Source organism: Protopterus annectens, chromosome 10.part0 (genome assembly GCF_019279795.1).
Source record: "Protopterus annectens isolate FY-2018-M chromosome 10.part0, PAN1.0, whole genome shotgun sequence".
NCBI lineage: Eukaryota > Metazoa > Chordata > Ceratodontiformes > Protopteridae > Protopterus > Protopterus annectens.
In genome coordinates this window covers 865,857,462-866,001,640 of record NC_056744.1, presented here as the reverse complement: position 1 = coordinate 866,001,640, position 144,179 = coordinate 865,857,462, and positions in this window count along the sequence as shown.

Sequence of the window (144,179 nt, the reverse complement as noted above, 5' to 3'; positions counted from 1 at the left end):
TGGAAGAATTAAATATGCCAAGGTTAGCAGTAGATGAGGCTCGGTCGAGTGGCCTCCGAAAGACATCCGTGAATGGGTGTGCCTTCGCTGAAGGTTGGGCGTCGGGCTGGCAACTCGGCACCATAAAAATCTACTGCCAATCATTAGCGGACCGGAGTTCCGCTGTGGCGACCCCTAACCAGGAAAAGCCAAAAAGACAAACAAGCAGTAGATAGGCTCAATTACTAACAGTTAGGATAGGAGGAGATGAGATAAAAATTGTGATGTATAACCAATCTACGGGAAAGTCCCCAGGAATAGATGGTATTCCTGTGGAAGTTTGGAAGCTGGGAGGAAAAAATTGATAAAGATCTGGAAAGTTTTGTTTAACAATATTCTTAAGAGAAGTACCACGGTCTTGCAAGAAAGCAGTGGTAGCTGTAATACCTAAAGAGGGTAAGGCTCCATTATATCTGGCTTCATACAGGCCCATTTCAATAATAAACCACGATAAAAGTGTTCATGTCTGTAATACCTAAAAGAATGGCCAAAGTAATGCCAAAACTGATAGATACGGATCAATGTGGTTTTGTGGAAGGCAAGCAAACATTTAAAAACATTAACAGAACATTGATGATCCAGACGGAAGTGGAATGTAAGAAAATACCATTGTTGTTGTTGGGTACTGATGCAGAGAAAGCAGTTGACAGAGTAAGCTGGGACTTTATGAGCAGGGCAATGGAAGCATTTGCATTTCATGAAAAAAAATTAAGGCTGATTAGGTGAATATATGAGGGATTGGAGGCAAAAATTAAAGTGGGTAGGGTCCTCTCTGATAATTTCTGCTTGAGCAGAGGAACCAGACAGGGGTGTCCCTCTTTCCCTTTTATTATTTGCATTATATTTAGAACCATTGGCAAAAAAAATAAGGGACTTGGATATTAGTATTGTAATCAAGAAAAGCTGTCTTTATTTGTAAATTATATTATTTTGTACCTGACAAAACCAGAAAAAGACATTACAGTATTGTGGAACATTTTGAGACAGTTCAGATCTTTTCGGGATACAAAATTAATGAAGCTAAAACAGAGGCAATAGCAGTAAATTATGTACCCACACATGAACTGGTTCAGGATTACCCATATTTATGGGGGCATGATAAAATGAAATATTTAGGAGTATGGATTAAAAATGATGCTAGTGTAGCAACTAAGGACATGTGGGAAGAGACCAAACAAAAGATAATACAAAATCTTGAGAAAATGGAAGCTTTGTTATATGGATATGGATAGTAAGATAACAAGCAGTTAAAAAGTTTTCAGTACCTTTAGTCTTCTACATAGGTCAGGCAATTTTTATCAACCAGAGAAGTTATGGGTAGCAATTAAAGAGCTGAAAGACTTTATATGGGAGGGGAAGACGGCAAGAGTCAAGCAGAGTAAGTTGATTCTTCCAGTAGAACAGAGTGGAATGGGATGACCCAATCTGAAGGGGTATTGCAGAGTTATGCAGTTAAGACTCCTATACGTAGAAGAAGCAGAAAACTTATTCAAAGTTGAAAGGGATGATGATGATGAAACACGGGGAAGATCAAGAAACAAGGAGAGATTGGGATTTTGGATGCAGGCCTTTAAGGAGAACAATAATCGTGCAGATTATTATATCCATAAAGTTGCAGAAAGTATTCTAAGAACTATGGAAATGTAGTAAGTCACCAACCAAGAAGTAGTACAAACCACAGCAAAGACGGCCAACCACGAAGTTTTCTGCACAAAGTCTTTAATAGACGTGACAACAGTGAAAAAAACTAGCAGTCAAATTTAAAACAAGCGCTTTCGCCTGGCTAATACCAGGCTTTATCAAGATCAGTTCTTGATAAAGCCTGGTATTAGCCAGGCGAAAGCGCTTGTTTTAAATTTGACTGCTAGTTTTTTTCACTGTTGTCACGTCTATTAAAGACTTTGTGCAGAAAACTTCGTGGTTGGCCGTCTTTGCTGTGGTTTGTACTAATTCTAAGAACTATACCAACACGGAAATGGGAAAAGGAGATTCTGCCGATAGGTATGGCTGCAATTAGGGATACAGACAACAGGCAAGAGGGTGCTGGAACTTACTGGAGAAAACTGGTAAAGGAACCAAGGCATTGGGAGCAAATAACTAGACAGGGAAAGATGATATTGAATGGGAAGACACTAAAAATGTATCTGGACTACAGGTTAGAGATTGCCTTCCCTATCAGGGATTGATATCAGAGTATAGGCAAAGAGAAAGAAATAGGGGGTCCTAAACGAAAGACCAGCACTGGTATAGTTTTAGTAGAATATACAACAGAAGCTGCCATCAAAAAAGGAATAATTAGTACAGCATAAAAAATATTGCATGATAATTATAAGAATCAATCACAGGAGGTTAGAAAGGATTAGGAATAGAGATTTTTCAAGCAACTCACAAAGAAACAGTGGGAGGATATAGCCATGTCTCCCTCATATGCAACAAAATCTAGAAGATTTAGGATTTTTGCCTGGAAATGTTTACATATTTTTATATACCAATTAGACTCCAGAGAATTTTTCCTGAGGTAGACAATAAATGGAGGTGTGAAGGGGAAGAAAGAGGTAATTGGGAACATATTTTCTGAGAGTGCGGTGAGTTGGCTGATTTTAAGGATTCCCTGTGGGATGCAATGTCGGAGATGCTGGGTGGGCAGATTGCTCTGATGAGAGAGATGATTTTTCTGATCTGTGACAAAGAATCGGAATTGCCTAGACATGGTAAGGGCTTGCTGTATCTAATAATGGTGGCTGGCAAAAAGCAATCACTAGAAAATGGAAATCAAAATGTAAACCAACTACACTGGAGGTACTGAATATAGTAACAGAGATAAAACAACTGGAATTTAGATCTTTAGAAAAGGGTAGGTGCAAACTACATAGGAAAAAATAGGAAATGTGGGAACAATATATACAATGGATGAATGAGGCCTAAAAGGCAGCAGGAGTTAAGTGAGCTATGTAATGTTTGAGTGAGAAAGATTGGGTTGATTATAAGTGTTGTATAATGTTTGCAACTGGGAGAGTGTCAGTATGGTTTGTGATGTAAAATGCGTGCAACTAGGATTGTGTTGGTGTGGTTTGTTTTCATTTATATAAATATATGATTGCCTATGTAGTAAGTGATGGTTTAATGAAGATGTTTTGAGATGAGATTAGACGGGTGAGCAATTAGAGAGAGTAAGACAGCAGCCCTGACAGCTGAAGCGTGTATGCACTTTACTGCCAAGTACGACACACCGGCGTGAAAGTGCACATCTAAACAGCTACATTAACTTTGCAATTTTTTTTTAATGATAACCCTGCCTAAGACAACCTTCAGTATAACAGAAAACACTTTGTGTGACATTGTCATCCCATTAATGCTTACATTTAAACATCAGGAAGCAACTGTTTGATCGCAAAAATCTGGTTGCAATAATATGCAAGTACAGATGTTTCTTGTTGAAAAAAAAACAAGAATTGAATAATTTATGTAATACTGCTTAGGTTATATGACATACAGCAATATATATGAAGTATAATGTTTGTTATGTTAATATAGTTTAATTACTTTTATATGAATGTAAATATGCCTATGTCAAGTAATAATTCAATAAAGGTGTTTGGAAAAAAAAAACAGCCAAGTATAGCTTGAATTACTCTTGACAAAAACAATATATATATATATATATATATATATATATATATACATACATACACACACATACATACACTTATACAATAATGGCATATCCAAGGATTGGATACTATAAGCACGAAAAGGCCTGTGCTGCAAAAGATGAACACAGAGCACAAGCTATCCAAAAAGACAGGATCAAACTGCTACAGCTACAAGTTAATGACCCTGATCAGGTTCTCTTTTCTAAATTTCAACAATTTTTAATATCAAAAACAGTTTTTCTCTACCTACAACCACCTCAAAAGTACATGTTGCTTATGTCAAATTACACAGCAGTATCATCTAAATGAGCAATACAAAGAAAGCCTACAGGTAATATATAAAGCTAGGTATCATGTGGTAGTCCCTCTTGTTCTGTTGTGTGTCTGTACTCCTTATCATTTTGTTTTGGTAAACACTCCATTGCTTTTCTCTCCATGCCAAACTGCATGAAGAGCAGCCATCCACTATCCTCCATCCACATAGTCAATCCATATCATTTGCCTATTTTCAATAATGTTGCCCTCTTTTAGCTCTGAAACCTTGCAGGGTCTACACATTTATAAAGCATGAAGTAAGTTGGCCCATTTTAATAAGGCTCAATCACCACAAGCCTGTTCCATTTTGATTAATAGAGCTACTGGCAGAATAGTAGCTTATCATAATAGTGTGCGACATATTAAACATAAGTGCAGTAAACTTTAGTGGAAAAGCAAAATCAAGTCCATTAAAAAAAATCCATGTCTTTATCACTTTCTACACTACAGTTATTTTTCTTTATTATCAAACCAATCAAAGTATTACCTGGACAAAGATATCACCTTCCAGCAAACTACATTCCCAGTATAAACCATTATAAGCTGATAAAACAAAGGATTAAAAATGCTGGGTATGTTGATTTATCAGTAAATACAAATACAGAGTCTCAACTTTTTGGAGCCGATTATGCTGCACTTGTGTGTGCCTTCCTCAGATCTGCCTGCAGGAGTTTGGTCTACATTTATCTGTTAAGACAGCTGACAGTTCCAGTGTTCGATGTGTTCATCTAAAGTGGATTACATATTGCTAATGATCCAGGATTGATTTAGTCCCTTTTGGGGGACATGTAGCTCGCTTGGTAGTTATTTAGCCAAATAACAGATATCCCTGTTTTAGGCTGTTGGGGGTTATATCTTTAAACTTTTTTTTTCTTTCTTTTTTTTTTTTTATTTAACAGCTGATCCAGGTAGCTGGGAAATACAAAATGTATATGGATCTACTTTCAATCAATGAAAGTACGATCCATCGAATTTAACTTACCCGATCTTCATTCAGTGGAACTGCATTTTAAAGAGCCAACAAACTGCCAAATTCCTTTCCCAGGGAAAGGAACCACTGGTCCACCATGGTGAACTGTGTCCTCTCCCCGTGTAGTGCGATCTTGGAGTTGGTATATTTACGTAGCATGGGTGTTGGGAGGGTAAAGTCCCCCACTTTGGTGGGCTCTGTGTCTGTCTGTTGTGTGTCGTATGCATGGTGGTCCAGTGGTTCTTTTCCCTGGGAAAGGAATTTGGCAGATAGCTGTTTCATTAGATAGTGAGCAGGTAAGTTAGATTCGATGGATCATTCTTTCGTTGACTGAAAGTATAAGTAAATATATATAATGTATATGTATAAGTGTGTATGTATATATATATATATATATATATATATATATAGGTCATTCTGTCAAGTTAAAGTTGCGGTGGTCTAATTTCCTAAGGTTCAGTGCACAGTTAACATAAAATGAGGTATTCAGGCCTGGCAGTTTTTCTGCTCTCAGTCGAATCTGCCATTCTAATTCCTTCTTCTCTAGTTTGCCCAGGTCTTCATAGTGGATCCCATCAATGACATAAAAAGTGAACGTGTCTCGTCAATTTACCTTAGCGTGCCTGGTCAAGGACTTGGCAAGGGGTGCCTTGATGCATGTCAGCACAGTGATGTGCTATCCTGTTCTTTAGCTTATTGATAGTCTTTCTGACATAAAAAAGCTGAACAAAGCTTGCACTGTGCTCTGTAAACAACTGTCAGAGTAACTGTTACTGTATTATGTGATCCAAAATTTCTTCTGGTTGTTGTGACAAAAGAAAGTGCCCTGGTTGCTCATGAATCTGCAATAAATGTGTGTGCTTGTTCTAAGTTAATAAGGAGTGGGGTACTCTGAAAATTTATTTAGTTTTTTGTTTGAGGGTTTTCATTAAACAAAAATTCTTGAAAAATGTGACAAGTTCAGAGAGAGATGAGAAGCAACAACTGTATAAAAGATCACCCTGCCAAACATTTATGGTGGAAATACACATTCAAAAAAACGGTCATGTATAACAGGTGGCAAAAATAGCTTTTTATCATAATGGCTACACTATCCATATTATCTTGGAACATAAATGGCCTTACAGGTATAAACAAAAAGGAAAGAGTTTTGAATTACAGTAAAAAATGCAGAGTGCAAATATCAATGCTGCAGGAGACACTTTTGGAAAGAAATGAGCATGTGAATTCGACAAAAAGGATTTCAGAATAGTTATTCAGCAGAATATCAGGGACAAAGGAAAAGAGGGTAATTATACTAATTGCTAGAGTACCACCGATAGTGATAGAAGAGGAAAAAAGACAAATGGTAGCTTTGTGGTAGTAAGGTGATATTGACAAGGGAGGAGGATTACTTCAGCACAAATTTATATTTCACCAAAAACTGCTATTATGGAGCTTAAGAATATTTTGGGAAAACCTAATCACTATCAGGTGGGGAACGGAACTTGATTTGTAATAGGATGTGTCAGGGGAACCTAGAAGGGAAAACATAACAAAGGAGTGTAGATTTCTGAAGAAATTTATGAAAATATTTGGTATAGATGATGCGACTTCAGTAGCAGTAACTCAAACAGAACTTCCTATTATTCCCCTAGTTCAATAACTGGGCTACACTAGACAGAAATTATATTTCACAGGAATATGTGCATTTAAATGAAAGCTTTCATGCAGATCTTATAACAACTTCAGACCATGCATCGATACTAATGGATGGCGCAGTGGTGGAGCAGTTTGCATTGCAGCCTCACAGCAAGAGGTTCTTCGGTTCAATTCTTGACTAGGGTGCCTTCTGTGCAGACTAGAGTCTGCATGTCCTCTTTGCGTTCATATGGGTTTCCTCCCACATTACAAAGACGTGTCTGGAGCATTTCTCCCTGGGCTTACACTGAAAATTGGTTTGTTCCAAGTCAGACTTTCCCAGTAAACAAATGTTAAATAAAGTTAGAGGTTACAAGTCTCAACAACTAACAGTGAAGATAGGAGAAGATGAAACAAAAAACAGTGATGTAAAATCAATCCTAAGGAAAGTTTCCAGGAACAGATGGTATTCCTGTGAAAATCTGGAAGTTAAGAGAGAAAAAAGTGATAAATACCAGGAAGATATTGTTTAACAGTATTTTAGAAGGAGGGGAAGCACCAACATCTTGAAAAAATGATGTGGTGACTGTATTACCTAAGAAAGGCAAATACCATCAGACCCAGCTTCATATACTCCCATCTCAATTTTTAACTGTGATTATAAAGTATTTATGTCTATACCAGCTAAAAGAATGGCAAAGGTGTTGCCAAAATTGACAGATATGGATCAATGTGGTTTTGTGAATAGGAGACAAACATTTCACAGCATTAACAGAACAATGATGTTCCAGAGTGAAGCAAAACAGAAGAAAATAACACTGCTGTTGTTGGGTTTTGATGCACAAAAAGCATTTGACACAAGTAAGCCAGGATGTTATGAGTAGGGAAATGGAAGCAACTGCATTCTCTGATACATTAACAAGACTGTTTAGAAAGATATATAAATGAGTGGAGGTTACAATTAAAATGGCAAGATTCCTCTCTAAAGTTGTGCAGAACCAGACAGGGGTGTCATCTTTCCTCCTTTTTATTTTATATTTAGAGCCACAGGCAAAGAAAACAAGGGACTCAAGAAAAGTTGCTTATTTGCAGATCTTATTATTTTGTACCTGATAAATCTAGAAAAGGACATTTCGGTGTTGTGCAACATTTTGAGACAGTTTCAAGTATTTTCTGGATATAAAATTAATGGAAATAAAACAAAGGTTATAGCTGTAAATTATGTCACTATTTGGTTCAGCAATACCCCTATTCGTGGGGACATGACAAAGTATTTAAGAGTAAGTGTGTGGATTAAAAAGGTTTATGTTATGGCAGTTAAGGGACATGAGAAACTAAACAAACGGTGATAGAAAAACTGAGAAATGGAAGCTCTTGTTTATGGATACAGAGAGTAAGACACAAGCAGTGAAAATGTTTTAGTCTCTTAATTTTATACATGGGTCGTGCATATTTTTATCAACCAGATGAGAAGTCGTGGACAATAATTAATAAAGAAGCAAAATAATTTATCTTGCAGAGGAAGAGGGCAAGAGGTAAGTAGGATAAAGCTGATCCTTCTAATAGAACAAGGTGGTTTAGGATTACCTGATTTGAAGGAATATTTTAGAGCTACACAGTTAAAGCTCAAATAACACAAGCAAGTAATAACTTAAAATGGAAAAAGTACCCTCAGTGAGAGACTCCTCAGGAGAGTCAAGATGCCTCCTCTTGCACCCCCCCCTCTTTCCCTAAATTTCATGCTCCCACCCACGGGAGTGGATTGAAGGCCAACTGGCATAAACTATCCAGAAGCAGGCTGATGACTGGTCACAGGCATAGATGAAACACTGGGTGAGGAGGCACAATCCATCTCCTTAGTGAGAACATCCTCTCCAGAAAGTCGAAGGTGGAGGCAGAATCTGGCCTCCTGCAGCTGGCAGTTCCAGCATCCGAAGATACCAGAGATGAGCCTGAACCCGGAGAGCTACACCTCACCCCAATGTCAAGACTGGAGCCAAGCTACTGAATGCCAAAGCTCTGAGCTGAAGTAACGATCCCGAAGCTGGGACTGGCAAACCTGACCAAGAAATGCAAGCCTCGATAGCACAGTTATGAGGTCAGGTCAGCTCCAACACAGCAGCAGAACTGATAAGACCAAGGAAGGAGATGGAGCCGAGGATGGCCACATAGTTGGCTCTGACCTTGAAAGTAGGAATACATTGGACCTAAGGACCTTGGAGCTACAGAGACCCAGGGAGCCAACCAGGGTGACAGAATCAAGGTTCCAGGAAGATGTCCCAGACCTGAAGTCCAAGACTTTGAAACTGCCCACTGACCTTGATGACTGAGCACACAAAGCCACCAATGGGGGCTTTTAGGGTCGCTTACAGGATGAGGAGCCTACCTGGTGGATCTGAGCTGGACAGACTCAGAACTGGGTTTGGGAAGGAGAAGACTCTGGCAACATCTCAAGTGGAGTTGATGGGGAAATGGGGGATGCTACCTGACAGAGCCCCTTTTGCCAAAAAGAAGCTTGGTATGCTAAGGGACATAGATGTTGCCTTGCTCATGGTCAGCACCAAGGGTGATCAGCTCTGAGGAGTTGGAGCCAGTGCCAAGGCACCCAAAGGCCATGGGACATTTGGGCTTGGTGAGCCAGAAGGATGACCAGGTGCACAGACAAAGGAGGACCTCTTAAAGTCTTGGAAATCTTGAGCCAGCAAAGTTTCTTGCAGCAGATTTTCAGCGCAGAAGCAGAGGAACCACCACCAGCTGGAAAAAGGCCCTTAAGGACTAATTTTGCCCATCTCTCATTCACTGCCTGAGACTCGAACCACTCGCAGATGGAACAGGTGGAATTGTGGGTTGACAGTTCCCCAAACAGTAAGCACACTTCTCGTGCACATCTCTTAAGGGGAACTTGTGCCCTCAAGAAATGCTTTTTTTTTTTTAAAACCTTTATCTATGATAAAGCAGACCAAACACAAAAAGAAAAACACTAGACTACCACTCTAGAAAGAACCAACTACAGAAACACAACAAATTGAAGCAGGATGGAAAAGCATGCTAGAAATTACACACGTGCTCACACACGCTCTCTCTAGTACAAACCCAAGCCTAAACATAGCTACCTAATCACCTACAATATATATATCCTAAACACAGCTGCCTAAAAGGGTGAGAGAAAACACTACAAAAAGTCTACACAAAAAGTACTGAAAGAATATATTTTTGTGGAGATACAGATCGAGATGCTGACAGGAATGGTAGCAAATGATCTCTGGGGTCTGTTGAGGGAGAGAGTGGGAGGAGGAGCCTAGCGAGTTGATTTCTGAAGGATTTGGCTGGCGCTGGATCTGATAACCCAGAGGTTGAAGCCAGAGGGAGAAGACAAAATTGGATAATATATTACACAATGAAAAGAATATGAAAGCACTATTATCACTGTAAAGAACACTTCTTACTGATAACATTGCTATTTGTACAGTTTTAATAGCTTTTATTGTTTATCTTGTGTATTTTAAGTTTTTTTTCTGAAAATGCTCTGGAATGGAAAATGAGTGCAGGCTGCTAGACATGTGACAGTCTACACCACATATGTGTTATGTTGAAGGAGTATAATTAGTACAGCATATTAAAAAAATACAAGGTAACTATATGAATCTATCAGAGGTTTGAAAAGATCACTAAGACAGAAAGGAAAAGCAATGTATAACAGATAGTACAGTTGTGTAAGATCTTAATAGCAGATGTTCTTCTATTCACTGTTGTTATAAAATGTTTACTTTAAGTCTCATTTTTATTGTCTTATGATTGACTGGTTCTCATACATCACAGTACTAAATTCTGCTAGAAGTCAACAGAAAGCAGAGTTACTCATCATTATGTTCATAGGTTCATACTAGGCTATCTGCCCGAGGGCATTTACAAGCCTAGCCCATAGTTTTGTGGCTTACGCCACCCCTTTAGTATGGGGAACTATACCCATTATTTTGCTGTGCCTCTGTCGTGCAGTGACATTGAGGTAATCCCTGGGGTATATCTGCGATCTCCCATCCATTGGTCAAGATTTCTCTTGAACAAGGCCAGCGAGGTGCTCTGCCTCACATATACCGGGATTTTGTTCCACAGCATAGGGAGTCTTTGGGTGATGAATCTATCCCTCCAGCACGTCCTATTAATAGCCATGTCGAGGTTTAAGTCTCCCGCCCTTGTGGCTCTGACGGATCTAGATTTTTGAGGTGAAGCATATTCATCAAATCTGGGTTTGACATGGCCTTGTATGTCAGGCAAAGGTCACCTCTGAGCAAGCAGTAAGCGACTGAATAGAGCTGGAGTTCTTTCAGTCGGGCAGCATAGGACAGATTTTTGAGACCCTTTATCCTTTTGGTGAGGAACATTTGTGGCCTCTCCAGCTGCTGCAAGTGTCGGGTCAGATACATTCCGAATGGGGCATTGTACTCAATCATTGGTCTGATGAGTGATGAGTATAGGGAGACTATGACCTCCCTTGATCTAGATGTGAATCCCTTCATGATAAGGTGGGCAATGTAGAAGGTCTTCCTAACTACTTTAGCTACATGGGTGTCGAATGACAGGCTACTGTCAACCTGGGTCCCCAGGTCCCTGATAACTTCTTCTGTGCTCAGTGGATTGCCACCTATATGGTAGCTAGGGGTAACCTTGTTTTTCCCGAAGTGTATGACTATGCATTTTTTGGCATTTAACTTTAGGCCATGGCTCTGGCACCAGTTATCCGTTTCTGTGAGACCCTTCTGAAGGATATCTGTGCAGATGTGTTTTCGACTATGGCGCCCAGTTTGCAGTCATCTGCAAACTTTGTCAGCCATAACCCACCTGTGTTTGCTTGTACTTCGGAAAAGTAGATGCCAAACAAGAGTGGGCCCAGGACTGAGCCCTGTGGGACACCACTTGTGACAGGCTTTGAGTCTGACATGGCGCCAGCAACTCTGACCCTGTGGGTTCTGTCACTCAGCCAGTTTGCAACCCATCTTGTGATGTATGGGTTAACATTTAAGCTGATGAGTTTTTCAATGATACCCGAGTGGGGTATTGTATCGAAGGCCTTCGCCAGATCGAGGTAGGCTGTATGGACTGCCTTTCCCTCATCAATGGCTTTGGTGACTGTTTCGAAAAAGTCAACCAAGTTTAAAAGGCATGATCTGCCTTTGACAAAGCCAAACTGGGTTGGATCCAAAGTCTGCAAATTCCCTATGTTTTTATTTATGAGGTCCATTATGATCCTCTCCATGGCTTTGCAGATAAGGCTTGTCAAGCTAATGGGCCAGTAATTTCCAGGGTCGGTGGAGGCACCGCCTTTGTGAAGTGGGACCACAGTTGCAGTGCGCCACTCCCTGGGTATGTATCCAGAGGTGAGACTACGATTAAACAGCTGTCCTAGCTGTGGGTTTAATTCCTCGTTGAGTTCGTGGAGCACACAGCCGGGGACACCATCAGGTCCCATGGATGCTGTGTTTTTTGCTTTGGAGAGAGCAGTTCTCACTTGGGCGTTAGAGATGTTTGGGGGGCTGCAATCGTTTGGTATAGATATCTCTCCTTTTGGGGGGGGGGGGGGAGTTTACACTGAACCTGTCAGCCAGTATGTTGGCAATGTCTGTAGGATCAGTAATCTTCACATCATTTTGAACTAGTTCTGAGCATATCTGGGAGTTTCCTCCCAGGTTTCTAACATAGCTAAAGATGGCCTTATGATTGTCTTTTGAGTCTTTAGCTATTTTTCTCTCAAAATTTGCTTTGGATGATTTTATGAGAGCTCTTAGTTTTTTACTTATAGTGATCAAAGGTGTCTTACCTTTTAAGGATTTTGCTCTATCTTGTAGTAGCCTTCTCCTTTTGTTGTAGAGTTTGTTTATGGCTGGGGTCCACCAGACTGGACGCTTGCCTTTGGTACAAAGAGTCTTTGTTTTGCTTGGGATTGCCTTATCCATGCAGTCCTGCAGGTGCTGGTAGAAGGCATTTGTAAGTGATTCAGCGGCTTGAGTACTGTTTTCCGCCGGCTCTGGGGCCTTAAAGGAGACCACACTAGTCTTTAGAAGTGTGAAGTCGGCTTTCGAGAAGTTCTTTACTGTGGTCTTTTTTATTTCAGGTGGGGTGGGATGAGGACCTCCAGCGAGATTAGTTTGTGATCTGATCTCACCAGTGAGGGTATACTTCCGGTGTTGAACATTGTGCTCCCATGTTCGTGATGATGAGATCAAGTATGTTTTCTCCTCTTGTGGGGATGGTGACTAGTTGTTCCATGGCATTTGAGTTTATGAATTCCAGGAACGTTTGGGCTAGGGTGTTTGGGCTTGAGTAGTGTTCCCAGTCTATATTAGGGTAATTGAAATCACCTAGTATGATGGTGTTTGGTGATACATTTATCCCCTCCAGTGTTTTCAGGAAGGCCATGTGAGGTTCCTGAGTTTGTGAGGGTGGCCTGTAACATGCTACAATTTGCATAGCAGTCTTGCCTATGGTTAATTGCACCTGGATGGTCTCCGATGCATTGTGCGTTGCCACAAGTCTTGAGGTGTGGGTGTCCTTGATGAATATGGATACCCCCCCTCCTTTCTTGGTATTGTCCGGATTTTGGGGCCGGAACACATGATATGAGGTAAAACCTGATAGTGCTGGGGTGCTCTCAGGAGCCTTGAACCAGGTTTCTGTCACTGCACAGACATCGATGTTCTCCATACTGAGAAGGGCCTCGAGTGCGTGCATTTTGAGATTTAGACTTCTGGCATTGAGCAGCATTACCCTTAGTTTTTTCCTTTTTGTGTTCTAGGGTGGTAGGTTTAGAATTTGAGCCTTGCCTAAAAAGGCACTATGGGGTGGCAAGAGCCTTTGCCAATATCCGAATCCCAGGGTGACAGGTGCAAGCCATCCCTCAAGCAGCGAGGCTTGTCCAGCATGTCATCCCAGGCAGACAGACATTGGATCCCCTTTGAATGACACCAGAGTTTAAGCCAATTGTTAAAGCTGATCATCTTATCTCTGTATTGTGGCATCATTCTTGGTGAAGGTAGGATACTGCTCAAGGTCAGGGTCATACCTGCCTGGGCTACATAATCAGAGAGCTCCTCAATGTCTCTTTTCATGTAGTCCAAGGAGGTACGTCTCAGGTCGTTTACACCAGCGTGGACAATGACTGAGTCGTATTTGTACCTGCTGTTGAGAGACCTGAGTGCTTGCGTTATGTGGCGGATTCTAGCGCCCGACAGGCAGCTTACTGTAACTCTCTCCTTACTCAGTCTGGTGAGCGGGACGCCAGTGTGTCTGACTATGGAGTCACCAATGACTAGTGTGTCTGGCATTGTGTTTGGCCTTAAGGGCTGTGACTATTTGACACTCTGACTGTGAGGTCTATGTGTTGCAGGTGTTGTGTTCTGAGGTGGTGGTTGTTTGGGTGTCTGCTTTGGTGGCCTCTGCTGTTTTGGTAGATTTTTGATCAGAGCCTCCGAGTATGTCTTTGTGTGTTTATGTGTATGATTTGAGGTTGTGATGGTACTATGTGAGACTGGGTCTACAGTGTGTGTGGTAACCTTCTCCTCCTGACTGGTCTTGCCAGTCCTATGTTGAGAGAGCTCAGCCTCCAGTTTGGCCGTATAGTTGCATCTCTCGCATGTATTTGTGTTTTGTGGGAGGAGGAGAGGGTTGTCTGTGTACATGAGGCAATTGTAACATTGCCTCAATATTCCCAGGTTCACCAGCTGAGCAGGAGAGGACACTAGCAACTGATCCCTCGACATGCTAGAAGGAATAGACAAAAAAACTTTAAAAGAGATTCCGGGGGACGTGGGTGACCGAGAAATGGGGGTTTGCCTTTTTGGGGTACTATCTATGACAAGAGTGCTGCATCAAGGTAATAAGCACTGTAGGAGCAAGTGCTAGGTTTAACAGATAGAGAAAAGTCTACTTGGAGTCAAGTAGAGATGATCTTTTTAGTTATAGGATACGCTGATTAGATCAGTAGTACAGTTCGAGGAAGGTAGTTTTAAGGGAAAATTTGAAGAGTGGACTTTAGGTAGCCCGAATAGTTTAAACCTGCTTAACCGGCGCTGCCCTAGTGTGCAACAGTGGCAACTCCGTGCTAATTCGCGCTAAAGTGCACTAAAACGCGCTTTATAGCAGGGGGCTGGAAGAGACAGGAAATGACCCAAAATGGCCAATAGACTACAAGTTACTGCCTTAAACCACTCCTCTAAGGACAAACAGGCAGCTCAGTACTCCCCACTCTCACTGGTGAGTAAAGAAACTTCCCCCTGACCAAACAAGGAAAATGGAGAAACACAGGAACCAAGACAAAGCCCAGGGATCAGCAAAATCTGGTCTCTGGAACACTAGTTAGGAAAGTATGGAAAACAAGGATATATATTTTTTTTTCAAGTTTTTTTACAGAAAAGCAGAAAACACAATAAATGCTATGATTTTCGACTAAATGCTATCAAAAGCTAGTACACTTGAGTGTATTAGCCTGTAGTTTAACTTTTAGGCAAAACTTAAACTAGCAAGTGCAGTAAACAGTTTTAGCTTATAAACACAGTAAAAACAGTGCAAACTTTGATAAAACAAGCAGAAACAGTAGTTGAAAGGCACAAAAAGTCAAAAAAGCCAAGAAAAATACTTAAAATCTGGAAAGGTAGTCTTTTCTGGTCTCTGCTGCTAGAGGAACACTGCTGGCCACCACCATGTTGCAAATATGTTTCCTCTCCCCTCCCTCCCCCCCCCTCCTTATTACATAATGACATAATGTTCAAATGTTTTAATGTGTATGTTTGGACTTGTTATTCTCATAGTCCATATTACCCATACTTGTTTAGTGAGTTTATACTTGAAATGGGGATTTACTTTTGTGTATTTTTACCCATTGCACTTTTACTCATTTCAATATTTTAATGTTTTAACCTTATTTTTGTTCTTGCAAGTGAATTGTGTATACTACTGAATGGGTGTATAACTAGGAAGAGGAAATGACAAATGCTTTGTGATCAGGAAATGAGGTCATTCGGATTGTACCAGGAGGGCACAATTTGAATTTGAAATTGCCTTTATAACACAGGCTGGTTTCTTGTGTAGAACCATTTGTCTGAAGAAGTCTTTGTATGGTGAAAGGACGAAAAGCAGTATTTTTGTACCGTGTTGCTTAATGTTTTAATAAACTTCTGGCCCTGTTTGGTCCAGTTTGGTTTTAGTTCTACCTTTTGTCCACTATTTACATTTGGATGCTTGAACATGGCAACTGTTTGGATAACCTTTGAATAAGAAAGGATTGATTTATTCCAGAGCTGCATAGCGGGATTTACCATTTTTCACCAGTGTGCGTCAACTTAACAGCACCATCCTGAATTGGAGAACTTCTATTCACTGTTGCAAGATTTATAACTAAAGGAATCTCCTGCCAAGGATAGCACAACAGTACAACATGCAAAAGAACACCAGTATAACAATAAACATTTGTTTGGTCATATGCAGAGCATTTGAGAATTCTTCCTTTATCAAGTTTAAGGGATAGTACAATTCCTAGCTAGTATACCTTTAGTACTTATAGGCGTCATGCATCACAATATGCTCCCTGTGCATGGCACAGGGCATAAAGGTGACATACAGATGCATACACTCAGAAATGGAAAAGCCCCAGGAGGTTCAAGGAAAAACATGTGCAGCCAGACAGAGAAAAAGAAAAGAGATCCTCAAATGGCAGACAAGAAGGAACAGGCTAGAGCAGAGATGGCAAGGGGAGGAGTGAATACTGTAACAGTGACGAGAAGGAAGCTAAAGCAGCAGGCTCAAAGAGAGTCTGTGTCAAATTTTCAACAAAATAATTGTGTGCCAGGAAGGGGGAATATGCTTCCTGGGAGGCCTGATTTGAAGGATGTCTTTAAGAAATTGCTTGATCTCAAATCTAGAGGAACAGAAGTCAAGGACAGACAAGCATAAATTGCTGACAGGTGAGCTTTAATTGAGGAATATGCCAACCCTGCATGGAGCAGATTACACAAATAAGACAGAACTGGAGAAAAGTACAGTTTTGTACCTACCATAAATGTAGATGTTCGAAGATCCACATTGCTGCAGTCCTTACTTATGGGTAGTCCGCTGTCCTCGGTCGGCCCGAATACCAAAGTATTAGGCTGACGTCGGTCATGGGCGCCTAAATCTGACATCAGAGCGTCAGGGTATAAAGGCGCATGACCGACGTCATATCCTCAGTCTTTTCTTGCCCCAGATGTCAGAAGGCCAAACCAGAAAGGCCACAGCCAAAACAGAATACCTCCCAAAAACATGCCCAACAACAACCATCACCTAAAGCATAGCACCAAGTCTAACTACAGTGGGGAAGGAGGGAGGGTAAACTGGACTGCAGCAATGTGGATCTTCGAACATCTACATTTATGGTAGGTACAAAACTGTACTATGTTCTTCATCTCACATTGCTGCAGTCCTTACTTATGGGTAGAATCCCAAAGCAACGGGAAAGGGAGGATGGTAAAAATCATAAAGCATTAGGGGCCGCTAAAATGCCCTGTAAAATTGCAGTGGCAAATCCAGCCCTAGACTTAGAGTAAAGAGGAAGGTGGTAATGTTTAGAAAAGGTATGCACTGAACTCCAAGTAGCTGCCTCCAAAATGTCTTATGTAGCTACCCCCCTTAGAAAGGCCGTAGAAGTAGCAGTAGCCCTAGTGGAATGAGGCCTGATTCCAGCAGGAATCTCCTTACCATGATGGGAATAACAGAAGGAAATACAAAACCCAATCCATTTAGAAATAGTTTGTTTTGAAACAGGTTTACCCTGTGAACCCAAAGCAAAAGAAACAAACAATTGCTGAGACTGTCTGAACTCCTTGGTTCTGCTCAAATAATAACGCAACTGCCTGTGAATGTCCAAAGTATGCAACATTTTCTCCCCTTTATTTTGGGGGTTTGCATAAAAAGTAGGCAAATGAATAGTTCGATTTAAGGCCACACTAGAAACCACCTTAGGCATAAAGGAAGGATTAGTACGCAAAGATACCCTATCCTTATGAAAAATCAGGAAAGGCTCCACTGCCATGAGGGCCTGTAATTCAGAAACCCTTCTTGCAGAGGTAATGGCCAACAAAAAAGCAGTTTTCCATGACAAATACTTTAACTCGGCAGTAGCTGCAGGCTCAAAAGGTTGTAGAGTAAGTTTTTCCAACACAAAATTGAGATCCCAAGCAGGAGTAGGAGCTCTACGTGGGGTCTTATATTCTTTGCCCCTCTAAGAAATTGCTTAAACCAAGGATGAGAGAATAAAGGAGGGTCACAATCATAGTGAGCAGAAATGGCTGCAGCATGGACCTTTATTGAGGAGAAAGACAAACCCTTGTCCAACAACTCAGCAAGATATTGAAGAGCAACACTTAAATCAGGTTTGGAGACATCAAAGTCCTTTCCTTTGCTCCAAATAAAAAATCTCCTCCATTTATCAGCGTAAACTTTCCTGATACTAGGCCTCCTGGCCTCCAAAATAACATTCAAAACTTGTTGTGGAAGATGAGACCCTCCAGAGTCTAAAACTGAATATGCCAGGCTGTTAGATGTAGAGACTGAATCTTGACATTGAGGAAGTGACTGTCCTCTTGTGACAAAAGGTGCGGAATCAAAGGCAGAGGCCATGGAGGTTCTCATACTAAGCTCTTCAGTAGTGGGTACCAGTGTTGTCGAGGCCAATCCGGTGCTATCAAAATCATGGTTGGCTTGTCTTGTCTGGCCTTCAAGAGTACCTTGGGAAGAAGAGGCAGAGGTGGAAAGGCATATACATGCAGATTGTTCCAACTGAATGACAGAGCGTCCACCTTCCAAGCTGTGTGATGAAACATTTTTGTGCAAAACTTTGGCAACTGGTAATTTAGTGGAGAAGCGAACAGATCTATGTCTGGAGTTCCCCATAACACTGTCAACTGTTGAAATACATGAGGATCCAATTTCCACTCGTGAGGATCCACTATTTGTCTGCTCAATACATCTGCTAAGGAGTTCTGTGCTCCTGGTAGAAACCTTGCCTGAAGATTGAGGTGTAGATTGAGAGCAGTTTCCCACAGAATCATCGCTTGCCTGCAAAGAGGGTAAGAATGGGTTCCCCCTGCTTGTTGATGTACCACATGACAGTAGTGTTGTCTGTTTGAATCAACACCTGCCCTGGGTGAAGTAAATCTTTGAAAGCCATCAATGCAAACTGGACTGCTAACATTTCCTTCAAGTTGATATGCAAATGTTGGAGTTTGACAGGCCACGTGTTTTGCACCCATTTTCCATTGAGGTGTGCTCCCCAAGCCTTGTCTGAGGCATCTGTCGTTAGAATCTGACTCGCCTCTGGCCGGGTCACAGAGAGTCCCTTGTTTAGGTGACATTCCTGAGCCCACCACAAAAACTCCTTCCGAATGCAAGGTATTATCTGAATGACAGTGTCTAGATCTTGGCAGTGCTGTGTCCATACATTTTGAGATACCATTGAAGCTTCCTCATATGCAATTTGGCATTGGGAAGCACCAGAATACAAGATGCCATGAACCCCAAGGCTTGAAGGACTGTCCTTGCAGTCAGCCAGGACCGTAGAGACATTTGATGGAAATAAAGAGAAAGGCTTCTTTGTTTGTCCGGGGTCAAAAGGCCATCTGGGAAGCTGTATTCAGTCTCACACCCAGAAAGCACATGTCCTGAGAGGGTACTAGACTGGACTTTGTTTCGTTCACAGAATACCCTAGGCATCTTAACACTGCCATCACATACTGTAGATGATGAAGAAGTTCATCCTTTTCTTGTGCAATAATCAGGCAATCGTCCAAATAAGGATAAATTTGTATTCCTCTTAGTCTGAAAAATGCTATCACTGGAGCCAGAACCTTTGTGAACACTCTGGGCGCAGTAGATAAGCCAAAGGGCAATGCAGAGAACTGATAATGTAAATTTCCAGCCCGAAAACGCAGGTACCTCCTGCAACTGGGCCTGATAGGAACATGAAGGTAAGCCTCTTTGAGATCCAGAGTAACCATCCAGTGATCTTTTCCCAACAGAGGTAAAAGTTGTTGTAAAGTCAGCATCTTGAACTTTGGAATATCCAGGTAAGTGTTGAGGATAGATAAATCCAAAATTGGTCTCCACGTGTTTCCTTTCTTTGGAACTAGAAACAGGCGAGAATAAAATCCTAGGCCCACTTCTGACAGAGGAACTGGCTGTATAGCTCCTATTTGAAGAAGTAAAGAAATTTGTCTGCGAGCCTCTATCCTTTGCCGAGGAGGGACGTCTGGCATGCCTTTGAAAGGAGGCATGGTGTGGAAATAGAACTTGTAACCTCGGTTTATAATGTCCAATACCCATTTGTCCTGGGTGACTAAATGCCAATTTTGCTTGAAAAGAGCCAACTTTCCTCCCAAAGGAGCTGCCAGGCAAGAAGAATTTGGCAGCTGAAAATGTAGGTCATTGGGCCTGTTTACGAAAGGACTGGCCCCTGCCCTCACCAGCAGATTGAGCAGGCAAACTCCATTGTCTCGGCCTGAAAGTACTCTGAGCTCTGCCCCTACCACGCCTAAATCTACCCCTAGACTGAGAATCAGAAGAAGGGTACGTCCACCCCTTAGCAGGCCAATTTCTACTAAACTTTGGAGGTTGTACCTGCAAAAAATCTTTAACAGTCTGCATAGACTTAGCCTTGTCTTCCATTTTCTTTAAGACTGACTCCACAGGAGGGCCAAACAAAACTTCAGACTGTAAAGGGGCATCCAGAATTCTAGACTTAACATGCTCAGACAAATTCTGATCCTTAAGCCAGGCGTGCCTACGAATAACTGAACCAGTGGCAGCCACCCTGGAAGAAGCCTGTAAAGCATCAAAACCACATTGCAAAGAGTGCTTACCCACCTGTTCAGAAACATGCACTAAACCCTGCAATTCTTTACACTCTATGCCCTCTGCCAAAGCATCCACTTTAGACCTTAGCTGAGAAAGGAGGAAATTCTGATACTTCAACATATGAAACTGGCAGTTCAAAGCTCTCATTGCTAAAGTAGAAGAGGTATACACCTTCTTACCCCATCTATCCAAAGCTCTAGCTTCCTTATCCAGAGGAACTGGATTCTTAACAACAGAGGCTCTAACACCCTTAGGCCCCTGACTAATAGTTTCTGGGTCCGCCCTAGGACTCTTATACAGATATTTATGAGCCTCAGGCACCCTGTAATACCTGTCCGGTTTAACTGGGGCAGGAGGCACAGAATCTGGATTAAGGGAGGCTTCCGAAAAAACATCTGAAACAACATCCAAAACCGGAGGTATAGCTAAGGGTCTATGCTGTGGTAAAAACAAGAACTCCCTAAGTCTCTTTCGTGAATCAGAGTAATCCTGTCCCTCCCACTGAAAATGCTCCCTCATGGAATGCAGAGTTTCTGAAAATGAAAAATCCTCTGGAGGAGAAGCAGAAGGAGTGGAATCCTCTGCATCAGAATCAGAATAAGGAGGGAAATCTTGAATGTCCTCAGCAGAGGACTCTGAATCATCTGAGGCCTGCACCAGACTTTCCAACTCTGGCTCCATCCTGGGCCTTTTATCAGGAGGGGGCATAGAACCTCTAATTAAAGTAATCAAATCCTCTGCCATTTTAAGCATGTGCTTTTTAGGCACAGACCCTGAAGAACCAGAACTGACACCAGAGGAAGGCAAGACAGACCTGCCCTTAGAAGGAGCCTTAGAAACAGTAGCAGAAGGCCTAACCACCTTAGGCATAGAAGGGAGAATAGTAACCTGAGAGGCCCCTTCAGCCTGACCTGCCTCCTGAGAGGCCACATCCTGTAAAATCAAAGTTTCCCCCTGGGACTCAACAGAAACTTCAGCCGGATCCACCCGTTCAGCTGTAGCTTCTAAAGGTCCGGCGTCCGAAACGGACGAATCATCCTGCCTAGGTTTTACAGATTTGTCTTTGCGCTTCTTAGTAGAAGCAGACGTCGGAACATCCGACAGCATATTATAATTACACCTCTTGCCAAAGACTAGCCTAGCGCAATCTAACCTCCGTTTTATAGTGCGCTTATTAAACCTAGCACAAAACCGACACCCGACTACGTCGTGCTCCGGTCCCAAACAAGGAATACAAAGCGAGTGGTAATCCCTATGCGGTATCTGTTTCCCACAAGAAATACAATTATTCACTTTTTCTGACATCCGGTAAGTAACTGAGGCAAGAAAAACAAAAATATTCCCCAACGGGGTACTTAGCCCAACTTGGTATCAGTCTGAAACTCCAAAAACGAAAAATTTCAGAACGCCGAACGGCACTTGCAACGCTGCTTCTGCATCGGACCATGCGGCAAAAAAGACTGAGGATATGACGTCGGTCATGCGCCTTTATACCCTGACGCTCTGATGTCAGATTTAGGCGCCCATGACCGACGTCAGCCTAATACTTTGGTATTCGGGCCGACCGAGGACAGCGGACTACCCATAAGTAAGGACTGCAGCAATGTGAGATGAAGAACATCTTCCACAGACTGGTGCCTCTGTCATCATCATGCTCCCCTAATAGAAAATCTTTTTACATGTGAACAGATTAAATTTGTGTTAGTGGGCTTCCTGGCCTCCTGCAGAACCGGAAATATGTTCTCAGAAAAGAGCTGCCTAAAAAGGATAAAATCCCTGTCACCCACAGTGTCAGCTGAAGAGTGGACAAGTGAGGATGTATAAAAGTCCCCCTTGTCTTGTGTGAGAAGGTCCACCAGATGATGTAACTTGTGGTGACTAGCCCTTGGTCAAGTGAGAAAGAAGGGGGAATCAATGCTGTCTGGGTCAAAAGGGAGTCACTAGCAAGATTGTGAGAGAACCCTGCCTGATCTTGTGAAAGACACCTGGTAACAGAATAAAGCGAGGGAAAGCATACAGAAAATCCCTTTCCAAGGAAAACATGGGGTATCCACTTTTCAAGCCAGAGGAATTGGGACTCGAACAGAAGAGAGGAAGTTGTCTGTTCAGAGGGAAGGCAAAAAGATCTACCTGAGAAATACCTCACCAATTGACAATGTCCAGAAACATATCTCTGTGAAGCATCCATTCGTGAGTCTGTGTGCTGGACCTTCTCAAAGACTCAGCCACCAGACTGTGCTCCAAGGGAATGTAAACAGCCTGAAGAGTCACTTGATACTGGACAGCTAGATCCCAGACCTGAAGAAGAAGGTAGGAACCTATGCTCTATTGCTTGATGACATACATCACTGGGTTATTGTCTGAGGAAATTTTGAGGGGTATGGGAAGAAAGAGGGATTGAAAATCTTGAAGAGCTAGAAGCAGAGGCCTCCTTTATACTGATGTGGTCAGACCTCTGATTAAGAGACCAGAGACCCTGAACCGTGAGACAACCAAGAGAGACTCCTCATCCTCTAAGGTGTCTGTAAAGAGGTCCTAAGTCAGGACTGAAGGATAGAAAGGAAGCCCTGGGTTGGGAGAATGTTGATTAATCTACCACTGAAGTTCAAGCTTGAGACAAGGAAGGAAGGAGACTGGGAAGTCCAGGGGTGGCAATATTGGAGCCACATTGACTTAAGATACCACTGTAGCTTTCCCATGTGGTGCCTGGTTAGAGGGAGCATGGAAATGGTAGAAGCAATGAGCCTGAGGACCCTGAAAAAGTGCCTGGCCATGACTGAAGCCAGAGGAAGACAGAGTGAAAAAAGGCAATAAGAGACAAGGGGATGGTCTGGCATGGGGATGGTCTGCAGCCTATGATCCTGAGAAAGGGGTCAGAGTATATTTCTGAAAGTTTATAGTGAACCCGAGACACTGCAACAGGGAAACAGTAAACTAGAGAAATTAAAGCACAGCATCAGGGGAAGAAGTCTGGATGAGTAGATTGTTCAGATAAGGAAAGATATGAACTCATCTCATCTTTGCAAAAGGCAATGACAGGAGCAAAGCATCTGAATACCATTGGGGCAGCTGAGAGGCCAAAGGGCAAAGTAGAAAACTGAAAATGCAAGGAAGAAACAGAGAAATATAAAAATTTAGTGAAAAGGGGATGGATAGGGATGTGAAGGTAGGTATCCCTGAGATCCCGATAGACCAGAAAAGCCTGGTGTAGCAGGGGAAACAATGTCTGAAGAGTCAACATTTAAAATGAAGTAATTTTGAGAAAGGTGTTGAGCTGGGAAAGGTCCAGACTTGGTCTCCAAGTACCCTATATCTGGGAGCCAAAACATTCTGTATTAAAAATCCCTCCCTACCTGGGCAGAGGGCACAGCATGGATGGTGCCTGGATCAAAGTCGAGGGATGCCCAAAAACGGAGGAAGGGATTTGCAAACCATGAAATATCCCTGGTGGATAACGGACAGAATACAAGACTCTGTTGTGATCTTTAAACAATTTGGAAGAGCCAGGGAAAGATGGAGGGATAAAGGGAACCTGGCCAAGGGAAAATGGAAGCAGATTGTCAACTCGAACCCAGTTTAATCTTGAAAAGTAGGTTACTAGGAAGTAGAGCTTTGAGTAGACTTGGCAGGAGGCATGTCTAGAACCCATTTTCCCTTTTGGTAGAGGGCGAGACTGCCTACAAAGAAAAGCAGACTTGAAGGGGCAATTCCTCTGAAACTTATGAATGGGAGAAGCAAAAAATATGTTTCGTCAACTGCAAGGCTTTACCCTTATTGTGGACACACCTAAAATGTTCAGCAGCAGCACCACCACCAAAAGTTTTTTTATTATATAAAGGAGCATCCAATATTTTGGTCTTAATGTCATCAGGCAAAGCCTGTAGATGCAGCCAAATTATAATGCCTAATAGCAGAACCAAATGTAGCAGCTCTGGAGGAAGCATATGTTGCATTTAATACAATGGCGGGCAACTTGAGAGGTAGAACCCAACAGGGAAAGGGCAGAAGCCTTCCACTTAGAGTAGGAAACATCAGAAGCCACTTGAAAAAGAAAGGCCAAAACATACCTGGTCATATCAGTCTGGTAGTTAATAGCCAGTAAAGATAAGATGGCAGCAGTATAAATCTTTTCGCTCAGCCTCTCTATAGCCCTACTATCCTTATCTGAAGAAAGCACCTTGGTAGAGGGCAACAGCTTAGAGGGCTAATCAGAAAATAGACAATACAAGAGAGTCAGGAGAAAGGCAATTATACAGAAACTTACATTCATCAGGCACCTTATAAAACCTATCAGGTGTCTTGGGAGAAGGGGGGTGAGAATCAGGGGTCACAGAAGCTGCTGAAAAGGTATCTAGGAGGGCAGCCAGAACTGGGGAAACAGCAGAAGGCTTCGGAGACTTCATCTGGAGGAATTTATACCACCTTTTTTTGAATATCAGAAACCTGACAGCAATCCCATGCAAAGAATTCCATCATATGGGTAACAATGTCCCCAAAGAGTTCCTCTAAAGGGAAATTTGAACTAACAGAGTCCCTCTTCCTCTGAACCACAGTCCAAGGTGGAAGGCATATGACAAAAGTAAGCCAGGGACTCTTCTACCAAATCCTGATCCTCTTCGCAGGAGTCCAGTTTCCTAAGTCTTTTAAGAGGACTGGAAGACCAAGGAGGGGCATCCATGACACCACTTGAAGCTTTAAAACCATTAAAGAGTGGGATTCAAGTTGAAAACCCTTAACTACAGGGGAAATTTGGTTTTCTCTTTCTTTTTTGTGGGACATCAGCACGAAACACCCTGCAAGAGTCAGATGCTTGGCAACATTCAATAAGCAAAATAGAGCTCGTCTCCCTCACGATGATCTTCGGAATCCCCCTTGGTCACTCAGATATAATAAGCAGAGGTTCCCCCACATTAGGAGCAGACGTTTGTAAAGCCTCTATGGATGTGCCAGAAGTCTGACCCATGCTTGCCACCGATGGGGATGTGGCTGAGGAATCCAAAGCAACCACTGGATGATTCTTTGGGTTTTCACTAGCTTCAAGAGAGACATCCAGGAGAGGCAGCCATATCCGACCTAAGTTTTTGGCCTTTTTCTTGGCCGATGGCTGACCCTTGGTTCAGGATAACTCCACCATAGCACCTTGATGCAACAGCTTAAGACATTTGTTTTCAACGTAAGTAGATAAGAATAAGAAGACATGACAACATGACTACATAGGGACTTTGGGACAAAAGCGTGAAAGATAGAACACTGTGTATCATTGTGGGAAGCACCCAAACAGAAGAGACACTGGTTGTGATGACCTTTATGGAGAGACTGCCTCCCACACTGACATTTTCTCTTTCTGGATGACACAAACCAAACTAGCACTAAATAAAAAGAAAGATAAAGAGAAATGCCAGCTGGCAGTTATCTGAGGCACAGCTTGGTAAAGTACAGTTTTGTACCTACCATAAATGTAGATGTTCGAAGATCCACATTGCTGCAGTCCTTACACTTGGGTAGTCCGCTGTCCTCGGTCGGCCCGAATATCAAAGTATTAGGCTGACGTCGGTCAAGGCGCATTTGACTGACATCAGGACGTCAGGGTACAAATGCGCATGACCGACGTCATATCCTCAGTCTTTTCTTGCCCCAGATGTCAGAAGACCCTAAAAATAAAGGTCAAAAACCAAAAGACAGCAAAAAAACCACCAACCTTCCTAGCACCAAACATATGTACAATATATACAATAAACAATATACACCCAATTGACCACCCAACCCACACAACCGCCTCTAACAACAGAGGGGAAGGAGGGAGGGTAAATTGGACTGCAGCAATGTGGATCTTTGAACATCTACATTTATGGTAGGTACAAAACTGTACTATGTTCTTCATCTCACATTGCTGCAGTCCTTACACTTGGGTAGAATCCCAAAGCAGAGGAAAGGGAGGATGGCCAAATTATAAGGAAGCAGGAGCTGCCAAAATGCCCTGCAAAACAGCAGTGGCAAAACCAGCCCTGGATTTAGAGTAAAGTGGTAGGTGATAATGCCTGGAAAAAGTATGCACTGAACTCCAAGTAGCTGCCTCCAAAATATCCTTAGTTGCCACCCTCTTAAAAGCTGTTGAAGTGGCAGTAGCCCTGGTGGAATGAGGCCTAATCCCAGCTGGAACTTCCTTGCCATGATGGGAATAACAGAAAGCAATGCAAAACCCAATCCACTTAGAAATAGTTTGTTTTGACACAGGCTTGCCCTGAGAACTCAAAGCAAAAGAAACAAATAACTGCTGAGACTGCCTGAACCCTTTAGTTCTGTCCAAATAATAACGCAACTGCCTGTGTACATCTAAAGTGTGCAAAATCTTTTCCCCTTTATTTTGGGGATTTGCATAAAAGGTAGGCAAATGAATAGTTTGGTTTAAAGCCACACTAGAAACCACTTTAGGCATAAAGGAAGGATTAGTCCGTAAAGATACCCTATCCTTATGGAAAATCAAGAAAGGCTCAACTGCCATAAGGGCCTGCAACTCAGAAACCCTTCTTGCAGAGGTAATAGCCAACAAAAAAGCAGTCTTCCATGATAAAAACTTTAATTCAGCAGTAGCTGCAGGCTCAAAAGGTTGTAGAGTGAGTTTCTCCAACACAAAATTGAGATCCCAAGCAGGAGTAGGAGCTTTTCGTGGGGGTCTTATATTCTTTGCCCCTCTAAGAAATTGCTTGAACAAAGGATGAGAAAACAATGGTGGGTCACAATCATAGTGAGCCGAAATTGCTGCAGCATGAACCTTAATAGAAGAGAAGGACAAACCCTTGTCCAGTAACTCAGTAAGATAATGAAGAGCCACACTTAAATTAGGCTCAGAAACATCAAAATCCTTTGCTGCACTCCAAAATAAAAATCTCTTCCATTTTTCTGTGTACACTTTCCTTGTACTAGGCCTTCTAGCTTCCAAAATAACATTCAAAACTTGTTGTGGAAGTGGAGGCCCACTATGGTTCAAAACAGAATATGCCAGGCTGTTAGGTGCAGAGAGTGAAGCTTGACATTGAGCAGATGACTGTCCTCCTGAGACAACAGGTGTGGAATCGTAGGCAAAGGCCATGGAGGCTTCCGTACCAGGCTCCTCAGTAATGGGTACCAATGCTGTCGAGGCCAATCTGGAGCTATTAAAATCATCCTTGGCTTGTCTTGTCTGGCCTTTAGTAGTACCTTTGGGAGGAGAGGCAGAGGCGGAAAGGCATACACATGAAGATTGCTCCAATTGAAAGAAAGAGCATCCACTCTCCAAGCTGTTGGATGAAACCTTTTGTGCAAAACTTTGGCAGCTGGTGGTTTAGTGGGGAAGCGAACAGATCTATGTCTGGAGTTCCCCATGACACTGTCAATTTCTGAAATACATGAGGATCCAATTTCCACTCGTGGGGATCCATAATTTGTCTGCTCAACACATCTGCTAAGGAGTTCTGTGCTCCCGGCAGAAACCTTGCCTGAAGATTTAGCTGTAAAGTGAGAGCAGTCTCCCACAAAATCACCGCTTGCCTGCATAGAGGATAAGAATGTGTTCCGCCTTGCTTGTTGATGTACCACATGACAGTTGTGTTGTCTGTTAGAATCAACACCTGCCCTGGAAGAAGTAAATCCTTGAAGGCTATTAATGCAAACTGGACTGCTAACATCTCTTTCAAGTTGATATGTAGATGTTGTAGTCTGGCAGGCCACTTGTCTTGTATCCACTTTCCATTCAGATGAGCTCCCCAAGCTTTGTCTGAGGCATCTGTCGTTAGAATCTGACTCGCCTCTGGCCGGGTCACAGAGAGTCCCTTGTTTAGGTGACATTCCTGAGCCCACCACAAAAATTCCTTTTGAATGCAAGGTATTATTGGAATGACAGTGTCCAAATCCTGGCAGTGCTGTGTCCATACATTTTTGAGATACCATTGTAGCTTCCTCATATGCAGTTTGGCATTGGGAAGCACCAGAATACAAGATGCCATGAACCCTAAGGCTTGAAGGACTGTCCTTGCAGTCAGCCCGGACTGATGAGACAACTGATGAAAGTAAAGGGAAAGATTCTTTTGTTTGTCCGGGGTCAAAAAGGCCATCTGGGATGCTGTATTCAGTCTCACACCCAGAAAGCACATGTCTTGAGAGGGTACTAGACTGGACTTTATTTCGTTCACAGAATACCCCAGGCATCTTAGCACTGCTATCACATAATCCAAATGATGAAGAAGCTCGTCCCTTCCTTGAGCCAGAATTAGGCAATCGTCCAAATAAGGATAAATCTGTATTCCTTTTAACCTGAGGAAAGCTATCACTGGAGCCAGAACCTTCGTGAACACTCTGGGCAGTAGATAAGCCAAAGGGCAATGCAGAGAACTGATAATGAGAAGTCCCAGCTCGAAAACGCAGATACTTCCTGCAACTCAGTCTGATAGGAACATGAAGATAAGCCTCCTTGAGATCTAAAGTTACCATCCAATGATCTTTGCCCAGCAGAGGTAAAAGCTGCTGTAAGCGTCAACATTTTGAACTTGGGAATGTCCAGATAAGTGTTGAGGATAGATAAGTCCAAAATTGGTCTCCACGTGTTCCCTTTCTTTGGTACGAGGAACAGGCGAGAATAAAATCCTAGGCCCACTTCTGGCATAGGGACCGGCTGAATGGCCCCTAGTTGGAGTAACAGAGAAATTTGCTTGTGAGCCTCTATTCTTTGTGTAGGAGGAACGTCTGGCATGCCTTTGAAAGGAGGTAAGGTATGGAAATAAAACCTGTAACCGTGGTGTATGATATCCAATACCCATCTGTCTTGGGTAATTAAACTCCAATTTTCTTTGAAAAGTGCCAACCTTCCTCCCAAAGGGGCTGCCAGATGAGAAGGCTCTGGCAGCTGAAAAGGTAGGTCATTGGGTCTGTTTACGAAAGGACTGACCCCTGCCCTCACCTGAAGACTGTGCAGGAGAACTCCTGTACGAGGCCTGAAAGAACCCTGAGCTCTGCCCCTACCACGTCTAGATCTACCCCTAGACTGGGAATCATAAGAAGGATACATCCACCCCTTAGTAGGCCAATTTCTACTAAACTTTGGAGGCTGAACCTGCAAAAAATCTTTAACAGTCTGCATAGACTTAGCCTTGTCTTCCATTTTCTTTAAAACTGTCTCAACAGGAGAACCAAACAACACATCAGATTGTAAAGGAGCATCTAAAATCCTTGTTTTAACATGGTCAGACAAATTCTGATCCCTCAGCCAGGCGTGCCTGCGAAGAACTGACCCAGTGGCAGCCACCCTAGACGAGGCCTGTACAGCATCAAAACCACATTGCAAAGAATGCTTACCCACCTGTTCAGAAACATGTACTAAATCTTGCAATTCTTTACAATCAATACCTTCCGCCAGAGCATCAACCTTAGACTTCAATTGTGAAAGGAGATAGTTTTGGTATTTTAACATGTGAAACTGGCAATTCAAAGCCCTCATAGCTAGAGTGGAAGAAGTATAAACTTTCTTTCCCCATCTGTCCAAAGCTTTGGCCTCTTTGTCTGAAGGAACCGGATTCTTGACAACAGAAGCCTTAACACCTTTAGGGCCCTGACTAACAGTTTCTGGGTCTGCCCTAGGACTCTTAAAAAGATACTTATGAGCTTCAGGCACCCTGTAATATCTATCAGGTTTAATAGAAGCAGGAGGCAAAGAATCAGGATTAAGTGAAGCCTCTGCAAAAACATCTTCCACCACATCTAAAACAGGAGGTATAGCCAAAGGCCTATGCTGGGGCAAAAACAAAAATTCCCAGAGCCTTTTCCTGGAATCAGAGAAGTCCTGGCCTTCCCACTTAAAATGCTCCCTCATAGAATGAAGAGTTTCTGAAAAAGAAAAATCCTCAGGAGGAGAAGCAGAAGGAGTAGAATCATCCACATCAGAGTCAGAATAAGGAGAATACTCCTGCAAGTCTTCAGCCGAAGACTCTGAAACATCCGAAGCCTGCTCAAAACTCCTGGCTCAGGCTCCACCCTAGGTCTCTTATCAGGAGGGGCAAAGAACCCTAATCAAAGTAATCAAATCTTCTGCCATTTTAAGCATATGCTTCTTGGGCACAGTTCCTGAAGAACTAGGGGTGACACCAACTGAAGCTAAACCTGGCCTGCCCCTGGGAGAAGCCTTGGCAACAGAAGGAGAGGGCCTAATCACCTTAGGAAGGGAGGGGAGTAAAGTAACCTGAGAAGCCCCTTCGGCCTGACCTGCCTCCTGAGAGGCCACATCCTGCAATAACAAAGTCTTTCCCTGGGAACCCAAAGAAATCTCCGGTGGAACCACCGGCTCCACCGACACCTCTAAAGAACCGGCGTCCGGTACAGACGGTTCTTCCAGCCTAGGCTTAACTGCTTTGTCCTTGCGCTTCTTCGAAGCGGGCGTCGGAGCATCCGACGGCATTTTATAATTGCACCGCTTCCCAAAGACTAACCTGGCACAATCCAACCTTCTCTTTATAGTGCGTTTATTAAATCTAGCACAAGAGCGACAGCCAACAACGTCGTGCTCAGGCCCTAAACAAGGAATACACAAAGTATGATAATCTCTATGCGGTATCTGTTTCCCACAAGAAATGCAATTATTCACTTTTTCTGACATCCGGTAAACCACTGAGGCAAGAAAAACTAAAATATTCCCCAACGGGTACTTAGCCAACTTTGACTCGGTCTGAAACTTCGAAAACGAAAAATCTCAGAACGCCAACCGGCACTTGCAATGCTGCTTCTGCATCGGACCATGCGGCAAAAAAGACTGAGGATATGACGTCGGTCATGCGCATTTGTACCCTGACGTCCTGATGTCAGTCAAATGCGCCTTGACTGACGTCAGCCTTATACTTTGATATTCGGGCCGACCGAGGACAGCGGACTACCCAAGTGTAAGGACTGCAGCAATGTGAGATGAAGAACATCCAGCACAGCAGAAAGACGTTCAGACCAATGTTCGATGACGCCATTCAGACTGGTGGCAAAGTAGTCCTGAGTGTATGCACCTGTATATGAATGTTATGCCATACGTCTTGCATGGGAAGCATACTTGTGATTTATGATGCCTGTAAGTACAAAGGCTTTGGTATACCGGCTGGAAGTTGGGCTCTCCTTGGTAGAAGATCCCTCCAGTTATGAATGCTGCAACAAGTAATATGGAATGACATCAATGGGAATATATTTTCTGCACTAGATACAACTGTTTGAGTGATATTTAATAACTCTATGCTGCATTTATTCATTATCGCTGTTTTTCTGCCTGCATTGTTAAAGAAACTTTGTTACCGTACTGCTCTTAGGTTGTTGATTGCCTTCCTTCTATTCAGATATCTGTCTCCAACTGATGTTTCCCACCGACCTGCCCAGCTGCTGTTGTATTCTTAAAACATGCTGGCTTTTGGGTTGCTTGCCTCTACTATAAACTTGATATTGGCCACTCCTCCCAATCCTATCGCATCAGCTTATTCTATTGAGTACAGTGAGAGCATTTGGGAAAACCCACCATCTCAATTTCTTAACCTTGAATTATCTTATGTTTCCATCCTTATTACTAAAAAGTTACAGTAAAAGGAGCTGAATAAAGTGTATTTGTGTCTCTTCCTACTTTATTTTATTTTTGCTGCATGTTCTTAGGTTCATAGGTTCATACTAGGCTATCTGCCCAAGGGCATTTATAAGCCTAGCCCAGAATTTTGTGGCTTTCGCCACCCCTTTAGTTTGAAGGATAGTATGCCCATTATTTTGCTGTGCCTCTGTCAAGCAGTGACACTGAGATAATCCCTGGGGTATATCTGCGATCTCCCATCCATTGGTCAAGATTTCTCTTAAGCAAAGCCAGCGAGGTGCTCTGCCTCACATGTACCGGGATTTTGTTCCACAGCATACGGAGTGTCTCTGGGTGATGAATCTGTCCCTCCAGCACGTCCTATTAATAACCATGTTAAGGTTTAAGTCTCTTGCCCTTGTAGTTCTGATGGATTTAGATTTTTTGAGGTGAAGCATGTTCATCAATTCTGGGTTGGACATGGCCTTGTATGTCAGGCACAGGTCACCTCTGAGCAGGCGGTAAGCGACTGAATAGAGCTGGAGTTCCTTCAGTCGGGCAGCATAAGACATATTTTTGAGACCCTTTATCCTTTTGGTGAGGAACTTTTGGGGCCTTTCCAGTTGCTGCAGGTGTCGGGTCAGATACATTCCGAATGGGGCATTGTACTCAATCATTGGTCTGATGAGTGATGAGTACAGGGGGACGATGACCTCCCTTGATCTAGATGTGAATCCCTTCATGATCAGGTGGGCAATGTAGAAGGTCTTCCTAACTACTTTGGCAACGTGAGTGTCAAACGAAAGGTTACTGTCAACCTGGGTCCCCAGATCCCTGATAACCTCTTCTGTGCTTAGTGGATTGCCACCTATATGGTAGCTAGGGGTAACCTTGTTTTTCCCGAAGGGTATGACTATGCATTTTTTGGCATTTAACTTTAGGCCATGGCTTTGGCACCAGTTATCCGTTTCTATAAGACCCTTCTGGAGGATATCTGTGTCAGATGTGTTCTCAACTATGGCGCCCAGTTTGCAGTCATCTGCAAACTTTGTCAGCCATAACCCTCCTGAGTTTGCTTGTACTTCTCAAAAGCAGATGCCGAACAAGAGTGGGCCCAGGACTGAGCCCTGTGGGACACCACTTGTGACAGGCTTTGAGTCTGACATGGCGCCAGCAACTCTGACCCTATGGGTTCTGTCACTTAGCCAGTTTGCAACCCATCTTGTGACGTATGGGTTTACATTTAAGCTGATGAGTTTTTCAATGATACCTGAGTGGGGTATTGTGTCGAAAGCCTTTGCCAGGTCAAGGTAGGCTGTGTGGACTGCCTTTCCCTCATCAATGGCCTTGGTGACTGTTTCAAAAAAGTCAACCAAGTTTAAAAGGCATGATCTGCCTTTGACAAAGCCAAACTGGGTTGGATCCAAAGTCTGCAAGTCCCCTATGTCTTTATTTATGAGTTCCATTATGATCCTCTCCATAGCTTTGCAGATCAGGCTTGTCAAGCTGATGGGACGGTAATTTCCAGGGTTGGTGGAGGCACCGCCTTTGTGAAGTGGGACCACAGTTGCCGTACGCCACTCCTTGGGTACGTATCCTGAGGTGAGGCTAAGATTAAACAGCTGCCCTAAATGCGGGTTTATTTCCTCATTGAGTTCGTGGAGCACACAACCGGGGACACCATCTGGTCCCATGGATGCTGTGTTTTTTGCCTTGGAGAGAGCAGTTCTCACCTGAGCGTTAGAGATGTTTGGGGGGCTACAATCCTCTGGTATAGATATCTCTCCTTTTGGGGGGGGAGTTTGCACTGAACCTGTCAGCCAGTATGCTGGCAATGTCTGTAGGTTCAGTAATTTTTACATCATTTTGAACTAATTCTGAGCATATCTGGGAGTTTCCTCCCAGGTTTCTAACATAGCTAAAGAAGGCCTTATGATTGTCTTTTGAGTCCTTAGCGACTTTTCTCTCAAAATTTGCCTTTGATGATTTTATGAGAGATCTTAGTTTTTTTACTTATACTGATCAAAGGTGTCTTCCCTTTTAAGGATTTTGCTCTATCTTGTAGTAGCTTCCTCCTTTTGTTGTAGAGCTTGTTTATGGCTGGGGTCCACCAGACTGGACGCCTGCCTTTGGTATAAAGAGTCTTTGTTTTGTTTGGGATTGCCTGATCCATGCAGTCCTGTAGGTGCTGGTAGAAGGCATTTGTAAGTGATTCAGCGGCTTGAGTAATGGTTTCCGCAGGCTCGGGGGCCTTAAAAGAGACCACACTAGTCTTTAGAAGTGTGAAGTCGGCTTTTGAGAAGTTCTTCACTGTGGTCTTTTTTATCTCAGGTGGGGGCGGGATGTGGACTTCCAGTGAGATTAGTTTATGATCTGATCTGATCTCACCAGTGAGGAGTATACTTCCGGTGTTGAACACTGTGACCCCATGTTCGTGATGATGAGATCTAGTATATTTTCTCCTCTTGTGGGGATGGTGACTAGTTGTTCTATGGCATTTGAGTTTATGAACTCTAGGAACCTTTGGGCTAGAGTGTTGGGGCTTGAGTAGTGATCCCAGTCTATATTTGGGTAGTTGAAGTCACCTAGTATGATGGTGTTTGGAGATACATTTATCCTCTCCAGTGTTTTCAGGAAAGCTATGTGAGGTTCCTGAGTTTGAGAGGGTGGCCTGTAACATGCTACAAATTGCAGAGCAGTCTTGCCTATGGTTAATTGCACCTGGATGGTCTCTGATGCATCGTGCGTTGCCACCAACCTTGAGGTGTGGGTGTCCTTGATGAATATGGACACCCCCCCCTCCTTTCTTAGTGTTGTCCGGATTTTGGGGCCGGAACGCATGATATGAGGTAAAACCTGATAGTGCTGGGGTGCTCTCAGGAGCCTTGAACCAGGTTTCAGTCACAGCACAGACATCGATGTTCTCCATACTGAGAAGGGCCTCGAGTGCGTGCATCTTGAGGTTGAGACTTCTGGTAATGAGCAGCATTACCCTTACTTTTTTTCCTTTTTTGTGTTCTAGGGTGGTAGGTTTAGAATTTGAGCCTTGCCTAAAAAAGGCACTATGGGGGTGGCAATAGCCTTTGCCAATATCCGGAAGCCCAGGGGTGACAGGTGCAAGCCGTCCCTTGCGAAGCAGCGTGGCTTGTCCAGCATGTCATCCCAGGCAGACAAACACTGGATCCCCTTTGAATGACACCAGAGTTTAAGCCAATTATTAAAGCTGATCATCTTGTCTCTGTATTGTGGCATCATTCTTGGTGAAGGTAGGATACTGCTCAAGGTCAGGGTCATACCTGCCTGGGCTACATAATCAGAGAGCTCCTCTATGTCTCTTTTCATGTAGTCCAAGGAGGTACGTCTCAGGTTGTTCACACCAGCGTGGACAATGACTGAGTCGTACTTGTACCTGCTGTTGAGAGACCTGAGTGCTTGCGTTATGTGGTGGATTCTAGCGTCCGACAGGCAGCTTACTGTGACCTTCTCCTTACTCAATCTGGTGAGTGGGACGTCAGTGTGTCTGACTATGGAGTCACCAATGACGAGTGTGTCTGGCATTGTGTTTGGCCTTACGGGCTGTGACTGTTTGGCACACTGACTATGTGGTCTATGTGTTGCATGTGTTGTGTCCTGAGGTGGCAGTTTGGGTGTCTGCTTTGGTGGCCTCTGCTGTTTTGGTAGATTTTTGATCAGAGCCTCCGAGTATGTCTTTGTGTGTTTATGTGTATGATTTGAAGTTGTGATAGTACTATGTGAGACTGGGTTTGTGGTGTGTGTGTGTGGTTACCTTCTCCTCCTGTCTAGTCTTGCCAGTCCTATGTTGAGAGAGCTCAGCCTCCAGTTTGGCTATATAGTTGCATCTCTCGCATGTATTTGTGTTTTGTGGGAGAAAGAGAGGGTTGTCTGTGTACATGAGACAATTGTAACATTGCCTCAATATTCCCAGATTCACCAGCTGAGCAAGAGAGGACACTAGCAACTGATCCCTCGACATGCTAGAAGGAATAGACAAAAACTTTAAAAAGACTCCGGAGGATGTGGGTGATCGAAAAAGGGGTTTTAGGCTGATGGGGTACTATGTATAGTAAAAGTGCTATATCAAAGTAAAAAAAAATATTTTAGGAGCAAGTGCTAGGCTTTACAGATAGAGAATAGTCTACTTAAGAATCAAGTAGAGCTGAACTTTTTAGATATAGAATACGCTGGTTTGATCAGCAGTACAGTTCAAGGAAGGCTGTTTTAAGGGAAAATTTGAAGAGTGGACTTTAGGTAGCCCGAATAGTTTAACCTTGATTAACCGCCGCTGCTCTTGTGTGCTCCCTGCTTAATGTTCAACTGCATCTATTCTACTGAATTTACTACTGCTTGTTAGTAGCCTGATTAAATTATAATCATTATTCTAAGCCTCTTAGTTTTGGTTTATGGACTTGGACATCAGGCCCGTTATTTTACATTAAGAAGGTTTGTGGTCTACACTTTTGTGGCAGAAGAGGATAGCTTCTGCCCTTCTGAGCTGGGAGAAAGCTTATTGTGCCGTTTGTTCCAGTTTAAGTACTTGGGTTCCAAACCAGTTATTTTACATTAGGAAGTTTTATGGTCTAGCCTTTTGTGGCAGGACAGAGTAGCCTATACACTTCTAAACTGGGAATTGCTGGTTGAAAGCTCATTGTGTGTTATTCTGAAACTACCTTAGTTTTGGATTAAGAATGTGGGCTCCAAACCAGTTATTTTACATTGGGAGAGCTGAAATCTAGACTTGTGTGGCCTACACACTTCTAAGGTGAGAATTGCTGATGAAGGCTTACTGTGCCTGTTATTCTAAGTGTATTTACTCTGCTTTAAGCACATCGGTTCCAAGCCAGTTACTTCACATTAGGAAGACTTGTGGTCTAGAATCTTGTGGCAGGAGATTGTGGCCTACACCTTTCTAGGCTGAAAATTGCTGGTTGAAGGTCTATTGTTTTTGTTATTTTGAAGTGTCTTAGTGCTGACGTAAGCATTTGTGCTCCAAAACTAGCTGTCTTACACCGGGAGGGTCTGTGTTCTAGACTCTTGTGGTGGGAAGAGTGTGGCCTACAACCTTCTTAGCTGGGAACTGCTGCTTTATTTAAACCTTTTTTGCTGTTGCAACTGATTTTATGCACTTTGAATTTCAAGTAATTCTGCATTTTATAGCACAGGACAGATTCACACTTGCTGTATCTAGACTGCTTGGTATTCCTTGGGCATTAAAACCAGCTCTTCACTGAGATACTGAAAAATCTGAAGCATCTGCTGCTTCCAACTAACTAAGTACCTGTCTTTGCTCTTATACTGCACTTTTAATTTGTATTTGCATTTTACTGTTTGAATTGTCTGAACTGTTTTTTGCCACATTTTACTGTATAGTGCACTAGTTTAAATATAGCATAGCCCAGTTCCAGGTTTGCTGTTTCTGGGTCTGTTTTGTAATGTTTAAGCATCAAATTCAATCTATCCTTGTAGGTGAAGGCCCTTATGCACCCTTGGTGGGAGGAGAGTGCTGTCTGGGTCTCATCTAATTGGGAATGACTAGACTAGATCTCAGACAGTGTGTCCTTATTAGCCAGTATGAGTTAAAAGGGTTATTTCTTCTTTTATTTAAGCCATGCATTTGTGCTTGATTGCATGTAGTGTACCATCATGCACTGCCACATAGCGGTGGTTACCATTGGTGGTAACAGATGGAAATGCCTTGCTTGTTAAATTTTCCCTTAGCACTTTGCTTGTGGTTCCCTAGAGGTTTTTCATGGCCCTGTTCTACTGTCAGGTGGAATACTAAGCTTAGCCTCAAAGGTACCAACATTCCTCTCACTCACTAGCCATTCCTAAGTGTGACCTCTTTTCCTGACCATATTAATTTACCTAACACTATGGAAAGGATTTCCCACAGTTTCTCCAGCCAATTTGGTCGACATGGGCATCCTGAGACTGTTTAGCAATTACCTCATGTTCACCGACAACCCTTTACTCATGTTCACCGACAACCCTTTACTCCTAGTCCACACAAACTCCACATGTGACAGATGCAGCTATATTAAGAACCTTGAATCCATGCTCTCACACACATCAGTCAGTACATATGAGAATGAGTGGGTTATCAGCATGCACACCTCACCTCCTACTCCACCCAAACACATCAATCATACCTACATATGCGGAGGTCCTCTTTAGAATCATACCTAAGCACCAGAGACCTCCCAAACACAAGCACACTACACATAATACTGCCTCTACTGAACACAATACACATTAGCTCAAGCACCAGAGTCTCACCTGTCAAGCCTCTAAGAAAAAACACAAAACCAAACATATTAGTCCTAGATGACTCCATCGTGAAACATACAAATGTCTCTCTCACAAGACTGCATAAGGAAAAGGCCACAGTTAGCTGCCTGTCAGGTGCTAGGATCCACCATATCACTTATGCACTCAAGTCTCTAAACAGGTACTGTTATGACTCCGACATAGTCCATGTTGGTGTGAATGACTTGAGACATACCTCTCTGAACCATATGATGAGAGACATGACTGAGCTCTTGGATTGTGTGCCTCAGGCAGGTTTGTCCCTAGCCTTAAGCAGCATTTTACCTTCACCTATGATGCTTCTTCACTACAAATAGAAAATTATTGATTTCAATAATTGGCTTAGGGGATCCAGCATCTATCAGCCTGGGTTGACATGATCAACAGACCTCTATACTTTGCCAGAGATGGTCTTCATCTGTCACCCATGGGATTTCAGCTACTGACTAAGGCTCTTGCCACCACCATACTGCCTTTCTGTAGGCAATGTCTCAAGGGCAAAATTCCCGACATAAAAACTCTATCTAAAAACAACCTCAAGGTTAAGCAGCTAAATGCTAGGAGTCTTAACATGAAACTACACTCACTGGAAGCAGTCCTCACCTTGGAAAATGCAGACATTTGTACAGTCACGGAGACCTGGTTCAAGGCTGTGGAGAGCACCCCGGTGATACTGGGTTACACCTCCTTCCACACATTCAGACCACAAACTGAAGGCATGAAAACTAAAGGAGACAGTGTTAACAATATTCATTAAAGATAAATACACCTCCAGCATTGTCGCCTCACAGCAAGATGTTCTATGGTTCGATTATTGGCTGGAGGGTCTTCTGTGCAGAGTCTGCATGTCCTCCCTGCAGTCGAGTGAATTTAAAGGCATGCAGGTTGGTGCATGTGTGTGGGCTTGCCTTCATTGAAGGTTGGGCACTGGGCTGTTAAAGCAACACCATAAAAATTCACTGCCAATCATTAGCGGACCAGAGTTCTGCTGTGGTGACCCCTAACCGGGAAAAGCCGAAAGATAGTCTTACATCTCCAGATTGTTTAAACAGTACGACTCCCTAGAGATACTTCAGGTGCAGTTAACTGTTTCTAGGACACCTTTTCAAGTCACTGCCAGCTACAGGTCCCCCTCCATGAATCAGGACACCCACTCTGCCTATTTTGATCTACTTGAGTCCATCAAGATATATCTGAACACCACAGTTTTGGATAACTTTAACTACCTATCCATTGACTGGGTAAATTATTTGTGCTCAAACTCACTTGTCCAAAGGTTCCTTGACTTTAACTCCAATGCCCTGGACCAGCTGGTTGACACCCCCACAAGGGGTGCCAATATCCTGGATCTGGTGCTTACTAATATGGGGGACCACTGTAACACTCCCAATGTGAGGTCTTCCCTGGTAAGATCCGACCACAAATCAGTCTCATTCAAAGTAACTATCACTCCTGACCTCCCCCCCACAGCAGCAACTAAACTAGAAAAGTTCTCCAAAGCAGATTATAACCTCTTACGGGATGGTATAAATAGCTTCACTACCCCCCCCCCCCCCGGATGGAACTGGCAACTATGCAGAGTTCTTCACCAATGTTTTATACAAACACCTGTATAACTGCACTGACTTGGCTGTACCTGATAGGACCAAAACAAGCTCCTCAAGAAAGAGCATACCTGCCTGTGGACCAACTGCCATTAACAGGCTTAACAATAAGAGAAAGAAACTACTGTCTAAGAGTAAGAGGGAGCTAGCCCTAAACTGGAAACACTCCCTCCTCAGCTTGAACAAGCAAATAAGACTTCTTGTGAAGTCCTACAAAGCAAACTACAAATACAAATTAGCTTCCTCAACTAAGGACAACCATAAGGCGTTCTTTAGTTACATCCGTAACCTAAAAGGAAAGGCTCAGATTTGTGCCGAACTGGTAAGTTAATGTTACCACATATACTGAGAGCCTGTGGACATAGCTAACCTATTGGCTGACAGGTTCTGTGAAAACTTTAGACCTCTGTCCCCACCACATGTACCCCATGACATCCCTACCACCTGCCCTACCTTGTATCTCTAAAGAGCAGGTTGTAAATTCAGGTTCTAAGGCCAAAAATACAGCATCTATGGGACCTGATAACATCTCTGGCTGCATCCCACATGGGATCGAACAAGAACTGGCAACACCATTGGGTGCTCTCTTCAATCATAGTCTAAGCACTGGCTTCATCCCAGCTGTAAGCAAAACGGCCACCGACACTCCCTTGCACAAAGGTGGTACTTCCACTGACCCCGGTGACTATAGACCTATTAGCCTGACTAGCCTCATCTGCAAGGCCATGGAACAAATCATCATGGACCTTATCAACAAAGATATTGGTAATCTACAAACAATTGACCCTGCTCAGTTTGGATTTGTCACGCCTGTTAAACCTGTTGGACTTCTTTGAGACTATCACCAAGGCCCTGGATGAAGGGAAATCTATGTGTACAGCATACCTAGACTTGGCCAAGGCTTTTGACACCATCCCCCACTCGGGTATCATTGACAAACACATCCAGCTAGGTATCAACCCTTATATCGTTAGATGGGTCACTAAATGGCTCGCTGATAGAACACACACAGTCACAATAGGGGAATCCACCTCCATCAGTAGTCCTGTAACCAGTGGTATTCCACAGGGATCAGTCCTGGGACCTCTACTGTTTGGAATCTTTCTCCGAAGTACAAGCAAAAACTAAAGGTCTGTGGCTGACAAAGTTTGCTGATGACTGCAAACTGACAGTGGTCACAGAATCTCCAAATGATGCCAACATCCTGCAAGAGGGTCTTAAACAAATGATTTGTGCCAAAGTCATGGCCTTAAACTCAATGCAAAAAAAATGCATCATCAGCCTTTTCAGTAAGAGCAATGTTCCTGCTAATTACCACATCAATGGCAACACCTTCAGTGGTGAGAAGCCTGGGCACACAGGTTGACAGCAATCTTACCTTTGATCACCATGTCTCCACAGTGGTAAGAAGGGCATTCTATATTGCTCATCTCATAAGTAAGAGCACTGCCTCCAGAAAAAAAGTTATAACCTCCTTGCGCTTTTCACTCATCAGGCCAATAATTGAGTACAACACCCCTTTTGGTATTTACCTTTCCAAGCACCTGCAGTAATTGGGAGAAACCACAAAGGTTCCTCGCATGAAAAATTCAAGGTCTTCAGCATCTGTCTTATGTGGATCATCTGAAATCACTGTCACTTTATTTTTGTTCTCAGAGACTATCGCTGCCTTGCATATAACGCAATCTCAGATCCTGCTTTATTGGAAATGCTGCATATCTGCAAGTCAAATGGTACACAGGTTACTCACTCTAAAGACCTTAACCTGGTATGTGACATTAATAGAACCTGCTGGAGGGACAGACATGTCTCCCAGAGGTTATCACACATTTGGAACAGACTCCCACTTCATGTCAAACACAGCACCTCATTGGCCCTCTTCAAACACAATCTGGATGATTGCCTGGATAACAGTAAATTCACCGCGGGGGTTCTGCCTGTGTCCCTCTTGGACATGGGCATTAGGTGGTGAGAATGGAAATAAGAGTAGAACTTGGCTAGGCTTGCAAGGGTCCTAGGGCCATTAGCCTACTAACTTCATATGATCCTATATGTGAGGGTGGCAAAAAGGCAATGCAGATAGCACTGTGGCCTCACAGCAACAGGTTTCCAGTTTGATTCTCAGCTGAGCTGCCTTCTGTATGGAGTCTGCATGTCCCTTCTGTGTTCATGTGGGTTTCCTCCCACATCCCAAAGACATGCAGTATATGGACTGAACACACTAAATTGGCCATAGCTGCATTTGTGTGCGAGTGAGGGTATGGTATGGAACAACTGTGGCAGGGCTAGCCACCAGTAAGTGTAAACCATGTCTCTAGATGACTGTCACTGTTGAGGTGACACTCCAACCCCATGTGCAAAAATGGGACAAAGGGGTTGTGGATGGATGGGTCCCAAGTAGGCAATCAGGTTCAGAGGGTTTAGGATCTTTGCTTGGAAGTGTGAGTAGATATTTTTATACTCAAGACGACTTCAAAGAATTTTTCCTCAGTTAGATAGCAAATGTTGGTGGTGTGATGGGGAATAAAGATGTGACTGGGATCATGTGTTCTGGGAATGCAATGAGTTGGCAGATTTTAAAAATCCCCTACAGAGTACTCTGTCAGAAATATTGGGTGATCAAATGGCTGTAACTGAGGAAATTATTTTTTTTAAGCTGGGACATTCCAGAAATGCTTAGACATACTAAGGCCTTATTAAGTTTAGTTCTGTTGGCTGTCAAAAAGCAAATGCTAGAAAATAGAAATCAAAGTCTAAACCAACTATATTTTAAAGTACTGAAAATTATGAGAGAAATAAAGAACTGGAAGATGGATCTTTAGAAATGAGATGGAGTAAATTACATATAAATAAATGGAAACTGTGGGAACAATACATGCAGAATAATATTTAGGAGGAGGAGTGAGGTTTTAATGGAAGGCAGGAATTCAACAATTTATATAATGGGCTGATAATTAGCAAGAAAGAAAAGCTATGTGATGTAGAATATATGCAAATGGAAAAATGTTATGTTTTTTTCTTTCCTATGTATGCTTCCTATGTCTTAAATGATAATAAAGGTGTTAAACACCACAGAAGTGGCTGCATTTCTAGAAACAGTGTCTGCACCTTCCAAGACACTCAAAGCATATTTGAAAATATGAGTAACATTAGAAACATTATCATTCATATAACACTTCTGTTCAGCAGGCAAATATATAGTAAAGCCATCTAAACTATATGGACATTGCAAAATTTTCAAGTGCCCTAATTTAAAATTATAAAGACTAAACTACTAGACTGAGAAAACTTTTTTCCCTGAAATTCTAACCACTTGTCGATTTTATCCAATGGTGTAGAGTTAGAAGCAGCCAAGGCTCTAGAGCTGGCAGCTGGAGAAACCACAGGTGGGTCAGCTGACAAATGAGTAGAGAGAGTTGCAAGATCAGCCTACACCTTGTATTCCTACAATGACTTTTTAGGATGTGGTTTACTAGCTTAATGGGGTTTTACATGCAGTTTTATATACAACTTCTAAGGCCAGTAACAGAGGAGGCACAGCCAAAAAATTTGGAATCTCATCCTCAAGGAGATCATAAATGCTGCCAGTCTGTGGCATAGCTCCAGATTGCCTGTCGTCAAATACTTGTCTTAATCAAGCTAGAATCTGTGGAATGGTGAACATTTGCATTAGTTTTTGAACTTGTTCACCTTCCAAAGAATCAGACTGACTGGACACAGAAGTGTTCAATACTGTTTGCATCACAGTCCACATCAAAATCTGTAGAGTTAGACTGATCTCTAGAAAAGGTAGCCTCATAGTCATTGTGAACATAAGAGCTTCTGAGATTAGCTGACTTTAGAACACACTGTGCTAAGGAAACCACATCAGCTCTATACAATGTAATAACTCATCTGTCATGTAGTGAAAAAAGAAGTTATGTACTTACCATAACGGTTCCATGTGAGTTGTTCATCTCGCCTTCATTCTCACTGATGGGTTCAGAACTGATCCTCGGCTCAGACTCGGCCAGATGCTAAAGCTCAAGGTCTTCAAACAGCTCGTGGCCTACTCCCTATCCCATGATGCAATACTGCTTCCCTCAGATCTTGTTTGCTCAATCATACTGATAACTAAATAATATAGGCATTGAAATAAGAATACCGTAGATATGGACAAAGTATCACTAAGACTTGTTTAGACTTCCTGGCCCTCAAGACTTTAAAGGTAGGGTGTTGGTGGGTGGGACATAAAAATGAAGGCAAGATGAACAACTCGCATAGAATGTTATACTAAGTACATAACTTCTTTATGTGAAGTTGTTCTATCTCGCCTTCATTCTTACTGATCGGTAAGTGTTCCAAGCACCATTTCCTTGGGTGGCTCATGGAAGTATATTCCTCAGACCCATAGAACCAAAGGAGGCCCTGTCCCTGGAGGCCTTATCCAATTTGTAATGAGTGATAAAGGTATGAGGTGAGGACAATGTGGCTGCTGCACAAATGGTATCTAAAGACAGCAGTGCCAGAAAGTTTGAAGAAGTGGAAATTGCCCTGGTTGAGTGAGCCTTGACTTTATGATTTAATGTCATTTGCAAAGAGTTGTATGTGAAAGAAATACAATCTGACAACCATTTTGATAAAGTGGTTTTTACCATTGGAGTACCCTTCTTTGAATCTGAAAAGGAGATAAAAAGTTGATCCAATTTTCTGAAGTCCTTAGTCCTGTCTAAATAGAACTAAAGTTGCCTAAGGAAGTCAAGTTTGTGCAATGTGTTCCATTTTGTTTGTATATTTGGGAAAAACACAGGTAATTCTATAGTCTGGTTGAGATTTGTTTCAGAACAAACCTTAGGTAGGAATGAAGGATTTGTTCTCAGTGTTACTCTATCATTATGAAAAATCAAGTCTGGGGCTTTGATGGATAAGGCATGTAATTCCGAAATTCTTTGAGCAGAAGTAATAGTTACTAGGAAAATGGTCTTCCATGATAGGTATTTCAAATCACAGGGTGATGCAGGTTCAAAGCGGGGGTAAAATGATCTGTGACAGCACAAAATTGAGATTCCATGGAGCAGATGGAGTTCTAACAGGTGGTCTCAAGTGAATAGTATTCTTAAGAAATGGTTTAGAAAGTCTATGTGACATGATGGGATTGTGTTGATCACCAATATGAAAATTAGAGATTGCTGCCAATTGAACTCTAAGGGATGCTGCAGTCGCTCCTTCATGAAACAGTTTGGTCAGAAGCTCTGGAATGGAAGAAATCAAAGTCATATATGGATCAGCATTATTATTTGACGCCCATATGGAAAATCTTTTCCACTTGCTAAGGAATAGTTTCCTAGTAGACTATTTATGAGAGGAAATTAGGATGTTCTGTGCTGCAGGTGATAAATTGTGGAACTGGAGCAGCCAAGCTGTCAATTTTAGGGTATGAATTGCACAATGAAGAACCCCTGATGAATGTATCAGAATATCTGGAACTGGGTCCAGGATCCATGGTTCTTCCAGTAGATGAGGCTGCAGAAAGGGGAACCAAATATGACAAGGCCAGTAAGGGGCTATCAAAATAATGGCCCTTCCCAGACTGCTGGATTTCTGTATGAACTTGGGTATCAGAGGAAACGGGGGAAAAGCATAAAGAAGTCACGTGGGCCAACTGTGTACAAGTGCTTCCCTTGGGGCATCCCCAAGTTGGGGATCAGGGCAAAGTAGTTGCTGCATTTGTTGGTGGGGGTTGCAAAGAGGTCACAGCAAGGCTGGCCCCATCTGCAAAATATCCTTTCCGCTTCTTCTTCTTCTTTCAGGGACCACTCGTGAGGAGACAGTATTGCTCTGCTCAACTTGTCCACTATCACAATGGACCTCGCTGAAATGTGCACTGCTATCAGAAAGTGCGGGGTGGATGTTGCACACTGCCATACTCTCAAGGCCTCTCGACATACGGGGTATGATCTGGTTCCTCCCTGTTTATGTACCAGACCACTGACATGTTGTCTGTCTGTACTGCAATAATTCCTAGAGGTAGAAAGTTTTCAAAGGACTGCAATGCTAGAAGTATCCCTCTCATCTCTAGGACATTGATATGCAGATGAGCCTCGTCATTCTCCCATGTGCCTTGGGTTGTCCTTCCCTGAAAATGCCCCCCCCACCCTAACAGGGAGGAGTCTGTGGTCACAGTGGCAACCGGTGTTGGAAGAACAAAGGGATGTCCTATTGTCACTTGAGGAGAGGTCAGCCACCAAAGATCATCCTTCTTGCATGATTTTGCTGTTATAATGTGGTAAGATATTGGAAGTTCCTGATAAGACCATTGCGTAAAAACAGTTCCCTATTAAAAGACCGAAGATGCATTCTTTCTTATGCGTCTTGGTCGAACTCAAAAGCTTGAAATGGCAAAATATCTTAGCGGCTTTTAAGCGAATTCTTTCCCTGGGAAGAATTCGCTTGGCTGCTTTGTTACTTGGTCGTTTTCGGCACTGTAGTGCGGTCTCGGATTTGGTATATTTACGTAGGGGGGTGTGGGGGGCGCAGCCCCCCACTTAATGTAATGTTTAAAGTATTTTTTTTTTTTGTTGGAACAGCGATTTTTTTTCCTAGGAAAAAAAAAATCGCTGTTCTGACAGTTCGAAATTGTAATCTTTCGCTTACATAGGGTCGATTAATCACTATTCACTTTTTTAAGCATTCGGTGATCTAATATAGACCCTTGAAAACCAGCCATTGCAGTATCCGCATGTGCATTCGTCCTAATGGAACAGTAATGATGGCTGCTGTCATGGTCCCTAGTAATTTGAGCACTACTGAAACTGGGGCTCTGTTTGGGGATGAGATTCAGAATTTGTTGTTGAAGGCTCACCATTCTTTCCATTGGAAGTTTTATGGTCATGGAAATTGTGTCAAGATCTGCTCCTATAAAGACGGTATGTCTGGATGGCTGTAAAGCATATTTGTTCCAGTTTTCAGTAATCTCCATCGATTGCAAAGATTTAGGTCGTCTCCCTTGCGTGTATGAATTGATGCTTGGTGGCAGTGAGGAGGTAGTCGTCTAAATATGGAAACACCTGGAATCCTAACTACCGCCATGCATTTGGTGAACACTCTGGGGGCTGTAGTGAGACCGAAGGGCAGAGCTCGAAACTGGAAGTGACTGGCTCCCATCCCAAAGTGCAGATGATCCCTGGATGGTCTGGCCATCTTTATATGGTAGTATGCATCCTAGAGATCTATTGAGTACATCCAATCATCTTTTCCTAGAAAAGGAAGTATAGACTGTAGCGTGACCATCTGAAACTTTTTCTTGAAAAATTTGTTCAACCTGCTGAGATCCAAAATTGGTCTCCAGTTCCATGTTTTCTTCGGAACTAAAATAAAAGCTTGAGTAAGTTCCAGATCCTCTCTGATCTGCTGGGAATGGTTGGATGACTCTTTTCTAGCAACCTTGTAATCTCTATTGTTGCCTGTTCCCTGTGATTGGGTGGAACATCTGGGATTTTTTTCACAGGGGGTGGAGTGACAGCAAAGGGAATGGTGTATCTCTGGGTATTATGCTTTGTACCCACCGATCTTTTGTGATTTTTAGCCAGGTGTCTGGGTACAAAGATAAGCATCTCCTGACTGCCTCCAGAGATGGACAGATGGGTCTCCTTTCAGGAATGCTGGAAGGGGATGCCAAAGAACTGATCCCTGTCACCCTGATTTTGTGGTCCCCCTCTGCCATGTGGATGGCGTCTCCCATTATTGCCCCCTCCTCTGCCTCTAGAGGGGGTTTCACCACTATTTCAAAGAAAGCTCCTTGGGCTTTACAGAACCACATTTTCCCACTTTTCCAACCTTTAGGATAAGGTCTGGTATGGGTGGAAAAATGGACTCCTACGGCAGACAGAGTCTTTCCATCTTACTCACACCTGGTAAGTATTTCCTTCACTTTTGGTCCAAAAAGTGATGAACCATCAAAGGGGTGTGTTTATAAAGGATGACTTGTAGGACTCCACAAAGGAACATAACTGCATCCAGGAGTGTCTTTCCAAGAACAATTCCTGTACCCGCTGCCCTACTCGTTCCATCAGCTGCATATGAAATCAGACACATGAAAGAGTTTATAAGGGAATTTAGGGTAGCAAGTTCGGAGGTTACCTTATCTGAGACCCCCGCAGTTACCACTCCCTGTACAGCATCTCCTAACTCCTTAAGGAGATCTCTGTGTAGTCTGGTAAAATGTCTGAGATAGTTCAGGGATCGAAGAGTAAAGGCCGCTGAACTAAACATGCGATTTCTTTATCTGTTCATGATCCTAGAATCAATATTAGGAGGATGAACAGATGTGGAGGTCTCCGATAACACCTTCATGGTGGCCGCCGCTGCCACCACCATAGCATCAACAGGTACTCCTTTGGTAAGGAAAGCCTTGTCCTTGAGGTGACATTATAAATTTATTCGGCCTCCGAGGGACTGGTTCTATGGTATCTGGGCACTCCCACTCCTTTCGAGAGAGAAGGTCCATCAACTCATCAATGGCTGAGACACAAAAGCCTTCAGAAGTACTGACTCATCATCAGTAGGGTTAAGGGGATTCCAGCCACCCCTCTGTTTTAGGATTTCTAAGATATCACCAAAAGAGATACCTTCAGAGTTGGACCATGGGGACCCTTCTGACTCATCTAAGTCAGTATCTGACGTGATGGATTCCTGTGGAGAATCCAGATGCTTCCTCTTGCAAATTCTCTTCCTGGGAACCTTCTCAGAGGGAGCTTCTGAGGAGGTCCCAGAAGAACAGGGCTCACCCGATGGAGGGACCTGAGACTACGGCTCTCTACGCTTTTGAGGGTTCAGTGAAGCAGAGACTGACACAAGAACTTTAGGGGAGAAGATTGCTGGTACCGATGATGTGGGTGCCCGATGGGACAACACTCTCCACACAGCATCGAAAGCCCCATGGCTCCAGTCCGAAGAGACACACAAATCTATAGAAACTGGCAGTCTCCTCGGCACCGAAACTGTGGGCTCCAAGCCCGAGGTAGGTGCTGAGCTCACCTGAGCCGAGGCCCAGAGAGGCAGAGTCGGCACCAACAGATCGGTACTATCCTCTATGGACCCGATCGGTGTCAGCTGCTAGACTCTAAGGTGAGTACCGAAAGAGGTCAGAGTAGTCAGAACCAAAAGACCAATGGGTGTCGGCTCCAGTGGTTCCACAATCATCGGTTCTGAATACTCTGGCTCTGAAACTTCGGGTCAAATCGGACGAGGAACTGAAGAAACGGGTGGAGTCTGAGTCGATTCCGAAGCCCTAAGGGTCGAACTCAACAGAATTTTGGCTAGTGCCTGTGACTGCAGAAGTCTCTGCACCACTCGATCCACATCCTTATCAGATAGTCTTGAGGACCGGGAAGCAATAGATGATGTCTTGGACTGCAGAATTGGAGATTTAAAGTGGAATCTACCGGCTCCAATGCTGGGGACTGGCTCTTACTGACAACAATTAACTCCAGTCTTGCTAGATTTAGAAGTGGAAGTCGATGAGCCCTTTTTGGCTCCGACTCCAACAATGAGCTTGTAGATACAGTTTGGAAGACTTAGTGGACTTGTCCTTCTCTAAGGCTTCTTGAAAGAAAGACTTCAAGAAACCTCTTTGCCATTAGTTTATTCTTGCGTTCATGAAGAATGCGAGAGCTAAAAGAGTGACAGATGGCACAATTTTCCTGAAGGTGAAGCTCACCTAAACAATAAACACAACTTGCATGCCCATCTGTGGTTGGCATCTTCTATCCACATTTCAGACATTTCTTAACCCCAGATTTAGCTTTTTCAGACATCACTCTTGTCAACTGTAAATTGGCTGAATAAAAATGCAATTGAAAGTAACAGCAAAAATAGAAGTATTAATGCCCTAATAAAAACCGGGCTACTGATAAAGCAGAAAGGATAGGAAGCAAAGTTATCGAAATTTAACTAGTCTAGTTAAATAGTCTCAATATCTATAAATAGGCCAAGAAATAAATGGCCTCAAGAAAAATGAGAAAAGCACTCTAAACTAATTATCACTAACAAAAGAGACAAGTGTCTCAAGTAGCTAAATGTAATCTAATGACCAACAATAAAGTATGAAAACATTTTTATCTAGAAAAATATCAAATGTTGTCCAATACTGGCCAGAGGTGCTCGGCGAGCACCCAATCTGTTGCAGCGGCAAACGAGATCTGAGGCAAGCATTATTGCATCATGGTATAGGGAAGTAGGTCACGGGCTGTTTGAAGACCTCAAGCTTTAGCATCTGGCAGAGTCAGAGCCGAGGACTGGCTCCGAACCCATCAGTGAGAATGAAGGCGAGATAGAACAACTTCACATTTTCTGTTTCTTCTTACTATGAATTACACTAGAGGACAAAATATCTGGAGACAGAACATTATGGCTGGTAGGGGGTCTCATACCAAGGACCTCTCCTATACCTGAAGGGTTTGGTTCTCCTGTACCTGAACCACAAACTGGAAAAGCCCCAGAGGATGTGTCTGATCCCCATACCATAGAGGACTGCAGGCTCATACCAGAGTGTGAGAAAAGGTAAGTAGTCTGCAGCCAGCTTAAGTAAACAACATATTCAGAAACCATAGGCTGAGGCATGTTTTTGTTGAGTTTTTCATTTTTAGGTGTGACTAAATATGATTTGGGGGGGGGGGGCAGCCATACCAGGACAGATCAAGTCAGGTGGAAAAAGGACTGAGTAATGGCAGCAATAATAGAAAATATAAACTAGATTCCCTCATCAGAAATGAAAATCTCCACAGAAAAAGCAAATATGTTGATTTGCAGTAAAATCACAATAACGATAAAAAGCTCAGTATAAGGCTTACGGCGTTGGTCCAGATGCGTCACTGGCGCATTGGCGTCGGGCGCGTAATGCCCAATAGTCGGCGTCATATCCTCAGTATAGAAGATGACCGGAGATCAGAAGACCCTAATAAGACAAGGCCCAAAAACAAGACACCAACCGCATGCACAAAAAAATACTGCACCAAAAAATGCCTCATATAACCCCACCTGCACAGGGAAGGAGCAACACAGAGGCCCTAAGGGAGGGTGGGACAGACTGCAGCAATAGATAGTAGAAATGGAAAACATAAATAGGTAGGTTAAAAACCCATTTACACCCAGGTACAAACATTGCTGCAGTTTGCAAAGCACCCACTAATGCCAAAGCTTAGGTAAGGTAGGCTAGCAAATCATAAAGAAACGAGGAGCTGATGCAATGCCTTCTATTGACAGCAAGTGGCAAAACCAGCCTAGACTTAGAGTAGATCATAAGGAAGGTGGCTAGGCTGCCTATGCACATGCAAAGAAAATCCTGTAGCCAAAATATCTGCTTCCATAACCCCTTAGAAATGCTGTTGTAAATGCAGCAAGCACCCTACCAGCCCTAATGCCCTAAACATCCCTGGATGCCACCATCCATGGTGGGAAATAGGAAAAACATGCAAAAGCCTGCAAGGCCTAGAAATAGTTTGTTTTGACTGAGACTGCCCTAGAAGCTCAAAAAAAAAAGAAACAAACAAAAACTGAGACCGCCTAAAATCCTTGACATATAAAGTGTGCAAATAATATTGCCATGTACTTCTAAAGTGTGCAAATCCTTTCCCCTTTATCTTGGGGGTCTGCAAAAAAGATAAAAAATGAATAAACTGGTTTAAAAGCCACACTACCACCTTAGGCACCTTGGAAGGAAGGATTGGAAAAATGATACCTAATCCTTATATGGAAAATCAAAAATGGCTCATAAATCTAGGGCCTGGGCCTGCAGTCAACTCAGACAAGAAGTAATAGCCAACAGAAAAGCAGGGGCAGCAGCCAGCAGCCAAGTATTTTCAGTCCAGCAGTAAAAAGGGGCCCAAAAGCAGTTTTCCAACACAAAACAACAATCCCAAGCAGGAGTGCGAGGGAGAGAGCCTAGCGAGGAGCCCTTATATTCTTCTGCCTTCTGCTTGAACAAAGTATGTAGCAGAAAAAGCAATGGGGTCAATCTCATAAGAAGCTGAACTTGCTGCAGCATGAATCTTAAAAGAAGAGAATTGGACAACTTCAAACAGCCAACTCAATGGCAGATTGAATCTTTGCACTCAAGAAAGAAAAAGAAAACTGACAATTCTTTGCTACTTTCCAAAAATAAAATTCTTCCACTTTGCGTACACTTTCAAAACACTAGGTCCTTGAGCTAAATTAATCACATTTAAAACTTGTTGAGGAAGTTGAGACCTGCCAGACTGCAACCATACACACATGCCAGGCTGTTGAAAAGAGGAGAGTGAGCTTGGCTTGACAGGGATGGCCATCCTGCTGAGATAAGAGATGAGAATCAGAGTAGGAGGCCATGGGCATCCTTACCAGACCGGAGAGGAGTGGACCAGTGTGTTGCCAGGCCAATCTGGAGCTATCAAGTCATCCTTGACCCTGTCTTGCCTGACCTGTAATGACCAACTTGGAAGAAGAGGTAGAGGAGATGCACATGATGGTTGCAAAGGTTTTTCAGACTGTGGTTTCAGAGCTCCACTTTCCCAAAGCTGTGTGATGATGTCTGATGCGGCCCATGTTTTTAGCTGGTTTTTTAGAGGCAAAGCGAACAGATGGATGTCTGGTTCCCCCATGACACTGTCAACATGACATCCAGTGCAGAATTGGCAGTTTCCTCATTGAGGGATCCATGATTTGTCACTGCTTATGAAGACTAAGGAGTTCTGAAAGGCATTCTGTGCCTGTTCAGCCCTGAACTTGTTAGTTGCAAGCTTAAGCGACAGTGTTGTTACCTGAGAGTTTAGTGCCTGTTTAGAAGGATAAGAATGTGTTCCCCTTGCTTGTTGATGTAGGCCGCAAATGATTGTGTTGTCTGTTAGATGTCCCACATAAGCCATTGTAGCTCCTTTAAAGCCATTAATCTCCTTCAGACTGCTAACGCATCTACTTCATGCGGCAGGCCATGATCTGGCAGGCCCACTTCTGATATAGTCTTGCTCATTGGAAGCAGGCTCCCCAGAAAGAGCGTTAAACCCTGCATCTGTGGCCTCTGGCTGACTAGCCTCTGGCCGGGTCACAGTGATCTGAATGAGGGTGACATTCCTCATTTGCACCACAAAATTCTTTTTTTATTTGGTATTATGTTTCAAATCCCTGGCCATGCAGTGGCCAATTTGTGTCCATACATTTTGAAGAATACACTGTCCCTTTCCATTTAAGGAGTTTGATTGTAGGAAGCCACCAAGAATCTAAAGATTGAAGGAGAATGCTTGCAGGACTGTCCTTGCATGAGATGCTGACTGATGAGATAGTTGAGGGAAGTAAAGTGATAGACTCTGTTGTTTTGTCGGGCGGGGAGTTTAAAAGGCCATCTGAAGGGCTGTTCAGTTGAGGTATAAGAGAAAGCACATAGAAAGTACACAGAATAGACTGGACTTTATTTCGTTCTAGAGATACCCTAGGCATAGTAGCAGGTCTATAACATGTTCGGCCAGCAGCCTGGGTCTTCCTTTTAGAGAGTAATCTATCCTGCGGTCGTCCAAGATAAGTAGATACTGATTCCTTGAAGCCTGAAGTGACTAATGCAGAGAACTGATAAGAAAGCCAAAGATACTAGAGGGATGAAAGATGGAACAAAAATGATGCAGAGAACTGATGAGAATTTCCAGCTCGAGCCGCAACCACGTCTGCATCTTAGCCTAGCAGAGGTCAATGAAGGTAGCAGCTTCCTTGAGATCTGAAGTTGTCATCCAGTGATCTTTGCCCAGCAGAGGTAAAAGCTGTTGTAATCAACATCTTGAACTTAGGAATGTCCAGAAAAGTGTTGAGGAGAGAGATAAATCAAGAATTGGTCCTAGGTGTTCCTTAAATCTTTTTCAAAGACAGGCGAGAATAAAATCCTAGGCCTTGCACTCATTTGTCTGAGTAATCTAATCCCAATTAGAATTTGAAAGGCACAGTCTGAGACTCCCAAAGGAGCTGCCAGTTCTGAAAAGGGCGGCTTCTGAGAAGGGCTCACAGGTCTGTTTCCTCCTGACCTGACCCCTGTCCTCCCCAACCTCACCTACACTGCCGTCTAGACCTACCCCTAACTGGGAAGGCCTAGCCCTTGCACGTCTGGAGCCTACTAGCCCACTGAGCTACACCTGCAACCTGGTTAACCTTTTAAGGCCACTTTCTATGCACCTTCATGTCCTGCATTTGCTGCTTCTTTAACAACACAAAATCTTTTAGCTTTGTCCTCCTTATCCAGGCATCCACTTCTAACACTTTAACATGCTCATCACAGCCAAACCAGGCATCAAAATCCTTGTCTTAAGATACTCCACCCTTAGCCAGGCCCCTTCAACCAGAAGCATCTGCATCAGAACAGAACTAGTAGCGGCCAGACATGGCGAAAGACACATGACAGCAAATCCAACCACTCTGCAAGAATGATTGCCCACCAAACTTAGACACTTGACTCAAAAAATTGAACCAAAGGACTCAATACTCCATATTTTACCACCTTAGATTTCAATTGTGAAGGAGGTAATTCTGATATTTTAGCATGATACTTTTTTCCAATGCCACCATGGCTAGAAGCCTGTTTTCTATCCTGGAGTTCCCCACCTTACCAAAACCCTCCCCTCTTTATCAGTGGGAACAGGTTTTTAACCCTTAAAGCTTGCTTTAGGACTCTTAGCTTAAAATAATTTTCTGGGTCCTAACAGGAACTAATGACAAATAGGCTTGAGCTTAGGGCACCTATAATACCTATCTTCAGGCTCAGAACAAAACAGCGAGAGTCATCTTTCAGGCAGCCTCTGCAAAAACATCTTCCACCAGGGGGCCTTTTACAGGAGGCCTAGCTAAGGGGCCTATGCCATTTAAAAACAAAAATTCTAATCCTGTAAAGTCACAATGGTAATCCTGGCCTTCCTCTTTTAAAAGTGCTGTTCCATGGAGATACAAGTCTCTGAAAGTGGAGAGTCAGGATCAGTAGCAATCTCAGTGGAATCATCCATCAGAATCAGAATCAGTGAAGAGATCCTGCAAAGCTTCACGCAGAAGCAAAATCTTCTCCAGGTGGTTTGTTCAAAACTATCAAACTGAGGGCATAGAATCATAAATCCTGTGATAAATCTTCTGCAGATTTGTAGCATATGTTTCTAATAACAGAACCCGGATTTAAGCATATGTTTCTGCCAAGAAGAACTTCCGAAATGACCCTCAACCACTGTTTTGCAACAGAAGGAGGCTCTAACTACCTTGTGGAAAGAAGGCTCTAACTAGAGAGGAGAGACCTGAAGAACCTACACCCTGAGAGAAGATCCAAGCCTGGCTAAGTCCCTGCCTGGGACTCCCTGCTTAGTAACTGGCAACCCTGCAGGACTCCGCGGAAAAAGCCTCGGGAACCTCTGGCTCACTGAGGAACCCAAAAAGAACAAGTGTCCGGGAACCCGGGGCATCAACCCCTAAGAAAGCCGCTGTTTTGAAGCGTGGCCTTCTTAAACGCTTCGTAAGCACCAAGAGGCATTCTCACAATTACTGCGCTTAGTAAACACTCTAAACCCTGCTTCCTTACAACCTAATGATCGTTTGTTAAACAGGCCCTAAACAAAGGTATACACAAGGTATGGGTATCCTAAACAAGGTATACACAAGGTATGGAAATACCTATTTTCCATTTTTTCACACATCCGGTAAACACTTTTCTGAAAGAAAAACCAATACTGATCCCCAAAAAAGCCAAGTATTCTAGCGAGAAGTGTATAACTCGGTTTGGTCACCCAAAACTCCCGGCCTGAAGATTTCTAACGCCAACCAAAACTGCTTCTGCCATTCTGCGTGACAAAAGAAACAAGATATGGATCCGGTCATAGCATTAGTACTGCGCGTGCCCTGATGGCAGTCTAGTAAGCCTTGCCCATGCGCCTTATCTCTGGTACATTGGGGCGACTGGATCTGGACTCTACTGGAACCAACTAAGGAGGACTGCAGTGGGGGAACGAAGAACATCAGCTATAGCAGTGTTAAACCAATAGCAAATATCACAAAAATGACAAAAAAGTAAAAAAAAAAAAAAAAATGTAATAATGTCCTGTCAGAACTTTAAAATGAAACAGATAAACAGCAACTTGAGGCCTTTTGGAACCCTGCCAGGAGACGGTGCTAGTTTTAAACTGACACCACAGAACTTGGGGGGGGGGGGGGGACTTAACTGCTTAAAAGCAGTAGTAAGCATACTAAGAAAACGGCATTAAGTTAGAATTCCCAAAGGAATTAATAGCAGTAGTAAATAGCAGGTAAATTAAAATAGAAAGTTAACACACGTAGTCTATTATTTTTTAATAAAACAAATCAAAAGTACAAAATAACAGAGAGGAAGGGAAGTTCCCAAAGGAATCTTATCTGAGCTTGAAGCTGTAATCCACCAATGCAGGCTGCTATGGAGATTAAACTGTGCAAATCATCCAGCTGGCACTTAAGATTGAATAACTGACTTTTTGTGACAGAGATTATGCTTCCCCTAATGGGAGGGACTTGGTCTATCTTGTATCAGAAAGTCAGAGAAGGGGACTCTGAGCTCTGGAAAGCTGCCAGTGTAGGTGTTTGTGCACATAACCTATACGCCACTCGGTCAGCATGAACGATGAACATCACTCCTCTCTGTTTTTATGAGGGAAAAAGAGCACTGCTTAATCTTACACTACACCTTCTGGATGCAAGCCAGTTTTTAACTCACCTATAAAAATATCTATTAATACCAATACCTGCTAGTAAGTTAAGTACTGACCTATAAGAAATGGTGTCAAAAACCTCTGAACACTTGAGTAACCCGCACACATGACCTCAACCTGGTCTGTGACATCAACAGGACTTGTTGGTGGGACAGATTCGTGTCCCAGAGAGTCCCCCTTCTATGGAATAGACTCCCTCTTCACATCAAGCAGAGTACCTTATTAACCCTTTTTAAGTGCAACCTGGATAACTGGATAGGGAACAGAAAATACACCCTTGGGATTCTACCTGTATCTCTGCTGGACAGGGGCATTGGGTGCTGACGTGTTGGAACATGGGCTAAATTCTTGGCTAGGTTTGTTAGGGCCTCAGGGCCAATAGCCTAGCAACTGCCTATGAAAGATCCAAACTGATACAATGAACAGGACATGCATCATCAAGTACATGAAGACTTTCCATGTCAACTGGAATTTAATTTTCACTCAAGAAATGGAGGCCAAGCTAGAGGATTTTCCATGAATAGGTTTCAGCAGAGGTAGGAACATCAGAAATTTACTGTAATCTAAGTAAGCATAAGAACTGTGAATCCTCTATGATTGCGTATATTGCACACAGTATGTTTCCTGCCCTGCTTACTACACAGACAAAATGACTTGGAAATTAAAGGACAAAATCCAACAACAATATTAATGACATTAATGACATTAAAAAAGAAAAAAAAAACTACTAGTGCTTTATACAACCACAGTTTAATTTGTAATAATTTTAAGAGGTTTTTGTTTTTTTACAGTGGATTTCATACAACACATCTCCAGACTGGGGGACACCAAAAACATGCGTGAGTTTTGTGAAATGTCTTGTACACCAGTGAGTGGAGACAGGGTGAGCAGTTTGATGTGCTGATTTCAGTAACACAGCTAGGGCAGGGTGACAGGGGCAACTGCCCTGGGTGCAAAGTGTTTTGGGGGGTGCAATCAGTTGATCCCAATCTTTCTTTAATGCAATACTGGCTTTGAAAAGTTGGAATTGCATTTGGGGGTCAGACCTAAGCACTGTAGCACTCCGTGTATGCGTGTGCTGTAAACTCTAGCAAGCAGTTCGCTACCGTTAAAAATAAAAAAAAAAATGTATATATATATATATATATATAAATATTTTTTTGTAACTAAAACCTCAGCACGGTAGTGCTGCATGCAGGCAGGGTATAAATTGTAGCAAGCAGTTTGCTACAGTTTAAAAGAAGAAATGATGTCAAAGGAGGCTTGGAATGTCTGGGGCAGGAGGGAGGTGGGGCATGTGCATCTGGCCCACCTGGTGGAGAGTCAGTTTTTTTTTTTTTGGTTCTTCACTTTAACACCTGAGAGGGTGAGGTGCTGGTTCATAGTATCAGCCCAGGGCGCTGGCCAAACCAGCTATGTTTCTGGCTGGTTTTATTAATATGGATAGGTGGCAATTTAAATGGTAGGACAATACAGTTGGGTAGAGGAACAGTGTGAAATGGTGGCTGTAGAAAGTTAGTTGTTTTGTAGGGCTGGTTATTTACTATTTAGATTAGTTAGTGGGTTTACAGGTCCCGGGTTGAGATGGATGTCACCACACTGGGGAATTTCTGACAGAACGTTATCAACTTAATGGGGACCTAAAGAGTTTTATTCTTTGAGCAGAAGGGTGTCAGTGAAGTATTTGTTGCTTAAAAAAGGCAGGGAGATATATTGTTACAACTACTGCTGATTTCAAAGTATGCTGAGTAAATTGCAGGAGGAGAGGTGTGTAGAGGTAAAAGTATACAGTTATAGTTTTTGTTAGATAGGATGTTAGTAGCAATTGAAAGAGACATTTATTTTATTTCCAGTTTGATGACCGGGGAGGTCCACTGGGCTCAGGGAACCCATTTTCAGTGGAGGCCCAGGGAGAAAACTTCTGCATTACATAGTTTAGTTACATATACAATCATAGTAAAGAAGACAATTTTACAATTTCATTTCATGCTAGAGAACAGGAATAAATTCTTTGGTTACATAGTATCTAAATATTTAGGATGGCAGTGGTAACTTAATTGAGAGGGAGAATAAAGACTTAGAAGGAAAAGAGAGAAAAAGAAAAGGTGGGATGGGTTATTTATAGTACCTACAATTATGTTATTTAAAATATGTAAATTTATGTTATGATATGATTTTTGAGGGAAACATGTTGAAATTCCAGTGGTTATATAGAGGAAAGAGAGAGAGGGATAGTGTGAAGTGGAGGGAAGCAGAGGTGAAATTAATGAAGGGAACTAAGTGGAGAAAATAGATATTATACTTCTAATTAGGTAATTCTAATCATGTAGTAATGTGAAAAGAAATGAAGTACCAATGATATCTGAAGTCAATCAGAGACATAAGGAGCAGAAAATATATATAAGGACACTGATAATGAAAGTAAGGCGTGTGTAACAGTATCAAGAGCAGATGAAGCAGATGTAAAGTTTCTGTGGTTGGGAGGGGTGAGAGCCTGTGAATGGTTATTAAAAAGATGGGTGTTAAGTTACTCATAGCCGGCCTAAGGCATAGTCCAACTAGGCGGCCGACTAGAGTGCCGCTCTAGCAGGAGCACTTTCTAATTAATCTGGATGGTGTAGGCAAGCCAGGATTGGGGGGGGGGGCACTGTGGCGCCCTTTTGCCTAGGGACCAGTTGACCAAAGGCTGGCCATGAAGTTGCTGCAGGTGGAAGAGTATGGAGAGACAGATGATAGGTTAGAATTTAGTTTGGGAGGAGTATGGCCAGTACAAAGGAAGTGATGTCAAGTGCGGGAGGGAAAGGGGGCAGTGTGGTAGAGCAAAGTCAAATCGAGCCAAGTGAGGTTACGTGGAGGGGGATCAAACCGGTTCCTGTATGAAAAACATCACTCACGATTAGCAAAAGGCATGTAAAATGTCTTTAAAACAGCAATAGCGGTGGCGGGGTTAAAAGCTAACAAGACAGACAGATGGTACTAACACCAAAAATAGGAAACATTATCAGCAGACTGAACAAGACAGTGTAGCAAATAGCAGTATGAGGGTGCTAAAGGAGATAGAACAATGTCAGACCAGATGGGAAAACAGACAGGGAGCTAGGAGTGAGCTATAAGTAGTAGACAGGGAACACAGCAGCCATAACAACAGTAGGTCACTGTGCCTTACAAATAAGGGACAGACAGGTGCGTCTAGGGTACAGCTGTAGGGTAATAAATACATGGGCTCTAGTAGAAAGGGAACAAAGTACAGAAAGTATTTAAAAGACTCATCAGTGCTGGGGAGGTGCAAGAAGCTTACCAAGTTTAGGGGACAGGAACGAACCTTCATAAAGGCAAACTGAAGGGGATCTAGATCAGTTAAGTTACCTGTGTTTGCATAAATTAAATCTGCTATGATACATTCCATGGCTCTATATACAAGGCTGGTGACGATGATGCACCTAGAATTGCCTGTAAGAGGGGCTACACTTATGCAGAGTGGCTGTTCTAAAGGCACCAGGCACAAACCTTGTAGATAGTCTGAGGTTGAAATGTTTAAGCACAGGTTCAGATAATACATACCCGTGACTGTTGAGAATGCACCCTGGTATGTTATCTGGTCTCATGGAAGTAGTAGTATTAGTCTTTGACAGGGATTTTAAGATTTGTTCTATGGTGAATTCAGAGGAAAATAATAAGTTATGTACTCACTGTAACATTCCATGTTTGTTGCCCATCTCGCCTTCATACATTGCTGGTTGGGTTTGAAACAGAGAATCGGTTCAGACGTGACCTATACAAAAGCTTGAGAGCTTCCACCGGCTTGAGGCTATACCCTACCCCATCATGCTCAGGGAATATTACCCAGATCTTGTTTGCAAATACTATAACTAGTAGCACCTACATATAACCATGTCCAATAAAGGAACTAATGAACAGATTCAGAGAACATCACATTCCATTTTAGTAAGAAACCTCTCGATCCTCCAGGAGCGAAGGCGGGGGGAAAGAGGGTGGAACGCAAGAATGAAGGCAAGACGGACAACAAACATGGAACATTATGGTGGGTACATAACTTCTTAATGTTAGGATGTCCTGTTTCGCCTTCCTTCGTTGCTGGTTGGGACAACGTCCCTAGCACCTTCTTTCTTGGGTGTCTCAAGGGAAAACACTCTTCAGAACAGTGGACCCAAAAGAGGCCCTGTTTCTAGAATCCAAATCAACTTTGTAATGAGTAAGAAAGGTATGAGGCTTCACCCAAGTTGCTGCTGCACAAATTGAATCCATGAGTAGCCTTGCCTGAAAGGCCGACAAGGTTACTACAGCTCTTGTGGAGTGGCCTTTTATTTTTCCCTGGAAGCTTTCTATTCTGAGATCTGTATGTGAAGGTTATACAATCAGTAAGCCACTTGGAAAGCATCACCTTAGATATGGGGGTGGCCACCTTTTTATCTGAAAAAGATACAAACAGTCGTTCTGACTTCCTTTGTTCTTTGGAGGTAGAAATGTAATTGTCTGTGTACGTCCAACTCATGTAATTTGTACTCTGCCTTGTTGCCATATCTTGGGGAAAAAAACAGGCAAGTCAATGAATTGATTCAAATTTGCTTTGGAACATATTTTGAGGAGGAATGAAGGGTTAGTTCTCAGGGAGACTGTCTTTGTGGAAAATCAAGTAAGGGGGATGTATTGATAAAGCTTGGAGTTTTGATACCCGTCTAGCAGATGTGATGACTATTAAGATTGTTTTCCACATTAAAAACTTTAGTTGACATGATTATGCAGGTTCAAAGGGAGGAGGGCTCAAGGTAGACAATACAAAGTTTAGGTTCCATGGCACTGGTGGTTCTTTCACTGGAGGTCTTAGTAAGAAAGTACCTTCCAAGAAAGCTTTACAAAGCCTGTGGGACATGATTTTTTTGTCCAATTACTCCAATAAGATAGTTTGATATAGCAGCTAATTGAACTCGAATAATAGCTGCAGCTGCACCTTCATCAAAAAGCTTAGCTAGAAAGTCTAATACAGTTGTTATAGGGGCAATAAAAGGATCAATGTGGTTGTTGAATACCCAATAGGAAAACCTTTTCCATTTGCTAGAATATAACTTTCTGGTTGAAGCCTTATGGGACAAAATCAATATATGTTTCACTGCAGGGGAAATATCTGGAAACCTGGATATGAGTGGAACTGGAGCAGCCAAGCTGTCAGTCTGAGGGTTTGAATTGATGAATGGAGTGTCCCTGAGGGATGAGTCAGGAAGTCTAGAACTGGTTCCACATTCCACGGCTCCTCTTGGAGATGGGGCCATAGAAAGGGGAACCAAATCTGACGAGGCCAGTATGGGGCAATGAGAATCAAACTGCTCCTCAATGTGCTTGCTTTCTGAAGGACTTTGGGGATCAAGGGAAATGGGGAAGGTATAGAGGAGACCCGGGGCCAATCATGTACAACTGCATCCCTCGGTGACAACTCTGGAGTGGGGATCAGGGCAAAGTAGCTGCTGCATTTGGCATTCATGGATGTGGCAAAGAGGTCGCAGCAAGGCTGGCTCCACTTGCAGAAAATCTCTTCTGCAACTTCATGTTTTAGGGACCACTCATGAGGCATCAGAATAGCTCTGCTGAGTTCGTCCACTTTCATGCTGGACTTCCACGGGATGTGCGTTGCTATCAGAAAACGTTAGGAAGAGACTGCCCATTGCCATACTCTCTGGGCTTCACGACATAGGGAGTAGGATTTGGTTCCCCCTTGTTTGTTTATATACAACACCACCGACATGTCTGTCTGAATTTCAATTGTCCTAGTGGAAGGGAGTTCTGAAATGCTTGCAACTCCAACAGCACTGCTCTCATCTCCAGGACGTTGATATGCAAGTGGTACTCATTTTCCTGCCAAACACCTTGGACAGTCTTTCCCAGATAATGCTACCCCCCACCCTATCTGGGAAGTGTCCGTGGTCACTGTGGCTACTGGTTGCGGAAAGACAAACGGTCGACCTAAAGTCACTTGAGTGGAGTGAAGCCACCAGCACAGGTCTTTCTTGCAGGATTCTGTTATAATAATTTTGAGAGACATGGGTAGCTCCTGCATGGACCACTGGACGAATAACAGCCACTGAAGAATCCTCATATACAAGTGAGGTAAAGGTATCAGGGTTATTGCTGTCGCCATGGTACCCAAAACTTTCAAAATAACCTTCACCTGTACTTTTTACTTGGATAGGAGGTTCTTGGCCCAATGACATAAGGTTTGGATCCTCTCAGGAGGAAGTTTGGCCAACATGTGTCTTGTATCAAAGTGTGCCCCTATAAATATGATATGCTGTGATGGCAACAAGTCAGACTTTTCAAAGTTTATTGTGATGCCTAGCTGAGAGCAAAGATGAATGGAGGTGTCGCTCACTCTTGTTAGTAGATGCTTGGTGGTGGCAGTTAGGAGCCAGTATAAGTATGGAAACCCCTGGAATCCTAGACGCCTCAAGTGAGCCGTAACTACTGCCATGCATTTGGTGAACACCCTGGGGCTGAAGTGAGGCCAAAGGGCAGAGCTTGAAACTGGTAGGGACTGGCTCCCAGCCAAAAGCATAAGTGTCTCCTGGATCACCTGTACATCTATATGGTAGTACGCATCCTGGAGATCTATCGAACACATCCAATCATCTTTCCCCAGAAATGTAAGTATCGACTGGAGTGTCACCATCCAGAACTTTGACTTCTTGACAGACTTGTTTAGTCTGCTGAGATCCAGAATGGGCCTCCAGTCCTCTGTCTTTTTTGGAACTAAAAAGAACCTTGAGTAAGTTCCGGATCCAATTTGGTCTGTGGGGACATTTTGGATTACTTTTTTTCTAGCAACTTTCTAGCAACTTTTGTACCTCTAGAGTTGCATGGTCCCTTTGAGTGGGTGGAACATCTGGGACTGATTTTTTTTTTCTAAAGGGGGAGAAAAAAACGGTATGTAGTAACCTCTGGATATGATCACTTGTACCCATTTGTCTCTTATTTTTAGCCAGGCGTTTGGGTACAACAACAAGCAACCCCAGTCTGCCTCCAGAGATGGACAGATGGGCCTCCTTTCAGGAGAGTTGAAACGGCCTACCAAGGAAAGAATCCGTCGCCCTGGTTTTATGGACCCCCTCTGCCACATGGTCGACGTCTTCCATTGTTACTTCTCCCTCTGCCCCTGAGGGAAGAATCATCACGTGCATCTGGGAAGGCTGTTTGGGACTTACGGAACTACATCCCCCCCTTTCTGGCCTTTAGGATAAGGCTTGGTAAGGAGGGAAAAACAGACTCCCACGGCAGAAAGTGTCTTTCCTTCTTGCTCGCACCTGGTTAGGGTCTCTTTCACTTTTGGCCCGAACAAGGACGAGCTGTCAAAAGAGGCATTGATAAAGGAAGACTTGAAGGTTCTGTGAAATCACATAAGTGCATCCAGGAATGCCTTCTTAAGGAAATTCCTGTATCCACTGCCCTACTCACTCCATCGGCCGCGTAAGAGAAGTCACATGGAGGAGTTTACCACAGAATTTAAGGTGGAGAGCTGGATGGACACCTCGTCTGAAACCCCTGCAGCTGCAGAACCTTGGAGGGTATCTCCTAGCTTCTTCAGGTAGTTCAGTGATCTAAGGGCAAAGGAAGCTGACGAAAAAAAGAAGTTATGTACTTACCATAACATTCCATGCAAGTTGTTCTTCTCACCTTCATTATCACTGATGGGTTCGGAGCCAATCCTCAGCTCCAAGTCGGCCAAATTGCAAAGCTCGAGGTCTCTAACAGCTCGAGGCCAAAGCCATATCCCACAATGCACCACTACATTCCCCAGATCTTGTTTGCTGCCAAGTAGTGTAAAACCTATCCCAGATTTCAAGGAAATCATACAGACCACTTGTGAGAGGAAATTCCTCAGGAGAACCAAGATAGAACCTCTCGAACTTCTAGACATTGGATGGGGGTAGGTGGGTGGGGGTCGTAATAATGAAGGTGAGAACAACTCACATGGAACGTTATGGTAAGTACATAACCAAAAGGTCGCAGCAAGGCTGGCCCCATCTGCGGAAAATCATTTCCGCTGATTCATTCTTGAGACCACTCGTGAGGCAACAGAATAGCTCTGCTGAGTCTGTCCGCTATCAAGTTGGATTTCCCCAGGATGTGCATTGCTATCAGAAAGCACTGGGTGGACTCTGCCCATTTCCATAGTCTTAGAGCCTCCCGACATAGGGGGCAAGATTTGGTTCCTCCTTGTTTGTTTATGTACCAGACTACGGACACGTTGTCTGACTGGATCGCAATTGTGCCTAGAGGAAGAGAGTCTTGAAAGGACTCCAGTGCTAAAAGAACCACTCTCATCTCCAGGACGTTTATGTGCAAATGAGCCTCGTGAGCCTGCCATGTACCCTTGAGCTGTCCGTCCCTGATAATGCCCCCCACCCGATCAGGGAGGCGTCTGTGGTCACTGTTGCAACTGGAGCCAGGAGGACAAACAGATGTCCCATAGTCACCGTCTCAGACATTAGCCACCACCGAAGATCGTCCTTGCAAGAGTTGGTAATCAGAACTGGGTGATTCATCAGTAAGTCCTGAAATGTCCACTGTCTGAACAACATCCACTGAAGAATGCGCATGTGAGATCTCACAAGGGGTATTGCAATAATCGCTGCTGCCATAGTGCCAAGCAACTGGAGAAACTGTGATGCTGGTGCTTTTTGTCTTGGCAAGAGATCCACAACTCTTTCTGAAGGGAGCTTCAGGGACATGCTGACCATGTCTACATCTGCTCCTATAAAGACTGTACACTGCAATGGCAATAAAACAGACTTTTCTGAATTTATCGTAATACCCAGTTGGAAATATAGATCTAAAGCAGTGTCCCTTGCCCAAATAAGTTGATGCCTGGTGGGAGCGGTAAGGAGCCAGTTGTCCAAGTAAGGAAACACCCAGATTCCTAAATGTCTCAAGTGAGCCATGACCACTCTCATACATTTGGTGAACACTCTGGGGGGCTGTAGTGAGACCAAAGGGCAGAACCCGAAAATGGAAGTGACTGGCTCCCAGCCAGAAGTGCAGATGATCCCTGGATGGCCTGGCTATTTTGATATGGTAGTACGCATCCTGGAGATCTATAGTGCACATCCAATTGTCCCTCCCTAAGAATGGGAGTATGGACTGAAGTGTGACAATTCGGACCTTCATCTTTGCCACATATTTGTTGCGTCCCCTGTCTTCTTTGGTACCAAAAAGAATCTTGAGTAAGTTCCGGATCATTGCTGATCTGCTGGGACTGGCTGGATGACTCTTTTTTGCAATAGTTTTTGGACCTCTGTGGATGCCACATCCCACAGACTGGGTGGAATGCCTGGGATTCCTTTTGTTGGTCTAGATTGTGATAGAAAGGGGATGGAATATCCTCTGGATAAAACATTTTGTACCCATCGGTCTTCTGAGATTTTTAGCCAGGTGCCTAGGTACAAAGACAAACGTCCCCGACTGCCTCCAGAGTAGAACAGTTGGGCCTCCTTTCAGGAGCACTGATAGGGCTTCCCAAGGAACTGATCCCTGTCACCATGGTTCTGCGGACCCCCCTCTGCTGCGTGGGCATCATCTTCCATTACCTCCCCCTCTGCTCCTGGAGGTGGCTTCACCTTGCGAGTTCAGAAAGGCTCCTTGGGTCTTACAGAACCACATTTTCTCTCCCTGTTGACCTTTGGGATAAGGTCTAGTAGGGGTAGAAAAATGGACTCCTATGGCAGATAGAGTCTTACCATCTTGCTCACACCTGGTGAGGGTCTCTAACATTTGGTCCAAACAAGGAAGAACCATCGAAGAAGGCATTCACAAACGGCTTGAAAGGTTCCACAAAAGAACATAAGCACATCTAGGAATGTTTTCGCAAAGCAATTCCTGTACCCGCTGCCCTACTCGTTCCATCAGCTGCGTAAGAGAAGAGGCACATGGAAGAGTTTATGATGGAATTGAGGGTAGCAAGCTGAGATGTCACTTTGTCCATCACTGAATCAGCTACTGCACCCTGGAGAGCATCTTCAAGCTCCTTCAGGAGATCTCTCTGATGCCTTGTGAATTGGGTTAGATAGTTCAGTGACCGAAGGGCAAAGGTCGTAGAACTGAACATGTGCTTCCTGTATCTGTCCATGATCCTAGACTCTCTGTTAGGAGGATGGACAGACGTAGAAGTCTCCAACATCTCTTTCTTAGTAGCTGCTGCCACCACCATGGCATCAACAGGTACAGGTTTGGATAAGGACGACTTATCTTGAAGTGCTGAAATGTATTTGTTGGGCCTCCTAGGGACAGGCTCCATAGAATACAGCGACTCCCACGCCCTTCGAGACAAAAGATCCATCAACTCATCGAAAGGGCGGAGACACCCAAGAGGTGGAGGGTCATGACCCCAAAGCCTTCAGTAGCGCCAATTCGTCCTCGGTAGGGTTTAGGGGCTGCCAGTCACCCCTCTGCTTAAGGATCTCAAGGATATCCCCAAAGGAGATATCCTCAGAGGGGGACCTTGAGGACCCTTCCGATTCTTCCATATCGGTGTCTAACGTGATAGATTTCTGGGGGGGAACCTAAATGTCTTGGAAGAGCAGGGTTCCCCCAAAAAGGCGTCCTGAGGCTCTGGGTCCCTACACTTACGGAGAATCTGTGGTAGCGGAAAAGATTCAGGTGCTTTTTGGGAGGAGGTGGCCATATCAGAGGTTGTGGCAGTCCAGGGGGACAAAGCCCTCCTCATGGCATCGAAGGCACCACAGCTCCGATGCGAGGAAGCACCCAGGTCTGAAGACACCGAAGACTCCTCCCACACCAGAACCGCCGGCTCCAAGCCAGAGGTAGGAGCCAAACTCATCTGTGTCGAAGCTCCAAGGGGATGAGTCGGAACTGACGTATTGGTTCGACTCCTCCCACCCCCGGGAACAGACAGGAGTGTGTCAGCGTGCAGATTCCGCTGCCGGAGCAGAGGACATCAGGGTTGTCGGTATCGACAGGTCAGAAGTGAGTGTCAGTACCGATGGTTCCACAAACGACTGAATAGCCTCCTTCAGCTCCGATGTCGATTCGAGTCAGAAGAGGAGTAGAAACAACAGGAAAGGACTTTGTCGGTTCCGAAGCTGTTTGAGTCGAAACCGACAGAATTTGGGCTAGCACTGGATCCTGTAAGAATCTCCATACCACTCAATCCCTGTCCAAATCAGAGAGTCTGGAAGCCCGAGAGGAGACCACCGACGGAGCCGGTGAATCCAGAATCAGGGATCTCAAGGTAGGAGATACCGGTTCCAAGACTGGGGACTGGCTCTTACCAACTACCTGTACGGTCGGTTCCAAAGACAATGGAGCCAAGATAGGAGCTTTCTTAGAAGATTTTGGAAATGAAGAGCCCTTCGGACCCAAACTAGTTGAAGAAGCTGGTGAAGAAGGTTTTGGTTGTCCCGGAGCAGAATCCAAGTCTGATTGGAAAGCAGACAATCAAACCACTCTGCACTAACTTACATTTCCTTTCAGCCAAAACTCTAGAGCTGAACCCACGACAAATGGAGCAAACTTCCTGTAAATGGACCTCACCCAGGCAATACACACATATGTAGTGGCCATCAGTTATCGACGACATCCGATTACATTTAGGGCTTCTTTTAAACCCTGATTTTTTTTTTTTCTCAGACATAGTAACAAGAATACAAAAGTCAGAAAGGAAAACAACAATACACTGTGAGCAAATGAAACTAAGCCTAACAGGCTACAAGTACAAAAAAGCAGCTTACTGTAGCTTCCTAAAGTGTATAGCAAATACAGAATAAGCCTAACAGGTTAAGATAAATAACAGAAAACAGCCTAAAACCTGCTAAGAGCCTAACCGGCTAACAAAAAATTGCAGAAAACTGCAAAATCCTAACTCGGCTAAGTATAGGGCAAATAAGCCGAACGGCTAAACACAGAATAGGAAACACAGGGGCCAATGCCCAAACTAACAAGAAAAAATAGGATTATACTGAAATTTTTAGCACAGAAAATGTAAACTTCTCTCTCCAACGGCCTGAGCTGTAGAAAAATGCACTATCAGTTGCAACGGCAAGCTAGATATGGGGAATGTAGTGGTGCACTGTGGGATAGGGCTTTGGCCTCGAGCTGTTAGAGACCTTCAGCTTTGCAATTTGACCATCTCAGACCTGAGGATCAGCTCTGAACCCATCAGTAAGAATGAAGGTGAGATTGAACAACTTCACATCATATGCTTTCCGTATCTGACCATTGTCTGAGACACTGTTTGGTGGATGGTGAATGGACAGATGAGGATGTCTCAGACAATTCCGTTTTGGTGGCTGCCACCGCTACCATAGCATCTACCGGGACACCTTTGCTGAGGAACTCCCTATCTGAGGGCACAGTAATACATTTGGAACAGGTTCCACTGAGTCTGGAGAGACCCAAGTCTTCCGATTGACTACATTCATGAGCTGGTCGAAAGGTGGAGACCCTCAAGAGCTGGACGGGTGAGATCCAAAAGCCTCCAGGTACACAGACTCATCCTCAGAAGGGTTGATGGACTTCCATCCACCCCTCTGTTTAAGGATCTCTAGGATATCTCTAAAGGAGACATCCTCAGATTGTGACTGTGGGGACCCTTTCTGATTCACTGAGGTCCGTGTCTGAAGTGACACTCCTCAGGGGAGTCTAAATGCTTCCTCTTACATAACCTCTTCTGAGGGACCTCCTCAGAGGGGCACTCCAGTGAGGTTTCAGAAGAGATCACTTCGTCCAATGGGGCATCCTGGGGTTTTGGGTCTCCACACCTGAGCGATGGCACCAAGATGGACACTGGCGCTTTGGGGGGGGGGAAGAGTACTTGGACCTGAGAGCAGAGCAGTTTGAGATGACAGCACCCTCCTCATCACCTCGAAAGCCCCCCGTCCCTGATCCAAAGAGGTCCCTGGCTCCGAAGAACCAGAATACCCTCCTGAACCAAGGCAATGGGCTCTGAAGCTGATGTAAGTGCCGAGCTCACCCACGCCAAAGCCCAGAGGGGTAGATTCGGGTCAGACAACTATCCAGCTCGACTCTCATCCCCGGACCTGATGGGAGAGCAACTGCTCCTCGACCCTTTGAATTCCGATGGAACTGAGGAGGTCGGATCAGTAGTTGGGCCTGGCGATCCCAGAGCAGATGTTGGCACAGATGATTCCACTACAATCGGATCCAAGCACTCCGGCTCCAAAGCCCCAAAATGGGTCGGAGAAGGACTCAACAAAGGGGAAATGATGTTGGTCAGCTCCAATCACTCTGGGTCAGAGTCGACCGTATCTTGGCCAGCAGCGGCATCTGTAAAATTCTCTTCACCACCCGCTCCACATCATCGTCTGAGAGGAGGATTGAGAGGATAGTCTCGGTGACCACACTGGTTGTAACAACGGAGATCTCAAGACTGGGGAGACTGGTTCCAACACTGGGGAATGGCTACAAAACTGGAACACTGTCAGCCCAGAAATGATAATGGGAGCCGAAGAGGGAGATTTCTTGGGCCCGAAAGCTTTCGGGTGCGAAAATGAGTCCTTTTTACCTGTTTTTTTGATGGGTCCAAAGGTGAAGCAGCAGAAGACACCCTCTTTGCTGACTTTTCTGATCTGGAGGATGGATATTTTTCAGTAGTTTTAGAGGTAGTCTGATTCCCTTCCAAAGCCTCAGAGAACAGAGTTTTCAACAAACCTCTTACTATGAGTTTGTTCCCCCTTTCCATTAGTAACTAAAGGCATGGCTGAAGGAATATGACTTCTGAAGGTGGTCAGCACCCAAACAATACACATAACTGGTGTTTCCATCAGTTAGAAACATTTTTTAAAACCCAAAGGTTTCACTTCTTTAGGATCATTAGACATGTTACCAAAGGTTTTCTAACACACTACCACAAAAAACTATAAGAAAGAACAGTTTTTTTTAAAGACAGTTAACATGAAAACAACTAACCCTATTTCACTACTACAGAAAAGGAAAGAAGCAGTTCTAACCAAAAAAAAAACAAAATGACTGCTACTACAAAGGAAACAAAGCCCTCCAAGTTAAACTGGTGGAAGGAAGCCCGCTAACTTAAACGGACTATCCAATAAATCAAGAAGGGGAAAAATTTAGTCAAACTCTCTAACTTAAACAAGTTTGGAGCTGGGACGGAGAAAAAGGTCAAACAGGCCTAGCTGTAGACGGCCACCAGACAACACAAACAATAATAAAAATAAATATCAGAAAGCACAAAATATTAGTCCAAATGACCCAAGCTATTAAACTACAACAACAATAGTAATTTTAAACTAGTTTTGAAGAGTTAAAAGTAAGAAAAAAAATTCCTCTTAGCCAAGAGCCTGCGTGGAGCACCCAATCTTGTTTAGCGGCAAACAAGATCTGGGTAATCTTCCCTGAGCATGATGGGATCGGGTATAGCCTCGAGCCGGTGGACGCTCTTGAGCTTTTGTTTAGGCCGAGTTGAAACAGATTCTTGGTTCTGAACCCAACCAGCAATGAATGAAGGCGAGATAAGACAACATAACATCAAAAGTTATGTACTCACCATAACTACAGATATGTGTTGCCTGTTTGCATCCTTCCTCAACTTACGGGTCCTGGATCTGGCTTCAGCCACTTCTAAGCTTTGAATCCAGAGCTCAGTCTGCTCCCCTAACAATAATCCATTGTGTAAGGAGCAAGCCATCTCACATCTAGTCTTCCCACCAATAAAAGCGAATTTAAAGTTAAAAAGCTGTTGACAAACAACTTAGCTAACGTAAACACTGCCAAGGTGAGAGAAGAGTGAAAGAGAAAGACACTACCTTCAGCAGCCAAGGCAAAGTCAGCTAGAACCATCTCGGAATGGAAACATAGTGACAAAAACGGGTCTGTATTAGAACACTGACTTTTTAAAACGTTGAATGTTCTAATATCGACCTTTATCCAGCAAACGCTGACAACATCGAACATGCAGAACAGCGAATTTTTTCCAAGGGAAAATAATGTGCTGTTCCGACACACACACACACAACACTAACACACCAAACAAACAGCAATCCACACACACACACCTAAAATCCTACATCTAACCCTACATTAAACTGTACACACACCACTAGCTATCCACTTACCTTAACTGAAACCCTAACCCTAAGGTTCGTCACTATCGCACACTCACCTCACCCGCGCCCTAACTCACCTACCCTGCCCTAATCCTCACATCCACACAATCACACACTTACCTGACCCATGCCCTAACTCACCTACCCCATGTCCTAACCCTCACGTCCACACAATCGCACACTTACCTGATCCCAACCCGTAACTTTCCACCACAGTGCTGAACATAGCAAAGCCACAGGAACGGCCAACTGAATTCCTTCCCTAGGAAGAAATTCGGTGTTCCACAGCTTCGCTATTTTCAGCATTCACTGAATAGAGGTCGATATTAGAACATTCAAAGTTGTGACACTTCAATGTTCTAATACAGACCCACAAAAACTGTGCATACAAAAATGAGGGAGAAGGTGAGAGGGTAGAAAAGAATGGACAGAAACAGATCACACATGTATATTGTTATGGTGAGTGCATAACTTTTATATCCAATGTTGGCTTTTCCGTCCTTTCTTCAACATATGGGACAGAGTCCCCAGCTGTTGCCTCACATGGGAGGCCTTATGAAAGGATATTCTGGAACACAGCTGAACCAAAAGAGGCTCTAGATCTTGACTACATATCTAATTTATAGTCTCAGATGAAGTTATATAACTTGGACTACAGTAGTTGCAGCACGTTATCAACTGGAACACTAAAAAGAAGGCTGTAGATGAAACCACAGATCTGGTGGAAAGAGCCTTTGGAGTCAAAGGAACTGGCAATCCTTTCTTACTAAACAAAGGAAATACAGTGTGACAACCAGCAAGAAACTGTGACTTTGGATACTGGTTCTCCCCATTTAGCTGTAGAGGAGGACAAATAACTGATTACAATTTCTGAAAGGTTTTATCCGATGTAAATAAAAATGTAACTGATGATGCACATCAAGCAAACAGAACATATGTTCACCCTTGTTCAAAACATTTTGGAACACTGGAAGATTTATGGACTGATTAATGGACAATTTACAAGCCACATTAGGAAGAAAGAAGGGGTTGTTTTTTTTAGTGACGCACTGTCCTTATGAGAAATTATGTAAGGAGGTTTTGAGGATAGGTTGTGTAGCTCAAGAGATTCGCCTGGCAGAAGAGATAGCCACCAGTAATACAGTCTGCCATGATAAAAACTCCAGATCAACCCTAGCAGCAGGTTTGAACTGCCCAGTTAACACCCCTACCACAATAGTAATATCCCATGGAGGAACTGTATCTATAAGTGTAGGCTGTAGTAGAACAGTAACTTAGAGGAAAGTTTTGGATAATCTGAGAGATCCAAAGGTAACTCAGAGGAAAGTTTTGGATAATCTGAGAGATGCAATGGGCATATTATTTTCTCCTGTATGGAAACAGGGTACCATGGTTGTGGAATAACTGCTTCTACGTTGTAAAGTGAGTGCAAGGAAATTCATAATTTCTGATGCAGGGTCTGAGAGAGGTTTAATATTTTCTCAATTGCCCAAACAGAAAACCTTTTCCATTTGTTCTTGTAAATTTTCCTAGTCAAGGGTTTTATGGGAAGAAAACCAAATGTAGGCAACTGAAAATAAAAACCTGGACCGCTGAACCATCACTAAAATTGAAGAAACCATTTGGTCAGTTTGAGGGACTGAATGTTTGGGTGAGGCAACACTGATAGTTGCAATAAAAGATCTGGGTCTGAACCCAGGAACTAGGGAAGGATGGATTAGATACAGCTAGAGGAAGGGAAACCAGCCCTGCTGAGGACAGAAAGGGCTAGGAGGATGACTGTGGCCTTTATCACAGATGCTTTCTGAAAAAACTTTGGAATCACTATCTTTGTTTGGAAGTGTTTACATAGGTATTTTAATAGCCCAAGTAGACTCCAAAGATTTTTTTTTTTTAGGTAGACAGCAAATGTTGAAGGTGTGATAGGAAAGAAAGATGTAATTGGGAACATTTTCTGGGAGTGCAATGAGTTGGCAGACCTTAAAGATTCCCTGCAGATTGCTCTGTCAAAGACACTCGGTGAGCAAATTGGTGCAACTAAGGAAATTATTTTTTTGAGCTAAGCTACAGAATCAGAAATGCTTAGACATAATAGTAAGGCCTTGTTGAGTCTAATTAAGGCAGCTGGCAAAAAAAAGCAATTACTAGAAAATGGAAATCAAAGTCTAAACCAAGTTTACTAGAAGTGGTGAATATAGTAAGATATAAAACAACTGAAATTGGGATCTTTAGAAAAGGGTAGGAGCAAATTACATAGAAAAAAATGTGAACTGTGAGAACAATACATGCAGAGGAGGAACAAGGTTTAAAAGAAGGCAGGATTTGAATTTGTTAAGTAATGTCTGATTGACAATAACTGGATAGGTAAATGATGTATAATGTTTGCAACTAAAATTATGTTAATATGGTTTGGTTTCATTTATATAAATGTATGACTGCCTATGTCATTATACATGATAATTTAATAAAGATGTTTCTTGTTTAAACAAAAAAAAAGTAACTTTGGAATTAGGAGTTGGGGAAAAAGTGTAAAAGAGTCCTGGGGCCAAAGGTGTGTCAGAGCACCCCCGGGGAACTACAACAAAGAATTTGTTGCATTTGGTGTTGTGGGAAGAGGTGATGGGGTCGGCCCCAGTGGCTGAAATGTCCCCGGGATATACACTGCTATTAGAAAGTGGTGAGAAGATATCACCCATTGCCACATTCTCATGGCCTCTCAACACAAAGGATAAGATCTGGCTCCTTCCTGTTTGCTGAAATACCAAGCAAATGCCATGTTGTCTGCCTGAGTAGGTATCATACCCAAAGAGAGAGTCATGAAAGGCCTGCAGTTCTTAGCAGAACTGCTCTCAACTCCAAAATACTGATGTGAAGACTTTCCTCTGTTTGGGACCAAGTGCTTTGGCCTGTCCTTCCCAGCTAATGGCCCCTTCCACCCCAGTTGTGAAGCATTTGTGGTCACTATGGCTTGGACTGGCGGGGAATTACATCCCTGTAGAACATGCAGAGATTCTACCCACCACTGTATGTGGACAGTGGAGTGGTGCAGTGGTAGCATTGTCGCCTCACAGCAAGAGCTTCTCCAGTTTGATTCTTGGCTGGTGTGCCTTCTGTGCGGAGTCTGCATTTCCTCTCTGTGCTTGTGTGGGTTTTCTCCGGGTACTCCGGATTCCTCCCAAGTTACAAAAACATACACATGGAGCATTTCTCCCAGGGCCTCTGCTGAAAATTGGCTCTGTTCCAAGTCAGACTTGCCCGGTAAACATATGTTAAATAAAATAAATAAATGTGAGGTCTGCAGATGTTCATTAAAATCACTAGAAAAGACATGGGTTCTTTCCTGATTGAACATAGAACCACTAGAGTCCATTGAAGAACCTACATGTAGAATACTGCTAGTGGCACTAATGTGATGGATGCTGCCATAGAGCCTGGAAGGTGAAGAACTATCTCACTGGTGGCTTCTGGTGAGATAACACTTGTTGAAGGGATATCATTTTTTGCTATCTGAAGTCTTGTGTCCAAAAATACACCTATGAACTCTAGAGACTCGACTGGCCATAGCTTGGACTTTTCTGAGTTCACTGTAATCTCCAAGTTTATGCATAGTTGAAGCAAGGAATCCCTGGCCTGAATGAGTAGATTACTTGAAGGGGATTGATTAGCTAGTTGTCCAAATATGGGAATAAGTACCCAGAAACCCTGCAGTCATAGACAAGCTACCACTACTGACAAAAAATGGGTAAATACTCAGGGGACAGTGATGAAACCAAATGGCAGAGCTTTGAATTGGTAATGACTGGCTACCAGCTGGAAGCGAAGATATTTCCTGGAGCGTCTGTCCATCTTTATGTGATAGTATACATCATGAAGCTCTATCAACCATATCCAGTCATCCTTCCTCAGCAATAGAAGAATGGACTAAACAGAGACCATCAAGAATTTTGTATGCTTTACAAACGTGTTCAAATTACTTTGATCCAAAGTTGGCCCTTGGTCCCCATTTTTCTTTGGTACTAAAAAGTATCGTTATAAATTCTGCATCCTGTGTGGTCTGGAGGGACCTCCTGGATGACTCAATTTCTTAGAGGCTTCCTTATTTTTAAAGAGGCTTCTTGCCTTTGAGAGGACAGAACATCAGGAATTCTTTTGAGGCATGAAGGAAGGGTGTAGAAGGGAATTATCAGCTTCTGAATATGATCCTCTGCACCCATTTGTCTTAAGTGACTGATGTCCAGATTGCCTGGTGCGGCTCCATAGTGTGGCAGTTGGGTAACCATTCAGGAGTGTTAGAAAGGCTTCTTGGAGAAAGGACCCCTGAAGCCTTGGTTCTGCAGGCAACCTCTTCCCCTTGGGCAACATCCATTATAACAGTTTCTCCCTCTGCCTTAAGGAATTCTTTCTCCAGAAGTATCAAATGCAAAGTCCTGGGATTTACAAAATCAAATTCGCTTTTCTCCCTTCTAGTTTCTGGAGAAAGTCATTTGAGTATTAGAGAATTTGGTCCCAGTGACAGATAGGGGACTTACTATCCTTCTCACTTCTTGAGATAGTCTTTCCAACGCTGGGACCAAATACAACTGATCCATCATAAGTGGCATTAATAAAGGATCTTCTGAAATGTTCCGCAAAATAACATTGCCACATCCAGGCATGCCAATGCCTTTTGTCAATTGCTGTAGCTGCACCCTCTGTGGCATTAGAGATGAGGCACGGCACATGCAAGCATTGGATAGTGACTATAGGTAGCCAACTGTGAATCAATGGATTTCCTTTGATCCATAGTCAATATTCCTGGAAAAGAATTGCTGATTTCCTTTGTCAAATCCATCTGGAAATGAGTGGCGTGTGGCAAGTAAATAAGGACTCTCACCGAAAAAATAGATGAGGCATAGACACACTTCCCAAATCTGTCCAATGCATGCAGCTCCCTATTTGGTGGATAGAGAGGAACTTTCTTTCACAAGCTCCTTCTTAGTGGCAGCTGCCACTACCATAAAATCTACCATGGATCCCTTGCTCCAATGGGAATGGGTCTTCCACATCATCCAAAAACCTGACATGCCTTCTTGTGGATAGGCTTGGCTGTGTCCATTTCCTACCACATCTGGAAGGAGATCAGGTCTATCATCTTGGTGGCCAGGGGATCATCACAAAGTACATCGGCCAGAGCTGAAAGGCTCAGGAAAAACTGATTCCTCCAGATAAGGTACTTTAGAGGACCAACCCCCCGTTCTGTCTGAGACGTTTGAGAATCTCTCTGAAACATTCTAAAGGGGGGATCTGGGAGAACCTTTTCCCTCATCAAATCAATATCAGTGGTCAGGGATTCCTCAGGAGAATCCAAGTGTCTCCTCTTACACTTGTGTTTTCTGTGAAACTCCTCTGTGGGTTGTTCAGGAGAGAACTCAAACAGATATTCTCTCTCTTAGGAGGACACGCTCGATGCTCCTGGCAACTCTCTCTCCCAATGGGAACAGAATGGAGGCTATGGACCCTGGGAAACCCTATTGGGGGGGGGGGGTTTGCGTGGATCTGGTTCTGAAAGGGTAGAACACTCTCTTAAGTTGTGACAGTACTCTCTCAAAAGCCCCAAATGCCAAGCTCAACACGGATCCAGGGAGCCTCTCTTTCAGAGTCAAAACTCCTGAAGGTGGCTCAGCCCTAGAATCCATTTGACCGGGATCCAAGGCTGTTGCCAGCGCTGAACTATTAAGTTCTGAAGCCCCTAGAGGAAGGAAAGGATCCTAAGACCTCGGATCCAATCCTACCATGTCAGAGTCAGAGCCATCTGTTCAGATCCAAGACTGACCGTGTCAGAGCTGAGTTCAGAGAACTTATCAGAGTTGGGGAAGGATTAAGTCTCAACTCTACTCAAGAGCTGCAGTGGGTAAGAGTCAGCTTCAGGGGTACAATCCCAGAGGTCAGATCAGAGAAGGATCCATTAATGAGTGGGGGGGGTGTTTTTTCTGGATCCGACAGTGGTTGGAGCCGGTAGTACTCCTAACTGGATTTGGGTTCAAAGGAAGCACCTCATTAACCTGTCCACATCAGCTTCGGTGAGGCTCCAAGAAGACCTAGCTGACCTCAGAGAAGAATCAGAGAAAGATTGTCTATAGGTATAACAGGGTCTGTCTTGCAGGACTGGCGACCAGAGCCTAGGAAAGATATGATCTGAAGAAACGTCAGTGGTGTTACAGATTTGATAATTATCAAATTCGAAGAGACAACGAAGGTGTTGGGATTCAGAGATTTCTTTTGCTGATTTTGATTTCTCCTCATCTTTCTCTGTCTCCTTTTCCTTCTCTCTAGGTTTATCAGCCTTCTTTGAGGACAAAGATGGAGAAGGGGAAGAAGCAGCCAATGATTTCCCTGACCCTGAAAAGAGCTTCTTTCCTGTGGTAGGCTATATGAGAGAGTTTACATCAGCTTGTTTCTTCTCACTGACAGCTTGTTGAACAAAAGCCTTGCAGACAGAGAAGGCAATATCAAGAAGTGAAGGCCCTATGCAATAAACACATTTTTGTGTGTCCGAATCTGGTAGCTTGTGGGAGCAAGCTAAGCAATTTTTAAAATGGGAGAGCATATCCACCATCTTCACAAACAAAATAAAGAAAAAAGTTGCTCTAGAAGAAAGAAATTTTGAACTATGATGTAGAGATGTAAATATCATTAATAGAACTTTTTTTTTTATTTTTTTACTTTTAAGACATAAGCCCACAAAGGAGAAAGAAAGAAAGAGAAAAAAAGGGTAGGGAACAGCAAGCATAAATGCTAGGGAAGAGGAGCTCAAATTTTAAACCCAAAGAAAAGGTGCTTATCTATTAATGGGTATACTTCAAAATATCGAAAGACTACTTACTTGAATCCCAAGTCATCGAGACGATACTGAAAACACATATCCGTGAATCATTAAACGGTCGAAAATGTTTACTGGGAAAGGAACCACTTGGCCACCAGGACAAAATGCACACAATGAAGCAATTAAAACTCACCAAAGTGGGGGGGGGTTGTGCCCCCCACCCCCTAACTAAATAAACCAACACTGAGATCGCAGTATAGTGGGGAATAGGGCAAACTTCCTCATGGTAGCCAAATGGTTACTTTCCCAGTGAATGTTTGAGGGTTTGACTGTTTGCAGATATGTGGTTTTGATACTGTTGTCTCGATGATTTGGGATTCAAGTAAGTGGTCTTTTGATATTTTGAAGATGACCACTATTAGTATATGTTCTTTCTTAAAAAAGAGAAAACAAGAAACAGGAAAATGCAGTGCCAAAGCACAAACCTCTACAACAAATTCACAATAAAAACCAGCACTGAAAAGGTACCGAAAGCAGACAAAAGGCTGGAATCCACAGCAACCAAAACTTTAATTAAAAAATAAATACAGCACTTTAAACGCTTTAACTTTATCACAGCGTTTTTCATGTCTGTAGATCTGAGACTTCATTAGAAATGCTTCCCCATATAAAATCCCTCCTTTTATTACAAACGATAAATCAACAATTCAATTCCGGATATTGGCTAAGGCTCTTGCCACCCCCATAGTGCCTTTTTTAGGCAAGGCTCAAATTCTAAACCTACCACCCTAGAAAACAAAAATGGGAAGAAACTGAGGGTAATGCTGCTCAATGCCAGAAGTCTAAATCTCAAAATGCACGCACTCGAGGCCCTTCTCAGTATGGAGAACATTGATGTCTGTGCTGTAACTGAAACCTGGTTCAAGGCTCCTGAGAGCACCCCGGCACTATTAGCTTTTACCTCATATCATGCATTCCGGCCCCAAAACCCAGACCACACCACAAAAGGAGGGGGTGTATCCATATTCATAAAGGATACCCACACCTCCAGGTTGGTGGCAACGCACAAAGCTCGGAAACCATCCAGGTGCAACTAACCATAGGCAAAACTGCTCTACAAATTGTAGCATGCTACAGGCCACCCTCTCAAACTCAGGAACCCCACACAGTCTTCCTGAAGACACTGGAGGGTATAAATGTATCTCCAAACACCATCATATTGGGTGACTTCAACTACCCGAATATAGACTGGGAACATTACTCAAGCCCTAACTTTCTACCCCAACGGTTCCTGGAGTTCATAAATTCAAATGCCATGGAACAGCTAGTCACTGTTCCCACGAGAGGAGAAAATATACTAGATCTCATTATCACAAACATGGGGACAAAATGCTCCACACCGGAAGTATATCCCTCATTGGTGAGAGAGATCTAATCATAAACTAATCTCACTGGAAATCCACATCCCGCCCCCACCCCAAACAAAAAAGACCACAGTGAAGAACCTCTCTAAAGCAAACTTCACACTACTCAAGACTGGTGTGGTATCCTTCAAGGCCCCTGAGCCAGTGGAAACCACAACCCAAGCTGTGGAAGCCCTTACAAATGCCTTCTATGAACACCTCCAGGACTGCATGGATCAGGCAATCCCAAATAAAACCAAGACTCTTTCCACAAAGGGCAAACGTCCAGTCTGATGGACCCCAGCCATTAACAAACTTTACAATAAGAGGAGAAAGCTATTACATGATAGAACAAAATCCATAAAAGGGAAGTCACCTGATCATTATTAGTAAAAAATACGAGCACTCATAAAATCAACTAAGGCCAATTTTGAGAGAAAAATTGCCATGGATTCAAAGGACAATCATAAGGCCTTTTTCAGCTATGTTAGGAACCTGGGTGGAAACTCCCAGATATGCTCAGAATTAGTCCAAAATGATACAAAAATCACTGATCCCACAGACATTGCCAACATGCTGGCAGACAGGTTCAGTGCAAACTTCACCCTCTCCCCAAAGGAGAGATAACTATCCCAGCGGAGTGTAGCCTCCCAGACATCTCAAATGCGCAGGTGAAAGCTGCTCTCTCTAAAGCTAAAAACACAGCATCAATGGGACCGGATGGTGTCCCCGGCTGTGTGCTACACAAGCTAAATGAGGAATTAAACCCACACATAAGGCAGCTGTTTAATCTCAGCCTTACCACAGGATACGTGCCCAAGGAGTGGCGTACAGCAACTGTGGTCCCACTCCACAAAGGCGGTGCCTCTACGGACCCTGGTAATTACCGCCCCATAAGCTTAACAAATCTAGTCTGCAAAGCTATGGAGAGGATCATAATGGAGCTCATAAACAAAGACATAGGGGACTTGCAGACATTGGACCCGACCCAGTTTGGCTTCGTCAAGGGCAGATCATGCCTTTTGAACTTGGTCGACTTCTTCGAAACAGTCACCAAGGCCATCGATGAGGGAAAGGCAGTCCATAAAGCCTACCTTGACCTTGCAAAGGCTTTCGACACAATACCCCACTCGGGTATTGTAGAAAAACTTACCAGCTTAAATGTAAACCCATATGTCACAAGATGGGTTGCAAACTGGCTTAAGGACAGAACCCACAGGGTTAGAGTTGCTGGCGCTATGTCAGACTCCAAGCCAGTCACAAGTGGTGTCCCACAGGGCTCGGTCCTTGGCCCCCTATTGTTCAGCATCTACTTCTCAGAAGTACAGGCCAACATGGGAGGACTTTGGCTGACAAAGTTTGCAGACGACTGCAAACTGGGCCATAGTGGAAAGTGCATCGGACACGGATATCCTTCAGAAGGGACTCACGGAAACAGATAGCTGGTGCCAGAGCCATGGCCTGAAGTTAAACGCCAAAAATGTATAGTCATACCCTTCGGGAAAAACAAGGCAACCCCAAGCTACCATATAGGTGGCAATCCACTAAGCACAGAAGAGGTTATCAGGGACCTGGGGACCCAGGTTGACAGTGGCCTTTCTTTTGACACTCATGTTGCTAAAGTGGTTAGAAAGACCTTCTACATTGCCCACCTGATCATGAAGGGATTCACATCCAGCTCTAGTGAGGTCATTGTTCCCTGTACTCTTCACTTATCAGACCAATGATCGAGTACAATGCCCCATTCGGGATGTATCTCACCCGACATCTGCAGCAATTGGAGAGACCCCAAAAGTTCCTCACCAAAAGGATAAAGGGACTCCAAAATCTGTCATATGCTGCCAGATTGAAGAAACTCCAGCTCTATTCAGTCGCATACCGTCTGTTCAGAGGTGACATGTGCCTGACATACAAGGCCATGTCCAACCCGGAATTAATGGACATGCTCCACCTCAAAAAATCCAAATCCACCAAAACCACTAGAGCAAGCGACTTAAACCTTAGCACGGATATAAATAGGACGTGCTGGAGGGATAGATTTATCCCTCAGAGACTCCCTATGCTGTGGAATAAAATCCCGGTCCATGTGAGGCAGAGCACCTCGCTGGCTCTGTTCAAGAGAAATCTTGACCTGTGGATGGGAGATCGTAGGTTTACCCCGGGAATCATCTCTGTGTCACTGCTGGACAGAGGCACAACAAACTAATGGGCACAGTATTTTTTCATATAAGGGGTGGCGTATGCCACAAAACTTTGGGCTAGGCTTATAAATGCCTTAGGGCAGATAGCCTAGTATAAACCTATGAACCTATGATTCACACCGACAGATGAATTAAAGCACATAATTATATAGAAAATAAATATTTTCAGGTTTTAAGATATTTTATCTTAAAAAAAAACACTACTGATTACCAAGATCTGTCAAAAGCTTATGGCAACAAACGAGATCTGAGGAAGATCGCTCTTACACGTGGGATTATGGGTAGAGAAAGTGCCTGAGCACTGGATCCAAAGCTTAGAAGTAGCCAAAGCCAGATCTGAAATTAGATTCAAGACCCATACATTGAGGAATGGAAGGAAAAGACATCATCATATCTAAATTTTCAGAGATACCAGGGGCAACAACATGGGTACATGGGATAAAGTTACCGCTAAATTTAATGCTAATAATATTGGCTATATCCTTGGGTTTGGACTATGTGATACCACTATAGAGGAGCTCACTGTATTGCTGGACATTATTCCAAAACTTCCTGACGTAACTAAGGAAAGATGTTTTGCTTTCTTTGGTATCTGTAGCAACCTTAAGCTTGCACTCTCTGCTTTACATTTTCTAAAAGTATTCTTAAGTACTTTGTTAGCATGTTTCAGTGTGGTCCTGAGATAAAACGATGGGGATTTCTTACAACTTTCATAATTTTAATTCTTAGGTTAAATAATTTATTATTAAGGGACTTCCACCAGGGAGGTCTATTCCTGAATTTATTGTCAAACTTAGGGCGGACAGATGCTGACTTTTTTTCTGCAGGGACTTTTACATGAGATATGACTGGAGATATCTTAAACAGAGAGATCAATGAAAGACGAGCATGAAAGCAGAAGTCACACCAATCAACAAAGAAGCAGGAATAGCCAGGAGGTGAATCACATAAGGAAAGAGCAGAGTAAATAACTCAGCCAGGATACAGCACAGACAGCGTGACAGAAAGACAAGGCAGGGAGAGAAGTAGATGAATGACCAACGACTACAGCAAATGGATATAAACAACAAAATTAAAAACACTAATGTGCTGCTACGCATCTCCACAAAGAGAGAGAGAGATAGAGATATAGATATAGATATAGATATATATATATATATATGTGTGTGTGTGTATGTATGTTTGTATATATATATATATATATATATATATAGAGAGAGAGAGAGAGAATTTATATTTTAATGCACTTTGTTTCTGTTTAGCAGCTTTCCCCTCTATCCTTAAGTCTCTGTTCTGATTTGCTATAAAAGTACAGATATAGAAATACATGAAGTTTTGTGAGTGACCCTACAAGGTTAAGATGCTTGATGATGAAAAGAAAAACTGAAGAGACTTCATGAAGCCTGCCCCAAATATGACTAAAGACCAAGCATCCCAGAAGAAATACAAAACCATTAGTAAAATATAGAGAGAGATAAGCTGATATGTGCAAATTGAAAACTGGGGATAAAATATGCAGCAGAAGGTCCAACTTATAAAAGTTCAAAATACCATATAATGTTTAATCATAAATGGAGGGCACAATGTTGTTAAAGGTGCAACTATACCAAGCAATTAGTTCCTTAACTAAACTCACTTTTCTAAAAAGACAGAAAAACAGTACCAGGAAGGAAAGGTAAAGGAAACAGTTTAAGTGTCAGGTTTCAATAACGACAGAGGATAGGAAATGGAAGGTCAAACACAGGGAAAGAAGGGCATAACACCAAAGAAAACAGCAGATTGGCTCCAAGGCAACACATCTGAGGTGGTTACAGGAAAAAGTGTCACACAGTAATGCATACAGCAGGTGAGTAAGCAGAGGGACAAGTGGATGGGGAGAAGCAGTAAATTAAATATAAACAGATGGAAAAAAGCAAAGTAAAGCCACAGAACATTGCCAAGAGTGCATAAAAAAACTGCAGAAAACAGCAAAGGGGCACTGGGCAAAAGTATCTATAAAGCCGGATAGGCAATGGCAATAAAAGCAAAAGAAAGTAGCACAGGTATGTATGCAAACTTACCATAGCAGCAGATGCTTAAATGATCATTGCTACAGAAACCTTAGCTATATAGGTTATAATCTGCCAAGGATATAACGGCCAAGATTGATTCCAATGCTTCAGGGCACCTTTCACTCATGTAAACTGTTTGCTCAAGGTGAGCTGATAAAAAAGGTGCCAAGCTGTTCACAACATTCATGCTAACAGAGACAGATAGGCTGAGCCATGAAACAGCAATGTTAGGAAGAGCAAAAATAAAAGTCCACATCCTAGCACAAACAGACCGAAAAAACAAGGGGAATGGAGGGAGGGAGTGGCTACTGCAATTCCAACATCTACTGTTATGGTACGTTTACTTACACAACTGTACTATGTTCATCATATTGATCAGTGCTGTGGTAGCCATAGCAATATGAGTAGACTGCCCTAGCTTACTATATTTGGTCAGTGGAAGGGGAAGGGTCCAAGAGCCCAGGAGAAGAATTCAGCTTGTAATGACTTGCCAATATAGGTATAGAGGATTAAGTTGCTACATTTAGATTCCAACCATTTCCAAAAAGCCACAGATGAAGCCATCCCTGGTAGGGTAAGCCCTGACCCTGCCTGGAATAGGCTAATGTATGATTTTCTAGCTTTCTTGCCTTCTTAAGCACCTGCTGCATGTCCTCAGTTAAGAGCCTGAGACAACCATCTGGAAATAGTCTGTTTCGACACAGGTTGTGCCTTCTTGTTATGTTCAAAAGAAACAAGCAATTGCACCAAAGATTTAGATCAGTCAAGATATTACCCCAGTTGTCAGACATTCAAGGTACAGAGTATACTTTCTCCGTCATTTTTAGGTTCAAAAAAGAAAATGGGGAGATGGTTAGTTTGTTTTAAATTAAACTCAGATACAGCTTTAGGCATAAAAGGAGGATTAGTTAGCAGATTTTAAAAATTCCCTACATCATACTCTGTTAGAAATACTGGATGAGCAAATGGGTGAAATTAGGGAAATGATTTTTTCAAACTGGGATACAAGATCTGAAATGGCTGGACATAGTACGGCCTTGTTAAGTTTAATCCTGGTAGCTGTCAAAAAAGTAATTACTAGAAAATGGAAATCAAAGACTAAAGCAACTGTAGTCGAAGTTTTGAATACTGTAACAGAGAAAAGAACTGAAAGTGGGATCTTTAGAACAAGGAAGGAGGAGATTACACTGAAAAATGGAAATCATGGGAAGAATGCATACAGAAAAATGCTCTGGAGGAGGAGTCAGGTTTAGGGGAAGGCAGGAATTCAGCAATTTATGTAATGCTGGACTGATGAAGATTATAAAAAAAAACATATGCCATGTACAATGTATGTAACTGGAAACTTCTGATATGGGTTGTTTTCTTTTATATTAATGCATGTTTACCTATGTCTTAAGTGATAATTTAAATAAAGATGTCAAGAAAAAAAAATTTCTCAAAGAAACCCTATCTCTGTGACAAATGAAATAGGGTTTACTCACCATAAAAGCTTGTAACTCGGGCAATCTTCTTACAAAAGCCAGAACAATCAGTAAAACCATTTTCTATGTTAAGCACCTCAAGTCAGCCAGATTAGCTAGTTCAACTGGAGTCAGTATTAGCTTCTCTAACACAAAATGAAGATTCCAGGAAGGGACCACTGGTTTTCTTGGAAGCCTCTTATGCAAAAGCCCTTTCAATGCACTCTCATGTCAAAATGTGTTTGAAAAAGGAGGTCCATGGGTAGACATGCTGAAATGGCCGATAAATGAACCTTGATGGAGGATTAATAAAGGCCATAGCATAATAACTCACACAAATATCGTAAAACCAGAGAGCAAGTAGCGCTGAATGGGTGCTGGTTATGTTGTTAGCACCAACTAGAAAATCTTTTCCATTTGGTAATATGTGATTTTCTTGTAGGAGGCTTTCTTGCCTCCATTAGTACCAGTGGCACATCCTCAATTAACAGGTGTCAAAAGGTATTTCAACCCTATCATCCAGACAGTCAGCTGAAGTTGGTAGGGGCTGGGGTGTATGAAACACCCCTAATCTTGTGCGAGTAGATTCATTCTGTGAGGAAGATGTGGTAATTGCCCTTGGCCATTTCCAAAACGAGGAGAACTACTGTTGCCTGGGCCAAAAGAGAGTCACCACACTGACTTTGAGGGATTCTATCTGAATCTTCAGAAGTATTCTAGTGGAAGTAGTAGAAAGGGTAGAAAAGCATACAGGAACATTCCTGTCCAAGGAAAAGAAAAAGCATCTGTCTTCCAGGTATTCCTGGAGCAGAAATTTGTCAGCTGATTGTTCCAACAAGAGACAAATAGATATACTTGAGGAACTCTCCACAGATGAAACAAAACTTGGATGACCGACTGATCTAGTTTCCATTCATGAGGGTCTGCCTTTGTTCTACTCAGCTTGTTTGCACACAGTTTTCCTCTGATGAATGCAGGATGCCTGTAGAGTGAGACTGCGATGCAAAGCTATATCCCAAGCTAACATGGATAATCTGCAAAGCTGGTGCCCACCTACTTCCTGATGTACCACATGACTGTACTACTGACTACAACAACTTGAAGATGTTGGGGGAACCAAAGATGATTCAATAAGTTGAGTGTCTTGATCAGGGCAAGCATCTCTCCCATACTTATATGCTTGGGTCTGTCTTTGGTGTCCTACACAACTTGCACTTTTATTCCTCCTGAAATGTCTCCCCAAAGTTCAAGACTGCCTGCTTTGCAACAGGGATGGAGAAGGGAAGACATGGATTAAGGGAAATGTGCTGTCTCCACCAAGTGATATCTCTTCTAACAAATCTCCAGCACTGGGATTTGAAAAGATAAAGTATGTTATTCCTGGGACCAAATAGATTTAAGATACCACTGTATCTTTCTCAAGTGGAGTCTTGCCAGTGGTATCATGAGAATTACAGATGCCATGAAACAGTCTTGAGGTATTCCCTCACAGTGACCCAAGTCTCATTGGAAAACATTAAAAATAGATTTAGATCTATTTTCCATGTGGAAGAAAAGCTCTTTGAAATGAGGTGTCTAGCTGACACCCCAAGAACACAATCCTGTGTGGAGTCAGAAAGACTTTTGAATGTTCTCTTGGAATCCCAGCTTGTGTAAGAGATCTCTCACCCAACAGACTGCAGTCCTTATCAATGTACCAGGAAAGACAATCAAGTTGTCTAAATGTGGAAAAAATGTGGACATCCTGTAGTATGCAGTGAGCTATAACAGGAGCTAGACACTTTGTAAACACACTTTGGTGCACTGGATAGTCCAAAGGGTAAGGCAGAGAATGATAATGTGATCCAGAAGGACAACACTTTTAAGAAACAACCGAAGTCTGAATGGACAGGGACATCATGATAATCATCTTTAACAAGGAAGAAAAGGTAACACATTATAAAGTGACATCACCCTGAACTTGGGCAGTATCACAAACAGGTTTAGGGAAGATCCATCCACAACTGGGTCTCCAAGCCTTTCTTTCTTTTGCACTAAAACGTTCTTGAATAACACTCCTTCTCTACCTGGGAAGGGGGAACTGGTGCTATCACTCTGAGACAGCATAAAATAAATAACTGATGGAAACAAAAATAGTCTGATCTGGAGGATGAGGAATGGCAGCCTGTAAAGGAAGAATTTCCTCTCATTACCATTTGTAAACCTTGATGGCTGATCTTCAGAACCCATTTGTCTGAAACTGTTGACGAAGAGAAAAATGGAAATTCAAACTTTCTGGAAGAAAGAAAGAGGCCAGAATTAGAAGGGATCAGAAGGTTTCTTGAGCAGTCTTTCAGACTTTTTGGACTGTCCTTAGTTTCAGGAGGTTCAAGGGTATATTTTGGTGCACCCTTGCCATTTCTTTTTAAACATCGGTTTACTTATATTTTGTTGGGTGTGTTTATTCTGCTTTTTGCCAAAACTGGATAAGGAGTCAGAGAATTCCAGCTAAAGATATGTGGGAAGAGACTAAACAAAAGAAAATTCAAAATCTGAGAAAATGGAAGCTTTGTTAAATGGATATGGGTATTAAGATACAAGCAGCCAAAATGTTTTAGTCCCTTTAGTCTTGTACAAAGGTCAGGCATATTTTTATCAACTAGAAGAGAAGTTGTGGGTAGCAATAAAGAGCTGAAGGACTTTATCTGGGAGGGGAAGATGGCAAGAGTCAGATGAGAAGCTGATTCTTCCAGTGCAGCAGGACGGATTGGGATTACTCAATTTGAAGGGGTATTTCAGAGCTACACAGTTAAGACTCCTATACATAGCACAAGCAGAAAACTGTAATTCAAAGTGGAAAAGGATGATTTTGAAACAGTGGGGAAGCTCGAGAAACAAGGAGAGACTGGGATTTTGGATGCATGCCTTTAAGGAGAATAACAATAATCATACAGAATATTATATCCATAAAGTAGTTGAACGTATTCTAAGAACTAAGCCAAAATGGGAATGCAGAAAGGTGATTCTGCCGATAGGGACGACTGCATTTAGGGATAGACAATAAGCAAGAGGTGGCTGGAATTGAATGGAGAAAACTGGCAAAGGAACAAAGAGATTGGGAACAAATAACTACATAAGTAAAGATGATAGAATGGGAAGACGCCAAGAATTTATTTGGACTGCAGGTTACAGACTGCCTTCCTTATCAGGGGTTGATATCAGAGTGTAGGCAAAGAGAAAGAAATAAAGGGGTCCTAAACAAAAGACCAGCACTGGTAGAGTTTTTAACAGAATCTAGAACAGAAGTTGCCATTAAAAAGGAATAATTAGTAGAGCATATAAAATATAGCATGATAGCTATAAGAATCAATCTCTGGAGGTTAGAAAGGACTGAAGAGAGACTGGATAAGCAATTCACAAAGAAACAATGGGAGGATATATGTACGTCTCCCAAATATGCAACAAAATCTAAATGATTTAGGATTTTTGCTTGGGAATGTTTACACAGATATTTTTATACCCCAAGTAGATTCCAGAGAATTTTTTTTCAAGCAGACAGTAAATGTTGGAGGTGTGAGGGGGAAGAAAGAGGGAATTGGGAACATATTTTCTGGGAGTGCGGTGAGTTGGCAGACTTTAAGGATTCTCTGCAGGATGCAGTGTCAAGAGATGCTGGGTGGGCAGATTGCTCTGATGAGGGAGATGATTTTTCTGAGTTATACATGGTAAGGCCTTGCTGCATCTAATAATGGTGGCTAATAATGGTGTCTGCCAAAAAAAGCAATTACTTGAAAATGGATATCAAAATCTAAACCAACTATAGTGGTAGTAGTGAACATAGTATCAGAGATAAAACAACTGGAAATGAAATCTCTAGAAAAGGATAGATGCAAACTACATAAGAAAAAATGTGAATTGTGGGAACAATACATACACGGAAGGAATGAGGTCTAAAAGGTGGCAGGACTTCAATGAGCTATGTAATGTTTGAGTGAGAAAGATTGAGTAGATTATAACTGATGTATAATGTTTGCAACTGGGAGTATGTCAGTATGGTTTGTGATGTAAAATGCTTGAGACTAGGATTGTGTTGGTGTGGTTTGTTTTCATTTATATAAATGTATGATTCCCTATGTAGTAAGTGATGGTTTAAAAAAGATGTTTCTTGTTTAAAAAAGGCAGAAATTGAATAATTCACGTAATATTGCAAAGGTTATATGATATATAGTAAGTATAATGTTTATGTTAATATAGTTTTATTACTTTTATATGAATGTAAATTTGCCTATGTCACAAGTGATAATTCAATAAAGGTGTTTAGGAAAAAAAACAATGTTATAAAAGTGTAATATACATTTTTTGACACTAAATAATAATAGAAAATTATACAGGGATTAAAACTAAAAGTGGTTGTTGTTGTTTGTCTTTCGGCTTTCCCGGTTAGGGGTCACCATAGTGGAACTCCGGTCCGCTAATGATTGGCAGTAGATTTTCATGAATGCCGAGATGCCAGCTCAAAGTTCAACCTTCAACAAAGGCACGCCCATTTACGTATGTCTTTCGAATGCCCACCCAACCGCGGGGAGGACATGCAGACTCCACACAGAAGGCACTCTCCGTGCTCCAGCCGAGAATCGAACGGGAGAACCTCTTGCTGTGAGGCAACAACGCTACTGCTGCACCACCGCGGATAGTTATTAAAACTAAAAGTGGTGGTGACTGTAAAACAATGAGAGATGGGTGGATTCAAGAGAATATAGCAAACATGGAATCGTGAGAATTAAGCTGGAAAAGTGAGTGGATGTGGTGAGATAATGCAAGGTTAGCTAATTAGTTAGAAAATAATATTTTATTTATCTATCCTTTCTTGACCAGATAAGGCCCACTAGGCTGGTAGCCTCTTTTCAAGGGAGATCCCAGCATTTGGCCAGGGCATGGGGGAACTTCCCCATCTTTTCACTGTTGCAAGTGGGACCCATTTTGAAGGAACACTTCCTTTTTCTGTTTCAGACACACAGTCGGCCTGAAGAAACAGGGAAGCAGATGGAGACAGAGGAGGAGATGATGGAGTGGTGCAAGAAATGGAGGAGAAAGAAAATAGAGACCGAAAGAATGTGTGCAGGATTCTGAGGAAATATTTCAAAGAAACCTGTATGATGGGCATGAGTCAGAAAATGGTATATTACTACAACTCTCCAAGCAGGAGGGTTGTGGGATGATTTATTTATGGAGAAAATATATAAAGGAGAATGTAGAGGCAATCCTAAAGTACAGTGATGAGACAGAAAAAATATATATACACTGAGAAAGTAAAGAAGGCAAAAGTGGAATAGAAGAAAGGAAAACAGAAGAAAATAAAAAAAACGAAAGTACATGGCAATAATTAAAAGTAAAGAAGACAAGGAAATGGAAAAGTATTAAGTGTGGGATAATTTGCTAGCTCCTTTGAGTGTAAAAGAACAGGAGATATGAGGATTTATTCTTATTAGAGAGACATTTTTTGACATTATATACAAAACTGATTTTTCAATGGAAACCTTTCTTGGGAAACAAAAAAAAAGAAAGACTAACCCATGGAATCTTTGTGTGATAAAAGCATTTAAACAGGGAACCAAAAAAAAAAAAACATGTAAAATTTCAAACAGAGGTAGAGAGACTTTCACAGGATATTTTTAATCTTTAAAGTACTACTGGACATTGCAAAGTTTATGACAAAAGGGCTTAAGGACTGGTGGCTGGGACTGTAATGTGCTAAAATGGTGGAGTAATACATGTGTTGTAGATGTAATTACATTAGAAGATACAAGATTTTTAACAAATGAAAGATTACAAACAGAGAAACTAGGGGAGGAAAGAATCTGGAATTTGGGAAATGAGAGATATTCTGGAATAGCTGTATTCTGTAGAAACACAGTAAAGATATCAGATGCAACTTAAGCAAAAATGGGAAGATTAACCACTGTGGACTTAAAATGGAAAGAAAAGTATATGGAATTAACATTATATGCTTATACTAATTGCAAAGAAAGGGAAAGCTTATTTCATCACATTTTAGACCATGTAGTGATAAATATGCATATAATAAAAGGAGACTAACTGTGATTTAACAGTCAGGCATAAAAAAGAAAGGAAAATCTATAAAAATGTTACAAGCTATAAGATGTGGTAAGTTAAAATTTTGGGACAAAAATTCATGGACTTACAAAAGGGGAATGTATAGAACCAAAATAGATTTTCTAGTATCAGAAGATTACTTCTAGGAGAAGGGATGGTAGTCGAAAACAGGATTTTCTGATCTTGCAATATGGCTAGCAATAAAGAAATGCAAGGAATATATAAAAATATAAATGAGAACGCATGGAATGAGGGAAATAAATTAGTTATACAGTTATGGAAAGATATTACTGTAAGAACATCTTACAAAAAAACTAGTCTTAATAGTGGATGGTATTCAAGGAAAAGTATGATTTTTTTTTTTACAGTGGCAATATGATGTGAGAAAAGTAGAGAAAGAAAAACAAACATAAATTCATTGGAAGATTTAGAATATAATGAGAGAAAGTACTTTGATAAAGAAAAATTATATGAAAGAAATCAAACAACATATAAGAATTGTTACATAAGCAAAGATAGAATGGCGTAAGACAGGGATTTCAAATGAATTGTATACTCTGCATTAGTTAGGAATGTGATAGTATGTATATAACATTTGAAGGGTTAAGAATTCCAGTTCTGTTAACAGATGACATTCCATTAATTGCAAAAAACTATTTGTTAAAAAGAAGTAATTTTCACAGAGTGTTTAGAGATGATAGGGATGGCTGTACATAAAGACAAATGTAAAGGTTTAGATGATGTAGTAAAGATCGGAGGCTATATATTTTACAATGAATTAAATTTCTGTGTTAGGTAAAAAAAAGTTGTGAATAAAGGTGCAAGAAGAATTCAGTGGGGAAAAACAAACCTGTCTTTTCTGGAGAACACAAATTTTCAGAAAAAAAAGCTTATTTGAAAAGTTCAGTACTGATGGGAAAAAATATCATTCTTAGCAAGTGTATTTATGTTGTCAACAGCATTTGAAAAGGGATTTTTGCAGATAGCACTTTCATTTATATGGGGTGCATGTAAATAAAGGAGGAGGTGGTTTAGGGTTAATTAACCCAGTGGTATATGTTGCTTCCATAAATTTGTATGAAGTGTTAAAGTGGTTAAATGAAGACAATGAAACATTAGTAGTAAAATTGTATAAATACAAGTTATGACACATTTTGAGGTATGGTTAAGAGAGTAAAATAGAAAAAAAAGAGTATATAAAGGAAGAAATAAAATGTTACCGAGAAAAAATATTTTTGTGGAAAATTGATGCTACAGAAAAAGAAAAGTATGGCAGAAGAATGTAATGATTAAGCATTACTATGTAAAATCATGGGAAAACCTAACAGATGAAAAAATTAAAACTAAAAAATAAAAAGCAAATGGTGTAATCAGAAAGTAGACTGTCAAGATTTTTTGTGGAGACTGGTAATAGATAAACTACCAGTAAAAGGAAATATGTCCATAAGCAGAAAAGTGATGTAATATGTTAACATTGTGGAAAAAAAGTAGAAACTACAGAAGATATGTTTTTGAAATGTAAGAGAGTGCCATGGGATCTTTTACATCCACCTCAGCTACTACCAATTCAAGTAGATGAGGCCTTTAACATAACATCTGAAAGATGGTACACTCAGGAATGCAGCCCCCCCCCATGATACACTACAGTTTCAGCAATCAATCTGGTGTGGGAATAGAAACCACAGCCTTCTGCATCAAAGGCAGAGTCAGATCAAGGTCAAATGGAGCCCTAGGTAGGGTAATGAATTCGGCCTCCTATACAGGCATTACAGTGTCCCATTACTTGGGTATTTCTCATCAGTTACCATAAACACAGTTCAAAACTCTCAGTGTGCATACTGTTTTCTGCTTTACTTCCACAATGATTACAGATATTTGGATTCAATTTAAAACTTGTATTTCAAATTTTCTAGCAAAAACACTGATAGATGTTTTTTAAATAAAGCAATACAGTCTTCACAATGAAAACAGATTTAGCATTACAACTTTTCTGCCCTTGAAACTCACATTCACTGAAACAGCACTGAAATCCACATTCAAAGAAAACGTATCTAGCCAGTGGCGGATTAAGTTTACCTTTGGTCTGTTTTTCAAATCATAGGCCCCTTGCACACATTTTTAGAACCATGAAAACATGCAATAATTCTTTGATTCACCTTCCTGGTTGTATTAAATTATATCCCTTGTATAATACAGCTCCACTTGTTAGAATGAGTTTTAAATTTATAGTTCTGAACATTTTTCAAGTAAGCAATGAAACAAAACATATGAACCAATGACAAAACTGCACAGTTTGAAATATTTCAACCATAAAAGGCCACTCAAACTTGTCATTACAATCTACCAGTATCAGTCAATATGCACAATCTCTGCAGAAGTAAAAGTCATCTAATTCCACATTAAAGAGATATGTAACTAATGAAGAGGTGGCTGCTAGCAAACAACTTTACATTTCAGTGTTTCATCTACAAATTCAGTGTCTGCTGCCCCTGAAAAATAGGTTGCCTATTACATTTAAAAAAATGGTAAGCTAGTAATACTGCAATAGGGAATGGATGGCAAACTGAAAACAGGTTCACAGTTAAAATGCGCCTCATTCCAAAGGACAACATACCCTGGACTGCAGCACCCTAACCTACCCCCCCCCTTAAAATACAGCACAGTATCACCAATCCATCTACATGCTGTGGGAGTAGAACCCATAGCCTTCTGCATCATAGCAAGCATGCTACCTATTTTGCTACTAATACTGCTTTTAAATTCTATACCACAAATAGTGATACCATCTGCTAAAGAAAAAACAGTTGCACACTGTAAACAAACTCAGAAAACTGCGAAAAACTGCACTCAGAAAGCAACTACAAAATCCAAAAAAGAGCAGTAGGCAAAAGAGGGGCACTCCGACCAGTTAGCAAAAAATCACTCGATTTATTAAATATCCACAAACAGCATCACAACCAGCATTAATGCAGTTCATTCACAATACGTGTTTTCGTCCACATACAACTTGGACTTCATCAGATAACAAATAATACCACTAATTACATCTTAAATAGTTCAGAATTAAAACATTAACCAATAAACATCATAAAAAATCATTTAAACACACTAATCAGGCTCTCCTAAAAGGCTCATGAATATTAAGTAGCAAGTATATGTAATGTCACCACTAAATATAATTATTAAATAAAATAGTGAGGAATTTACTTGTTACATCTTAAATAAATTTCATAATATTTAAAATTAATATATTATTAAAATTATATGTATCATACATGGTTATTAAAATCTAAACTTTTAAAAAATATATATGTTATATGTATACAGAAATTTATGTTTAACATGTAAGAATCAATGTATTCAAGTAGATTGGCGCCATCTACTGGCATATTGATCATAACACAGTCTTTACACTTTGGCAGCCCTTAATTTTAATAAAGGTAAAAGAGAAATATGGTCATTTAAACCAGGTGTTTTCGCTGCTTCCAGAGTTATCTGCCACCACAGTTCCTTATATTCTAACAATTCCTCCCAAGGGCCACCTCTTATGTCTCTCTTGACTTGTTCTAATACAAAAAAGAGGAATTTATACCCTTCACATTCCCTAGAGTGTTTGTATAAAGCATTTGTTTCTTTAGCTTTTGAAATTTCATAAAGATGTTCATAGATACGTCTCCTCAATACTCTCTCTGTTTTACCCACATAAAATGACTTACATTTTTGACATGATGCAAGGTAAATTAATCCTTTTGTATCACAACCAAAGTTCCCCTTACTTCTAATCCATCTATTTCTACTTTCTAAATAAATTTCCCCTTTATTCATAATATATTCGCATTGATGACAACTTCCACATTTAAAAGTTCCCATTTTCTTTCTTCCCCCTATAAAATGTATACTTTCACAATACTTGGTGTTTCCTACGTTACTATTTATCTCGAAGATTTTCTTCATATTAAATTAATTTTTATAAACTACCTTTGGCTTTAATTTTAATATTTCATCTATATCTGTAAGTGACACAAATCTATCCCATTCTCTCTGAAAAATCTCCCTGACCTTGAAATTTGAAGCATTGTATTCCAATACCAAGGCCTGCTGGTATTCATTATAGGTACCTTTGTTGTTACTATCCCTGATTTCAGGTGAAGATTCGGATGTAACACCCTTAACAGGTCTAAATTTTGTGCTTCTACCTTCCTCCACTTCCATCCTAATATTTTCAACAAAATTGCCAGGGTAACCTTTTTCTTTAAGCATAATCTCTAAAAAAGCACATTCATTAACAAAATCTGACTCCAAACTAGTCATACGGCAACCCCTGACAAACTGTCCTTTCACTATGTTCTTTTTGCAATGTGAAGGATGTGCGCTGTTATAGTGGAGAAAGGAGTTACAGAAGGTAGATTTTCTATAAATTCTAGTTTCAAAATTATTGTTCAACTTGTAGATTTCCACATCCAGATATTGTAACATATCAACTGAAGTCTTATGGGTGAATTTAAGAAAATTAGTGGACTTGTTAATATATTCAATAAATTCACTAAATTTATCATAACCTGCTGTCCAAAAAATTACAATGTCGTCCAAAAATCGGCGATATAATGTCCAGCAGGTGTTGAATTTGGAATGTAAGATGAAACTTTCCTCCCACTGTGCCAAGACTAAATTCGCAAACGTGGGGGCACAGGCTGCACCCATAGAGACACCTTGTGTTTGTTGGAAATATTCCCCATTAAAAATCAAAAAGTTATACTTAAGGACAATATCCACAAGTCCCATAATAGCAACTTTCTCATATTGGGGTATCTTATTATCTTGAAAAATCATATCCTCAAACATTAATAAACCCGTCTCATAGGGTATACATGAAAAAAGATTTATTATGTCAATAGTGACAAAAATTAGATCTTCAGAAAATAAGTCAGGGGTAATATTCCTTAGTAAGTCCCATGAATCCTTAAGTATCACCTTATTTTGTGTACAAATATATTTAGTTTTTACATCAATGTATTTAGCCAAAGGTAGTGTCTTTGATCCATCTGCAGACACAATAGGTCTAAGGGGTGGGTCTTCAACATTTTTATGTATTTTGGGAATACCGAAAATGATTGGTATTCGAGGTTTGGGTACGTATAAGTAGTCATAAGTTTTACTGTCTATTACTTTTTCATATAACATATCTTTTAACAAAATGTCTATCTTGTGATATGCTAAATTAACTTTGTTCCTTGACACACATGCATATTTCACTTCATCCCTAAAGATTTCATTCATTTTACCTTCATAAATAATGTTCTCCATAATGACTACTCCCCCTCCCTTATCTGGTTTCATAATTCTAACTTCCACATTCTTTTTCAATGAGTTTAAAATCTCATTTTCAGTTTGACTAAGGTTATTTCTATATATTTTCTTTTGTTGTGCATTTCTGACTTCTTTCTCTAAAATGATTTCCAAATTCCTGATCTGGGGATGAAGGGGTGGGTTATAAATGGTTCTATGTACCAAAGCCTTATTGTCATATACAGAGTCATATACAGAGTTAGAGCTCTTATTCTTACGTATATAGAAACATAAATTTCTATATACATATAACATATATATTTTTTAAAAGTTTAGATTTTAATAACCATGTATGATACATATAATTTTAATAATATATTAATTTTAAATATTATGAAATTTATTTAAGATGTAACAAGTGAATTCCTCACTATTTTATTTAATATTTATATTTAGTGGTGACATTACATATACTTGCTACTTAATATTCATGAGCCTTTTAGGAGAGCCTGATTAGTGTGTTTAAATGTTTTTTTATGATGTTTATTGGTTAATGTTTTAATTCTGAACTATTTAAGATGTAATTAGTGGTATTATTTTTTATCTGATGAAGTCCAAGTTGTATGTGGACGCAAACGCGTATTGTGAATGAACTGCGTTAATGCAGGTTGTGATGCTGTTTGTGGATATTTAATAAATCGAGTGATTTTTGCTAACTGGTCGGAGTGCCCCTCTTTTGCCTACTGCGCTTTTTTGGACACTGTAAACAAACCTACCATGAGCAGTAGTAAACTTCTCTTCCCTTTAAGCTCACAATTCCTTGAAAATGCACTTGAAACTTAGTTCCTTGAGAAATGCACCTGAAACTCTGTTCTCTGAAAAATACACCTTGGTAGAGGATTCAGGTTCTTGTTTCCTGTAACTAAGATACAGGGCTTGAGCCTAAGCAAATTAACCATCTGCTATTCCTAACTAGGGCATTTCTCACACATACACAGGCATCTCAACCTCTAAGTGCAATAAATCTAGACAAAGCCTAAAATAAATAGGGACAGATTATAAATATTGTTGTTATGAACTTAGAAAATTGCTAGAATAACAGGATTTGTGTTGTATGCCTTTTTCTAAAGGATATGCAGTCTGAAACTCAAATGTCTCATTATTTAGTAACTTCAGTCCTTTTTATGAGGAACAGCCTAAGTATTGGGCAAAAATCTGGACAATTGAGAGGCATGCTACCTACCTTTCGCTTACACACACACACACACCCATACCTACAGCTCTCAAACAATCACGGACAAATCCCAAAAGAATCAGAGACAAATCCAGAAATAATCAGGGACACATTTCATATACTACTACTAACTTGAGACATTGACAAAATAGAACATGAGTGAATATACATTTTCTAAAGTAAAAGTCTGTAACTAATTATTGTTAAACAAGTGTAATTCATCACTTTTTCTCCAAAAGTCACCAATTTTAGGTGGGATTTAGAGGGACAGAGCTATATTTTCAGTCAAAAATCAGGGATGGTTGAGAGGTATGCACCTCCCTCCCTCTTACACACGCACACACCCCTCCCTCCCTCCTACACACACACAGCCCCCCTCCCTCTTACACACGCACACCATTCCTCTCAACCTGTTAGCACAAAACAACTGGACAAAAATAATGGGGGGGGGGGCAAAGCCCCAAAAATATGGACAGACTTTAAATATTGCTCTCACAAACTTATAACGTTGCTAGAATAAAATTATTGTGTTATGCATTTTCTTAAGGATAAGAAGTCTGAAATGCAAATGCCTGTCATTATTTAGTGAATTCTGTCCTCACTTATTTGCCACAATAAACCCAGAAAAAAACACAAATTTTAAGAGGAACAGACTAAAAATACAAGGTATAAATCTGGACATTCTGCAATAATTTGGACAGTTGAGACACACGTTCCTCCATCTCTTGCACACACGCACCTATCTACCTGCCTACCACAAACACACACACTTATTTCTCACTTGTCCATTCATGGTTCGCATTTCAAACATCTTTTGACATTTAAATTCCACACACACACAGAAGACAAAGACAAACAACAGGTCACACAGACGCAGCAGACAAAACCAGGTCGCACACACCTGTCGTATGTGTGTAACCAGAATCAAAGGGTGTTGTTCTTAAAGAAGAAAGCCCTTAAAAAACATTTATATATATATATATATATATATATATATATATATATATATACATATATACACACACACATTTTTTTTTTTAATTAAAAAATAAATCTCACAGCCAGTGGGGTCCCTGTCCCAACCAGCAGGCCCTAAGTGAATGCCTTGGTCACCTAATCCTGGATCCGGATCTGATCATTACACAACTATTTGGAAATACTTTGTTTTGACACATGTTGCCTCTTACAGGTTCATAGGTTAGTACTAGGCTAGCTACCCTTATGGACCATTTTAAGCCTACCCAGTTTCCCTTTTTGTGCTCAACATAACCTATCCCATACGATTACAGATTGGTTTTACCCATCTCAGAGTCGATAATTATAGATTACTCCTAATGATGATAACTAGGATCATACCATAGATAATATGAGGGGACCCATACATGGGATAAAGCACTTATGAGCTGCCTCTGTCCACTAGTAGTACAAACGGCAATCCTGGGGTAAATTTTCTGTTACTCATCCACAGATCTAAGTTGCACTTGAATATGGACAGGAATGAACTTTGTTTTATGTGGATGAGGAGCCTGTTCCACAGCAGCGGTGTACTCTGCGAGATGCATCTTCTACCCTTCACAACAAATGAACAATTGATCCAAAGATCTAAAAGATTTAATTCTGTCAAGATAGTTGTCGGAGTTGTCAGTGGAAATCCAAGCTATGGAGTATCCTTTCTCCCACATTTTTAGGTTCAGGAAAGAAAATTAGATCAACAGTTTGGCTTAAATTCAGATACCACTTTAGGCATAGAAAGAGGATTAGTTTTTAAAGAATCCCTGTCCCTATGAAAATAAGATAGGGTTGGCTCAACATAAGAACTTGCAACTCGGAAACTATTCTTGCAGAGGTCACAGCATATAGTAAAACTGTTTTCCATGTTAACAACGTCTAGCTTGTTCAAATGAAGCAAGCTTTAGCTTCTCTAACACAAAAATAAGATCCCAAGGAGAGGGTCACTGGTTTTCTTGGAGGCCAAAACCCTTTGATGTAAGACTGCATTGGAAGAGGATGATCCATGGGCAGACAATGAAATGGCTGATAAATGAACCTTGATAGAGGAATAAGAAAGGCCATAGGATAGTAGCTCTCACAAATATTGCAAAACCAAACAACTAAACCTGAATGGGTGCCGGTTACATTGTTATCACCAACTAGAAAATCTTTTACATTTGCTAACATGATATTTTCTTGAAGCAGGCTTTCTTGTCTTCTTTAGTACCTGTTGCTTGTACTCATTAAACAGGTGCCTAAAAGGAATTAAGACCCTATCATCCAGACAATCAACTGAAGTTGAATGATGTCAGGGTGTATCCATTGTTCTTTAGTCAGTAGACCCAATCTGTGAGGAATTTTGTTGTAACTGCCACTGGCCATTTCAAAAAGAAGGGATAACCACAGTTGCCTGGGTTGGAAGGGTGTCACATCAATGATCTTAGGGGGATTCCTTCTGAATCTTCATTAGTACTCTGGACTTTAGTGGAAAGGATGGAAAGGAATACAGGAACATTCCTGTACAAACAAAAGAAAAGGCATCTATAGGTTAGGTTAGTACTAAGTTAACTGCCCTTGTGAGCCATTTTAAGCCTAGCCAATTATCCCTTGTGAGACTCAAACCCTGCACCTTGTGTTTGTAAGGCAAATACCTTAACCATTAGGCCACCCTCCCAACCCCAGGTTAGTACTAGGCTAACTGCCCTTGCAAGACATTTTAAGCCTAGCCAATTATCCCTTGTAAGACTCAAACCCTGCACCTTGAGTTTGCAAGGCAAACACCTTAACCATTAGGCCACCCTAGATCTGTCTTCCAGGCCTTCATGCAAGGAGTCCTGGACCAGAATCTTGCCAGTTGATTGTGCCAAGAAAAGACAAAGAGGTCTACTTGAGGAACTCCCCATAGATAGATCAAATCTTGCAAGACCTCCCTGATCTGGTTTCTATTTATAACGGTCTGCCCTGGTCCTGCTCTGCTTATCTGCCACACAGATTTGCTCTAGCACAATGTAGCTATATCCTAAGCTAACATAAGTAGTCTGCAGAGAGGATGACCTTGTTCTCCCTTGCCTGCTGATGTACCACATGACTATATTGTCTGTAGCCACTAAGAGAGTTCCCAGGAACCAAAGATGGTTTAGAGTGTGCTTGATATTTATGTGCTTGTGTCTGTCCTTAATGCCCCATACCCCCTTGCACTTTTATCCCGTCTGAAAATGCTACCCAAGCAAAGTCCGAAGATTTTGTGGTGACCGTGTTCTTTGAAAAAGGGAAGGAGAAGGGGGGACTTGGATTTAAGGATAACCTTAAAAATAAATGTAGATCTGTGGAAGAAAAACTCTCCAAATAGAGTTGTCTGGCTGACATCCCAGGAACAAAATCCTGTGTGAGAGAGTCAAGACAGACTTTGGAATATGCTCCTGGAATCCCAGCTTGCATAAGAGCTCTCACCCAACAGAAAGATTCTGGACACTTTGAAAAAGACTCTGCAAAGATAAGCAAGTCATTTAAATGTGGAAAAATATGGATGATATGTAGCCTACAATGAGCTATAAATGGAGCTAAACACTTTCTGAACACTCTTGGTGGATAGTCCAGGGAGTAGGTCAGAGAACTCGTATCATAATCCAGACACAAAAATCTTAAGAAACATCTTAAGTCTGGATTAATAGGGGTGTGATAAGCAACTTTTGTCTAGTGTTGCCAAGAATCTTGAGAGGAAGAAGAATTAACAGGTTATGAAGTGGTATCATTTTGAATTTGGGCACTATCGCAAACATGTTTAGAAAAGAAAGATCCAGAACTGGTCTCCAAGAAATTTCTCTCTGGCACTAGGAACATCCTTGAATAAGAACTTTTCCCCACCTGGATAGGAAAAACTGGTTCTATCACTCTTTGGGACAGCATGTGGTGAAGAATCAGTGGAAACAAGAGAGTCTGACTGGAGGATGAGGAATGACCACATGGAAAGGAGAAATTTCTCCTACTGTCATCTGTCGCCTTTATGAATGATTTTCAGAATCCTTTTGGCTTAAAAAATTCCACTGCCAAAGAGAAAAAGACAGATTCAGACTTTCTGAAAGAACAAAATGGGCCAGGGTTAGAGGGGTTCACAAGGTTTCTTGCACTGTCATTCATATTCGGAGTAGCCTTGGTTTTGGGAGGTTTGAAACTTTTTTGGAACACCCTTGCCATTTCTTCTTAAAGAACTGCTTGTTTTTTGTTGAGACAGTTTGTTCTTTTTTTTTTTTTTATTTAATTCATTTATTTATTTATTTATTTTGCCATCACTGGACGAGGATAGAAAATCTCTTGCAAAACTTGGAAAAGGAGAGCTGAAAAATCAGATTCCCCAGATCTGCTTGTACCCTTTATCACATTTTCTGACTACATCTGCAATAGAGGGGCCAAACACTAAACCTATATTCAAGGGAGAATTTAAAATCTCATCTTTATCATAATCTGGGAAGTTCTGAGAAAACAACTATGTAAACATTCTCAAGAGTACCAGTGGCCATAGCCCTGAAAGAAGTATCAGTCACACACACAGTCTGTGAACAATTAGTAGTGACCCGTGCATAGGAAGAAAATAAAAAAAAAAGTTGGGGGCAAGGCCTAGATGGCCAACTGAGAGCAGTGAATTTTGAGAGCTCCATAAACTAGTACAATAATATAGGAAAATGTTATTATTTTCATGTTTAAAACATCGGAAATCTATAGATAAACTACTAAACTACATATAAATATCAATTTTGGTGGAGCTATACAAAAATTTTCCTGTCAGGTAACTTGGAGATATATAGAGTCACTGAATATGAACAAGTCAAGGAATTATCATTCAGATGCCGCTTTGAAAAAAGAACTGCAATTGATGACATCTACCTTACAGGAACTATCTTTGAAGATGGATGGTTTTAAAAATGACTTAGAAAAACTCATATTAAATTCTGAAAAACAGACTGATATGCTTAAGAACTATTGCAGCAACACCATACAAAAATAACAAATATAGTGACTTCTCTAAGTGACATTGAAGGGAGACACAAAGAGGAAGAACTCCAAAAAGAATTCCTGCTTAAACAGGATACATGGCTGCTTAACAAAATAGATGACTTAGAAAACAGGGAAAGGAGAAACAACATAAGGATCTTTGGTCTGCCTGAGAACAATGAAGGAGAAGATATTTAATTCTTAACCTGGATTCCTGAATTTTTAGACTTGAAGGAGGGACTTTTCATTTGGAATTGAAAGGGTGCATAGAGCACTGTAGAAATCTGCGTCTAATTCAACAAATACTCCACCTAGATCCATTGTTATCAAATTTCTTTCATTTCTGGACAAGGAACTAATATTAAAATCTGCTTGGAGAACATCACCCTTAAAATACAATCAAAGCCTGATAAGGTTTGACAATGATTACTCTTGCAGAATACTAGAACAAAGGAAAACAGTCTGGCCAATAATAAAACTGTTAAAACAAAACAACATTAAAGCACAGATGGCCTTTCCACCCAAGATAAAAATACTTTTTGCCAATGAGATGAGGACCTTTAATGACTTCGAAGAAGCTATTATATTCATCAAAAACAACATATTGTCTATCCCAGAAGAAATGGAATGGATGGCCCCTACTCTTAAAAGATTAAAAGAAACAAATCCTTGGACTGATGCTAGAAAGAAGAAACAAAAAACTGATTCCAAGATATCCGTCCCAAAAAAATAACTCTTACAACTACATCTCTCAAAGTATCAACTGATATGGTACATCACTTGTCATCTGTTTTTATTTAAAAAAAAAAAAAAAAAAAAAAAAAGAGGGTTTCTTAAACAACTGAGAAACAGTAATGATTTATCCAGGACGTTCAGAGTCCAGTAATTCTTCAGGAACAAAGGTAGGTCAAGATGGGTTACTATTTACATTATATATAAGTAAATAAAGCAACATGTAATACAAACATAGAAGTTTCTATTCCCCTACTTGAACTCGATGAATACTTATCTTGTTCATTTTTCATTGATTTTAGTTATAATAATTTAAGAATTAATTAACTAATTCAACAACGTAACATTCATCAAAGTTCAGACTCAAATGTAACAAATTATTATCATATATAATAGCAGTAACAGTAGAGTGTTTTGAAAATAAAATGCTGTCATGGAGACAAATGCCTTCTTCAGTTAAAGTATGACTTAGAAATGTCATGTATATCCTGGTTAAGTAATGGTAGCAAGCTCTTAGTACAAATGTCATTATTCTGTCTAAATATAGTTAAAATCAATTATAGCAGGTATCATAGTTATGAGTGTTGTTTGATTAAGCCTGACATGGTGTGTGTGGATGCAGCTGTGTCTAGCAGCTGTTGTATGTTGCCGTTTTTGTCTCCGAGAAGCTGTGGGTTGCAACTTGTGATTGAGGTTTATTGATACTTGTGTATTTGGAAAAGACATTTGGTGTTTTAGCCTGGATCCAGGGGAAGGGGTGGATAAAACTGATTTGGGATATTTTGGCAGAGAATAGTTTGTTTATATATCTGCTGAGTGAGAGGTGGGAAGGCTGGAAGGGAAGAATGTGTTATCTCTTGTTGTGGCGGCTTGTAGAGCAGGATTTTTTTTTTTTATCTGTTTGCTCTCCTTTCTTTTCCTGGCTGCTGCCTCACTGAAAGGGAGGGAATTTAGGCTTGAAGTTGCAGTGAAGTGAAGTGAAGCTTTGCTTCTGGTGCATCACGAGCCTCTGGTATGCAGTACACAGACAACCTAAGAGAAACAGATGCTCCCAGGTTGCTATGGTAATGGAGACACAGTGATGATAATGCTTAATGGCTCTGTGGGGCCTCCGAGATGATTCTCGGCAATTTTTTGGTTAAAAAAAAAAATATATATATATATATATATATATATATATATAAAACAAAAGGGCTGTTTTAAACCACATGTACACATATTGATGGTCTCCCAACACTTTGTTTAGCTCATTAAGTTGATTCTTGATAAAAAAAAAATAAATAAATAATGATAAGCGTAATTTAGATTTAAAATATATTTTGATCCAAACACATTAAGGACTTAAGACTGGCAGCCTGAGTTATTGTGAAAGACTAAGAGCGCTTGGCCTTGTGCAGTACGCTTTGCAGTGGTCTGGGAGGTGAGCTTCCTCGGACGTGTTGGGCATATGGGGATAGCTGATTCTAGGGGTGTTTGGGGTTGCCGGGAAGTGCTAGAGAGTCATCATATTTCCTTTGTGGAAATATCTATAGGAATGGAAGGTGTGTTGATTTGGTTCACCGACAGAGTGGCCACTGCATGGAACAGGCTGGTAAAATGGAACAGGACAAATATTGGTTTGGAAATTTTAAGTACAGCCTGGAAACACACCACATGAACTAGTGAATGGTATTCTGGCAAACCTAGATGGGCATTGTTGCCCGTGCTTCAAGTACTGATTTGTGTATATATAAGGATGGAAATATACAAGGGTCTCATAATTTAAATTCTATGGACTGTATAAACACGCTTGGAAGGAGCTAATAATAAGAATAAGCATTACAGCTTGTGGTTTCTCAAATAACTAAGCAACAGCCAAAAGAAAAGCACACACAATAGTTATATAATGTATGATTTTAGTAAATCTAGACAAAATATATAATCGTCATATAAGATGAAGCAGTCTGCTGAACTTAGATATTAAAGACAGGATTTAATAACATGGGCTTGTATATAACACTACTGTCTTAAGCTTGTCATAAATGGCATACACTACATTGAACATCAAGGGGAAGCATGATCATTTTCTTATAATATAAGCAAATGTGCATAACAAGTCATGTAATTGCTTTAACTTGAATTGTAGTTTTTGTAACCCATCTTGACCATATATAATATGTAAGTGGTTACCAAGGTAACTAATTGTTTTATACATGACATCAAGCTGACAAAGCTGTTCAAGGGAAACAACAGAAGCCTGAACTAGGAATATCACAGAATGCAACAATCACATTCTGAACAAATAGTATTAAATTGACAATAATCACTCAGTTTAACCTTTGCTGCTTATACAAAATAGAATGTTGTCATTTAAATCTAAAAACTTTCAGTATATGCCATAAAATGGCAATTTATGAATATGGAAGGGGAACTTGTAATCATTAATCGCAATAAGTGAATTTGTTGTTTTTAACTTATACTTTCACTCATTTTATAATAAGAAATGACAGATATGAAAATCCGTATGTGTAGGAAATGGGGGAGAAGAGGGATGCACTGATAATTAAAATGCACTAACTTTCATCAATGTTCACATAAAACAAACTTGATGCTTTAAGTAAGTTAGCAACAAAGTGATGCTGGCAAACAATGAAATATAACTTCTGATATATCCAGTAAAATGCATTGTATTATAAACATTAGGTATAAATATTATTACCATCTATTTATATTAAGTAATAAGTTTTGAAAGACTACATCAATAAGGGTGAATATGTAAAATAACTGTGGTATAATCTTTTACTGAGGTTTTACATATGATATATCCTACTTTACTATGATTTAATTGCTTTTCATCTATCTTTCATGTAAATACTAATTGCTTATACAATAAGTAGACATGTATATTGTAGTAGAATTCTGTCTAATCTACAACAGTACTATATCTGTTCAAAGTAATATAAAATATTGCTTATTCCTATTACAAATAGTCTTCATATGATAATTCAATTTATGGAGCTCAGATGCTCTGGATTGCTGATGGACTTAGGTGTACCCATCAGATTAGGAATGATTTTCATTCCATGGCTAGTGCGGATCTTAGTTTTAACATTTATTAATTTATATTTATTTCACAAATACATTTTTAGTATGCCTGACCAAAAAAAAAAAGGTTTTGTACTTACCATAACATTCCATGTTTGTAGTCCATCTCGCCTATATTCTTGCTGGATGGGTTCGGAGCGGATATTCGGCTCTGACTCAGCCGATACTAAAGCTCGAGAGCTTTCACTGGCTCGTGGCTAGCCCCTATCCCATGGTGCCTCATGGCAAATCCCCAGATCTAGTTTGCAAGAAAGCAATAAATACCTATCAGGTAAGAGCAATATAAGAGCTGTATAAATACAGCAAAGGGTTTAGAAATATAATCCATTCCAGGTGAACAATAAAAAAGAACCATGTCAGGCAGCACCAGAATAGTCCACCAGATCCCCCAGAAAACAGGAAGGAGGTTGGAGGGAGGGACGCAAGAATATAGGCGAGATGGACTATAAACATGGAACATTATGGAAAGTACATAACTTCTTTATGCAGTCCTATCTCGCTGTAATTCTTGCTGGACGGCACAGCATCCCTAGCACCTGTAACCCAGGTGACTCAAGCGAAGAGACTATTCAGCACAGTGGACCCAAAGGAAGACATGTCCTGGGAGGCCAAATCCAATTTGTAATGAGTGACAAATGTATGTGGTCTTGCCCAAGTAGCTGCTGCATAAATAGTATCAATTGGGAGCCTAGATCTAAAGGCACATGAAGTAGCTACAGTCCTAGTAGAGTGACCTTTAACCTTGACAGGTAATTGTTTACCAGCTTGTTGATAAGCAAAAGATATGCAATCCAAAAGCCATTTTGAAAGAGTAATCAGAAACAGGCAAACCTTTCTTTTTGAGAGAAAAGGAAACAAAAAGTTGATCGGATTTTCTAAATTCATTAGTCCTGTGTAGATAAAACCTGAATATTCTGTGAACATCTAGCTGGTGTATACTCTGATTTATTAGAGTTGTTTGGAAAAAAACACAGGTAGCTCAATAGTAGTATTCAGATTGTGCTCTGAGCATACTTTGGGAAGAAAGGAAGGGTTTGTCCTGAGAGAGACTCTATCCTTGTGAAAAATAATGTAAGGAGGTCGAATAGTTAGAGCTTGAAGTTCTGAAACTATCCTAGCAGAGATTATGGCTCTAAGAATAATGTTTTCCATGATAACAATTTTAGGTCTGACGACGAGGATGGCTCAAGGGGTGCAGACAGCAAAGATGAGAGGACTAAGTTTAAGTCCCAGGGTTCTAATGGTTGTTTTATTGGGGGCCTGAGAACAACTTCTTTTAAGAAAGTTTTACACAAGGAGTGCTGCATGACTGGATTTCCCATGAAACCAAAGTGGAAATTGGAAATAGCAGTTAATTGAACTCTAACAGTAGTGGCTGCCACTCCTTCCTGAAAAACTGACGCTAGGAAGGATAAAATAGATTTTAAAGGAGCTGGATATGGATCTAAGCCCCAATTCGTAGCCCAAAGGGAAACCCTTTTCCATTTGCTGGAATATAGTTTCTGAGTGGAAGGTTTATGGGATGAAATTAGAATGAGTTTGATTGCAGGGGTTAGAGGAAGACACCTGGCTATCTGTGGAACTGGAGCAGCCATGCTGTCAATTTGAGGGTGTGGATGGAGGGGTGGAACTGTCCTGATTGATGAATCAGGAGATCTGGAGATGGGTCCAGAATCCATGGTTCCTCCAAGAGGTAGGGCCACAGGAAGGGAAACCAAACTTGTTGAGGCCAGTAAGGAGCAATGAGGATCAAGGAACTCGTCAATTGTCTTGCTTTCTGTATTACTTTGGGGATGAGTTGAAAAGGAGGAAAGGCATAAAGAAGTCCTGGGGGCCAGTCGTGAACTAGAGCACCCCTGGATGGGGAATGAGGGCAAAGTAGCTGCTGCATTTGGTGTTCAGGTGAGTGGCAAATAGATTGCAGCAAGGCTGGCCCCATCTGTGAAAGATCTCTTTCGCAACCATTGGATTCAGGGACCACTCGTGAGGCATCAGAATTCTTCGGCTGAGTTTGTCTGCTATTACGTTGGATTTCCCCGGGATATGCGTTACTATCAGGAACCACTGAGTAGCCATCGCCCATTTCCAAACTCTTAAGGCCTCTCGGCAAAGCAGGTAAGATTTGGTTCCCCCTTGCTCGTTTATGTACCACACGACAGACTGAATCACAATGTCCCAGTGGGAAGGGAGCTGTGAAGTGCTTGCAACGCATACAGCACTGCTCTCATCTCCAGAACACTGATGTGCAAGTGGTTCTTGTGGTTCTGCCAAGTACCTTGGACTATCATTCCCAGATAATGCTCTCCCCCCAACCTATCTGTGAAGCGTCCGTGGTCAAAAATGCTTTCTCTTGGGGAGGAACAAGTGGACGACCTAGGGATAAGTTGTTTTGTGTGTAACCACCATTTCAGATCCTTTCTGCATGCGTTATCAATATCTGGTGGTACAATGGAAGGTCTTGCATTGACCATTGTGCAAATAGCAGCCACTGAAGAATCCTCATATGTAGGTGAGCAAAAGGAACTAGTAGGATGGCAGAAGCCATAGTCCCTGCGACTTGAAGGACTACTCTGGCCTGAACTCTTTGTTTGTTTAGCAAGGATCTGACTTGACTGCGTAGAGACTCCACTCGTTCCTGTGTTAGCCTTACTGACATGGTTGTTGTGTCTATTTCTAAGCCTAAATATACAATGTGCTGCGAGGGAGATAAGACTGACTTTTGTAGGTTGACAGTGATGCCTAGACTGGCGCAGATGGATAGAGTCTTGTCCCTGGTCCTTATGAGTTGATGCTTGGTGGTAGCAGTGAAGAGCCAGTCGTCTAGTTACGGAAACACCTGGAATCCTTGACATCTCAGGTGAGCAGTTACCACTGCCATGCATTTGGTACACACTCTGGGGGCTATAGTGAGGCCAAAGGACAGTGTTCTGAACTGAAAATAACTGTCTCCCAGCTGGAAACGCAAGTGTCTCCTGGAGCACCTGTCCATTTTGATGTGGTAGTATGCATCCTGGAGATCGGTTCAGCACATCCAGTTGTCTTTCCTGATAAAGGGAAATATCGACTGCAGAGTGACCATTCGGAACTTCGATTTCCTTACATGCTTGTTGAGCCTGCTGAGATCTAGAATTGATCTCCAGTCCCCTGTCTTTTTTACAGCTAAAAAGAATCGAGAGTAAGTCCCGTATCCTACTTGCTCTGCGGGGACTTCTTGGATGACTCTCTTTTGCAGGAATGAGATGACCTCTGATGTTGCCCGGTCTAGTTGGATGGGTGGTACTTGTGGTAGAGACCGGTTTGTTGGGGGTTTGGAAATAAAGGGGTTCAGGTAACATCTGGATATTATTGTGTGTAAAACACAAACCCACGCACGTTAAAGCTTGCACGGCCCAACACAATATCAGGAAACAAACAAAGGCCAGCAATTCGATTCCAAAAGCTTTATTGGCAGTAAAATAGGTGCAAACATTACACCATAATACTCTCACAGCAACATATATCACGAAACCTCAAACTAGTTTCAGTAGAGCACCTTCATCAGTGAGGAAAGATGAGAAAGACATTCTCCAATGGAAACACTCCATATATATATTTAACAGTAGCCAATAACAAATGGCTTTCACTTAACATGCACAATTGATATTTAAAGTGTGCAGCATATATAACATAATTTAATAAATTGCACTTCCCAATGAAGTCAGTATGCAGAGTGGGATGTTTGTCAATATTCCCAACATAAATGTATGACAGAAATATACAATATATATAAAACTAGATGTGACCAAAGGGATACAGTGTGTAATTCTATATATACATAATATTAATTATAAATGGTCATTCAGTCCAGGTGGAAATAAAGCACCCAGGTGTATAATCCAGTATTTTTCTTTGTTACTAAGAATACTTTGCCAACCCAACTGATTGTGTCTATTCCCCTGAATCTTATCAATGACCGTAAACATAAATTTGGCAGATTTATGTTTAATAGAATGTTGATATAGGGCATTGCTGACTTTATGATACCGAATATCACTGCGATGTTCCCCTATTCTGATTCTTAGAGAGCGTGAAGTCTTACCTACATAGAAAGCATGACAATGGCATGTAGCCAAATAAATCACCCAACTAGATGAACAATTGGCAAAAATACGGGTATCAAATATCTTGCTTGTATTGGCACTAGAAAATTGTTTGATTTTATTAACATTTCCACAAGAAGAGCAATGACCACAGGGAAACGTCCCCAATAATTCATCCCCAGAAATGGTCAGTTGCCTGTACGTGGCACCCCCACTGTCCCGATGTTTATAGTGGGAGAATAATGTGCCTAAAGTTTTGCCCCTCCTGTAGGAAATGGAACATTGTTCAGTCAATGTATGACAAAGATAGTCATTAGCCAATAATATGTTCCAGTTGTTATTCAATATGTTTCTAACTAGTTGATGGTTTTTCCCAAAAGTAGTAATGAATCTAATGGTTTCATCTGTAGTACCATCCTTCTTTTTGTATTGTAATAAATCACGTCTGTCATGTTGATCTGTCCACTCCCTTGCTCTAGAAATGTCCAGATTTGAATAACCTCTATCCAAAAATCTCTTGTTCAAATCCTGTTTAGCCTCCTCATAATCCATCATGGAAGAATTAATACGTTTTATACGTAAATATTGTGATTTGGGAATGTTGCGGATGGTGTGGCGTGGGTGCATGCTTGAAGAGTGGAGTAATGTGTTGAGTTGTGGATATTTCCTATGTATTTTAGTATTTAGAGTATTATCTTCATTACGATATATCGTAACATCCAAAAAGTCAATAGTTGACTTATGATATGTTATAGAAAATTCAATACCCCAAATATTATTATTCAAATGTTCAACAAATTCCAACAAATAATCTGTATCCGCACGCCACACCATCCAACAATCATCCAAGTAGTGCCTCCAAATGTCCATCTCAACCAAACAGATGTTATGAAGGGGATCGTAAATAAGACATTCTTCCAAATACGCCATAAATAAATCGGCATATATTGGGGCAAAAGAGGCTCCCATGGCTGTGCCTCTCAATTGCCAATAACAATCACCCTGAAAGAAAAAAACATTCTTGTTGAGGACATGCTCGGACATGCATACTAGTAAGGTGTTAAATCCTGGTGGATAGAGTTTGGCTTTTTTAAGCCAATAATCTAAAGCTTGCAGACCAGCCCAGTGTGGAATACTGGTATACAAAGATTTCACATCTAAAGTGCACATGATCCAATCAGGATCAAGTTGAGTATCAGCAATTATATTGAGAAATTCAGTTGTATCCTGTATATGGGCTCTGACCATGGGCAACAATGGCTTCAGGTATTGCATTAGAAATACAGATAGAGGTTCTGTAAGGGATCCATGACCCGACACAATGGGTCTGCCTGGGGGATTAGTAATGGATTTGTGAATTTTTGGTAACAGATATAAAATCTGTTTCTGTGGGTCACTAACTTGGAGATGTTGAGACGTTTTTTGTGAAATAATTCCTTCCTGTAAAGCCTCTTGAAGAAACTGGTCAATATCCTGTTTAAATCGAAGAGTTGGATCCATCCCCATGTGCATGTAGCACTTGGTATCAAACAATTGTTTGAGTCCTTCCTGTACATAATAATTGGTATTGAGAACCACTACTGCGCCCCCTTTGTCCGCTTGAATGATAACAATTTTATGATTCTGTCTTAATTCAGAAAGTGCTTGTCTCTCCATGGAGGTAATATTGTCCTGGGCTATGTTAGTATCATACTGGGGAAAATGTAAGTCCCTCAATACTGCTTGTTGGAAGATCCCTACATTTTTGTTCATAGGGGGTTGAAATGTTGATTTTTTAAAAATAAAATCAGTAGATCTTTGAGTGGAAGAATTATTTTGATCACTGAAAAAAATTTTTAGATTAAGTTTCCTACAAAATTCTAACACATCAGCAGAAACTGAATAATGGTCAGAAAAAAAGCTAGGGACAAAGCCCATTCCTTTATTGAGAATACAATGTTGTTCTTTTTTAAGTACATGATCCGACAGATTTAAGACATTGTCAAAAGATTCAACTATTTGTTCAAAAGTGCCTGAACTAATCCTGTCATGGAATCTGTGTTGATTTCTATTCTTGTGTTTCCTCCCCCCTCGGGATTGTCTAACATACCTAAAGGGAACTTAGGTTGGGTTTTCTTTTTAAGTGGTGAGTGAACCATAGTGCCTCCCTCGCTATCAGTATAAGATGACTCCTCCCCTGATGTACTGGTATAACTCAGGTCATTTTGTTTTAAAATAGACCTTGGTCTTTTCTTAGACCTTCCTCCACTCACACTTGATCCCAAATCCTTAAATCTCACACTCCTTTGAACCTGAAAGGGCTGACCCCTCTCATAATCATTTATGTCCCTCGAAAATTTTTTAAGTTTTCTTTCTTTAACCATATTATCATAGGAAGTCAGTTCCTTGGACAGCCGATCAACGCAGGCAGAATATTTGGAACTAGATTTGTAATTTTGGCATTCCGTACTTAGATCTTTGACCTCCTTAAGCAACAGATCCACTGTTCTCTCATAGTAATCTGATAAAATTTTTACAAATGTCATGGAACCCATCCTTAAAGCTTCATCCCATTCCTCTGTCAGCCTCTGTTCAGATCTGCCAACCAGAGGACGAAGCTTAATACGGAGACCTCTCGGTGCCAAATTTTTGTGTAAATAAGCTTTGAACAGTCTCAAATGCCAAATGTTAGCTCTGAGGCCCTTAAGACCTTTTTCCAACTTGCGGAATGCCAAATCACAACCCCCCTCACTACTGGGGTTGCTCTTGCTCTGGTTGTTGCTTGGGGTATCTTCCAAGCCAAATATGGCTATATCCTCCCTATCAGCACACAACCCATGGAGTATTTGATCTAAATCCATCATAAAAAGCAATGTGTTGAATGGCTGTTCAAGGAAGAGACCCTATATAAGAATTCAATAGGTTAAGGGATCAAAAAATAAGCAAAGAAGGTGTAGTACAGACTTGGGTCATTAATCATGTAATGAAATCGTAAAAGAAGTTTTATAGATCATCCAAATGAAATATATAGCAGACACCAAGGGTGTGGAGTCACTGAACAACTGTTCATGAATATAATGATATTACATATAACCTATGATCTTATTCAAAAAGTGAACACATATAAATATCTGACAAGATGGTCTATATAATGACACAAAGGTAAAAGTGCATTCACTAATCTATATGAATATAGCATAGGCCAAAGGTGTAATTTCAATAAGCAACACACAAATTATACACTGATGGAGTAAAGTAACTCAAATCACATCATTGAATGGACCCATAAAAGGTATATAAATAGCAAGTTGTAATAATATACAACTAATATAAAAATATAGTTGACTAGAAGGTACCTAAAAGGTCCAAAAGGGAAGATGTTAACACCTGGAACTCAGATCTCATAGGATTGAATACATGTTGCTATCAAATCACTATATAACAATAATGGTAGGACATATAGTGTAAAGGAGCAAAAATAGTGTTATATAACAATATACCAAATTAAGATTTACCATAGAATAAACATATGTTATTTTTTATAAATCTTAGACAACTCCAAACAGGTCTTCATAACCACATGAAAAGGAAAAAACAGTCACTTCTCAATGCACATAGCAGAACTACAAATGTAGTTGCAATAACATGATGAAAAAGAAATTGTAGCCAGTTCTCAATAGACATAGCAAGACTAGGGGTATATAGTCAATATGGTAACAAATAGCCAAGATACAATTTGTGGTTAGCCCTCTTATGAATATGTCAAAAATGGTTATAATGAATATAAACCAAGTATAAAGCAAATAATTAGCTTGAATCTACATATACCCAAGTCAACAAAAGAAGTAATATAAACATCTAAGGGGTTAGGACACAAGTCCCATTGAATTCAATGTATATTTGTATCCGGTCCCTATGTAACTTTTAGTAAAGGACCAAAAATGTCACAGAACAAAAATCATGTTCCATCACAATGTGTCAGGCATAAATGGACCTTAAAATATACAAGTGTTGATCCTGAAAAATCTAATCAACCTACAACCAATTCTATTCCCCCAAATAGAATAGACATGTAACCCTGTATCTTAATACTTGTTATTCTCACTCTATTTCCTGAAAACTTATAAGACTGTTCTCATACTTCAATTCCAACTGACTGATATATAAAAAATCACCATTTCAAATATCTATATGAAAACAAAAAGCAACTAAGTATGTAACTCACTTATAAAAAATGAATGAACATGCCTTTCCAAAATTGACCCGTATATATGTTGTCATGAGTCAGTGAGAATACACAAAAATGCATGCATCATAAACGTGAGTCCAAAAAGACTTGATGTTCACATATGTCCAAGTCTCTCAAAAGCGTGTGTCCAAAAGTAAAAGACACCAGAGTTTGTCCAACATATAGATGGCGTGATATTTTGTAAATTGTATCCACATAGAAAAAAAGGGAAAACGCCCTGTGATAAGGCTCTAAATAAATTGTTCCAAATTCCCAAATCCAAATAAAGTTTTGATGAACAATATGTTATTTTACAGACAAATATTGAATACACATATAGTCAAAAGATAAAGCCCCAAAATAGAATAATAAATGTTAAGTACACCAAAGCAGTTGTATAAATAATCACCGAACCTATATAGGCCCGGTGTGCCTAAATAATGGCGTTTAACGATGTAATGAATTCACATACAATAAAGGATACAGATATTTATACAACATGAAAAGAACATAGTCATATTCAGTTTTCATCCATGTTAAAAGAAAAATACCCTATATTTAGACACTCGATACAATGTCCAAAATAGCCCCAAATCCGAATGGGATCCTTATATGCAAATGTCGAAACAGATTATAATACAAGCAGATGCTGGAAGCATACGTTCTTAAAGGTATAACCCCAATGTAGAAACACAGATACTACATCCAACCAAACCGTTGTATTGCTCGTCGCAAAACATTAGTAGGCCCAATATACTTCACTGGTGGCGTTATCGCATAATCCACATATAGGTTCCAAAACAGCGTGTTATATCCAACGTGGTAATAAAGAAATCACAATCCCTGCTAAGGAATATCCAAAACACACCATATAAATCCCTTAGCGACCCAAATACGCCATCAAGTATGATGAAACTCTCGCTATTATGATATATAGAAAACAGGTATATCTGTGGCACACTGGTCACTATAAATCCACTGGATTTCAAAAAAATGTAAAAAACAGTCACCCATCCATACGACCAAGAAAATGGAAGTGCAATTTGACGAAAATCATCGGTGAATGGAGAATGTCCAATTTACAAAAGGAGAGGAGTCATCTCAGCCAACAGCCAGGGAACCAAGTGCCAACAGCGAGGAAGACACGTCAGTAAAACACAAACCCACGCACGTTAAAGCTTGCACGGCCCAACACAATATCAGGAAACAAACAAAGGCCAGCAATTCGATTCCAAAAGCTTTATTGGCAGTAAAATAGGTGCAAACATTACACCATAATACTCTCACAGCAACATATATCACGAAACCTCAAACTAGTTTCGGTAGAGCACCTTCATCAGTGAGGAAAGATGAGAAAGACATTCTCCAATGGAAACACTCCATATATATATATATATATATATATATATATATATATATATATATATATATATATATATAAAACAGTAGCCAATAACAAATGGCTTCCACTTAACATGCACAATTGATATTTAAAGTGTGCAGCATATATAACATAATTTAATAAATTGCACTTCCCAATGAAGTCAATATGCAGAGTGGGATGTTTGTCAATATTCCCAACATAAATGTATGACAAAAATATACAATATATATAAAACTAGATGTGACCAAAGGGATACAGTGTGTAATTCTATATATACATAATATTAATTATAAATGGTCATTCAGTCCAGGTGGAAATAAAGCACCCAGGTGTATAATCCAGTATTTTTCTTTGTTACTAAGAATACTTTGCCAACCCAACTGATTGTGTCTATTCCCCAAACTTTATTTGGATTTGGGAATTTGGAACAATTTATTTAGAGCCTTATCACAAGCGCGTTTTCCCTTTTTTTCTATGTGGATACAATTTACAAAATATCACGCCATCTATATGTTGGACAAACTCTGGTGTCTTTTACTTTTGGACACACGCTTTTGAGAGACTTGGACATATGTGAACATCAAGTCTTTTTGGACTCACGTTTATGATGCATGCATTTTTGTGTATTCTCACTGACTCATGACAACATATATACGGGTCAATTTTGGAAAGGCATGTTCATTCATTTTTTATAAGTGAGTTACATACTTAGTTGCTTTTTGTTTTCATATAGATATTTGAAATGGTGATTTTTCATATATTAGTCAGTTGGAATCGAAGTATGAGAACAGTCTTATATGCTTTCAGGAAATAGAGTGAGAATTACAAGTATTAAGATACAGGGTTACAGGTCTATTCTATTTTGGGGGAATAGAATTGGTTGTAGGTTGATTAGATTTTTCAGGATCAACACTTGTATATTTTAAGGTCCATTTATGCCTGACACATTGTGATGGAACATGATTTTTGTTCTGTGACATTTTTGGTCCTTTATTAAAAGTTACATAGGGACTGGATACAAATACACATTGAATTCAATGGGACTTGTGTCCTAAACCCCTTAGATGTTTATATTACTTCTTTTGTTGACTTGGGTATATGTAGATTTAAGCTAATTATTTGCTTTATACTTGGTTTATATTTATTATAACCATTTTTGACATATTCATAAGAGGGCTAACCACAAATTGTATCTTGGCTATTTGTTACCATATTGACTATATACCCCTAGTCTTGCTATGTCTATTGAGAACTGACTACAATTTCTTTTTCATCATGTTATTGCAACTACATTTGTAGTTCTGCTATGTGCATTGAGAAGTGACTGTTTTTTCCTTTTCATGTGGTTATGAAGACCTGTTTGGAGTTGTCTAAGATTTATAAAAAATAACATATGTTTATTCTATGGTAAATCTTAATTTGGTATATTGTTATATAACACTATTTTTGCTCCTTTACACTATATGTCCTACCATTATTGTTATATAGTGATTTGATAGCAACATGTATTCAATCCTATGAGATCTGAGTTCCAGGTGTTAACATCTTCCCTTTTGGACCTTTTTAGGTACCTTCTAGTCAACTATATTTTTTATATTAGTTGTATATTATTACAACTTGCTATTTATATACCTTTTATGGGTCCATTCAATGATGTGATTTGAGTTACTTTACTCCATCAGTGTATAATTTGTGTGTTGCTTATTGAAATTACACCTTTGGCCTATGCTATATTCATATAGATTAGTGAATGCACTTTTACCTTTGTGTCATTATATAGACCATCTTGTCAGATATTTATATGTGTTCACTTTTTGAATAAGATCATAGGTTATATGTAATATCATTATATTCATGAACAGTTGTTCAGTGACTCCACACCCTTGGTGTCTGCTATATATTTCATTTGGATGATCTATAAAACTTCTTTTACGATTTCATTACATGATTAATGACCCAAGTCTGCACTACACCTTCTTTGCTCATTTTTTGATCCCTGAACTTATTGAATTTTTTATATAGGGTCTCTTCCTTGAACAGCCATTCAGTACATTGCTTTTTATGATGGATTTAGATCAAATACTCCATGGGTTGTGTGCTGATAGGGAGGATATAGCCATATTTGGCTTGGAAGATACCCCAAGCAACAACCAGAGCAAGAGCAACCCCAGTAGTGAGGGGGGTTGTGATTTGGCATTCCGCAAGTTGGAAAAAGGTCTTAAGGGCCACAGAGCTAACATTTGGCATTTGAGACTGTTCAAAGCTTGTTTACACAAAAATTTGGCACCGAGAGGTCTCCGTATTAAGCTTCGTCCTCTGGTTGGCAGATCTGAACAGAGGCTGACAGAGGAATGGGATGAAGCTTTAAGGATGGGTTCCATGACATTTGTAAAAATTTTATCAGATTACTATGAGAGAACAGTGGATCTGTTGCTTAAGGAGGTCAAAGATCTAAGTACGGAATGCCAAAATTACAAATCTAGTTCCAAATATTCTGCCTGTGTTGATCGGCTGTCCAAGGAACTGACTTCCTATGATAATATGGTTAAAGAAAGAAAACTTAAAAAATTTTCGAGGGACATAAATGATTATGAGAGGGGTCAGCCCTTTCAAGTTCAAAGGAGTGTGCGATTTAAGGATTTGGGATCAAGTGTGAGTGGAGGAAGGTCTAAGAAAAGACCAAGGTCTATTTTAAAACAAAATGACCTGAGTTATACCAGTACATCAGGGGAGGAGTCATCTTATACTGATAGCGAAGGAGGCACTATGGTTCACTCACCACTTAAAAAGAAAACCCAACCTAAGTTCCCTTTAGGTATGTTAGACAATCCCGAGGGGGGAGGAAACACAAGAATAGAAATCAACACAGATTCCATGACAAGATTAGTTCAGGCACTTTTGAACAAATAGTTGAATCTTTTGACAATGTTTTAAATCTGTCGGATCATGTACTTACAAAAGAACAACATTGTATTCTCAATAAAGGAATGGGCTTTGTCCCTAGCTTTTTTTCTGACCATTATTCAGTTTCTGCTGATGTGTTAGAATTTTGTAGGAAACAATCTAAAAATTTTTTTCAGTGATCAAAATAATTCTTCCACTCAAAGATCTACTGATTTTATTTTTAAAAAATCAACATTTCAACCCCCTATGAACAAAAATGTAGGGATCTTCCAACAAGCAGTATTGAGGGACTTACATTTTCCCCAGTATGATACTAACATAGCCCAGGACAATATTACCTCCATGGAGAGACAAGCACTTTCTGAATTAAGACAGAATCATAAAATTGTTATCATTCAAGCGGACAAAGGGGGCGCAGTAGTGGTTCTCAATACCGATTATTATGTACAGGAAGGACTCAAACAATTGTCTGATACCAAGTGCTACATGCACATGGGGATGGATCCAACTCTTCGATTTAAACAGGATACTGACCAGTTTCTTCAAGAGGCTTTACAGGAAGGAATTATTTCACAAAAAACGTCTCAACATCTCCAAGTTAGTGACCCACAGAAACAGATTTTATATCTGTTACCAAAAATTCACAAATCCATTACTAATCCCCCAGGCAGACCCATTGTGTCGGGTCATGGATCCCTTACAGAACCTCTATCTGTATTTCTAACGCAATACCTGAAGCCATTGTTGCCCATGGTCAGAGCCCGTATACAGGATACAACTGAATTTCTCAATATAATTGCTGATACTCAACTTGATCCTGATTGGATCATGTGCACTTTAGATGTGAAATCTTTGTATACCAGTATTCCACACTGGGCTGGTCTGCAAGCTTTAGATTATTGGCTTAAAAAAGCCGAACTCTATCCACCAGGATTTAACACCTTACTAGTATGCATGTCCGAGCATGTCCTCAACAAGAATGTTTTTTTCTTTCAGGGTGATTGTTATTGGCAATTGAGAGGCACAGCCATGGGAGCCTCTTTTGCCCCAATATATGCCGATTTATTTATGGCGTATTTGGAAGAATGTCTTATTTACGATCCCCTTCATAACATCTATTTGGTTGAGATGGACATTTGGAGGCGCTACTTGGATGATTGTTGGATGGTGTGGCGTGCGGATACAGATTATTTGTTGGAATTTGTTGAACATTTGAATAATAATATTTGGGGTATTGAATTTTCTATAACATATCATAAGTCAACTATTGACTTTTTGGATGTTACGATATATCGTAATGAAGATAATACTCTAAATACTAAAATACATAGGAAATATCCACAATTCAACACATTACTCCACTCTTCAAGCATGTACCCACGCCACACCATCCGCAACATTCCCAAATCACAATATTTACGTATAAAACGTATTAATTCTTCCATGATGGATTATGAGGAGGCTAAACAGGATTTGAACAAGAGATTTTTGGATAGAGGTTATTCAAATCTGGACATTTCTAGAGCAAGGGTGTGGACAGATCAACATGACAGACGTGATTTATTACAATACAAAAAGAAGGATGGTACTACAGATGAAACCATTAGATTCATTACTACTTTTGGGAAAAACCATCAACTAGTTAGAAACATATTGAATAACAACTGGAACATATTATTGGCTAATGATGATCTTCGTCATACATTGACTGAACAATGTTCCATTTCCTACAGGAGGGGCAAAACTTTAGGCACATTATTCTCCCACTATAAACATCAGGACAGTGGGGGTGCCACGTACAGGCAACTGACCATTTCCGGGGATGAATTATTGGGGACGTTTCCCTGTGGTCATTGCTCTTCTTGTGGAAATGTTAATAAAATCAAACAATTTTCTAGTGCCAATACAAGCAAGATATTTGATACCCGTATTTTTGCCAATTGTTCATCTAGTTGGGTGATTTATTTGGCTACATGCCATTGTCATGCTTTCTATGTAGGTAAGACTTAACGCTCTCTAAGAATCAGAATAGGGGAACATCGCAGTGATATTCAGAATCATAAAGTCAGCAATGCCCTATATCAACATTCTATTAAACATAAATCTGCCAAATTTATGTTTACGGTCATTGATAAGATTCAGGGGAATAGACACAATCAGTTGGGTTGGCAAAGTATTCTTAGTAACAAAGAAAAATACTGGATTATACACCTGGGTGCTTTATTTCCACCTGGACTGAATGACCATTTATAATTAATATTATGTATATTTAGAATTACACACTGTATCCCTTTGGTCACATCTAGTTTTATATATATTGTATATTTTTGTCATACATTTATGTTGGGAATATTGACAAACATCCAACTCTGCATACTGACTTAATTGGGAAGTGCAATTTATTAAATTATGTTATATATGCTGCACACTTTAAATATCAATTGTGCATGTTAAGTGAAAGCCATTTGTTATTGGCTACTGTTATATATATATATATGGAGTGTTTCCATTGGAGAATGTCTTTCTCATCTTTCCTCACTGATGAAGGTGCTCTACCGAAACTAGTTTGAGGTTTCGTGATATATGTTGCTGTGAGAGTATTATGGTGTAATGTTTGCACCTATTTTACTGCCAATAAAGCTTTTGGAATCGAATTGCTGGCCTTTATTATTGTGTGTACCCAATGATCTTGAGTGATAGTTAGCCAGGCGCTTGGGTACAGCGATAGACCCCCGACTGCCTCCAGAGATGGACAGTCAGGCAACCCTTCAGGGGCGATGGAAGGGACGATCAGAGAAAGCTTCTCTGTCTCCCCGATGTTGCGGACCTCCTCTGCCACGAGGGCGGCATTTTCCATTATATTATCCCCCTCTGCCTGTGGGGGAGGGTTGACCTTGTGCCTGAGGGAAACATTTTTGAGATTTATGGAACCACATTTTCCCTCCTGTATTACCCTTGGGATAGGGTCTGGATGGGAGAGAGAAACGGACTCCGACAGCAGATAAAGTTTTCCCTTCCTGCTCGCACCTAGTCAAAGTCTCTTTCACCTGGGGTCCAAAAAGAAATGAACCATCAAATGGAACGTTAGTGAAGGAAGACTTGAAGGATTCTGTAAAATTACAAAGACGCATCCACAAATGTCTCCTGAGGGATATTCCTGCTGTGGCTGCCCTACTTGCTCCATCTGCCGCATATGAGATCAGCCTCATGGAGGAGTTAGCTATGGAAGTAAGGGTGGAGAGCTGCATAGAAACCTTATCCATGGAACCCGGAGCAACAGAACCCTAGAGGGTGTCTCCTAACTCTTTTAGGAGATCCCTCTGAAGACTAGTAAAACGAGTCGGGTAATTCAGCGATCTTAGTGTAAATGCCGCTGAAGAAAAAGTACGCTTCCCATACCTATCCATCGTCCTGGATTCCTTGTTAGGAGGATGGATATTAGAAGATGTCTCAGATAATTCCTTCTTCGTGGCCACTGCTACCACCATAGCATCAACTGGAACTCCCTTACTAAGGAAAGACTTGTCCTCAGGTGCTGTCATAAACTTATTTGGCCTCCTCGGGACATATCAGTGTATCTTGAGGCCTTTGGTTCCTGACCTTCCACCTCCTGGGTGATGCCGCCTTATGACCAGCTTTTGGGGTCATATCGTGGAAAGCATGGACTTCTCAAGATTCAGTGGAAGGTCGGGAACCAAAGGCCTCAAGATATACTGATTAATCCTCAGTAGGTTAGAGGTCTTCCAATCACCCCTCTGTCTAAGTATTTCTAGAATATCAGAAAAAGTGACATCCTCAGAGGGGGATTTAGGGGATCCTTCTGATTCCTCTAAATCAGTGTCTGACGTGACAGACTCAGGTGAGTCGACATGTTTGCTCTTACACAGCCTCTTCCGAGGGAGCTCTACAGTGGGATAATCTGGGGAGGTCTCGGAAGAGGGGGCACCTTCAATGGGGGCTACTTGGACCTCTGGTTCCCTATGCTGTGGGGGTGGCAGGGGGGAAGAGGTTGCTGCCTGCAGCTGGTGGGACACAGGTTCCAATGGAATGGCTTTGGCACAGGATAAAGCCTTCTCTATAGCTTCGAAAGCCCCCGCCCCACTCCAAAGAAGACCTCCACTCCAAGGGGGTGGATGGTCGACTCCTAGCAAGAGGAACCGGCTCCGAAGCAGAAGAGGGAGCCTAGTTGAGTCGAGCCGAGACAGTTCCGACGAGAACACAGAGTGACTGTCCCCCTCGGAGTAGACACAAGAGCATCAGCTCCCAGAACCCTCAGCTTCAGACTGAGCCATCGAGGATAGAGTAATTGGCTCCGAGGAAACAGGTTGAATACCTGGAGCCAAAAGGGTCCAAGACAGAGGAACCTAAAGTAATAGGCTCCGAGAGCAAAGCAGTCGTAGGAGGAACAGTTGTCAGTAAGGGGGTCGGCGCCGAGACCTTTGGGTCTGGACAGGCCAATTTTCTTGCCAGAGCTGGATCTGAAAGCAACCTCTTCACCACCCTCTCGATATCCTCATCTGATAGGGTCTTGGAGGATCTGGTGGAAGATTGTCTTGAAGCCGATGAAATCGATGGCACCAAAATAGATGAAGCTGAGTCGAAACCAGAACTTCTTGGCTCCGATGCTTTAGCCTTTTTTTGTCAGATCGAAGCTGGGGCCAATGATTTTCTCTTAGAGGATTTTGGAACTGCCTGACAAAGTTCCAGCTATTCCTGGAAGGATCTGGTCATGAGACCCCTGTCAATGAGTTTCCTCTTTCTCTCATTTAAAACCCTAGTGCCAAATGCGTGACAAAATGTGCAGGGTTCCTGCAAATGGGCTTCACCAAGGCAATACACACAACTGGTGTGGCTAACAGATATTTTCTGCGCACACCTATCACACTTTTTAAACACCGAAGGGTGATGATCCTTATGCTCACCATCCTTATCTTTTGACATTTCTAGAATTGAAAGACAAATTAGATAACAATACTAAAGATATTAACTACAATAATAAGTGAGAAATATAAGGGGATAAGAAAACAAAAACAAAAAAAAAACAAAGTTATCAGTCACACACACACACAGGGAGGAAAGGCCCTCCTAACTTAAACGGGCACTACGGCCCTCTAACTTAAACTGGCCGTACAGTCCTAAGGGGGGGGGATAGGGGTTGAAGAATTTTCAGAAATAGTCACACGAGACAAGAAACTATCTATAAATATATATGATATAAAAAGTATGAAAAGACTAAATATAGCAAAAAATAGTTTTACTTAGCCAACGAGCCAGTAAGACACAACCTCAAAGCTTTCGTGGTAAACGAGATCTGAGGATTTGCCGTGAGGCACCATGGGATAGGGGCTAGCCTCAAGCCACTAAAAGCTCTCAAGCTTTAGTATCAGCAGAGTCAGAGCCAAATATCGGCACCGAACCCATCTAGCAAGAATTACGACGAGATAGGACTACATGACATCATTACTTTATTGGTAAACACTCAAAGGTATAAAACTGATAATTCCCTTTAAAAGCTCATATACTTTATAGTTATCAGAGGAAAATGCTCAATAGTCACAACAAAACAAAAAATAAATAGTCTAAATAACCTAAGATGGATTTAACTTTATTATTTTTAAATACCAATGGCTTAAACAAGCCTAGCAAGAGATCAAATCTACTGAAATATTTAAAACTGAACAAAGCACACATTGTCTTCCTTCAAGAAACTCATTTCAAAACAAATGGCAATTACATATGAAATCCTAAGGAATATATGATATTGGTGCAATCCACTTATAAGACAAAGACAAAAGGGATAACAATTTTATGGAAAAGAAATGTGATTAACCCAGAAATCATTTATAAGTATGAAGATAAAGAAGGCCTTATGGCATTAGTAACAGTTAAATATAATAGAATATGGACCCAAGCCAATCTATACTGGTTCCCAGGAATTGGAATAGGAACTGCTAAAAAACACTTGGATTTCATTTCCAATAATTATAAAGGCAACTTAATATTAGGAGGAGATTTTTTAACTGCATATTTGATATTTCTGAAACTACAAATAAAAGACTGCTGCGTACATCTGCTGTATCAAAAGCTTTAAACAAGTGGGTAGAATCATTTCATCTTGTAGGCACTTTCAAATTTAAAGAAGATAAATCTTTGTTTTCCCATCAAGATCACAGATTTGGTACCCAAACTATAAGAGATAAAATATTTGTCGCCCATGACTTGCACTCTAAATGAATTTCTCAATCACCCCTTGCCCCTTTTCAGACCACAATTCACTGATACTAAAACTTCAAAATGGGTACAAACCATTAATCTTTAACTCCAGAATTCCAGCATATGTAACTAAAATTAAAGAGTTCAAACCCTGGTTATTACCTGAATTACAGTTCTTAGATATCAATTACACCACAGAGATAAATAAAATAATGATATGGGACTTATTAAAAGCTTACATATATGGTAAAACCCTATCTTGGTATAAAAAAATAGAGAATGGTATTCTGAATTATTAGATCTACAATCCAAACTTCTGTCAGAAAATGCTGAAAAAAAATCAAAATCATTTGGAGATGAAAAAGAAAGTAGAAGTATTAAACAAATACAATGAAATTTAACACAAAATAGTTTAGCTTTAGAAAAACTAAAAAATAATACCTTGGCCACTTCTCCCAAATATCTACATAATTTTTCCACAAGAATCAAAATAGAATCAAAAGCTAATAACATTAAAAGTATCTTCCATGAAAAGAAAGGGAAAAATGTCCCGGATATAGGTGACATTCTTGATGCCTATAGAAATCACTATATGGAACATTATCAAAAATGAAATATACATATTGATCAATTAAATCTAGATGAAAAATGTTCTAATATAAAAAAAAAACAGAAAACTAGATCTGCAAGCACTCATATCCTACAAAGACATTACAGATACAATAAGAGGGCAAAAATAATAAAGCTCCAGGTATAGATGGCATAATTATGGAAATATATAAACTTTTTCCTTCAAATATACTATTCTTCTTTCTTAAGACTCTATTAAAAATTCAGTCACAAGCTTTAATACCACCCTGTTGGAGATATTCCTGAATCACACCAATCCTAAAGGAAAACAAATCCCCAAATCTCTGTACCTCATATAGACCTATATCGTTATTAAATAATGACTATAAGGTATTTATGACTATTAACTAAGAGAATGAAAATACCACTATCCAATACAATAAATAATGATCAAACTGGATTTATATATTATAGACACACATGACAACATTAAAAGGATAATTTCACTTATAGATTATATTAAAGAAAATAAACACTCAACTAACTGGCTTAGATATAGAGAAAGCCTTTGATTCGCTAAATTGGAACTATTTATTCAAAATCCTAATGCTATTTTGAATTTCCTGCATCCTTTGTTCATCTCCTAAAGAATATATATACATATAATTTTGTGTATGCCAAGTTAGGTCGTTTTAACTCTGAATCTATACATATAACAAAAGGCACTAAACAAGGGTGTCCCATGTCACCAATTCTATTTGCTCTGGCAACTGAAATATTGGCAGATTCAATTTGTAACAATATAAAAATCAAAGGAATAGATGTTTATGAACAATACAATTCTAAAGTAATGCTATTTGCTGATGACATATTACTAACATTATATAATACAAAAGAGACATTAGAAGAATTTGATATTTTAATTGACAAATTTCACATGACTTCAGGTCTCAATTTTAATAAATCAAAACTTTTATTTTTAAATGAAAAAAAAGAACTGCAGACGAAGGGGGATCACATCATAGGGAAACAAGAATCTACCTTAAAATATCTAGGAATCGAGTTATGCAAGGATAATAATGAATTAGTCTAAAAAAACTGCAATATCTTCATCAATACAATTAAAATCTCTGTGGAATAACTGAACAAAATAACTAACATTTGAAGATTAATACAGTTAATGAAAATGGTTTTACTACCCAATATCCTATATATAGCCTTGGCAATACAAATGTTACCAGAAAAGAATACACTTAAAGAAATAAACTCATGCTTAATAAAATTTTTATGGTTTCCCAAAAGAAATAGAATAGGTATAATACATCATATCAAACCATGGAAACAGGGAGGATTAAACTTTCCTGATACAGAAACATATATAAATGCATCAATATCTAAAACAATTTCAGACTGGATAAGTCCAATGTACTCTGCAAATTGGAAATAATTACTAACAGTATTAATCAATAAATGAATTTGATTTACAAAAAAAATTCGAACAGATAAAAAAAATTTCCCATGGCATGTATGTATTAGTAATGCAATATAACATAACTAAAACTCAGATGATTAATTATTACATTGACTCATTTTGGGAAATTATTAATCCAAATATAGATTTAAAAAACTGGTTTGATCATTTAACACCATTTATATTCACAAAGGACTTTCCACATAAAATATATAGAGACATTATTAATTCCTGGGAACAGAAAGGATTTTTTTGTTGGCTCCAATGTATCAAAGAAAAAGAAGTTATGTACCTACCATAACATTCGATGTTTGTAGTCCATCTCACCCTTCATTTTTACACTTGGGATCGGAGCCGAACCTCTGCTCCGACTCAACCATTCTTATAGCTCAAAAACTTCCGGTTGGCTTGTGGCTAGGAGGTATCCCATAATGCAATGCTAACATATCCCAGATCTTGTTTGCTGCAAGGAGAAATATACAGAGACCATGCAGAAAGGACCCAACATAATTATAAAGCAGTAGTCACTCTACCCCCAGGTCCTCAAGGAGGGGGCAGGAGGGAGGGTTTGTAAGAATGAAGGGAGAGATGGACTACAAACATCGAATGTTATGGTAAGTACATAACTTCTTTATGTTCTGTAGTCCTATCTCGCCTTCATTCTTACACTTGGGACAGTGTCCCCAGCACCTTTATCTTGGATGGTTCACTGGAAAATGCTCCCAAGTACTGTGGAACCCAAGGAAGACCTATTCCTGGAAGCCATGTCCAATTTGTAGTGAGTAATGAATGTATGAGGTGAAGCCCATGTTGCTGCTGCACAGATGTTATCTACTGGAATTTTTGCTTGCAAGGCTACTGAGGTAGACACAGATTTGGTAGAGTGAGCTTTCACCTTGAAGGGAAGATCTTTGCCACTGGATGCATAGACAAAGGAAATTCAGCTGGAAATCCGGTGAGACAATGTGGTTTTAGAAACTGGAAGGCCCTTCCTTGCATCTGAAAAGGAAACAATTGACCGGCCTTCTGAAATTATTAGTTCTGTCAAGATAAAAATAAAATTATCTATTCACGTCAAGCTTGTGAAATCTGTACTCTGCTTTGCTAGAAAAATTAGGGAAGAAAACAGGTAATTCAATGGACTGATTAATACTGGCCTGAGAAGAAACCTTAGGAACAAAGGAAGGGTTTGTCCGTAAGGAGACCCTATTCTCTGTGAAACACCAAATAGGGGGGTTTTAATGGAAAGGGCTTGCAGTTCAGAGACCCTCCTTGCAGATGTAATAGCAACTAAAAATATAGTTTGCCACATTAAGACCTTAAGGTCACAAGTTGCTGAAGGTTTGAAAGGGCTAGATGTAAGTCTATGGAGTACAAAAGTCAAATCCCAGGGTGCCACCAGATCCATGACTGGAGGTCTTAACAAGGTGGCCCCTATAAGAAAAGCTCTGCACAGTCTATGCACCATAGGTTTAGGGTCATTAGCCAAGTGAAAGGTAGAAATGGCTGCCAGTTGAACTTTTAGTGGCAGCTGCTGAGCCTTGATGGAACAACTGAGTAAGGAACTCTAAAATGGCAGAAATGGGAGCTGTGTAAGGATCGAGGTTTCTCTCACGGGCCCAAAAAGAGAATCTTTTTCATTTACTGGTATAAGTCTTTCTGGTAGAAGGTTTGTGAGAAGATGCCAGAATATGTATAACCTCAGGAGGAAAGTCATGAAGCCTGACTAGGGATGGAAATGGAGCAGCCAAGCTGTCAAATTGAGGGTGTGGAGAGAGGGTGGAAAACTCCTGACATGTGCGTCAGCAAATCTGGCAATGGGTCCAGAGTCCACGGTTCGTCCATTAGATGAGGTCTGAGGAAGAACCAAATCTGTTGAGGCCAGTAAGGTGCAATTAGGATCATTTTGCTTCCCAAGGATATTGCTTTCCGAATTATGGGAATGCATAGAGAAGTCCCGAGGGCCAATTGGGAACGAGTGCATCTCTGGGCGTCTCCCCTTCCGGATGAATGAGGGTGAAGTAGCTGCTGCATTTGGCATTTAGGGGGGTTGCAAATAGAATGCAGCAAGGCTGACCCCATTTGCAAAAAATCTGTTCCGCAATGTGTGTGTTCAGAGACCACTCACGAGGCATCAGAATAGCCCTGCTGAGCTTGTCGACTACCACGCTGGATTTCCCTGGAATGGTGCATTGCAACCAGAAAGCATTGGGAAGACACTGCCCACTCCCATACTCAAAGGGCTTCTCTGCAAAGGGGATAAGATTTGGTCCCTTCTTGTTTATGCACCACACCACCAACATATTGTCCACGTGGATCGCAATCGTCCCTAGAGGGATAAAGCTGTGAAGTGCTTGCAACGCCAGAAGCACTGCTCTCTTCTCCAAGGTGTTGATATGCAAATGAGCCTCATGTTCCTGCCACGTGCCTTGGATTGTTCTCCCTAGATAATGACCCCCCACCCTATCTGGGAGGCATCCGTGGTCACGGTGGCAACAGGGGGGGGGTGGAACAAATGGTCTGCCTGTGGTCTGATGGCTGGACTGGGTCCACCAGCGAATATCCTGTTTGCACAATTCTGTTACTAGGCTAGGGTGGGAAAGAGGTAGATACTGCAGTGACCATTGGGCGAAAAGTAACCACTGCAGAACCCTCATGTGCAGTCTGCCTAATGGGACTAATGTTACTGTAGAGGCCATTGTCCCTAACAACTTGATCACCATGTTTGCTTTTGCTTTCTTTAGAGGAAGTAAACTCAAAATGTGTTCCCTGAGGTTCTGAATTATTTCTATGGGAAGGTAAGCCCTCATTAAGACGGTATTTATTTTGGTGCCAATAAAACTCACATGCTGAAAGGGCGATAATGCAGATTTTTCCCAGTTTACTGTAATCCCTAACTGAAAACAAGTTGAAATGGTAGCGGCCCTGGCCTGTAACAGTAAATGCCTGGTGGTGGCAGTCAGGAGCCAGTCATCCAGGTACGGAAACACTTGGAATCCCCGCCGTCTCAAGTGACCCGTTACCACTGCCATGTATTTGGTGAACACCCTGGGGGCTGTGGTGAGACCAAAGGGCAGGGTGCGAAACTGGTAATAACTGGCCCCCAGCCGGAAGCTTAAGTGACTCCTTGATGCTCTGTCCATTTTGATATGGTAGTATGCATCTTGGAGATCTATGGGGCACATCCAAACATCGTTCCCTAACATGGAAGTATCGACCGTAAGGTGACCATTTGGAACTTGGACTTCTGTACAGATTCATTCAGTTTGCTGAGATCCAAGATGGGTCCATAGTCCCCTGTTCTTTTTGGCACCAAAAAGAATATGGAATAAGTCCCTAATCCTACTTGGTCTGCAGGGACGGGTTGGATGACTCTCTTTACGAGCAACTTTTGGATTTCTGGAGTTGCTGAATCCCTGCGATTGGGTGGAACATCTGGGATTTGTCTGATCCAAGGAGGGGTAGAAAGGAAGGGAATATGGTAACCTCTGGTAATTATCCTTAATATCCACTTGTCTTGAGTGATATTGTGCCAGGCTTCTGGGTATAAGGATATACGACCCCCGACTGGCTCCAGAGACGTGCAGTCGGGCCTCCTTTCAGGAGTGCTGATAGGGACAACCACGAAAGGAATCGCCGTCTCCATGGTTCTGCAGGCCTCCCTTGCCTCTAGGGCGGCATCTACTGTTATTTCCTCCTCCTCTGCCTCTGGAGAAGGAATCACCTTGTGTGGCTTGGAAAAACCTCTGCGACTTCTTGAACTGCATTTTACCACCCTTCTGCCCTTTGGGATACGGTCTAGAAGGAATGGAAAAACGGACTCCCACAGCAGACAGGTTTTTCCCTTCCTGTTCGCACCTGGTGAGTGTGTCCTTCACCTTGGTTCCAAACAATGAGGATCCATCAAAGGGAGCATTGGTAAATGTAGACTTAAAGGCCTCTGCAAAGTTACACAAGTGCATCCAGGAGTGTCTTCTAAGAGAAACTCCTGAACCAGCTGCCCTACTCGCTCCATCAGCTGCATAAGATATCAGCCTCATGGAGGAGTTTGCAATAGCATTTAAGGTAGACTTCTGTGTGTTAACCTTCTCAGATACCGCTTCAGATATGTTACCTTGCAGAGTATCTCTCTGTTCTTTTAGGAGATCTCTCTGGAGTCCTGTGAAATGAGACAGGTAGTTTAGCGATCTAAGTGTAAAAACTGCTGAAGAAAAAATATGCTTCCCGTACCTATCCATCGTTCGAGACTCTTTGTTTGGTGGATGAACAGTGGAGGAAGTTTCAGCAAGTTCCTTTTTGGTGGCTGCTGCCACCACCATGCATTTACTGGAAGGCCCTTAGTAAAAAAAAAGTCTTTGTCCTGTGGTGCTGACAGAAATTTATTAGGTCTTCTGGGAACGGGTTCCACAGAATCAGGAGATTCCCACACGTTTTGACTCACTAGATCCAGCAGCTCGTAGTGGAGACACACAAGAGGTGGAGGGCTAAGACCCAAAAGCCTTCAGGTACACTGACTCCTCATCAGAAGGTGATGTGGTGGACCAGCCGCCTCTCTTGTTTCAGGATCTCAAGGATATCTGCGAATGAGATATCATCAGAGGATGAATCAGGGGACCCTTCTGACTCTTCGAGGTCAGTGGCTGATGTAATGGACTCATCATGGGAGTCAACATGTTTCCTCTTACAGGTTTTCTTCCGAGGTGGCTCCTCAGAAGTATATTCTGGAGAGATCTCGGAAGACTGGGGACCACACATGGAGGTTTCCTGAGGCTGTGAGTCTCTGCTGTGTTGGGTAAGAGAGGGAGCTGAGACTGAAGTCGGCACTTTAGGGAGAAGAGTGTCGGTACCGCTGGTTGAAACTGAAGACCTGGACAGCACACTCCTCATCACCTCGAAGGCCGATCTTCCTGGCTCTGATGATGCCCCCCACTCTGAAGATGCAGAAGCAGTCCTCAGTGACAAGAAGATGGGCTCCAAGGCAGATGTGGGGTCCAAATTCACCCGAGCTGAAGCACCAAGAGATAGGCTCAGAACCAAAAAAGTTCGGGTTCAAGCATCCCCCTCGGGCTCGACTGGAAAACTGAGGACCCTAGACCCCATGGACGGCACTGAAGGGGTCAGAGCGGATATTGGAACCAAGAAACCAACCGAGGTAGCTGGAACCGACCTTTCCACAACCCGAGAAACCGACATCTCTGGCTCCAAAGCACCAGAGTGGCTCGGAGAAACATCGACAGGGTGTACGGGAACATTAGGCTCTGGTTCCGACTGGGACAGAGCCAAAAGTAAATTTGCCAGCGCTGAAGTCTGAATTAGTCTGCGCACCACTCTCTCAATGTCTTCATCAGAAAGGCTCCTAGAGGACCTGGAAGATAGAGTGGGGGACCTAGATCGCTGAAAGATAGGCAACCTAAAAGTTGGAGAGACCGATCGAAGTTCAGCTGACCGGCTCAGAGACACATGTTCAGTTGTAAAAAATGAAAAAAACAGTTCCCTTTAGAGGGAACTGTTTTTTCATTTTTTACATTGTGTTGACTGCTTCCCAGGTTGTTGGACACATGTTCAGTTATCGGCTCCAAAACTCCTGGAGCCGAAACTGATGGAGCCACAACAGAAACCTCTATTGGCACCGAGACCAGTGGAGCCGGCGAGGATTTAGTCAGTTTGGCAATTTTATCTGGTGGCTCTGACGATACAGAATGAGTGGGAGATCGCCTTTTTGTAGATTTGGCTTTATCTTTCTTGGAGGATGGGAGACTTAGAGCTGGATGATGAAGCAGCCAACTCATCCTCAAAAGAATGCTTTAATAGTCCTTTCAAGATAAGTTTGTTCTTTCTCTCTTGAAGAACATGGGGACTAAAGACATGATAAAACAAGCAACACTCTTGGAGGCTTGTGATCCTTAGTATCCTTGGACATTAGTGCATAAACTAAAGATAATAATGAACAAGAACTACTTTCAAACGGTTAGTCCAGGCAACAGCAAAGACAAACAGACAGAGGATTAGGTCCTCTAACTTAAATGGGCCTAGCCCTAAGAAATGAAGATAGAAATAAACAGAGGACTAGGTCCTCTAACTTAAATGGGCCTAGCCCTGGAAGAAGACACAAACAATAGAACGGAGGACTAGATCCTCTAACGTAAATGGGCCTAGCCCTAGGTAAAGAGAAAAAAACAAGAGCAATTAACAATTAGCAGAGCAAGTGAAGCGATGCAGGGATACAACAAGGCCAACGGAGGATGGCCAATCAAAGTACAAACAGTAAATAATGCAGCAAATTGTCTAAGACAGACACGGAATGTGATAAAACACTAAACTAGAGAATACAATTATTCTTAGTCAGCAAATAACTAGAAAACGTATAGGAACGTTTTCAAAGCCATGGCCAAGAAGAAGCATGTCTAAGCTCAACGAGTGGCAAATGAGATCTGGGATATGTTTGCGGTGCATTGTGGGATATCTCCTAGCCACGAGCCAACCAGAAGTTTTTGAACTACAGAATGGCAGAGTTAGAGCCGAGGTTCAGTTCCAATCCCAAGTGTAAGAATGAAGATGAGATAGGACTACAGAACATCTAAAAGTTTTAGATATGCAAGTAATAAAAACAACATACAAAATTCCACAACGGGACTGCCTAACTTTACAGAGTATTCTGTAATATTTGCAAGATTTAAGTAGAATAATTAACAATGTTTCATTTAAAGAAATACCTAAATTTATGAAATACATATATGAAATCATATATAATGACTTTGACATGGGAAACAGTATTTCAAAATTTTACAAAATATTGATAAACTATAAAACACCCAAAACCTCATATTGGAAATATATAACAAAAGGACACTCAATACAGTTAACTGAAAATATTAACACAAATATCTTATTATTAATAAAATATACATCCTTTACATAGTACTGGGAAGTTTTTAATTGGAAATGCTTGCACAGAGCATTCTTAAGACCAGTAAAATTAGTTCTTCCATAAAAGGAATAGGTTGCAGATCTGAGCAAGAACACAATGCAGATTGGAACCAAATTTTCTTTGTGTTAAAATTAAGCCAGTTTGTAATGGCATTAATAACTTTCTACAAGCTTTATTTAATGAATCGTTTTAACTAAAGCCCTTGCATTATTAAATGTGAACAAAGGTCCTCATTTGAATAGGTCAAACATGTATCTAGTATGGACTATACTTGCGTATAACAAGAAGATGGAATACAAACAATACCAACTTTGGAAGACTTCTACAGCCTACTGAAGACCACAGCATTACTGGAAATTAAAATTAAAGAACTAAGAATTTATCCAAAGCCATTTATCAACAACCCTTGGGGAAAAGTCTTATCATTGACTGACACTATACAATAACTGATCAAACAATTGGATAATGGATTGGCCATACTTAGTAATGCATACATATAAGATCTGTTATAGTGTCAGGCTAATGTAAATAGTGTGCATAGTTATTTAAGATGTTATGTATAAATCCTATGAAATTCATTCAAATATATTTGAAAAATAAAAAAATTTGAGAAAAAAACAAATTTAAAGCAGATTTTTCCTCAAGAAGAAACTGCAGATAAAACATTCCTTATATTTTCACAGTTTGTCAGAACAAAACAACACAAGTCTGAAATTCAATATTCTGAAAATCACAGCTGCAGAAGTATATACTTTTTCCCACACCTATAAGTAATTTTCCCATCCTTATCAGAAAAGGTAGGATTGGAATTAACTAAGTGCTTAGCAGCAGAGGGATCAACACTAAGCTGCTGGGTTGGGTTTAAATTTATTTGCAAATAATAAACTGGCTCAGCTCCCCAGACACTGCAAACTTTAATAGACCAAAAGAGTGAAAAAACACACAATAATTCTATACATATGAAAAGATAACTTAGCGCTTTCACCCACATACATAGGCAGGCATCATCAGAGTAAAAGAGCCCTTCATCTTTGTTGCATTTAAAGCTATTAGTTACAGACACACCCCTCTAGGCAACCAACCTCAACCAAAAAGCAATTTATAAACTAAAGTCGCAGTAAAACATCACTCCTATGCTTGTTGGAAAGCACAGTTACTTCAACTTAAAACACAAACATTTTAAAAAATCTATATATAAACATGTTTGAATAAAAGTAGTAAATAAAAATGAATAAATAAAAAATAAAAAAATAATAATATAATGCTTAACATTCTTCAAACAAATGTAGATTTGTACTTTAAAATGCTAGAGACTGAAATGTGATCATTAATGCCTGGAGGTCTAGATGCATCCAGCCTCAACTGCCAGATGCACTCCCTCATCTCAAGTAAAACTTTTAAATCACCTCCTTTGCCATTAAATGGAATTCTGTCTATTACAAAAAACAGAAATCTCTTAAAATTAGGGCAACTCAGACTATGCATATACAAGGCATTGTTAGTTCTTTTGCTCCTGATGTCTCTTAGGTGTTCCAGGATTCTGAGCCTTAACTTTCTTGTTGTTTTCCCAACATAGAAAGTAGAACAGCTCAAACATGTAGCAATGTACACCACCATCTTAGTATTACAGTTACAGAATCCAGGACACCTGATAGTTTTATAGAAGCCTTGAACCGCCACATAAGGGCCGTTTTTAATAAACTTATATATACTACAAACTCCGCATTTACTCATTTTGGAGCTCTTATATGTCTCAATATTAGGTTCAGCTTCCATCAATTCTTTGGGTTCCTACCCCTACTATATGTAAAAGTTGGGGTGTTACCTATAATACTTATAGTATCACTATCAAAAGAACTTTGCCAAGTGTCCTTAATAATTCTAATAATTTGTCCTGCCTGCCCATTATATGGCAAAATCTTAGCCCGTTTTTTATGTTGTGCATGGGACTCTGAAGCCAACTCATTCCCCTCCTGGAATTCCTTCATTAGACCCCCATGCAAAATAGGTTTAAAGGATGTAGTTCTCTTAGTTTCTATTTCTTTTCTAACTCTGGACAAAATTTCTTGTGGATAACCCCTTTCTGTAAACATAGTAGTCAAGCTGGTCAACTCAATATTTAGCTGTTCATCCTCACTAATCAGCCTGGATAATCTAACCATTTGGCCTTTGACCAAGTTCTTCTTGATATAGTGAGGATGACAACTCTGAAAATGCAAGAAACTATTAGAATAAGTTTTCTTGCGATATATACTCGAATTTAGGCTAACATCATGCATGTTTTTGTATAACAATATATCCAAATAATCGCAGGTTTCCCCATGTGCAGTGTAGGTGAATTTTAAGAATGAGGTAGTGTTGTTAAGAAAATCAACAAATGTATGAATCTCGTCCCTACTCCCTGTCCAAAAAATTAGTATATCGTCAAAGTAACGCAGATAAAGTGTTACCTGTTTCATATACTCAATAGGGAATACCTTCTCCATCTCCCATTCCGCCAGTACCAAGTTGGCATAGATTGGCGCACACCTAGCACCCATGGTAACTCCTGCCACTTGTCTAAATAGTTCACCTTCAAATCCAACAAAATTGTTTGACAAAACCATTTCCATAAGATCTACTATCACACTATGTTTTAACAGTATGGAAACCACTATATTTGTCCAAACTCCTACTAAACATTTCCAGACCTTGTACCTGAGGAATGATTGAAAAAAGATTTATAACATCAATTGTCACCATCAAAAATGGTTCAAAGGTTTGTTTTTGTCTTATAACCTCTAAGCAGTGCCACGAATCCCTCAGGATGTGTGGCAAACTTTTAACAATACCTTTACAATGAAAATCTATGTAGGAGGCCATTGCTTCTGTTTTAGAGCTTTTTGCTGACGCTGTTGGGCGAAAGGGTGGGTCATTCTGATTTTTGTGTATTTTTGGAATTCAAAAAATGGAGGGGTCACTGGGAATTCAACCATCATATAATGGTATTCATTAGCATCAATGATCCCCTCCATTAACCACTCATAAAGACGCCAGTCAATTTTAGTGATTAATGGTGAAACATTTTAGATGTTGAATAATGTATTTTTAAAGTTGTGATATGCTTCTATTTAGCTAGAGTGTGTGTGATTTTAAGTAATTGTCACACATTATTATGTTGACCTATCAGATGTCTTTAGAGTGTATTTAAATTTGTATTGACTGAGTGTATGTAGAAGTTTGATAAAGCCTTCGGGTGAAAGCGCTCACTGGTTCCAGAATTAAATATTGCTTTACGATATACTTGGTTGGAATATCGTCATTTTTAACTTCGATCTTGGATTTTATATGTACTTTTGACTATTTAAACATCACATTAGTATTTGGAGGTGTACTAGTGTTTGGAAGTGACCTGCCGTTTTCGTGCCTACATGAGAACGACTTTTTCTTATTTCCTGGATTTGTACATAGTAGGCACGTCAATCCTTAGAGTGGTTTTGATTCTATATATATATATATATATATATATATATATATATATATATATAGTTGGGGGGTATAGCCCCCCACATAGTTTGGTTACACATTATCTTCTGGAAAGAGTTATTCATTCAACTTGCAATTATCCAGGTCTATGGTTTCCAACATTTAAAATAGGTGGGGGGGGGGGCTACGGCCCCCTTACTATATATACTAACTCCAGGATTGCACTACAGTGGAGAACAGGGCATATACCTTTCAACGAAATGAGTTTCAGTCAAATGAGTTTTCAGTGAAGTGAGCTTTCAGTGAATTGTGCTCAGGCATCTAATTTTCTTTGAAATGAGCTTTCAAGGAAATGAGTTTCAGTGAAGTGTGTTTTCAGGGAAACAAAGCAGATACACACACACACACACACACACACACATATATATATATATATATATATATATATATGCATGTGTGTGTATATACTAAACGTTTACGTTTTTTTTATAAGATTTTAAATATGGATGTCAAATTTTAATGTCCAGAGTGTTGTGCTGTAATGACATCATGGATAGTTTGTCAATGTTCATATGGTTTGGGGTGAAGAGCAAACATTTATTCTTTTTTTTTGAGTTTAATATATGTGATTTGTCTACCCAGTGCTGAATGGAGGAGAAAGAATTTTGGGTGATGACTGGAGTTCAACTACGGCAGAGTAGATCATACAGTGAATGAGCATAGACACCAGTGAATGAGCATTTATATAAATGAAAACAAACCATGTGAAGTTGTTCGATCTCGCCGTTTGTTCTTATACACGGGTTCGGAGCCGATCCCTCGGCTCCGAGTCGGCCATATTCCAAGCTCTGCGTCTAAGAGAAGCTCGAGGCACAGTCCCTATCCCATGATCCTCTCCTGCTAACCCTCAGATCTAGTTTGCTATGAAAACCAGACAACAGATGACATACCCGCCTACACATGCATACGTATCAATACCCATATACAGGTCTATACACAAAAGGTAAGGACAGATACACGCATATATATATGTGTATATATATATATATATATATATATATATATATTATGAACATACACAGAGGCAGGCAGTCCGAAGGGACCATGAGAAAGGACGACCAGCCACCAGTCGTACCTGTTCTTCCAGAACACGGAGGGGGAAGGAGGGCGGGAATGTAAGAACAAAGGCGAGATGAACAACTCACATGGAACGTTATGGTAAGAACATAACTTCTTTATGTGAAGTTGTTCGATCTCGCCGTTTGTTCTTACACATGGGTAGCGTCACTAGCACCCTAAACCCCGGGTGGCTCACGGGAGAACATTCCTGAGCACAGTGGAACCAAAGGAAGCCCTGTCCCTGGAGCCCTGTCCACTTTGTAATGAGTAATAAATGTATGAGGTTTGGCCCAGGTAGCCGCTGCACAAATGGTATCTATCAGTAGTAGACCCTGTCCGGGTGAAAGATCAGATATGGGGGTCTAATTGACAGTGCCTGCAGCTCTGAGACTCTGTGAGCTGAAGTGATTGCAACAAGAAATAGGGTTTTCCAGGAAAGATATTTAAGTGGGCATGATGAAGCTTGTTCAAAGGGTGATGACATGAGTTGGGATAGCATCAGATTTAAATTCCAAGGAAAAAACGGACTTCGAATGGGTGGTCGGAGATGATAAGTTCCCTTCATGAAAGCTCTACAAAGTCTGTGAGACATGATTGTAGCTCCCCTTTCACCCACATGAAAATAAGATATGGCAGCCAGTTGTACCCTTATGGTGGATGTTGAAGCCCCCTAATGAAAGAGAGTAGATAGAAAATCTAGAATCTTATGAATAGGAGCAACCAAGGGATCTATAACTTGTTTGGAAGCCCAACACACGAAGCGTTTCCACTTGCTCCTGTACAACTTTCTAGTGGAGGTTTTGTGGGAAGAAATCAAAATATGTTGTACTGCTGGAGACAAAAGATCTGACCTGGTTAAGCTGGGAAGTGGAGCAGCCATGCTGTCAATTTGAGGGACGAAAGAGAGGGGTGAAGAACAAGTGACGAGTGGGTCAGAAGGTCTGGCACTGGGTCCAGAGTCCAAGGTTCTTCTATTTGGTGAGCTTGGAGGAAGGGGAACCAGATTTGTCAAGGCCAGAATGGTGCTATCAAGATGATCATCCTTTCCAGACCTTTGGCTTTCTGCAGAAATTTCGAGATTAGTGGAACCGGAGGGAAGGCATATAGGAGACCCGGGGGCCAATCGTGCACAAGTGCGTCCCTGGGGGCGCCCCCCGGAGGGGGAAGTAGAGCGAAATAGCTTCTGCATTTTGCATTCAAGGGGGATGCAAAAAGGCTGCAGCAAGGTTGACCCCATCTGTGGAATATCCTTTCCGCTACTTGACTTTTGAGGGACCACTCATGAGGCAACAGGATGGCTCTTCTCAGTCTGTCCGCTATTACGTTGGATGTCCCCGGGATGTGCGTTGCTATGAGAAAGCGTCTGGTGGACACAGCCCATTGCCAGATTCTCAGGGCCTCTCTGCATAAAGGGTAAGACCTGGTTCCTCCTTGTTTGTTTATGTACCAGACCACCGACATGTTGCCTGTCTGAATTGCAACTGTCCCTAGAGGTAAGTAGTCGTGAAAGTGTTGCAATGCCAGGAACACTGCTCTCAACTCCAGGACACTGATGTGCAGACTGTACTCCATTTTCAACCACTCGCCTTGAACTGTTCTTCCCTGAAAAAGCCCCCCCCACCCTATCAGGGAAGCGTCCGTGGTCACTGTGGCTATGGGGGGGATGGACTAACAGGCAGCCTATCGTAAGCTCGTGGCTGTTCATCCACCATTGAAGATCCCACTTGCAAGACTCCGTGAGCAGGATATTGTGTGACAATGGTAGCTGTTGGTAAGACCACTGTGCAAAGAGTAGCCACTGGAGGATCCTCATGTGCATTCTCTCTAGGGGGACCGCGATAAGGGTAGCTGCCATCATGCCTAAAACTTTCAAGACCTGTGAAGCGGTGGCTCTTCTGTTTTGTAGAAGAGTAGAAATCTGTTCTCTCAAGGCTGAAACTCTTGTTTGGGGGAGCCAGATGAACAACTCACATGGAACGTTATGGTAAGAACATAACTTCTTTTTAATGACAATTTTAGTTGCAAATATTATACATCACAAACCATGCTGACAATTGTAGTTGAAAACATTATACATCGCTTATAATCTAGCTAGTCATTGTTAGTCAAACATTACATAGCTCATTCAAACCCTGCCTTCTTTTAAACCTTGTTCCTCCTCTGCATGAAATGCTCCCACAATTCACATTTTTTCTTATGTAATTTGCTCCAACCCTTTTCTAAAGATCCCAGTTCCAGCTGTTTTAACTCTATTATATGCACTACTTCTAGTAAAGTTGGTTTAGACTTCAATTTCCATTTCCTAGTAATTGTTTTTTCAGCAGACACCATAGCCTTACCATGTCTAGACAATTCCGATTTCCTTAGTTACACCAATTTGCTCACCCAGTATCTTTGCACTGCAGGGAATTTTTTAAATTCCGCCAACTCATTACACTCCCAGAAAATATGTTCCCAGTTACCTCTTTCTTCCCCATCACACCACCACCATTTGCTGTCTACCTGAGGAGAAATCCTTTGCAGTCTACTTGGGGTATAAAAATACCTGTGTAAACACTTCCAAAGATCCTAAATCTTCCAAACTTTGTTGTATATTAGGGAGACAAATATATCACCCCAATGTTTCTTTGTGATTTGCTTATACAATCTCTCTTCCTAATCCTTTACAAATTCCGCTGATTGAATCTTAAGTTATCATGCAATATTTTGTTTGCTCTACTAATTATTCCAGCAGGTTCTGTTCTAGATTCTACTTAATACTCTACCAGTGCTGGTCTTTTGCTTAGGACCCCTCTATTTCTTTCTCTTTGCCTGTACTCTATCAGTCTTTGATAGGGAAGGCAATCTCTACCCTGCAGTCCAAATAAATTCTTGGCATCTTCCCATTCTCTTACTTTCCTTTTCTAATTATTTGCTCCCAGTACCTTGGTTCTTTTACCAGTTTTCTCCAATAAATTCCAGCCCCCTCTTGCCTATCATCTGTATCCCTAATTGCAGTCATCCCTATCGGCATAATCTCCTTTCCCCATTCCCATGTTGACTTACTTCTTAGAAATCTTTCTGCTACTTTATAAATATAATACTCTGCATGGTTATTGTTATTCTCCTTCAGGATCTGCATCCAAAATCCCAGTCTCTGCTTGTTTCTTGAGCTTCCCCTTCCTTCGTCATACCTTTCCACTCAGAATTACAGGCTTCTGCTGATGCTGTGTATAGGACCCTTAATTGTTTAGCTCTGACATACCCCCTTCAAATTGGCTAACTGCAAACCGCCTTGTTCTATTGGAAGAATCAGCTTATCCCACTTGACTCTTGCCATCTTCCCCTCACATATAAAATCCTTCAGCTCTTTATTAATTGTTATCCACAAATCCTCTGGTTAATAAAAGTGTGCCTGACTTGTGTCTAAAACTAAAGGGACTAAAAACATTTTAACTTGCTTGTTTCTTACTCTCCATAGCCATATGACAGAGTTTCCAATTTCTCAGTTTTTGTATTATCTTTTGTTTAGTCTCTTCCCACATATCTTTAGCTGCCACACCAAAATCTTTTTTCATTCATACTCCTAAGTACTCATGTCCCCATGCATATGGATCCTGCCGAACCAATTCATGTGTGGGTATATCATTTACAGCTATTGCCTTTGTTTTAGCTTCATTCTCAAAATGTTCCACAACAATGAAATTTCCTTTTCCTGGTTTTATCAGGTATAAAATAATATCATCTGGAAAGAAAGACAGCTTTTCTTGACCATCATGCCAATTATATCCTTGAATTTCCGAGTCACTTATTTTCTTTGTCAGTGGTTTTAAATATAGTGCAAATAACAAAGGGGAAAGAGGACACCCTTTCTTTTTCCTCTGCTAAAACAGAAATGATCAGAGAGGAGGAACCCGAACACTTCAGTTTTCACCTCTGATCCCTCATATATCCTCCTAATCAATGTTATAATTTTATCAGGGAATGCAAATGTTTCCATTGCCTTGCTCAAACTTCCAGCTTACTTTGTCAAATGCTCTCTCTGCATCAAGACCCGTCAGCAGTAGTATTTCTTACATTCAGCTTTCCTCTGGATCTTCAATGTTCTGTTAATGTCAAATGTTTGCCTCCTCTCCACAAAACCACACTGATCCACGTCTATCAATATTGGCATCCCCTTTGCCATTCTATGAGCCATTATAGACAACACTTTATAATCATGGTTTAGGATTGAAATGGCCCTGTATGAATTAGGATGTGATGGGTCTTTACCCTCTTTAGATAATACAGCAACTACTGCTTTCTTCCAGGAAGTTGGTGCTTCTCCTCCTCTTAAAAATGGTTACCATTTTTCCCTCCTAGCTTTCAAACTTCCACAGGACTACCATTTATTCCTGGGGACTTTCCTGGTGATAGATTATACATAACCATTTTTATCTCATTTCCTCCTATCCTATTAGTAATTGAGCCTCATCTACATCTAACCTTGGCATATTTAATTCTTCCATAAACATTTCCATTTGTAACATTTTTGATCTCCACATTTCTCTACTTTATAGAGACCTTCATAAAATTTCTGAAATATTTTTAGTACCTCTACAGAATATTATGTTCCTTGTTATAGACTGCCTAAGCCTGGCAACAACCCTCTCTACATTCTGTTGCCTGGGTCATTGCACTAAATATTTTTGTGCTCTGGCATTATCAAAAAAACATTGCTTATCAGTGATCTTTCTAAATGCATGCATATTATTAGGGTGATCCTTTTTT